Here is a 144,179-nt window from a genome sequence, read left to right as displayed (position 1 = left end):
TCATATTACTGTGCATGATTTATTATGGAATTCCAATGTCTTTGTATTCTCAAGCTGTAATGTAATTTTATACTTGATGGATTTTTGTATTACCAATATAGAACTGGATGAACTCTTTGGGGAAAAGTGAGATAATAATCAAGTGTGCTTCTTCATATTGTCTTTATTAAATTCAGTATTAACAATCACGTGAAGTCCTCTTCAGTATTTATTCACAAATACAGAAAAATGCTGCTAAAATTGTTAAACCCTGTTCTCTAAGCCTTGTGACATCTCTTATCATTTTGAGCCTCTAGGAAAATAACAAAGACGGTTGGAGACAAAAATTTAAATTACAGCACAGCAATTATACTCTGCTTTTTACAGGGAAGTGAATATAAGTGTATTATGTCTCCAGAATTCTTAATACGTCTAGAAATATTATAAATAGCCCCTCCCCAAAAGAATCCCACTTCTCAAAAAAGGCCTCAAACCCTATCCTCATTCCCTTTAATGTTATTGTTTTACTATTATGTCCCTGTGGTCTTTGGCCCCTGAAAATTATTTTTTAGAATTAGTACGTATACATGTTATTTCTGTCTTATATGATATGGTTAATGAACTTTATCCACTGAAGTAGCTTTTTTCTTATTATTTGATGTTTATATGTATCTCTTACTGAATGTTTGAAAACTTTGTGAAGATTTCTGTAGGAAAGAGAATGGATGTTGAGCAGTATTAGCCTTAATTCCAAGACTAGACGTCAAAATAACACCTGGAAAGAACATTCTTGTCCAAACCTGTGCCTTTAAATTTGTGAATTCTTCCTCTACTTGAAAACATGTTCTGCTTCTACCAGAGACTCTGCAATATTTTGTGAAAAGAAAAGTATCTAATGCTAGTATTCTTCTTTGGTAGCATCAAAATGCTTGACAACATTCAATCTTTAAATGGCAAGTGTGTTTCTGTTGTTTCTGTGTTTGTGCACTTTAAGCGAGACTGTGAACAGCATTTGTTTGTTGCGTTCATTGCAGGAGCTATTAATCACTACTGTAATGTATTGTTTGTCATTGTGAGCTGAGAACTTCTCAAATTCTGAACATTACTCAATATTTTTTTCCTTTGGATCTGTGCTAAAATAAGAATTAAAATGGAGAGCTACAAATGCCTCTGAGGGAGCATTCATACCATTATTGCTTTTGTAAAGCTCTGAAGTTACCTCCACACTATGGCCTACTATTTAGAGTTGATTTAGAGATGGATTGCTAGAGTGTCCACCAAGGTGTATATACCATTATTTTTAATTCTTTGTGAGTACATCTGGTATAATTATCCAAGATGTAAGAAATGGATTCACATCTGTCTTTCATCTGACATTTGTGCCCTGCAATGTCAGTAAGGTTGGATATATTTGGATGAGATGGAACTAAACTTCTGCTAAGATCATTACTGGCAATCTTTTCTTCAGTGATAGCTGGAGGACTGCAATCTTCCATGTTAATAGAAAGAAAATGTTTGACTGCATTTGGAAAATGAATGGCTGGACAGTAAAACCCAACCGAAAGGGCCATTTATTTGAGCCGACATCTTCAGTATAAATATTTGTACCTTGCAGCAACATTCCTTTTTCAAAGCAGACATCGCACATATTGTAAATGTTTATACATTTTCAGTGCTAGGTTAAAGCTGTTAGGATTCAAGTTGTAGCAAAATTCTGATTTCTGCTCGGATTTCTCATTCTGAGTTGCTCATCTCTGATTTTTTCGCTATTCCATTGGCACATCAGTTTTGCTTTACTGCAAATATTAGGCATGGACAGCACATACTACTTATAAAAAAGGGACTTTGGAACTTGCTTCAAAATAAGAGTTCCAGCTGCAAACTTCTTTGTTTCTTATCCTGCTCTGCCATTTCCACCTATCTTTTATTCAAATTTTCCCCAACATTGGTACGCACTAAGTTTCAATGAGTTGATGGCTTAGTCAACTTGCAAACTATTAGTCTTGCAAACTATTTTAATATCTCACCTATATTAATCCAGTCAGCGTCCTAGAAAACTGCTGGGAAAGGTTAAAAGTTATAATCCATATAAATAAATGAAAGGTGATCAAGCTGGGGAAGGCTGTTCTACTCATTGCAGCTAGCCTAGTTTTTCAGGGAGAATATATATTTATATAGTCCATGGCTGTATTTTTGTTGCTGTGTAAGTGTTTAATTAGGTATTTGACATTTAGCAAGTATCTGCCTAATGGTTCACTGAACCTTACTTCCTCCTTCAGCCTTGGTAATCTTTGGGAGTTAAGATCTGAATAGAATACTTGTACAAATACTTCAGTTGTAAAGATATTTCAGTTGCTTTCTGTTACATGCCTTTCTTCGATCCATACTGCTGCATCAGCACTAACAGGGATTTTTTTTTAATATTATTATAGCTAGTTTATCCTTGCATTTTTGGATTACAGTTAGACTTGTTTATGCCAGGGATCAGAAGATACACATTCATGTGTTTTGAGATGTGCTCAGTGCAAGGACAAAGGAGGAAATGTGTGTAAAAGCTGCCAAATAACTTATTACCCAATAGGTTTGTGCCAGTAATGTTTTGTTCTTTGCAATTTGTGGATTTATTGCTTCTTAGTTGTGAGATAATACAGAGAACATTATGTCTTGCAAGCAGGTTTAATCTTGCCTGTTTTATCCAATGGTGTTAACAGTATAAAATTGGTTGCATCCAGACTAAGCTTTTTGTTTTAATATAAACATCCTCCCCTCCATCGCATGTGATTCTCCTGTGTTTTCCACAACTTCAGTTTCCTCCTCCCCTTTTTAATGCAGCAACTTAGTTATGAATGTAAACTCATCTCAGCCTCTGTCTAATCGACAGGACCCATTGGAAGAATGAATAGGAGTTTATTTATTGATTTATTTGTATCCCGCCTGTATTATTTTTACAAATAATGCAGGCTGCAAATATATCTAATACAGCTTTCTCCTCCTATTTTCCCCACAATGATGATTCTGTGAGATGGGTTGGGCTGAGAGAGTGACTGGCCCAAAATCACCCAAATGGCTTTCTCTCTCCCCCCCCCCCACTCTGAAGCACCTGGAAGATTCAGAGCTGTTTGTTTGATTTAAATGTTTGCAGCAGATATTATTTTAGCTTTGAATTTTTAAAATATTATAATAGGAGTCTATTAACATAGGAAGGGGAGGTAATGCATTATACTTTTTTTATACTCTTATCCCCCAACTTAGCTCTTTCCATTGTGTGTTTTGTGACTTAATATGCAGTTGTAGCTTTATAAATTCAGGGGCTTTATGTATTTTATTTGTAATATAAGAATTGTGGAACATGCATGCACTCTCTAGATGAAAAACTGTCCCATTCAAGATAGAAGGGAACCTTTTGATGTTTTATTGCACTCAGCTAAAGGTGAAATGCAAGAACATAGGAGGTCATGAGAGAAAGCCCCCATCTTACTGGCAAATCTTTGCCTATCTTGCTCGAAGAAGCAATTCTATACCTCTTCCTTTCTTCTTTATGCTGATCTTCTCTGGGTTACAATTAGATGAATAATGTGGTTGCAAATTAGTAGTGTGTAATAAATTCTCTACTGTATAAAAAGTTGCAAGATGTTTTATTATGAGTTGCATTAATTGGATTTAAAAGAAAACATTTGTCAAACCTATTCATTTGCATTGGTATCAATAAGATAATGCTTTGTCAGTCCACTCTACATTTATGTTGATAAATCTATTGGCTCATGAAAATTAAAACATGTTTTGTTAATTTCAAGTGAATAATTTAGAACTTAAAGCCATGCATGGGAATGGAATTTTAACATTGGGTACAGCTTTCTCATTAGTGATGTGAAACCTTCAGTTAACAAAACCAGAAAACATTTTCTTGTCTTCATTTTGCATTCTAAGCAGCTTATGAAGCCACAGTTTTGGGGTCACTGTGGAACTTGGTAGGATTTCTAAATAGTTACTGGATGACATTTTTCACAATCCTTTATGTTGTGTGCTTAAATAAAATGGTATAATTTTATCCTTTGGATTTTAAAGTTAGTTAGAACAATTTTCAGTCTTGTGTTCCTAGTGCAGTGCTGACTAGAGAGCAAATGTAGTTGTAATACTTAGCTATTTTTAGCAGTCAGGCTTGTTAGTATTGTTGAAAACAAAGGCAAATATTTAGCCAGTCATGGGAATATCTAGAAACAGGAAACTTGGAACTGCTAAAATGATGTGGTCATTTTGTCTCATAATTTGGCTTAGTTTTTTTTTAAATTGTAATTAATGTTTCATGCTACATTTGTTTTAAATATAGCAGTATCTCCAAAAAAGAGAATATCATTTGATATCAGATAGATCTGAACATCTCTTTGGAAAAACAAGGTATTTCTTAACATAGTTTTATTAGGTTGAAAGGGGGCAAAATCATAATGATTTCCGTAAGGGTATAGGACTAATTTTAGCTTTCAGTTCATGGTATCTCTGCTAAAGAATAAGAAACCAGAAGTAATTATTTATGTAAGGCTGAACTGATGTTTATATCAATAACTATAATTGATATTATTAGCAATTAGCAATTCCTTTTTGATACAATACTTCTGTCAGAGTGTATATTTTTGGTCCTTGGTTCTCTTGCATTGTCTTCTTTGAGCTATATTTCCATTTTCTGCAGAAAATACTTCGTCAGCCTGCCTGATGCTGCTCATTGCTGATGACCTTTTATACATGCTACCTTCCCTGACCTGTGCTCTTAACATACTACCTGTGCATCTCTTATGCATTTTAGCTAACCCTTGATATTCTAGAGATGTTTCTAAAGTTTGGTTTCAGCAGAGACAAGTGTGACTCTTGGACTTTGGCAATTTTCCATTAACCAGCCAAGCATACAGCATTCTTTTCACTTATAGAAAGTGTACTATGGACATTCTGTTAATGTTCATTCCTCAAGCAGTTGGAATGTTTGGGAACATTTTGTGATACTGAACTCAGAGTCAGTTTCAGAAGCCTGTGTGCTGCAAGTAGGGTATAATATACATTGCTACTATTTCCACTGTGGAAATTCTTTTTGTCAGATTGCAATTCTTGATATAGCTGTCCTATAATTATACTTTTCCTTGGTTCATCTAGAAATATAATACATACAAGCCATGCCTGTGGTATTATTAGTATTTTGGATGTATTGAGATAAAGGCTTATGGAAAAGAAATGCTTCTATAGTTCTTTGTTCCTTTTGATTTCCAGGCATTTTATGCATTCAGAGTTTATTCTTGTGCAAGTCTTGTTTAACTACACTTAGATCAAAGTGGCATTAGAAAACACCCCGCAACTATACTTATTCTCACATTTAACTCTTTCTTCCTTGAAAAGGGTGATGGAGGATTTTAAAGGATTTATCCTGTAGTATTCTATATGGTGAAATCATACTTACTCCTATTGTGTTAATACATCTAGGTTGAAATTGGCAAATAAATTAATTAGAGTTTCCAAATGTTCTTTCTCGATGTTCTAATAATAGTGTGATTGCATTTCAAGTTGTGTAATAGATTGGTAACTACAGTCATAATCTGAGTTGAATGAGTAAGCATCTTTTAATTTGTTTTACCCAAAATACATGGTTTTGTAAACTATTTAAAAACCTTAGCAGCTTTCTTCTATGAATTACTGGTATGCCATGGAAAATGTGAGAAGACTAGTATTAAGTGAGTGTTCTTATTTATTAATACATTAGTATATTTGGGGGACAAGAGAGTAATGGTTCAAAAGCATATTTTTATTCAGTGTTAATATTTTACTGTTTTAAAAGGCTATTCTTGGCTAACAATAAAAAAAAAATAAGAAAATGCAAAATCAATTTTACTTTTAAAAACATATAATTGAATTAAAAACAAATAAACAAGCAGCGGCAGTAAGAACTATCTTACTAAAGAAATAAAAAATAAAAACACATCCAATTAAAATATCAATAGCACTTAGACTTATATACCGCTTCACAGTCCTCTCTAAACAGTTTACAGAGTCAGCATATTGCCCCCAACAATCTAGGTCCTCATTTTACCAACCTTGGAAGGATGGAAGGCCGAGTCAACCTTGAGCCGGTGAAACTTGAACTGTTGAATTGCTCTCAGTCGGCAGTCTTGGTCTGCAATACTGCATTCTAACCACTGTATCACCATGGCTCTTGAGTTGAAAATGATTCAGTTCAAAGCAAGAATATGTGGAGAATACTCTGAAGGAGGAAATATCTTCTGGTCTAAAGAAGGGTTGGCAGCCTGATGCCTTTCAAATAATTTGCACTTCAATTATCATACTCCTTTGCTATCTTAGATAGTGTCACATGGGACTTGAAAATCAAACAATTAGGATGGTATCAAATGGTCTATATTCAATTTAAAATATTGTTCATATTTTAGGGAATCAGAACGATCATTTCTAGTTTGTTTATCTACTTGCAGAACAGGGAGGAGCAAAGAAAGAGTAAATTGCTGTAAGCCCTAGCAAGTTATGAATACGTGGTAGGCAAGAAACCTTCATTTACTGTGCAGTACAGCCACAACTGTCACCATATATATGTGGTGGTCTCTCTGCTTTCAGGAGGATCTTTACCCCTTTCTACATTGCAGTCACTTGACTTCTGTATGAACTATAGGTAGTCCTCTACCTATGACCACAATTGAGCCCAAAATTTATGTTGCTAATTGTGATGTATGCTAAGTGATTTTACCACCTTGCTTGCCACAGTTGTTAACAGTTCCCCCAGCACCTGGATGAATCGTCGTATCTGGATCCGTTCCAGTCGGGCTTCAGGCCTGGGTACAGCACGGAAACGGCATTAGTCGCATTGGTTGATGATCTCTGGAGGGCTCGGGACAGGGGTTGTTCCTCTGTCCTGGTCCTATTAGACCTCTCAGCGGCTTTTGATACCATCGACCATGGTATCATGCTGCACCGGCTAGAGGAGTTAGGGGTGGGGGGCACCGTCCTACGGTGGTTCTCCTTTCTCTCTGACCAGTCGCAGTCCGTGTTGACGGGGGCAGAGGTCGACCCCGAGGCCCCTTGTATGCGGGGTGCCACAAGGGTCGGTCCTCTTGCCCCTTCTGTTCAACATTTATGTGAAGCCGCTGGGTGAGATCATCCGTGGTTTCGGGGTGAAGTACCATCAGTAGGCTGATGATACTCAGCTGTACATCTCCACCCCGGACCACCCCAATGATGCCCTTGAAGTGATGTCCCGGTGCCTGGAGGCCATGCAGATCTGGATGGGGAGAAACAGACTCAGGCTCAACCCATCCAAGACCGAGTGGCTGTGGTTTCCGACATCCCGATATAATCAGTTGGTGCCATCACTGACTATTGGGGGCGAGTCATTGGCCCCCACGGAGAGGGTTCGCAACTTGGGTGTCCTCCTGGACTCATGGCTGTCTTTAGAAGAGCACATGACGGCCATGGCCAGGGGGACTTTTTATCAGGTCCGCCTGATTCGCCAGTTGCGTCCCTTTCTGGATCGGGACTCGTTAAATACGGTCACTCATGCTCTCGTTACTTCCCATCTGGACTACTGCAATGCTCTCTACATGGGGCTCCCCTTGAGGAGCACCCGGAGGCTCCAGCTGGTCCAGAATGCGGCCGCGCAGGTGGTTATGGGAGCGACGTGGCGCTCCCATGTGACCCCCCTCCTGCGCGAGCTGCACTGGCTCCCGGTGGTCTTCCAGGTGCGCTTCAAGGTTTTGGTTACCACCTTTAGAGCGCTCCATGGCATCGGACCGGGGTATTTACGAGACCGCCTTCTGCTACCAATAGCCTCTCACCGACCAGTATGCTCCCATAGAGAGGGGCTCCTCAGGGTGCCGTCGGCCAAACAGTATCGACTGGCGGCCCCCAGGGGGACAGCCTTCTCTGTGGGGGCACCAACCATCTAGAACGAGCTCCCCCCAGAGATACGGAAGATCCCGGACCTGCGCACGTTTCGTTGTGCTCTCAAAACTTTTTTATTTCAGCAGGCTGGCCTGGCCTAACTCTCCTTTTTAAATTTTTAATTTGTGATTTTATAAATTGGGTGTTTTAATCTGTGTTTCGGCCAAAATATTTAATAATTTTAAGGGATTTTTTAATATTTGTATTATTTGTATTTTATCTTGGCTGTTCACCGCCCTGAGTCCTTCGGGAGTAGGGCGGTATAGAAATTAGATTAATAAATAAATAAATGATTGAATGAATCACTGCACTTGTTAAGTTAGTTAGCTGAATCTGGCTTTCCCATTTGGCTTTGCTTGTCAGAAGATTGAAAAAGGTAATCACATGACCCTGGACACTGCAATCATAATAAATATGTATCAGTTGCCAAGTGTCTGAATTTTGATAACGTCAGGGGTGTTAAACTTGATCCCATCGCAGGCTGCATTGGGATTTTGTTTGCCCTTGGGGGGGCAGGGGGGCATAATCTGGTCATGGTGGCTGACTGGGTGGGAGTGGCCGGGCCTGGGGCGGCAGGGGCCGGTCCCTCGCCATGTCTGGGATGGCTTGTGGGCCAACTCCACAACCTATCGCGGACTAGATCTAGCCTGCAGGCCGCATGTTTGACACTGCTGGATAATGTGATGCCACAACTCACAAGTCACTTTTTTATTGCCGTTGTACCTTACAGCAGTCACTTAAAGAACTGTTGTAAATTACGGATTTCCTGTGTGTGGAAATGAAATATGTTGTTTAAATGCTATTTAACTCCTGGTGGCTGATTTGTCTTAGTGCCAAATTTCCAGGAATTCCCTAGCATTTCTGGATTTAACTTGATCTAGGATGCTCACAGTTTCCCAGTTGAAACTATTGTTAAATCTTTCCATGTACAGCATTGTGAAATTAAGGAAATTTCATTGTGTCTTCTGATGCTACTTGTTCATAGAAGCACTCTGCTAGTGTTTTGTTGTATGTTAAGGACGACACTTGATTTTTTTCTTTCTGGGTTATTTGTCTTTTGGTTTCCTTAAAATGATTTCGAGGGCTTTAGTTGGTTTATGCGCTGTGGTGATGCCCTGTGATTGTAGTAGTCTGCTGGTTGTTTCCTAGAGGTTTTTGGTTTTATGACAGTGTTACGCTTTTCACAGTTTGTGTTATTTATGCTGAAGTGGATTAAGTGGTCAGGCAGTTTTTGACCATTTCATGGTCAAAAAAAAGAAGTGGGGTGCATGGTGGCTCAGCGGTTAAAGAAGCTGAATTTGTCAGCTGGAAAGCTGACAGCCTGGGTTTGAGACCTGAGTGCTGCATGACGGGGTGAGTCCTATTACTTGCTCTAGCTTCTGCCCACCAGGCAGTTCAAAAGCACACAAATGGAAGTAGATAAATAGGTATCACTTTGGTGAGAGGGTAACAGTGTTCCATGTACCTTGGCGTATAGTCATGCTGGCCACATGACAATGGAAATATTTTTGGAAAATGCTGATTCCCTTGGCTAAGAAACAGAGATGAGCAGCTCCCCCTAAAGACAGGGAAAACCTTTACCTTTTCTTTATTAGAAGATGTTTCGTTTTTCTGGTGTTCTGAGTTGCTGCAGTATGTTTGTGCTTGTCGGAATAATATTCTTACAAAGGTCCTCTTCTGTGAGGTGGGGTTGTTACTTTGGCAGTGGAGCACTTTGTTTAGTGTGTGTAGTTTTTCTAGACTTCTTTCTAATTTCTGATTTGCGGCCATTTCTTCTGCTGTTGAGGATCCCCAGGAAATGGTAGTATGTTGTTGTTTTCTTCTTCCTTTATGAATCTTCTTCCTTTGGAGGTGTTGATTGTTTCATGTATCTTCTCTAAAAAAGTAAAGGTAAAGGTTCCCCTCGCACATATGTGCTAGTCGTTCCCAACTCTAGGGGGCAGTGCTCATCTCTGTTTCAAAGTTGAAGAGCCAGCGCTATCTGAAGATGTCTCCATTGTCATGTGGCTGGTATGACTAAACGCCTGGTGAACCTTCCCACCAAAAATGATCCCTGTTTTTTCTACTTGCATTTTTTATGTGCTTTTGAACTGCTAGGTTGGCAGAAGCTGGGACAAGTAACGGGAGCTCACCCCGTTATGTGGCACTAGGGATTTGAACCGCTGAATTGCTGACCTTTCGATCGACAAGCTCAGTGTCTTAGCCACTGAGCCACCACGTCCCACCGTGTCTTTTCTAGTTGGTTCTTTATTATGAAAAAAGTGTCATTGACATACTGGATCTGTATTTGGGTTGCATGGATGGGAGGGCTATCATTTCTAGACATTGCATTGCACTCTCTGCTATGAATCCTGAGAGTGGTGATCCCATGGGTATTAAACCAAAGTTTCAACTAGTAAACTGTGAGTTGTTTGATTTCAAGATGGTTGGAATATAAATTTAATAAATATATCCAGAAATGCTAGGGAATTTGCATAAACTTGGCACTCACAAAAATCAAAAGGCACATAGAGATGAACATTTATATACCATTCAAAAGAAACAATTAAAAAGCTAAAAAGGAAGCAAAAAGAATCAGAATGCCTCCCTGCCAGCGATCAACACCCAGGTAAGCAGGGATGAACAGCAGAATTAACAGCAGAAAAACAATCAAGCAGTATAACCTAATCAGTACCCTAATCAAAGAACTGCTAAGTCAGACAAACAATCAAGCAATAAACACCCTAATCAAGTGACTGCTAAGGCAGAAAACAACATCCCTGCCAACACTGACAGGACAAACTAGGGGTCTCCAACCAGTGATGGGTTGCCCCCGGTTGGGACCGGTTCACAAGAACCGGTAGTAAAACCGACGGGAGGCTCCATCCACTGACCCGGACATCATCAGGAAGCTTCTGTGCACACGCACGGGCGATCCCATTGCAAACTGGTAGTAAAGGTAAGTAGAGCCCACCCCTGTCTCCAACCTTAGCAACTTTAAGACTTGTGGTCTCCAACCTTGGCAACTTTAAGACTTCTGGACTTCAACTCCCAGAATTCCTCAGCCAGCAAAGCAAAGCTGGCTGAGGAACTCTGGGAGTTGAAGTCCACAAGTCTTAAAAGTTGCCAAGGTTGGAAACCCCTGGGACAAACTACTGTATAAAAACAAAGAGCAAATCCTATTCCTTTCTAGCACTGAAAAAGTTATCTAGTCTGGTAATTAAACATCTTCAAGCAAATAACCAGAATCTGAGAGCACCAGGTTCTCCACATTAGGAGAAGTCTTCAGCTGGTACAAGAAATTAGGGACGCATTCAACGGAGAAGTGGTTATACTAGAAGATTCAGTACATTTGTCCTCGTGCCACAACTAAGAAACCAAAACTTCAAGATATCCTAATTCAGGGGGGTTTCAAAGTTTTTTCAGGCTCCAGAACCTGTTTTATTTTTAAATTCCAGAATCCTTGATCAAGAGGTAAAATTATAGAGGCAGAAAATAGGCAACAGAATGAAGTTTGTGTTTGTTGTGGTTTATTTAAACAATTCGTAAATAAAAGTTAAGTAAGGAGGTATTTGCTGATGATATTAAATAACATCTATTCACAAAAAATGGATTTCCCCTGAAAATTTATCACTTACTGCAAATCTAACAAGTAAATGTAAACGTAAGTTTAATGTAAATGCAAAATTAATGTTTTCAGAGTTTTTAAAAATTAAAAACTTCAATGTCACAATTAGTTAGAAGGGTAATGTTTAACCAAGTAAATCAATGTTTAATGGGTGGAATATTTCCTTAGGAAAATTTCTATGGAGGCTGTTGGCTATCTTTGAGTGAACATTTTTTCACCTCACAGTTTCTCACAGAACCCTATAAAATTAGAATTCTACAAAATTTTCTTTAGAACCCTTAGGTGTTTGAAAAATCCTTCTATAGCTGACTATTCTGTAAAATGGTTGGTTCTTGGAACTGAGCAGGGCAGAGGCAATATTAGATTTGATCCTCAATGGCTACTGTTCACATTCTGATAAGAATATAAATGTTACAGGACTGATTAGAGTGACCATAATGCCATTATGTTTCGCATCCATGCAAATGGAATCTGTAAACAGCATCTGACACATTCATATGCGACGACAAAAAAGGAAACTTTTAAAAATGAAGGGACTCTAGTGACAAAAGAGACTGAAAGGAATGTGAAGAGATTGAAATCTTTTCAGAATACCCAAACAATGTATTTGTTACACAATGCTGGAAAGACCCAGGCAGAGGCCAACGTGACTCTGTAGTAGTGTCTAGAAAAACGAGTGTACACAAATGGAATGCTTCTCCTGATGAGAATAAAAAGGAGTGTGCACTTTTAACTCAAGTGTGAAATTGTTGACTTCCTAGCAAAAATAGATAAATTGTCTCTAAGATCACATGCTAGAGATAGAAGGGTAGCTAACTTGACACTACCTTTAAAAAATAATGAGGGGAAAATCCTGAAAATGAATACCAACAGGCATATGAATGGAGATGACTGTCAGCAATTGTACACTGGGATTTCCAAAATAGTCTTTGCCCAAATCTCTGATCAAAGGCTTTTTGGGAAAGTTAATAATAATAGGAATAGGAATAAGAGTAGTAATAGGGTAAACAAAGCTGCATTTTTATGGATTGTTTACCTGATCTTAATTTAGAGGAGGCAGTGAACTGGCCAGTTTTTCAGACGAAACCAAATGATTCAGACTGATGAAGACCAAAACTAATTGTGATTAAGTCCCAGAAGTATAACATTAAATCTTGTGAATGAGGGACACAAAATACAGTTCAGTTTAAACAAATAAAAAGGATGCACACCAAGGGGGGAGGGGAAACCTATTAACCTATACATAGACTGTTAAAAACTCCATTTTGGAAATATTAATAGTATTAAGTATAATTATAATACTTAATAGTACTAAGTATACTTATAATTAACAGTATAGTAAGTATAATGAGTATTATTAAGAACACTATGTAAACAGTAACATCTCAGAATGGTTTTAAGCATTCCAAGTCCCATAATCTCCAGTAATTTAGCACATTTGGAAGCCACTAGGTGCATTGCTTTGGGCAAAGAAGAGGCTGCTGAAAGCAGCTGAACTAACATTTTGAAGTGAAAACATCTTGAATAGATCTCAGCATGGAGAATTGATGATGAAATGGCGTCTGCTTTTTCTAAAAAAAATTTTTTTTACACTAATATATTGGGTCTTGCAAATTATACATATATATAAGGGATGCAAAAAAAGGTGAAAATTATCTTCCTGGATCATATCAGATAGCCATCTAGTCTAGCATTCTGTGTCCCACATGGGACAACCAGGTCTTCCCAGGGAAATTAAGAAATGGCATAGTGGAAAAATGACCCATGTGGATTGCCTCCAACATTGTTTTAATTATAAGTGTGATCAATGCATTTATCCACCATGATTTTTTTTTTAAATAATGACAGATCTGGCATACATCTTTTGAAAACCAGAACAAATTTGACTTCACATCCTTGCTTCTCTTCTTCCATCTACTGGAAGGCAGAATTGGAAATAACCCACTTCCATTTTGACACTAACTCTCCTCTCTCGATATTTGAAACAAGAATAGAAGTCAGAGGGAAATTGTGAGCTTGAGATTTGCTGTGGCTGTTTCATGAACCGCCCAGTCCTTGGTGTTGGATTTATGGCGAGAACAGCGAAGGCATGCTGTTCTAACAAAACAACATCACCTGCTTGCTTTGTATGCCTGCAGCAGTGCAGCATTTTAAAAATAATCTGTACTGAATTTAAGAGTTTTCATTTTGAAGACATTAGTTCCTAATTATTTTTATGCCAGTGAGTCAGGTGGTAATTAGATTTACATATGCTGTTTAGACATTGTTATTGATAGGTTTCTTCCTTCTGCAAGTCCCATTGAGGAGAATTTCTTTGGGGGCCTTATAGGAATTCAGCTGTATGATCTTGCACTTGCCCCCCCCCTTCCCAAACATGTATGTACAGGAGCTCCAGCCATGGCTGATTAGCATCAATCCCTTGCTGACATCTTAATTAATGGTTATGCTAATGTATTTATGAGAAAAAGAGACAAGCATATTTGCAGATTGCTAGGGAAAAATGAGGTAACTGGGAGGTTGGATTGAAACTAGATCTTGTTTCTAGATGAATTTTAATACCGTGAGTTAATGTCACTGTGTATAATGCATAATTTATATTGTCATTGAAAAGGATGTTAGGGAGGTGTCTTCAAACCAGGTTAAGAAAAGGCAGTTAATGTTATCAATTGCCTTTAGAAAACATTGAAACTGGTATTGATGAGAAAAATTAGCCAATTGTATAATAGCATACTTCATCTCTTTTTTTAATAGGATGTTTAGAACAATTTGTAATATGAAAAGCACCCAAAATCCCAATAATTATCTTAACAGATAGCTTGGATTTGGGATTATAGTGCCTACATTCCTCAATAACAAAAAAACATTTTTACTATCCATTAAAAAATATGTTTGATCATGAACGGCTTCATTAGTAACCTTTGGCTCTATAAAATATATATATAGACACTCTAAGAGGAATGGATTCACAGCAAGAGTTATTAATAAAACGATTGTGTTTAAAAACGATCAGTATTAGTTTTCTGTAAATTATCACAATATACTCAATTTGAAAAAAATATTCTCTAATATTAACTTAATTTTAATTTAATATAAATGTGTTTGATTTTAGTGGGTTACAGTTGCTGCTCCCCATTGGTATTTTTCATGGTTCAGAGGGCAGAAACTAATGCACAAAATCTTATTTGGACAAAATAATAAGGAAGGCAGTTTGGATTTTGCAAGTTATCATACACTGAAAGATTCTAGACGGTTCTCCATAATGATCTCTTCTCAGCTAAATTATAAAAAATATGTGTGTATATTATGAATATTTACATGCACATGTGTAAGGTTATTGAACATACAGGTGAGTCCTTGACAGATCTATCTAGTGCTACTTACACCGTTTTCAAAGTTATGATGGCGTCACCCCTGTCATTGATTGCATTTTGTGCACTTGACAATCAGCTCACCCTTATGGTCGTTTGCAATGTGCCATTTGCACAGTCCCGTTACATGACTGTGATTTACAACATTTTTGCTGATTTAAAGCATTTACTTCCAGGTTCGGTAAAAAAACCGCCCATTGTGGAAAACATGTTTGCTTTATGACAGATTTGCTTTAATGACCACAGCAAATTTTTTTGAAAAATCGGGTCTGGTCACACCATATCTCAACTTACCACTGCAATGACTTCACAGCCAGAATTCCAGGCTTCATTATGGTCTTAAATTGAGGACTACCTGTAACAAATTATACTATTTTTAAAAAAGCAAACGGTGCTGTGCACTCTGAAAATATCATGCCAAAAGAAGTTTAAACCCTGAAGAAGTAGCTAAATTCATTATGCTTTTCCAATTATATACATTGATAAATCTGTATAAACCTGTTAAGGATGTTTTGAAGAAATGACTCCAAGTCCAGTTCTTGGGAAAATTACTGCAATATAAATCATCATGTTCAAGTAGTTCTGGAGTAGGAGACCTGCAGATATAATGCAAATTTCTTTTGCACTCTCCAGGAGCTTGCGTGACCTAACTAATTTTCCTCTGGGCATGCTGGTCAGCTGCTTGGTGGGCTGCCAGAGAGGGCTATTGTAGTGAGGGAGGAAACATGGGGATGACATTTGCCCTATAGCAGTGTCAAAGAGTCTGATCCTGTGAAGGTCACCTGACTATTACCACATGCAGCCCTTCAAGGCCAAAAAGATTACATGCTGTGAAGTAACCAAAGAAACAAAATCAGCAGTGACCACTAACTTCAACATTTATTCCTTCAGTGTCCTGTGGTTCTTCAAATATAGTCTTCCTTCTCACCCCTCCCCAAATTTTTAAGAGATGGGAAAGAGGCTATATGCCCGATGAAGCCTGAAAGCAAAATATTATGTTGGCAATATGCCATTAACAACATCTTAATATTTTAAGTACTGTTCTTGTGATAAGACCTATTATCCATGAGTCTGATGGTTTGCTTAGCTCTGTGGGACTTAAAGATGATGTAAGACTCTGGGTGTAGTTGGGCTTTAGGGACCAGTTGGGATTGTTACTATTGTACCACTGTCTATGCTGCATAGCAGCTTCCCTGCCAGAGTCACCAGATTCAGTTGCTCAGCTGGCTGTGAAGATCCTGAGACAATGAGTTGTGGAAGATTTTATTTTGCCATCAGATGATGATAGGATTCATGGTCTCAATAGGAACAACGGACCCTTTCTAGTCATCAAGTATATTAATAGTCATACTTTATGGTTTTATCTCAGGACAATTCTGACTTGTTTGTTAGTGGAAGATATTATCAGCAATCAATAACCAGTAGAACAAATTGCCTTCAGAAGTTGTAGGTGCTTCATCACTGTAAGTTTTTAAGAAGAAACTGGACAACCACTTGTCTCAAAGGGTATAAGGTCTCTGCTTGAGCACGAGGTTGGATTAAAAGACCTCCAAGGTCCCTTCCAGTTCTATTTTGATTGAATCTGTTGGTGTGGTCAGATAATTCTCTGATTCCCTTTTGACTTGGTGGCATCAACTTAACTCACAAGGAGATAGGGTCTGTTAGATCAGCCTGTCCCAGGTGACTTATGGACTCTTCTGGATTCCAGACTGAGTTTGTGATTTTCCGTGAGGATCTGATGGGTGGATTTCATTTGGCCACAATCTGTAATGGGTAGGACGCCATAGCTTAGCTTGGTGAATTCCAGTAAGATTTTGTTTTGTTCTGCATGGTTTTTTTTTTTTTGGATGAATACCATCTGTTTCTTTTATTTTATTGTTGTGGATTTTTACATACAGTATATAAAGCATCCAGAGTTAGTTGAAGGTTTTGAATCTATGTCAGTAAATGAATATTGCAGGCTTTGTAGAAAAAAACATCTGCAATATCTCTTCAGAATTGATGTATCTGGAGAACCACAGGCCATTGGAGTGTCGGATTCTAACTGCAGACTGTGTAGGCACAATGTCTTTTTAATTCTGCAAATGAAGCTATTTATTCTAAGCAATAGAGAAAGAATTAGTCAATGTTACTTAAATACTGATGGAATAATTTATTTCTATGGAATATGTCATTGTTACCAAATTACACTCAAGGTGGCTAAAGAAACAGTAACATCTACAAGATAATTAAATTCCCAGTTAAAAGCTCAATTGATTGTACATTTAAAAATGAGCCTATAAAAATAATAGCTTCAGCCATTTCCCCAACTTCAGCATCCCAGATTTTCTCACACATCAAAAACCTGCTTTAATGAAAATGACGTTTATTAATAAATGTTTGATAATGGGGAGCTCAGCTAACTTTCTTTAGCAAAATTTCCCACAGCTTGGAAATACCTAAGAAGGCCATTTTGTACTTCAGCCTTATAGATAAATTGAGGAAAGTTAATAGACCAGTAAGTGATCTGCCTCTCTGTGTTTGTGTTGGTTGTTTATGGTTTAATTTCTGCCACCTGTATGAAAGCTTTTTTTGCCTGGTTACCTGAAAAAAAAAAAGGTATTGCTTAAAATACCAAAAACATTCCAACCTAGAAACTTTCAGGAATGATGTGGGATAGATGTAATGATGAGTAATTATGATGCAGTACAATTTAAAATTAGATGCAGCTTCTTTAGTTACAAATTGACAATGTAGCTACCTCCCTTTCTCCAGTAACAGAGAAGCAGGACAAATGGCTAAGATGCCTTGTTGATATTTGGATGTTACAGTTGCTGTTGTCTTGGGTTTATAATTCTTTTAGCACTGAATATTTGAGCAGAGAATAAAAAAGAAAGGAAAAGAATGAAAACAAAGCATTTTGTCACTGGTTAATATTATGCTACTTTTTACACACTGTAAATCTGACTGTTCAATAAATGAGCTGGTTTTTCTCCATTAATTAGTGATAGGCAGAGAATCTTGAAAAAAAACAGAGACTGGCTCTGTATAATAAAGCTTGAAATACATTCATATTCCATTGAGAATTTGTGTCTTTACAAGTTCAGCTAGTTTCAGTTGCCTTTTGTTAAAATGTATCTCCATTTTTATGAATCTCAAATTCTTGTCAGTCTGGAATATGCATTTTTTTTTATTTTATTTTTTTGTTATCAGGGCTCCCTCTTACAACCTTTTAAAATAATATCCTGGCCATGGAAACAATGTCATTTTGATGAAGATGATAGTGGTAATGATAATAATGGTTTATATCTCAATTGTGAGGAAAGTATTTTAGATTATCTCTTTCTAACTTAGATGGACTCTTCTGTAGTATGGTTTTGGCACTTTGGCATTTACAGTTCGGGTTCATGCAGCATTTCCATTCTGCCTTCCAATCAATTTGAAATGGTGTAGTGACTTGTCTGATTTATCTATTCAAGTTTATTAAATTTATCTGATAACAACACTCAATTTAGCTTATCCTTTATATCAGTCAGATGCAGTTCATATCCTATTTATAGAAAACTTACCTGGTGCCAATTCAGCAATCCTTAGATTCTGGGTTTATTTGCTCAGACATTGTTATATTTGATTATGATAGTTTTATGGCACAACTATTATATGCAAGCAGTTATACTTTTATTATAACTTTCTTATTGACTAGTTTTACCCTAGGGGTTTTATTGTGAAGATTGTCAAAAATAATAAACGGATAAACAATTCCATAAAAACTTTTGAGGCTGTTTTGTTAGCTGTTATTACTGGACATTTGATACTGTTGTGTCCTTTGACCTCTTGGGATTTGAATAAATGCACAGTGGAAAGATTTTTTAAGTGATGCCATTTATATTTAATTGCCATTCCTGTCAAATTGGCAGCTGCTAAGAAAAGACACAGTTGGTTTAAAGAGTTGCAGGCAGGTGCACCCATGCTGTCCAAAAACTTTTTGGAATTGAATTTAAAGCATTTTATGTACTGTGTCTTGAAATATGTATTAATAATATGTTCATTTAACATGATAAATTAAGCATTATCAAAATCAGTGTATAAGTATTCTTGGCATTGCACCTAACGTAGAAGGACGTAATGGGAATGTTGGACTACTACTTGGATTATAACGATCATCTCTCTGATTGGTCAGGCTAAAGGACTTGACATGCCACATTCCTGATTTAGTTCATCATTCTGTTTAGTTCATCATTCTGAATTTCTGGCTTAATAACCAGCCAGAAATTCCTGAAAACTCAAAAACAGATCTTGAAGCCTATCGCCAATCACTTTTACATAATTTCTGGTATTGAGATGTTTGCTGTTTCTAAATGGATATGGCTAGCTAAGCCAAACACAGATTATAGAATTTGCATCTGAACAAAAATAAATAAATAAATCATGAAATGGGTTTACTGATGGCATATGAATCTTGGCTTATTTGGGTGGAATAAACCGTAATACCAAGCTGTTATTTTCTTGTTTTTTAGGATGAAAACAAAATAATTTACGAACATTAGAGTAATATCTACATAGCCAGTAGAAAATAGAAAATCCAAAATCTGCAAGCAAAATATTTGGTTGGCACATTAAAGTGTTAACATAGAACAGCTCTTAATGCTCTTCTACCAGATAAACCCTCTTCTATAAAGGATTTGTAACTATTGGCCAAGGTCTCTGTTTAATCTTAAATCCCATGGAAGTTTTCAATGGCATCTTTCTACTAACTTTTATGTTCTAATTAAGTTTAAAAATGCTGGCAACATGTCATCTCAAGACACCTCCCTAATAACTTGTTACCTTGGATAGATACTATTCTTCATCAATTGCCACAATAGAATTATTGTAAAAATTACAAGTAAGGAAGCTGTGTGTTTGTTGAAATGATTATATTGGCAAAATATAATAGAAGCCCTACCTCCTACAGTGTTCACCTATTTATTGAAATGTTCAGATGAAAAAAGGGGATTGAATCAGGGGTGAAATGCTCCCGGTTTGGATTGGATCGTCCAATCCGGTAGCGATGGTGGTGGGTGGTTTGGAGAACTGGTAGCAAAAATCCCGCCCCCCCCCCCCCCCACCATGCCCAGCTGAGCCGCACAATCATCAGAAGCTTTTTTTTTTTTTTTTACTTTTAAAAGCATTTTTTCTACAACTTCCTCTGCCGAAAAAATGCTTTTAAAAGTAAAAAAAAAGCCTCTGATGATCGCGTGGCTCAGCTGGGATCTCAGAGGCTTTTCAAAGCATTTTTTTCTGCAACCTCTTCCAGGGAAGAGGTGGTTAAAAAAATGCTTTGAAAAGGCTCTGACGATCCCAGCTGTGTTCCTGATCGGCGCAGGCTTTTCAAAGCAGTTTTTTGCATTTGCAGAAAAAATGCTTTGAAAAGTTAAAATAAAATAAAGTTGGCCACGCCCACCCAGTCACATTACCTCCCCCCACTAAGCCATGCCCACAGAACCGTTAGTAACAAATTGTACATTTCACCCCTGGATTGAATCACATATCTGTACACAATCCATATTTTGTGGATATGTACAGATAAAGTTCAGAGTGACTTATTCCCAAAGAAAATGATTCTTCATGTACTTGATGAATATATTTTATTATGCATATTCAGAATCAAATTAGATGAACCAGAGAAACCTCTCATCTAATTTAAATGCTGGTAGAGATGGGCTTGGGATAATTGTAACTAATTATGTTTACTTATTAAAACCACAATCTTGAGACTACTTATAAACTTATTAAATCTCACTGATTTTAGTTCATTCTAGAGATTTTACTGTATTTTAACCTGCATTCCTGATGATTAAAAAGAGCATTATTTATTTATTTAAAATCAAGTAGCACATATGTGTTTGTGTTTGTGTGTGTGTGTGTGTGTGTGTGCGCAGCTTTGTAAGAGAGAAACGTATATAAATCTGAGGGATTTGAAGTGCATGTCTGTTCCATAAAATAACTCTTGCTTTTTTGCTATACTTTGAAAAGGTAGTGTTGCTTACTTAATGTGACTCCAAGTCATTTATAAAAATAAATGGCAGTAACTGTATACTTTTTTTCCCCAACCATATTGAGGCAATGTTAATATGTACACAGTTCTTCATTAATTAAGGAACAGAAATCATGTTTTCCATTACATGATTTTGCTTTCCAAAATAAAATCCTTTATGACAAGAACCTACCCAGGAAAATAGTTTGTAATCTGAATATTTGAAGAAAGGCAATTATTTCCATATAAGAACATATGTGGGGTCAAATCAGAAGTTTATTGATCCGGAAGACTGTTCCCTGATTGGTCAGCCAGATACTTTTGAAAAGTCCACAAACAGTATCTGACTCTTAACATTTATATTAACCAACAACTGTGATTCACTGAGAAAATGCCTCTTGAAGCTTTCGTGCACATGCTTGGAATTCAGTGGGAGGCTATCAGAAGTAGTAAAAAATTCCCATTTTCTTTCTTAGAAACAAGTTATAATCCCATGCTCCAAGAGTGGATACAATATGTGAATACACACAAGCCATATTTCCTCCTTCCAAATCACTGAAAATAAAAAGCCACTGGGTGCCATAGATAACACCTCTTTTTTTTCCCTAGGGAAAAAGCCAAACATTAAGTCCTCCCATCAGTGTGTGATAAATCTGGTTAGAAGAAGTGGTTGACAATGGCATATTTGGCTGTATGTCATGTCACTCTATCCCAACTGCTGACTGTAACAGGGAATCAGAATTGCATGGACCTTCCAGATCTAATGCTAATCAGGAAAAAAATAAAAAAAGACTACAAACTGCTATCCCAATTACTATTGAACATAGGCCTTCCCAACGATTCTGCCTGTAGTTAGTTTTTTTGTACAGCTTTGGTAAGTAAAGAAAATGTATCAAATGGCCACCCTGCTGTTATTATGGTGAAACTTTAATTTTGCAAGGCTCCAGAGACTTGGCTGTTTTCCCAGGCATTTGGTCCAGGAGGTAGGTAAGTTGTATTGCTGATGGGTTCTTCTGAATAAGGATGCATTTGTTTACCTTGGGTGTCATGAATGATTAGTTGTAGCTATTGTTTGAAACTCTGAACACAGCCCATAGTCACTGTCATGAGATTGGCAGCCATGTACATAATTTTAAGTAAACCAGTAAATAAAGTCTAGTGTTCGATTTATGTCATTTGTGTGATGATATAATTATTCACTGATGCAAATGTAATCCGTCAATTTGTACCATTTGCATAGTGCAAATGATATAAATTGCTGCCTAACTTTGGTAGGCTGAATGCAGAATCCACTTGATGGATTGAAGCCTGATAATTTTGAGATTTCAGTGTAATTCCTTAATATATGCACAAACCACTTATCTTTTATAAAGTTTCTGAGAAGAAAAGCTATCTACCTGCATAGGCACTTGGATAAGGGTTTCTGTGCATTTTGCTCTTATAAGTGGGTGGGAAATGATGAAACATATATCATGACATTGCATGTAAGTATGGAAGGGGTGGAGTGTGCATTTTGATCTTGTAACAAACATTTCATAATTCTGATGAAATTTTCAGATTCTACAGACACCTCTGGATATTAGAAAATTCAGTTGGGATTTTTCTTTCTACAGGGGTTTGTGTGTGCGCGTGCATGCGTGTGCGTGAGTGCACACGTGCATCCATTTTTTCATTTGATGAGTATTCTGGTAAATTATTTTTGTTTGTTTTTGCTAAATTATACATTCTCCTTAAAGTTTATGAATACAGAAACATTTAATGTAATTTCAGATAACACATTCCTGAGAAATTATATATAAAAAAGGGCATGAAAATAACTGCTGTGACTCCAAGCATGTGTTCATAAAGTGCTGCAGCATCAGACCCAGCTATATGTTAGTGGAGCCCATTCTCTGAATGTGTATATCTGTGTGCATACACTGGGGTGTGTATAATCATAGTGAATGCAGAAACCCTGTGGAATTTGAGATTGGTGTTCTCAGGAGGGTGAAACAAAATGCTAACGGGGGTGGGGAAAGAAAGTGAAATGCGGAAGCAAAATTTCTGTGTCATTTTATTAATCTTTTTAGATTTTCATTAGATTACATCTGACTTTTTTTTAAAGTAACACTATTTGTGATTCTTAGAGCAATTACTGGAAACATTTGCATGTATATTATGTCACGGTTGGCTTTACAGAATTATGCTTTGTTCAATTCTTTCCACAGCTAGTGGAAAGTACAAAAAGTTTGGTTACTGAACAAAGATTTCAGGACCAATTGTGTGTTGCTCCATGTGTATTCTTAATATAATCCACTTTTTAATTTTATATTACCATTAGTTATATAGAACTGGGTGCTCCATTGGAAGACCTGAAAGACCAGTTTAGGTATACATTGACATGGAGAAAATCTGGTTGCTAAAACTCAACGACGACTTCTACATAATATGTAGAAGTACTTCATATGAAGATCTAGGGCTACAAAAAAGAAGACCAAACACAATTTTAGACTTAATTTAAGTATAAGTAGAGTTTCCAGATCAGTGAAATATATCTGTCTACTCTGCTTGTCATTTGTCAGATCCTATTCTTGAGTAATTTGTCCTATTCTTGACATAACATTTAAAGAAAGATTGAGATAAACTGAACAGGTACAAAGAATGACACGGATGTTCGGAAATGAAGTCCTGTAAAGAGAGAACAAGTAGCTTTTGCCTTGAGAATGAGTACTAAAGGAGGTGATAGTCCTCTTCAAAAACCTGAAGAAAGCCCTGCCCTGTTCTCAAACATCCAAAAACTAGGACACATGGTAAGAGTCTTAAATTACAGGAAGGTTCCACTTGAATATTAGGAAAGATTTATTAAACATAAGAGCAGTTGAATAGTAGAACAATGTCTCGTTCATCTTGTATAAATGAATACAGGTAGTCCTCGACTTATGACCACAATTGAGCTCAAAATTTCTGTTGTTAAATGAGACATTTGTTAAGTGAATTTTGCTCCATTTTGTAACCTTTCTTGCCTCAGGTGTTAAGTGAATCACTGCAGTTGATAACTTAATAACCCGGTTGTTAAGTGAACCTGGCTTCCCCATTGACTTTGTTCGTCAAAAGGTTGCAAAAGGGGGTCACGTGACCTTGGGACACAGCAATGTTTATATGAATCAGCAATGTGAACCAGTTGCCAAGCATCAGAATTTTGATCACATGATCATGGGGATGCTAGAAATGTCATCACTGTGAAAAATGGTCATAAGTCACTTTTTTTCAGTGCCATTGTAACTATGAATGGTCACTAACCAAACTGTTGTAAATTGAGGACTACCTGTAAAACCTTCAGCTGGCTTTATTATGCTGTACTGCAATTTTAAATCAGGTGTTCAACCACAATAAGTGAGGAAGGTTGCTGTTCAGTGATCCAGAAACAACGTTGGACTTACCTGAGCATTCTTTCTATGTGCACTGCAGGAGAGTCCAAGCATGGGTTAATTCTGTCTGGTTGGCCAGAGACTGAGTTGCAATTTCTTTGGCCACGCCCCTTCCTCCCAGCTGAGCTCCAGTTTTTCGATGAAGATGTGGATCTGGAGGGGACGTAGCCAGTACGATGAAATCAACCACTCCTGGACACTGGGCCTATAAGGAACCAGAGTGGAATTGGACTCTCCTGCAGCATACATAGAACGAACGTTCAGGTAAGTCCAACGTTCTTTCTTCTGTGCGCTGCTTGGAGAGTCCAAGCATGGGATATACCCAAGCTAAGTATCCCTAGGATAGGAAACAGACTGGTCAAGGGTCCCCTCATCCGGAAGGACCCTCTATAGTACTCATCTCCTGAACTCTGCCTCAGCCGAGGCAAATATGTCCAATTTGTAATTCTTCATAAATAGCGAAGGGAAGGCCCAAGTTGCTGCCCTGAAAATCTCCTGGATCGAAGCTTGCTTAGCCAAAGCGGACAAGGTGGCTGCGCTTGGTTGAATGGGCTGTGATGCGGCCTGGTGCAGGCCTGGCCTGATGTTCGTAGGCCAACACAATGCACGCCTTTAGCCAGCGCTCAATGGTGGATGGAGTCACCTTCTTGCCCATGGACATGGGTTGAAATGAAACGAACAAAGATTCAGTTCTCCTGAAGGAGGAAGTTCTGCTGATGTACTTATGAAGGGCCCTGCATATATCAAAGTATGCCATCGCCGTTCCTGGGGATGGTGGGGATTTGGGCAAAAATCCAGTAAAATGACTTCCGGGGCCCTGTGAAACCAAGAGTTAATCTTTGGTACGAATTATGGATCCAATCGTAGAACGACCCTATTTAGGTGAAAGATGCACAACTCTTGTCGAACAGAAAGGGCTGCCAGCTCAGAAATTCGCCTAGCAGATGTGATTGCTATAAGAAAGGAAACATTAAAGTTCAGTAGCTTGAGGCTGGCGGACCCTAAGGGCTTGAACAGAGGTGACGTGAGTGCCTGTAAAACTAATGACAGATCCCAAGTAGGATATCTATGGACAGTTGGGGGCTGTAGATTGGACATCCCTTTCAAAAAACTCTGTACCCTCGGGTGTTGGGAGAGGGGGTTCGTTCCATCGCAGTTCAGGATTGTGGCCAAGGCGGACACTTCCCTGCGGAGGGTGTTAGTGGACAATCCTTTATCAAGCCCCTTGTGACCTAGGCTTCCTGAGTCATTAAAACATACGAGTAGTCCGAAAAACCTCTTTTATTGCAACAGCTGCGAATTACGTTCATTCACAGCTGAGTCCCAATTAGTTGCAAAAAGTTCTTCAGGAGAAGTCCTTTGAGATAATCACCAACGTTTATGTCCCTCTGCCAAAGACCTAGTTGGCAAAGCCACATGGATTCCAAAATCAAACAGAGATGCCGACTGGGAACAGAATTAACAACGTTGCTTTCCTGCAAAGTTCCCACGTGCCTTTGCTCCTCTTTTAAGCTTTATGGAAGGGGCCAATCATCTCCAGGCCTTACTCCCGAGTCGTCCCTTTTGTTTTAATTGTTTGTGCCTTCTGGCAGCTCTGCGCATGCGTGCACTAGAAACAGGCTCCTCCTGTTCCTCTGCCTCTCTGCTGTCCGACTCTGGAGGCTCCGAAGTCCAGAGTCCCACCCTGGCCCCATCTCTGCCTCCAATGCAGAGCCCTTGTCCGGGCCTTCCCCAGACTCCAGGACTTGCCTATGTTCCTCCCCAGCCTCCTCACTGTCTGACATCACTGCCAGCTCTACAGGCTGCTGGCGGCCCACACCACCACTCCTGAAGGAAGTCTAAAACATTTGGAACTGATGTCAATGTGGGAACAATATTTTCCTTGGCGCACCAGCAACCAAAAGATGACCAGGTGGCTTCGTATATCCTTTTCGTTGATGGATGTCAAGCAGCCTGAATAGTCGAAATTACTCTCCCAAAGAAATGGCTTTTCTTCAGGATCTCCCTTTCAAGTGCCAGACGGCCAACTGGAGCCACTGAGGCTCTGGGTGGTGCACGGCCCTCTGGCTGAGGGAGATCCTGTCTGGGGGTATCATCCAGGGACGAGTGATGGGTAGGTTCACCATGTCCGCAAACCACGGGTGCCTGGGCCAGTGGGGTGCTACGAGGAGAACCTCCTCCTCCTCCAAGATCTTTCTGATGACCCACAGAATGAGGGGTTGGAGAGAAGGCATATAACAGGCTGGGAGGCCATGGGCAGCGGAGGGCATTGGTCCCCTTGGCTCCCCTTGTTTGGAACCTGGAAAAGGACCTCGGAAGTTGAGAGTTCGTTGGGCTGGCAAATAAGTCTATGCTTGAATGGCCAAATTTCTTTTGGTGAAACAGATCTGGGTGCAGACGCCATTCAGACTGGTCGATGGTTATCCTACTCAACCAGTCCGCCTGTGTGTTGGGGACTCCGGAGATGTGCTCTGCTCATAAGGAAAGTAAGTGCCTCTCCACCCAAAGGCCTAAGTCCCCCACTTTGCTCATCAGGACCTTGGAACGTGTGCCTCCCTGTCGGTTCACATGAGCTTTGGTTGTTACATTGTCTGTCAACAATAAAATGTCGTGATCTGACAATGTCTGTTGAAAATGATATAGCACCAAATGCATCACTTTAGTTCCAACCAATTGATGTCGTTTAGAAGCTCTTCCAGGGACCACCAACCCTGGATTGCAGGTGAGCCCCCCAGCCAAAAAGGTCCAAGGTTATGACCATACGGGTTGGTTCTTTGAACAGACAGCCTTTCTCCATGGCTTAGACGGCTACGTCCACCCGTCTAAGGATCAGAGCACCCTCTGAGGTACCTGGATTCGTATGTTGGAATTGCTGATCCCTGATCTTTGACTTGGCAGCAGGAGCCATTGTAGGGTCTGGGCATGTAACCGGCCCAAGGAACGATCCCCAGACAGGAGATCTTCCCTAGTAACTGGGAAAGAAGAATCAATGGTACTAGTCATAGAGATTTGAGTTGATTTACCATGGCCTTTATGCTGGATTGGCGTTCCTGAGACAGGAAAACTTGACAGGTCACAGTATTGATCACTGCTCCTGATGGATCAAACTGGTAGAGGGCCTCGGGTGACCCTTCTCCAGATTCACAGAAAAACCATGGTCCCGGAGGGTTTGGACCATGATCTGAAGGTCCTGTCTCGCCTGAAGCAGAGATGATGACTGGATCAAAATGTCAAAATGCCGCCACCACATCTAATAGCTTGGTGAAGGTTCTGGGGGCCGAAGAAAGTCTGAAGGGTTCTGGGGGCTAAAGAAAGGCTGAAGGGGAGAGCTCTGTATTGGAAGTGGAACTCATCATAGGAAAATCTTAGGAACCTTCTGTGGGATGGTCGGATGGGTACATAGAGGTAAGCCTCCTTGAGATCTATTGATGTTAAGAGATCTCCCTGTCTGATGCAACCCAGGATAGAATGCAGGGATTGCATTTTGAAGCGTTTGTACTTTAAGCGTACATTGAGCCTCTTCAGATCGAGGATGGCTCTCTGTTCCCCCCCCCCAGAACTCTTTGGGACCAGAAAGAGGATCGAATAGAAACCGAAACCCGCTGTCCCACTGGTACTGGCTCGATGATGATATAATAATAATAATAATAATAATAATAATAATAATAATAATAATAATAATAATTTTATTTCTATACCGCCCTTCTCCCGAAGGACTCAGCCAATTTAAAAACACAGGACACAACAATGATTAAAAATTAAAATAATTAAATAGATTTGGCCGATTTAAAACCCCAAAAATTAAAATACTCCAATTTAAAATTATTATGTTGATAGCCCTGCCTGGCAGAACAACAGGGTCTTCAGTGCGCAGTGAAACACCCAGAGGTCGGAGATCTTACGTATTTCCGGGGGCAGCTCATTCCACAGGGCTGGGGCTCTCACAGAGAAGGCCCTCCCCCTGGGTGTCGCCAGCCGACATAACTAATCTCAGATTGAAAGTCACTTTGTCTGATGATAAGGTTGGCTATTGGCTTTCTGAAAGGGTCTCCTGGTCTGCGGTTGTCTGGCCCTATCTCAAAAGGATGATCTGTCCTGCAAGCGATCCATACTCTGGGGATATTATCTCTGATAGGCCAGGGCAGCCCGAAAGGACTACCTGCGATAAACAGCAGCCCGAAAGGACTACCTGCGATAGAAAGGGGTGGCCCTTCTCTCTGTCCTCTGTCCTCCTGTAAATGTGAGTGTTGTGGTCCGCCAGCAGCCTGCGGAGCTGGCAGCAGAGTCGGACAGCGATGAGGCTGAGGAAGAACATGGGCCTTTCCTGGAGCCTGGGGAAGGCCCGGATGAGGGCTCTGCGTCAAGAGGCAGAGATGGGGCCAGGACCATCGGTGAGTGAGGTGCGGACTCCAGAGCCTCCAGAGCCTGATAGGAGTGAGGCAGAGGAACAGGAGGAGCCTGTTCCTAATGCACGCATGAGAAGAGCTGCCAGAAGGCAAGAGCAGCTCAAGCAAAGAGGACAACTCGGGAGTAGGGCCAAGAGATGATTGGCCCCTTCCATAAGGCTTAAAACAGACCAGCAATGGCATTTGGGCTTTGCCAGAAAACAACGTTGGTAGCTTCATCGTCTTCTTCGTCTACGTCTTGTATTTATTTTTGTATCTGTGAGTTCTGAACGTTTGCCAAGAAAGGCCTTTGGCAGTTTGTTTGTTTCTTCACTGACTGTTTTTTCTACTACTTACTTAGGCCTGGGTCACAACAGTGAGGAAGAGCTTTCCTCTTATCCTTGCCCTCCACTAAGATAGGGTCTAGCACTTCCCAAAAAAAAATCGCCTCCCGTTAAGGGAGCGGACGCTAGCCTCCATTTAGATTTCATATTGGCTTCCCAATGGCGAAGCCATAAGAGGCACCTGGAGGTGACATTTGACGGCAGTGCCCTCGAGGCAAACTTGGCGGCATTGAGGGTTGCGTCTGCTGAATACTCAGCTGCTGCCATCAACTTACTAGTATCCTGATGCAGTCTAGTGTCCTCGGGGGATGCTCGGGCCTGCATTTGTCGCAGCCAGATTAGCGATGTTCTAGTGAAAAAGGATGCAGCCATGGCTGATCGCATCGTCCAAGCGGCCGCCTGGTGTGTCTTGTGAGCAGACAGCTATGCTTTTCTGTTCTCCGCTTTCAGGCCCTCTGCTGTGTCAGAAGAAAGGATGGCTGCTGTTGCCAAATTGGTCAGTGGAGCGTCCACAGCTGGTAACTTTAGGAGTTCCTCTAGATCCTGCTCTACAGTATACATCTTCCTGTCCACCCACTGGGGACGGAAATGGATCCAGTCTGGTTCCACTGCCGTTGGATGACATTGACAAAAAGCTTAGGGGAAGGTATCACTTCCTGCGCTGTGACTGGCTCCGTGAAGAGTAGGGAACTGGGATCCTGAGGGTCTGTGGAAGCATCCTTCAGGCCGCCAGCTACCCCCATATTGGCCGTTGTTTTGGCTTCAAATAACAAGGTCTTAAACAAATTGGGACGAAAAAGCCAGATAAATACTGGCTGATCTGGGGCAATACCTTCATCTTCAGAGAATTCATAGTCACCCATTTCCTTATCACCAACAAGTGAAATATCGCTGTGACGGGAAGGTAGCGGTGAATGAGGCTCCTGAATATAACCCGTATCGGGTTGTAATTGAGGTGGTAGAGTCGGTAGTTGGGGGGGGCAATGGTAATGGGCCCATAAAACCCCTTTGTCGTAGGGCTGCATCTATGCCTTGTGAAATGGTTTGCGCAATGATGCTGCGAAGCTCTTGAGACAAACCAGGCCCCAATTCCTCCTCGGGGCGGAGCCCCGCCACAGTAGGAGTAAAGGTGGCAGATGGAACAAAGGGCCTGGTAATCAGGGCAGAGTCTAATCCTGCTGGAGCCAGGCAGGAGAGAGGAACAAAATCATCCTCATAAGCGGGTGCCTGAAGGTCTTGCAGCCCGGTGTTAACATTAGGAGACCAGTTTAGTTGATTCTCCTGCAAGGTCTGAAGGGCTAATTCCTTTTCCAAGGAAATGCGGGTCTCAGTCCTACTCTCTGGGATTCTTGATGTTATGGCTGCTTCTGCCTGTTTCTGGGCCCTTTGCAAAATGTTTTTCCAAGGCCTTTTGCCTTCTCTTGGCATCGTTCTCAGAGGCTGATGAGGCTGTCCTCGACTCTTTAGTCTTAGCCCTGGTAGAAGGCCTGACCTTATAAACTGACCTTGCCCTTTTGGGATCAGAAGCCTCTGATCTCTGTTGACTGGGAGAAGAATCAGATGAATTACTGCTGTGAGAACTAGATTGGTCCGCCATTTTGGAAGGCTGGAACCGCTCCTGCTATCTTCAGCTGCTATCCAGATGCTAGTTCTGGGCAATTCCCAATCCTGAGAAAGATACCCCTTTTGGGATAAGTTTGGCTCAAATCCCTTGGAAGGGGTGGCAAGCTGGCCAAGGGATCCGCGATACTCACTGTGAAATCCAAGCAGGTAAATTGGCGCCAAACTGACAACACAGTTTGTAAGTGCAATCAATCCGCAGCAACAAAAGGGTGCGAAACCGACAACACGGTTACAAATGCCATGATTAAATGACTAGCGCAAAGCCGACAACACGGCTTGCAAAGCGCAATCTTAGACAGGGCCTGCTCCCTGCTGACCAAAGCCACGGTCTGTCTCAGCTTGACTTGGAAGGTAGCGGAGCCTTTGTGGTCTAGCCTGCAGGGGTTAAGAAATAAGCGCCCAGCTGGTGGCTCTGTCATCGCTCCCTAGTGTTGCAGCAAAGGAGCTCTGACCTTCTGGCCAATAATGGAGTGGGAATGCAATCCACGGCTGCCGCGGCACTTCAGCAATAAAATACTGACTCTCCTATTTCGTGTGGTTTGCTCAGTTTGTTTATCATACTTGCAGAAGAAAAATTAATTTTGTGTCTCTCTAGGCTGACTGAGTTGAAAAACTGGAGCTCAGCCAGGTGGAAGGGGTGTGGCCAAAGAAATTGCAACTCAGTCTCTGGCCAACCAGACAGAATTAACTCATGTTTGGATCTCCAAGCAGTGTACAGGAGAACCCCTGTTTTAACCCATTATTGTTACCATCTCCATTTGATTTTTAATTCCACCCCCATCGTCCCTATTTCAACAATCATATTTGGTCATCAAATTCCAGTTTTCCCCATTGGGCTCTTTTTCAACTTTCCTCACACTTTTCACTTTTTTAATCTTAGTAACTTGAACATTTTTGATTTGGTTCTTTATTTATGGATAAAGCTAGGTTTGGGGAGTTGAAACAGAGCTTAATGCAATTTGACGATACTTTCACCAGGCTTCACAGCTATTTCTTCCCATTGTAAAGGTAAAGGTTCACCTCACACATATGTGCTAGTCGTTCCTGACTCTAGGGGCGGTGCTCATCTCAGTTTCAAAGCCAAAGAGCCAGCGCTGTCCAAAGATGTCTCCATGGTCATGTGGCCAGTATGACTAAACACCAAAGGCGCACGGAACGCTGTTACTTTCCCACCAAAGGTGGACCCTATTTTTCTACTTGCATTTTTTACGTACTTTCAAACTGCTAGGTTGGCAGACGCTGGGACAAGTAACGGGAGCTCACCTCGTTACGCGGCACTAGGGATTTGAACTGCTGAACTGCCAACCTTTCTATCGACAAGCTCAGCATCTTAGCCACTGTGTCCCTTTCTGCCCCATTGACTTTGGTATTATTAATAAATATGTTATTGATATTCCATTTAATAATCAGTATTTCCAGGATCAGATTGATATAACTGCTAGGCATTTGTTATTCTGAAGTTTTTCATCTGAGGTAGCTTTCTGCTGGCTTAGATACAAGAGAACCAAAATATCACTGTGGCTGCTTCCAAAAAAACTCAAGCAAAGTGGTGATGAGGTTACCCTGATACTCTTAGTTGCTAAGTGGCTTAAAGTAAGTTTGCTTTTTTTTCAAAGCAATAAATGGTATTTTTTTTTCTATTATATTTGCTTCAAGGGGGACCAATTATACTTGGAAGAGATCTCATGTTTAAAACAATTTTATCTTTTGTTGTCCCAGAATGGAATTTGGCTAAAGTTGAAAACAGCAGCATCTTTCTGATCTTGACTTTTACTGGTGTGAGTAGAAAAATAAAAGTTAATAACATTAATAGGCATATTTACCCTACTTTCAAATTCCTTTCTGAAAGCAAGGAACATGGTAAAGCTACTAGGTTTAAAAAAAACAACAACAACCCTAGAGTTACTGAGAAAGAAATTCTCTTACTATATTTGTGAGTCATTTATCATATTGGGCAATCTTTCTGGAAAAATTGTATTGTGTTAGGCATATCATTCATTGTTTATGGTGGCTTTTTTCATTCTTATTGTGCAGATACTTTTCCCCCATAGGCATTTGGCCAGCAGCGAACAATGGTAGTAATAATAATTAGAACATTTCCGAATGCAACAATTCTTTACTATTTTCTGCAACACGTTGGGAAAACTAATACAAATCTGTTAAGGCAAAAAATGCACTCACTGGAAGGGAACGGGAACATTCAAAGGGTTTTCAAAATGTGGATATAAAACTAAATAGATTTTGAATATATGTTTTTGTGATAAAAGAGAAATTGTCTTTGGCTTATTAACTAATTATAATTATAATTCAACTAAACAATAATACATGTACTTAGGGCATCTTTATGAGCCATAAATAGTCTAGTCAATTTAATCAAGATCCTGCATGACTCATTTTGAGAGAAATTATTTTTTTGCAATATGAGAAGCTAAAATGATGCTGACTCCTTTTTAAAGAATAATATTTAACCCAAAGGAGCCCTTTAAATGCTGTCTCATGAAACTTTTCCAATAGAATATTTTTAGCAGCTTTTCCCAATTTAGAAACCTCCAGATGTGGTTGGTCTATAAATCTCAGAATTCCACTTAGTCCATTGCAAGTTCAGAGAATGAAATACCACAGACTTCACCTGTAATAACGGAAAAGCACATGGATAACTTCTGTTTTTGGCACTGTCATCAACGTCAGATATAATCTGTGTTGTAATGCACAATCTCATACTAGGTACATAAAAGCAAATCCTATTATAGTGGTGGATTGTTTTGGTGCCTTCATATTAGTGTTGAGTCCTAATGACTTCCTGCAGTTTCTAAGGCAAGATTTTCAGAAGTGGTTTGCCATTTCCACCTTCTTCCTAAGATTGACAGAGAATATTGGCCCCAAATAATCCAGCTAATTGTATGATTTTGTGTTAAGGACTAGAATTCAGTCTTCTGATTTCTAATCTAGTGCCTTTAAATACTACAGCTAACTGACTCTCCTGTTTATATTAACCTCCATGCAATAAATATCTTAATATCAAGGCTTGTAATCCAGCTATTTCTGTTCTAGTTAGCTGGTTTTGTTAAATATTTTGGGAACAGTCCAGGCAATGGCAGCATTTACTGTATATTTGTGTGTGTGTGTGTATGGTTGCGGTTGCATGTGCCTGTGACATAAATTTCCTATATATTCTTTAGCTGATCTGACCTGATTCTTCATTTGTAATAATCACAAAAAAGTGTGAGTGTCAGGCATGGGAATTACAGATTTGTAATTTCCAGTTTTCAGCTGTAGGCTTTCCAACTTTCAGCTGTAGGGTTTGATGATAAAGAGTATGTAAATTATTTTCACTTGGCAGGAACAGATTGTGCCCATGGTTTATTAGGGCTTTGCTTCACTTCAGAAGTATAGAAAACTTTACCTTTTTTGCAGGTGCAAAACCTGCCACAGAAATGTGACTATTGGGTTGTAATTTGATTCTGCTTTCATTGTTCAATTAATCCACTTTACTGTCGTTCAGAAATAATAGCATTTTGGAAATATGTTTGGTAGGAGTAATATAGAGTGGAGGCTCACACATTGCGCTAAACTCAGGGTTATTATAACTAATTTGTTGAGAGAGCTATATCTGCCTTCATGTTAAGTTCCAAAGTGTGAAAAGGGAAAAAAAAACAAACAGACAAAAGCTATTTTTTTCTTGGCATTTTTTTATTGAAAAGTTATGAATCGAATCATAGTTTTTCTCACTGTAACTGTTTAAACAGAAGATACATGGAAAGCAAAGCATATTCCCATTCAGTGACATGCACAAGTTTATTATTTCTTTTATAAATAGGAAAATAGTTGCAGCTTTAGAATTAGGTTTTACTACTATTATTTAGATAGTTGCTATTACAAGGAAATCACTATAACAATTTTGGTGTTTTTCTTAAATTATGAAGAATTTATGTACATTATATATAAATTCTTTGGAAAAACTGTAATTCGGTATAAAAATTGTCAAATGTATACATTTGGTGAGATTTGGGCTCGAAACGTTCCTAGAAAATAAGGCTTCTAATTAATCAAGTATTTAGTTTCATTTTTCTATGTTAAACTGCGTGAGGCAAGGTTCTTAAAATTATTTAAGAATGAATAGTAGCGTTGGAATGGTATATACTGGAATACTAATTTATTCAAATTGAAGAAGAAGAAGAGGAGAAGAAAGATAAGAAGGAAAATTACCCTCCATTTTACAAAACAATGTATTAGCTCACAGTTCTGTAGACACCTGTGCTGGGTGTGGCCGTCACACACACTCAGAGAAGCAACTGATATTTTTAAAAGCGACTAGGCAAATAGCAAACTAAGTTATACAATGGATTTTAAATTTTACAAACAGATTTGCAAATCTATAAGTGCTATGTTTTCAGCTTTTCATTAGGTTAGACTTTAGAAACATCAAGGTAAAGTTGAAAGATAAATTTACTATGAAAATCAATAAGGTTCGTTTTGAATAAACATCTTGAGGGCTCTGCATAGATGCCCTGAGATTTATATTTCAGTCTTTGATAAAAGACTTTGTTTTAAGTTACATGAGATTTGCATTTTGAAGACTGGCCTACAAATATAATCAGGCTTTTAGAAGATAATAAAAGGCCATGGTTGCAACAGTTGGCCAGAGGAGGGGGAGAGAACGGGAGGGAGGGAAGGAAGGAAGAAGAGAGAGAGAGGAAGAGAGGGAGGGAGAGTTTGGAGAGAGTATTTGAAAATATAAGCTAAGGTAATCAAAGTGAAATGGCTAAGATGTATAGAAAATTTGCACACTTGTAGAATGGGGATTACATACAATTCTCTCCTCCTTAAAATTGCATACAAAATGACTCATAATGTTTTCAAGGGTATTATATCTAAAAGCAATGGAACAAAGGGTATTGTACCATCGTTGATGACAATGATGTCACAGCAAAGCATTGCTAGTGTTGCAGAAACACAGAGTGCCTTGCCTTCTGCAAGTTTATCTCTTATTTTTTATTTTTGTTTTAAAGCCACCTGGTTGAAGGAAGAGACCAAGGGGTTATTAAACATTTAAGAAAGAGAGGTTTTTGGTGCAGCTGGATGTCTCTGCAAGATTAAATCACACTGGCTGAAATAATAGTCCAGCTCTTGAGATTACATGGCTGAGTTGCGTAGGAAGAGGTAGATGGGTAAAGTTTTAACAAAACAAAACTAGTCACATCCACTTTCTGTAGCATGCTTTTCTCATGCTGTACATTATGAATCAGACACTAGCTTTTCTTTAACATTTGGGCCTTTTGATGTGAACTTGCCTTCTTTCTTGTGAATGTTGCATAATATGTTGCCTCATACTATATAGTTGGTGATTTGATCCAGGCAAAATATCTTCTAAACTTTCTGTGAAAAAGATATAAACCTAACTGCCCTGTAAAAATAACTTATTGATCTATAAAAAGATTGACACAAATATACACACATGCACACTTATAAATGTATACACATATGCATAGAGTAGATTAGGGGAATTAGGTTTAAATGATATCTTTAGATACACATTGTGTTTTATCTTGAATCCTCCCAATAGAGAGTTGCTCCTTAAATCTGACTGGTTTTAAGACGTTGGGACACATGCAAGAATTCTTGTTAGAACATTTTTGGCATTAGTATCATTTATATATGCTACCTGTAGGCCTTTTCTCTTTATAAAAAGCTGTTGCACCCTTTCTTTATGTCCTTTTGGTTGGTTCTTATACAGATTTTTTGGAATGTTGATTCTTGTTGAAAGAGAAAGAAGAAAGGATTAATATCGGTCAAAATGAATTGGTCTCCTTAAACTCTTACAACTCATAGCATTTTACCCCAACATGGTATCATTCAGTTGCATTTGGACTACAGCTTTCCAAATTTAACAAGACTGAGATTTCTGAGAATTGTACTTCCAACTGGGTTACAGTACAATATATTAAGTTAGAGAAAGTTAGAATATGGGATCCTGGAGGAATCCAGTTTCCAGTGCATTTATGCTAAGAGTAAGTTAAAACCATAATCATGCTGGTCCCACCTTTGTTTTCATCCTAAAACCCTGTTATTAGTTTTCCAGAGATTTAAACAGAAATATTAAACGTTTATTCTCACTATGAGCTTTTTTATTATTTAGAATTGGTGTTCAAAACTCCCATTACTAAGCAAACATTGTTAAATTTGTTCCCTAGCTTTGTGGAGATTCAAGGCATTGAAAAACACTTGAAATATTAGGTAGAGTTAGAGAGCTACTGTTAAAATAAAACTTCACTGAGTTAATATTGCCCTGTGTTTTTAAGTATATATTTAGTTTGGGTTAATTATAAGTATATATTTAGTTTTGGATTAATTAAGTATATATTTAGTTTGGATTTAGTTTAGATTTGTTTTTTTTTCTTCAGCATATTATGATATTTAATATTTTTCTATTTTATTTATTCTATGTAATTAAAAGAAATACATCTAGTGGAGAGGTTCCAGGGTTGTTTATCAGCTGCAGATGACTCTGTTACGACATCTGCATTTCTTACTGCCACAGTTAGCTCATTTTAAACCTTATATTTTTCTCTTTTTTCCATAAAGTGACTCAAATTGATGTACATTGAATCCCTAAATAGTCTCCCATTTATATTGTGTGTGACTGATTCATCCATGTTATAACATATAGCTTATACTTGCATATAAATCTGTGGACTGCTGTATGTATTTTGAATATTAAGAATTATTTTTTAAAAAATGGTTGCTACTGTGAGGACTTGCCTGTTCACAAAATGGCTGCTGTGATGAGTAAATTGCAAATGGGGAGGTGGCTCTTTATCACCTACTTTCTCCTCTGGGATGTTTCTTATCACCCCACTTTATCTTTTTTCCTGTATTTTTTTTTTTTTTCCATTTTGACTCAAAACTTTGGGCTGTAGCCTTTTGGTATTTTTTTTTTCTCACTGCTAATGCGGCATTTTTAAAAATAAAAATAAGGCTTTGCCTCATGTCTGCTTCCTAAAATTAGGGGTTTTTTTTGGGAGGGAGGGATACGAATTAAAAGAAATTTAGGAGGAAAATGTCAGGTGGAGGAAGAAGTGCTAAAGTTGACTACCTTGTATATTTTTTTCTCTAAAGTAAGACTCATTTAAGTCAACAGTACTTATTCCTGAGTAAATATGCATAGGATTAATTGTAAATATATTCTCCTGGGAAAATTACTATAATGATAATAGTAAGAATGATCCAACCTTGGGTTCAGAAGAATTAAATTATCTTTTTTCTCCCATTCATGTATTAAAGACAGTTGAATGCAACTTTTTCAGTTTCTGAAGTTGAAACAAGATGAGGGTTTTCAGAATGTTTTTGGTGGTTAATATCTACTAAAAATGCATACTACCCATTTAAAGCATCAAGTTGATTTACTTGTCGAAAATGTTTCCTGTGTGTACAGGTAGTCCTTGTGATCAAAGTTACAAAAGCATTGAAAAAAGTGACTTATGATTTTCACACTTTGGACAGTTGCGACATTTCCATTGTCACGTGATCCAAATTCAGATCCTTAGCAACTGACTCTTATTTATGACGGCTGTAGTGTCCCTGTAGTGTCCACCTTTTGCAACTTTCTGACAAGCGAAGTCAATGGGGTAAGCAGATTCACTTGACAACTGTGTTACTAATTTACAACTGCAGCGATTCACTTAACAGTGGCAAGAAAGGTCTTAAAGTGGGGCAAAACTTACTTAACAACTGTCTTGCTTAGCAAGGGAAATGTTGGGCTCAGTTGCAGTCATAAATCAAGGACTACTTATATATATTGTTGAATTGCATCTGAAGTGATGTAAGCAAACAACCTGTTCTGAGAATGGTACTGACAATATTATGCACAGGTGGATAAGATTTGGATGTCTGGAGACATATTAATAATATTTAGGGGGGCTACTGTGATGAAAAATGGCCAGAATTATCTGAAGGTAGTTAAGGAATTTTGTTGGTTGGTTAGTTAGCTTATCTGGTATGATTTCTTTAGGATTTCCCAACTGAATATAGCAGGAGATCATGCGATCAGTTTTCAGCAATTCAGGGGGATGCTGAGCAGGGGTGAAATGCGATGGAGGCGGGTGGTTTGGAGAACCGGTAGCAAAAAACCCTGCCCCCCCCCCATTGCCCAGCTCAGCTTTGAGCTCTTTGGCCAAAATAATGCTTTTAAAAGTTAAAAAAAAAGCCGCTGATGATCGCGCGGCTCAGCTGGGATCATCAGAGTCTTTTAAAAGCATTTTTTCTACAACCTCTTCGGCCGAAGAGGTTAAAGAAAAAATGGTTTTAAAAGGAAAAAAAGCTTCTGCCGATCAGGCAAATCAGCTGGGATCGTCAGAGGCTTTTCAGCCGAAGAGGTTGTAGAAAAAATGGTTTTAAAAGTTTTTTTTTAAAAAAAGTTGGCCACGCCCACAGAACTGGTAGTAACAAATTTTACATTTCACCATTGATGCTGAGGGTATTGAAAAAGAGCCTTTAGGACTATATACAGTTCTCATGTGGCAGGTAATCCACACCTAGCCTATTACAACTTTTATAAACCTTGCTAGAGGTGTGCTGGCTGAACGGATAAGAATTGATCTAAAATATTTGAAAGGCACTGTATTGTTTTCCCTGTCTTAATTGCTATGCCACACATTCCCCTTCTTTTTTGTCACAATAAAATATGTGGTCGTGGTAGCCAGCTGTATGGGATCTATATATTTCTGTGAGCTAAACTCAGGCTTCTTGGTTTTAGCTAGCAAGGAGTAAACACTGTGTGTTTTGTGTGTCACAAAAGGAATAAAAGACCTTTGGAACTTATGTCCCACACTATTGCAGGCATTTTTAAACTACAATAAAAGCTCAGTTTAACAGATCATTTGATGGCAGGGGGTTCCATTAAATCCAAATTGATTGAATTATATCTTTACACAAGAAAATGTAAATGTAGACAAATGACATACAATGTCAATCGCATCATTACACAAATGATGTCAATTACGTCAGTTTGTTTATACTGTATTGCTTCAGAAACAATGCTCTTTGCTATTTAGGGTTTAATTTTCTCCATTGCTTTTGAAGCCTGCTGAAAGAAGATCTGGAGAGCCAATTACTGTATAGTAATTTCTTAGGAGGCTTCAGAATGATTCATTTTCTTAAATAAATATATTTAATATTTTACTATTTTCATTGCTTTTGAGCGCAATTCATTTTTAAATTGACATCTCTAATATTGTCAATTTCAAGTATAAGCCCATAAGAATATATTTTATTATTTCCTTAGCTCTGTTAAAGTTTCATGGATGATAAACTAAGCACCAGTTTCTTACCTAAGAATTTTGGCTTTCCATTTAAAATGTTTTATACTGGATGATTTAAAACCACTTGATGACAGCAACTTTAGCAAGAACTGGGACTGGCAATAAAATTGTAAACCTGGTTGCTTCATGTTAGTGCTTTTGTGAATATTGACAGTTTCTTTGGAAAGTTTAATAAAAATGAAAGGCTTAAGAATGCAACCTTGGGCTAGTCTAGAGTTATTATTTTTTCATGCTCTTCTGTTCATATTGGCTCCGTGAACGGTTTATGCTAGTAAAACAGCACAAATAGATGCAAACTTCTAGGTTTCATAGACTTGGGATAAATAACCTTGCCTGGATCACCTTTGTTGTTTTTCAGGAATTGATTTCTAGAAAAAATAAATCACACCTATTCTTAGATGGCAAGGACAGTGTGTGGATATCATTGTGTATTGAAACTGAGAGAGAAAAAATAGCTTAGAAAATATTTACTGACATTTGTTGTTACTTCCTAGCATAAAGCAAACTTGTAGAGGAAAAATATTTTGATAACATTATTGGTAAGAAATGTTCAGAGCTTTTCTTTTTGTCTTTCTTCAGTATGAATGTGTAATATTGAAATTCCATGGACATAATTTAGCGTTTTCCACAGAAATAAGCCAAGTTTGATTTCTGTTCTCTAGAGATCATTATTACACTATTCCTTTAGAAATCCAAAATAATAATCTTGACTTTTACATGTTATTTGTTGTATAGAATGATTCCTTTTCAGATGGTTTTATCTTCCTTTAGAAGATAATCATTCACTATGTTTACTATGGAAAATTATGTGTTTGTGCAGATACATCTACCCTGTTTCCCCTAAAATAAAACATCCCCTGATAATAAGCCCAAACGAGCTTTTGAGTGTAAGGCAATATGGCCAAGTGCTTATTTCAGGGTTCAAAAAATATAAGACTGGGTCTTATTTTTGGGAAAACACGGTATATATGTGCATATATGTTACCTTGGGACTCTTTTGGTGAGAAGCAGCACATTCTGGTCTCTTCAACTGTCTCCCAAGGAGAACATCATGGCAAGGGACAGGACATCAATCCTGGCTTCACACAATTAAATAAGGAAAGTTGCTTCTGATTTCTAGATCAGGGAACAATGGAACTGGGGTGTGTATGGAAATACTGGCATTCTTTGATTTTTTTCTTCCTGATTCCTTTTTGTTTCATGTTTTACCTTTTAGGTTATGAACCAAAAAATGGGAACTATCTTACTATTTGTAAATCTTAAGACAGAAAAGGAACTCATTTTGACTTAAGAGCATAAATGTTTTTCATCAAGATAGAATTTTGTGGCTCCAAATGTTGGTGAACAGTGGTGCTAAAACAAAACTCTGAAACAAAAATAAAAAATATAATGCATCCAAAATAATCATTTTCATAATCTTTATCGAGTGGGCTTATTTAATATCTTGGGCCAATATTATATACCTATGTAAATATCATTAACTCATGGTTTTTTTCATAACCTGTCTGCACTTCTAATTCCTTGATAATAAATTAGATATATGATGTTTGAATTGATATGGATGAATTTACATGGTGTCTAGTTCTGCATATATTTTAGCTTCTCCTAAATATTTATATTCTAATAAAATGGATTATGATATATATAATATTTTATTGGCTTAATATTTACATTAAAATGGAACTGTAATTTTATCCTTGCTGTACTTAATGCCATAATTGCAATATGCCTCAGAAAAATGATCCTTAACTTCATTTATATTTTATTAAACTGGTAGATCTCAGGCCACTTAGTGAAGATCCATTGGATGGAATTGTATGATTCAGTGATGAGAGAAAATAATTATTTCTTTGTCACATCACAAAGCCTCTTAGTAGTATTGGATCAGATTTCTAGTGTTCTGCCATTTATACTGAAGAAATCCCTATCTACTTCACATTATCAAAATTCTGAATAAACTAGGGAGTCAAATTCTACTTGAAAGTAATTTCTCCTATTTAATTTCATTTTTAAAAGATTTTGGTAGCAAGTGGCACTAATAAGCACTTGGATGGTAGACCTTGCTTGCCTGGAAAGTGAGAAAGAATTTCTGGAAGAACGCAATAGCAAGTCACTTCTTTATTGCTATCAAGAAAGCTATCAGAACTTCATCCAGGGTTTGGCTATATTATTTCTCTAGAAATTCAAACCTGTACTTGGGAGTAGAGTAGAGTAGAACCAAAATAGGGTAGGGTAGGGTAGGGTAGGGTAGGGTGGAGTGGAATGGAACAGGAACAGGAACAGGAACAGGAACAGGAACAGAACAGAACAGAACAGAACAGAACAGAACAGAACAATAGTTGGAAGGGACCTTGGAGGTCTTCTAGTCCAACCCCTTGCTCAGGGAACTATCAACAAAGAATCAAATATGCCAAGTGAAATAAGTTCATCATGTTGAATCCTGATTTTTTTCCCCCTGTACATGTTGATATTGTTGAAATTGGTTGGGAAATCTCAACAGAATTGTGCACTTGCTGATATAAGGATGCCAAACAAAGACACTGAACTATGTTAGTAGTCAATAGTTAGTATGTTTAATTAAAAGAGATTGCTTTAATTTTTAATTATCTGAGGCTTGTAAAATTTAAGAAAGGCTTCTCTCTGTATAATTTTACAGTTGATCATTAAGATTGCATAGCAAATACAATTGGGAGGTAACAGATTTTTATAGTGGTATTTAGTGGAATGCATTACTGTTAGATATAATTATTTTAATATGTCTTTAAAACCTAGTGTCATCGTGATGTGACATAACTATATCTTGCAAAATTCTGAGACAATATCAGGTTGATAGATTGTGCTGTGTTGTTACAGAGATGAATAATAATGATGAGTATTGTTTTTATGGGGTTATTAATTGCTGAACATGAGGAATAATATATGTAACAAGTATTTGTATTGTAATGTATTTAGGATCTGCTGATAACTTATTTTTTTACCTACGTAGAACTATTTCAATTAAGTTGGCTGGAGTGAATAATACAATATACCTCAAACTTTATTAAAGCTACCCGTAGCTGCTGAAGCTCAGCATTATCTTATCCCAGATTTATAGTGGGTTGTATCCAGATTTAGTCCATAAATTTCCAGGAGTCTCTCCTAAATATAGCCAAATATGTATTCCAGCCAGATTTAGTGTCAGTATATCAAGCAATTTCACCATCATTCTAAGATATATGATAAATTAAAATATCCCTAATAAAATTTCCATATGTTCTGTTCTTAACCTTCTCAGGCTGTTTTGTAAATCCAAAAAAGCCCAGGCCATTTCCATACTTTGAGACCCTTAGTTATAGTAATAAAAATCATGACACATGAAAATAAATTAAGCTTTTTCCTTGTTCAGAAAAACAATGCACTTCAAAGAATGTGGTAATTATATTTTACCTATTGAAGATGGGATGTGTTTTTCCTTTGTTCTGAAGAGGTTAATTATGAATGTAGCATTTCATCTAATCAGAGAGTTATGAGTGCATATTTGTGAGCTGTGTGTGTGTGTGAAGTAAGTACAAAAGGTTCTAGAGAAGAAGGAATATGGTAAAAATGATGGTGTGAATAAGCTTTTTCAATATTATATACGTAAATAATTATTTCAGTCTTGAGATTTCATGTGTCTTATGTGGTGGTTGTTTTTATTTATTACTATTGTTTTTATAGTCTATGGGTTAACTGCTAAGACTGGCTGCCCTTTTATTTTTTATATTGGAGTGGAAATGTAGTTTGGACATAATGGATTATTGATTGGTCTGAGAACAGCAGAAGCCCCAAGGCCTAGTCATCAATGGTACTTACTCTCCCATTAGAGAATGCATCACTTCATGCAGCCATTTGGGATCCAAATCTGTAGAATATAAGCTTATAATTGTTGATCTTGTAACAGAACAGTTTTTAGGGCAAGGAGCTCTTCATTATTATGATGGGCTTGCTCCTTCCCCCTCCCATTTGCTCAAATAATAGTTTCTTTGTTTTGGTAGTAAGATAAGCTGGATCAGGATGTTAATGATGTATTTTAATTCATGCCTTATAGTGCTACAGTGTAACCCATAGAATACATTTCTTTGTCTCTGTGAAGACAAACATGACCAGTATACTAAAGCACAAAATATGTACTGAGTGGGTGACAGGGCTATGTTTCTCTATATATCTTGTAAAACTGTGCAAGAATGAACCTTTTAGTAAAATTCCTTTTAAAAAAGGGTTCACATTTTTGCTCCATGCTTTCCCTTGTTTTCTGTCCTGTGAATCTTCTCTTCTCTATTTCTCACTGGCAAGATCTGTATTTGCTTAATATATCCTTATAGGTGTGTCTCTCCATGAAGGTTATTATTGGTAGTGCTGTTTCAGAAGCGCTTAATTATTTTCTCAGGAATTTTGGAGCCCGTTTTTAATACCATCATTAACTCAGGAGAGGGAGGGAGAGAAAGCAAATGATGTGGGCAAAGAATCTCAGAGTAAATCTGCAGTGTTAACAGTTGCAGATCTGAAAATAATGCCTTCCAGAACACAAAAAATGTAGCAGACATCTCTTTGCCAGGAATAAAACAAATTGGTGCTTTAGCATTTCTGGAGACTAGGATCCTGGAGACAGGATGAGGCCAAAGTTCCCAGCCCTTGAAAAATAGGCCACCTATAAGATTTGCAAAACTGCATCAATTCAAATGAAAATGCAGAGTCAGAAATAAATTGACTCAGCTTACATTGGATTTTGAGATCAGGCAGTTCTGGAGCTGATCCTGAAATGGTGCAGAACATTATTGAGCAAGTGCTTTTTTCACCTGCAATTTTTTTTTAAAAAAAAAAGGCTTGGCAAAATTTTATCATCTTCTATGGCTCTTGAGGGAATAAAATCAAGGCAAAATCCTGCTAACTTTTCCCTAATGCCTATATTCACTCTGAAGGACATATTCTGCTGGGATTTCCTGTAAAAGTCAAGGATGTCCTTACTATTTAATGACAGGCTGTTTTCCCCTCCCCAGTTCATCTTGCTACCCTAATGTCTCCTAAATGCTCTGCTGTTACAGAACAGTTGTGTTATCCTTGAAGGATAGGAACTGCATATTTTTTAAAAAACATGTTTCCTTGTACAAACCTCTTGGCATCATTTCTTATCTGAAGAGTTTTAATTGCAAAATAAACTGCTATTAAAGAAGTGAAAGTTATTTTCTTAAGGGATTTTATATATAAGATTACTTTGAAGCACATGAAGTGGAATAGATATAATAATTACTTGTCTAAAATAAAAGTATGATTTAGTTTTATAACTATTGCCTCTAACCTGGCAACATTGAAGTGTGAAGACAACTGTCAAAATTCTCAACCAGCATGGTTCATCTTCTTTTCATATTTTCTATTCTGGCTAGATCTTAAGGGAATTGGAATTCAATAATTTATGTATGCTATATATCCCTGGCTTAGCAATTAATTCTGCATACAGCTTCTTCAGTTAGCAAACAATAGTGTCAATAGTGTTGCCTGAGAATTCCTGTACTTAAACAAACCATTGGTATGCATTATGAGTTGATTATATAAAGGTAAGATAGGATTTATCACAGTGATAATAGATATAGATGATTCATTGTTCATGGCCCTTTAATGGCGTGGAATTGAGCTGTGAAGGGCAAAATACCATGATAGCACACTAATATCAACACAAGAGTACATTATTATCAATTTAGTCAAAGTACTTGCAAATAGCATTCTCTGCTGCCCAAATCAAATGAAATATTTATTATTAGGGCCACCTTACACTTGATGTTAGCCCAATGGCTGAGAAGCAATAGTCCTAATTTTTGATTAAAATAAATTTTTCCCCCATGGGTCTGGCACTACTGGTTCTCAGATACCCTTTTAAACCAACCTGGTTAGCAAAACCTAACTCCAAACTCAAGTCAGTCCTTAGTCTCCCTTTGGAAAGCTTCTGTCCATTAGGGTTTGAAAATGCCAGGAGTCATCTTAAGCAATGTAACTGGGATACTGAGTTTCCAACCAGTTTAAGCCTAATATCCAGCTTTGCAGATTGTTAATTCTTCTCAAATGGCCATATACCCTTATCTTAGTTCTCTTTAATTCTAATTCTGAAATTCTACTGGCTAGGCTGGAATCACTACCCTCTGGAATTCTTTAAGAGTGATATAAAAACATCCCTTTTCAGCAGTGCTTATGAACATGTCGCGATGTCCCTGTGGAACAAGCCATATGCTCCTTTGTTGCTCTCTACCGGGAATCAAGGAAGATACATATCTATTCCATTTTAAAGAATCACCCCAGTGGACAGCACAATGTCTAGCTGACCATGCTTCTATCTCACCAGGATTCTGACATCTTTCCAAATTGCCAGATTTTTTTGCTACCATTTGTTTTATCCCTCCGACCTACAGTTGAATTTTTGTGATTGCCACTCTAAATGTATTACAGTTACTATAGTAATGTATTTTGTATACTTCTATTGTGTTTTATATGTTTTTAAAATAATAATTAGATGTTTATATGTTTTATTGTTCTGTTCTGAAGGCCCTAATAAAGGTTTGATTTGAATTATGGCCACAGATCAGAACACATTTCCATTATTGATTCACAGAACTGGATCTCTCTATTCCTGGTCTTAAAATGTTTTAAATCTACCATGCTGTTCATAAAAATTGGTTAATATACTTCAGGAATAATCGCTTTGGGGAGATGTTTTACATAAAATCCATCCTGTGGCACATACTTTCTGGGAGGAGAATTAAAATTAGGTGGGGCAGAAATACAGATACCTTGAAGCAGAAATGTGAATCCTCCTTTTGAAGTATTATGTATACAAATGTTACCATTGGATCCATGTTTGTAAATTTGATGCATCTTCACCAATAGAGAGACAGGATTGTTTTTTTCTTAAAAAGCAGGGTAGATTAAAAAAAAAAGTATTTTTCCATTAAACATGAAGCACTTGTAATAAACAAGTAGAAAGATTTCTTCAGTATATAAAAGAGATAATATATGCATGTATCGACCATTTATTTGCAGGGCAGAAAAAACAGTATCAAATTTTGAATAGGTACTACAGAAAATACCAGATGTTTCTCTAACATGTAAAAATGAAGTTTTCTACAGCTTTTAATGTAGCAAAATTGTGAACGCATTTCTATACTTTATTTGTATTAACAAGGATATTAGCAATCAAGTAAGAAAAAAATAGTCATAGTTGTTCATTTAATGGGCTTGTTTATAGGAATTTTATTTAACTAAAATAAGATGCATCCTTTTCTGTATGTCTGCATGTTTAAGAAAGCATTTTTAACAAGGATAGCTTACAGAAATCCTTTATCTCTAGACAAACAAAATTTTGGCTGTTTTTCATGAAATTATACATGTGTATAAAACCACAGACTTAAAATATTACAGTTACTTCAAGAAAGGGCTTATTAAGTTGAAGCTACATGCACACTATTTTTTGGTTTGGAAAGACAAATTTAACTGTTTGTGAGATTGATGTTCTTATTTTTAGCATATACCAATTACATGCATACTCTGTATCCCAGTAACTGAAACTACTATTTCATAGGTTTGTTTATGTTATCTTACTGAGCTTATGAAATATCCTACTGGGTTTTCTGAATTATAATATCATCCAAGTTAAAATTTAATACATTTGTGTGTACCAAGAGTTTGATTTAAATGAAAAGAAAATCTTAACAGAGGCCTGTCACAAGGGAAGTAACAAAGAAGAATGTTGTGAATGTGCTTCAAATGAAATGCTTTTGCATTTAGTAATGAGGTGTTGTGCTTTTGTTTTGGTTGCAGGTTTTGTTTGCCATTTGACTCAGAAACATCAATGAATGCTTATATCCGGAATGTTCTCAAGCTGAGAAGCAATTTGAATATAGGAATGAAGAGATAGAGGCTTGGTGAGAAACATCCCCAATAGAAATTTCAACATAATTTTTCACTCCTGGGCAGGGCTTTTACCTGTTGACTGATGTTGTTGGAATACAGATGGATTGTAGTGTAGGTGCAAGCATGGAATTGCGAAGAGCCTCCAGTCCTCACAGGATGAATAAGAATGATGTGGATGCAGACAAATCCATGTTGCACAGCTGCTGCATATGTGGCAAGAGTTTTCCCTTCCAGAGCTCACTGTCACAACACATGAGGAAGCACACAGGGGAGAAGCCCTATAAGTGCCCTTACTGTGATCACAGAGCTTCCCAAAAGGGCAACTTAAAGATCCATATTCGGGGTCACAGAACAGGCACCATAAGCCAGAGGAATGACGTGGAGACAGTGGGAGAGGCCCAGCTTAATGAGATGAGGGTCTTCGAAGGCTTTGATGGTTGCACCAGCCCTACCAAAAGCACCTCTGCTTGCAACAAAATATTGAATGGAGCTGTTCCCACAGAGGATAGCAAGATCTTGCTCAGAAGCAGCAGAAAAGAGGCATTGGCCGATGATGTTAAATTATGTACTGTTCAGTGCAACTTCTGTAAAAGCAAATTTGAAGGGAAGAAAGAGTTGGAGCAACACATACATCAAGTCCACAAGCCTTTCAAATGTAAGCTGTGTAATTACATGACTGTAAGAGAGGAGACCCTTTTAAACCACATAGAGAGAGATCATATTACAACTCAAATTCCAAATGGGGAAGCCTACCCTGAGAACTGCAAGCCTGAGTCCAATGCTGGAGAATTTCCTTGTGAAGTCTGTGGACAAGCCTTTAGTCAAACATGGTTCCTCAAAGCTCATATGAAGAAGCATCGAGGGTCATTTGACCACGGATGCCACATTTGTGGCCGGAAATTTAAAGAGCCCTGGTTCCTTAAAAACCACATGAAATCTCATGGCCCAAAAGCTGGGAGTAAAAATAAGCCAAAAAGTGATTTAGAGCCCATTGCCACTATCAATGATGTCATTCAAGAAGAGACTATTGTGACTGGATTATCCCTCTATGAAGTTTGTACCAAGTGTGGAAACCTGTTTACAAATTTGGAGAGCCTAAAAGCACATAATTCTGTACATTGTAAGTCTCAAGGAATTTGCAGTGATCCCAGAGGAGAGAGACTAATAGATGGAGATTTGGATTCATCTATAGCAAAACAGTTTTTCTTCCAATATCTGAACTTGAGGCCGTCTGTATGGATAGAAGGTGTGTCAAGGGGCCAGTCAGGTAAAAGAGTAGCTGAGCTGGATCCAGTCAACAGTTACCAAGCTTGGCATTTGGCTACCAAAGGGAAAGTTGCAGAGCCTTCTGAGTATGTTAAGTATTTAGGATGGGATGAAGTTCTGGCAGATGCTGATGTCACGTATGACAGGGACAAAAGGGAATATATTCTTGTTAGTCAAGAGAAACGCAAGCAAGAGCAAGATTCATCCAACTCTTCCAATAATCCAAAGAAGAAGAACTGCACAGGTGGCCGTTCAGAGAAAAGCAATAATGCACAAGCAGGGGACAACTGCATCCTTGGTCAAGATGACCTAGAATACAGACCATCCTCACGTCAAAGCAGAAGGGCATCACAGAACAAGTCCACCGAGTGCTTTGAGTGTGGCAAGATCTTCCGCACATATCACCAAATGGTCCTTCATTCCCGAGTCCACAGGAAAGAGCGCCGAAGCTGCAGTGAAGGCGGATCAGTAGCTCAGCATGATAGATATGGTTCCAATAGTGAGGATGGTGATTCTGGATCTGTCAGTGCACCAAGTACACCAAGTTCTGCTTCTGCTCAAGAAGAGTCAGTCACCTCTGGAATAGGTGAAGAGGGTCCTGAGGATAGTTCTGAGGAAGGAATACATGAGCCATCCCCATGTAAGTATCTGTAGGTAATTGCATTTTAATTCACAAGTCTTCATTTTCTTTTCTTTTTTGTAAAACTTTATTCAGGTATTCCTCGACTTACGACCACAATTGAGCCCAAAATTTATGTTGCTTAGTGAGACATTTTGTTAAGTGAGTCTTTCTCCCATTTTACGACCCTTCTTTCCACAGCTGTTAAGTTAATCATTGCAGTTGTTCAGTTAGTAACACTATTGTTAAGTGAATCTGGTTTATCCATTGACTTTGCTTGTCAGAAGGTTGCAAAAGCTGATCATATGATCCTGGGACACCGCAACCTTCATAAATATGAGTCAGTTGCCAGTTGTCTAAATTTTGATCATGTGACCACGGGGATGCTGCAATGGACATAAGTGTGAAAAATGGCAATAAGTCACTTTTTTCCAGTGATGTTGTAACTTCAAAGGGTCACTAAATGAACTGTTGTAAGTTGAGGATGACCTGTATATACTAAAGCCACTTTAGGGTTGGTTATGATTTTTTTAAAAATAAAAAGATCTAAAAGCACGAATAGAATTTCACCAGCTGTTTAAGATGGTGAAATGGCTTTTGGCCACGGATTGATTCAAGAATATATTATAGGTCAGTGGTGGCAAACCTTTTTGCCGTCATGTGCCAAAAGCATGCCCACACCCATAATGTAATGCGCCCAACCCCCTGCGCATGTGCACGCGACCCCCCACGCCCTGCGCATGTACCCTTGCCCCCATACATGCGTGCACAACCCCCCCACGTGCCCTGTTTTGGGCTTACCAGGCCTCTCTGAAGCCTCCGGAAGCTTCCGGTAGGCCCGTTACGTCTGTTTTTCATCTTCCCCCACCCGCCCAAAGGCCCTCTGGAGGCTGGAAAAGGCACACTTCCGGACTTCCGGTAGGCCTGTTTTTCGCCCTCCGGAGGGTCCGGAAGCTTTCCTGGAGCCTCCAGGAAGGTGAAAACTGCCTCCTCCGGAGGCTGGAAATGGCCCATTTCCAGACTTCCGGTAGGCCTGTTTTTCGCCCTCCCAGAGCTTCCGTGCGAGCCCTATACGTATCTGGCATCCAAAACAGGCCGCAAGGAGACTCCTGGGAGGGGCTGGTGGCATGGGCATGTGCGTGCATCTCCTGCATGCACGGCAGAGACCTGAAAATCAGCTGGCCGGGAGGTATGCTCACATGCACGGTGGAGCTGATCTAGGGCAATTGCTCGCGTGCCCGCAAAATGGCTCCGTGTGCCACCTGTGGCACACATGCCATAGGTTCACCATCACGGTTATAGGTGGTCCTCATTTAGCCAGTTCGGACTGGCAACTTAATTGATAAGCGGTCACCAAGTGAAACTGTCCCTTTGCTTATGATCTTACTTCAGATTTCCTTTGCTTTACAGACTTGTGAAGGTTGTAAATACAAGGATTGATCATAAAGTTACTTCTTCAGCACCATCGTAGCTGCGAATGGTTGCTAAATGAGGCTAAAGGAGGACTGCTGGTAATTGTACTTAAAGCTATTGAGACGATTGAGCAGTTAGTTGGGTAGTTCTATTAGGATTAAGGTTTGACTATGGCCTAAACAGCACCTTGTTTGGCTTATGTGAGGGAAATAATAGAGCTCTGAGTCCATGAAAGAGTGAATCTGTATTGAGGATATTACTGCATTTAGAACTACTATATATGGCTAAAAGCAGGTTCCTTGCTTCAGACTGTCTCTGTTAGCATGATAACTAGTACAAAATGATGGAGGGGAAAGGGCAGTACATAAGAATTGAATGTCTAATAGGACTAATGTCTGGATTTGACCCAGTTCCTTAAAATTGTATTTTTACAGTGGTCAATTTCCACTTAACATTCATTACACTCAAATAGCAAACTAGGTGAGATTTTTGCTGCTGGAGTGCCTGCACTAGTGATCCACAAGGAAAGGTTTATGTCTGCAGACCTGTTTCACCTGATTGGCATCCTCCATTCCAAAATCACTGAGTAGGAAAGACGTGTGTAATTAACTTCACCTTTGTTGTTGGTTTATTCTCAGCTATTTTCTAGGCACTGAATTGCACTTTGTACCGACAGCTCTATTTTTCTGAGTACATAACTCACATAGTAGATTTAATTATATCAAGGCTTTTAAAAATCTGATATTATTAGAGTAATCTTTTAATTTAGTAGACTTGAATTTAGTGAGTTTCATATTTAATGGACAAATTTGTTTTTGGACAAAAATGGGTTTGTCCAAATGTCTCAAAATAGTATATTTAAAACATTCACTGCTTCCTCTCATAATCAATATTCACTTATTGATAAAGTAATTTTTTTCATATTTAAATATATTTTGGGACACAAAAATTCCTGTTTGCTATAAAAGAACATTAGGCTGCATTGGAAGACTCCTCCTTCTTAATTTGTTAAACTGAATTTACTATAATGTAAAAATAGTGAATTGGCAGAATATGTTTGAGCATTAAAATTGGTGTTCCAGATTGTATGGATAAATTAAATCTTAGTGGGATTTGCTATAATTTTTTTTGACATACAAATAATGGAAGACTTCCTTATACTGAGTAGACAAGATAGTAGCAATTTATAGAAGTAGAACATAAATCTTTTTCAAACTCCTATAGGAATCATTATGGCAAAGTCAGGGAAAGAGAGATGCTGAATCCATGCTCACTCACAGTTTCCCACGAAACACTATCCCATAATAACTCTTCAGATGATATGAAGGCTAAGCTTGGATGGGGAACTATTCAGTGAAAATTTGTCCTCCTACTCTTAACTTCTCTGAAATTGTCAACCTTTTTATAGGAAGTCAAATATATTTGTTGAATACATAGAAGTGAAGTAAGATCTATTCATTTACCTGGGTTTAGAATATATATTTAGGATCGGGATGGCGAACCTATGGCATGTGTGCCACAGCTGGCATGTGGAGCCATATTGGTGGGCATGTGAGCGTTGCCTTAGCTCAGCTGCAGCACGCATGCACATGCTGGCCACCTGATTTTCGGGCCTTCTGGGCCCACCGGAAGGCGGGAAACAGACTGTTTTCGGTCTCCGGAGGACCTCCGGGGAGGTGGGGAAGGCCCATTTTTCACTCTCCCCAGGCTCCAGAGGCTTTCTTGGAGCCTGGGGAGGGCAAAAATGACCTTCCCACCCCCCCAGAGGCCGGAAGCGGCCCGTTTTCTGACTTCTGGTGGGACCGGAAGGCCCGTTTTTTGCTCTCCCCAGGCTCCAGAGGCTTTCTAGGAGCCTGGGGAGGGCAAAAACCGCCTTCCCCACCCCCCAGAGGCCCTCCGGAGGCCGGGAACAGCCTGGGCCGCATTGAATTATGGGTATAGGCACGAATCACGCAACCCCCCCATGCAACCTCCACTTTTGGCACACGACGGCAAAAAGGTTAGCCATTACTGATTTAGGATATTTACCATAGCAGGCCCAACTTGGTGCTTCTAAATGTTTTGAGAGAACCATTTCTAGATTTACCAGTTAACATGGCCAATCCAAAATATATGGTGGTATAAAACTTGGGGAAGGTAAAATTCACTGAGAAATACTGCATTTTGCCATAGTGTCCTCATCACACATTTGTTGGATAGGTTTGGGGTGCTTATTTTGCTCTAATCCATGTGATGCTCTCCATGATTCAATAATGATAATATTTAATGTTTAATGATTATTTAACAATCATCAGTAACATATATGCATATTCTTTTTCTTCTTCCATTTTGATCCTGTGCTTTTAAAAGTTGTATTCGAAAAACTCTAGGCTAATTAATCCCTGTGGATTACTGCAATCCTTAGAGTCTGACTCTGGCTAAATGCAACAAATTATTCTTCAACTAGAAGCAGGGTAAATATTTGAAAGAACACTACTGTGATTGCATTTGTATCATATTTTTCATTGCTTAGTTCTCTTTGTTTATGAGGCTCTTTCAGTTTCTCTTAAATTCCAGGGAATTTTTTTTCCCCCTACAGCTTGTTTATATTTTTTTTATTGTTAGTAGCACAATGCTTTCTGCTGACATTTCTTCCCCTTGAGAGTTAGCTGATTTGAGTTTTCAGATTTTTATTATGCAGTGGGAAGCTAAAGAAATAATCAGTGCAGTATTGAGAAGTTTAAAATGCATTTAGAGTTGCTATACCGAGGAGCTTTTCTCATATTAACCAGTGACACACTTAAACTGGTCAGCCTAGCTTATTCAGCCAAAAGTAATCATTGCTTTCCACTGAGTGTTAAGTACTTAAATCAGACAGCACTTGCAAATGTGTTTATTGCAATCATTTTTATAAATTGACATGTACTTTAAATTGTATGTTTGTAATGGCTGAAACTTATTTCGTATTTCATCACTGTAAATTAACAATCTTCAACATTTTAACAATGTTAATATTTTCAAAAAAGTATTTCTCAAACCATAAGTAAGGTCAGATGTGAAATTTATTTTATGTGTTACTTCATATCTAGACCTTAGAGCATTATTTAGCATTTGGATATAAATGGATTATTATTGATGAATTAAAAATATATTACCATCAGTTAACATTAAAAACAAATTATCAGGAAATATTGTGACAGAAAAAATTTCCATGTTTTAAGGATGAAGAACAGGTACAAAAAATAATTCTTTGTATATTTGCCCAAATATTGATGAGACTTACATGTGTGTTTAAATGTGTGTATTTACACATCTACATGCACAGATTAATAAAAGAGGAAAGACAACTTGTAAAATATATAAAAGGTTCTGTTCCAGCTGCTTGCTGGTCATGTTATAACTTTAAATTAAACATTTATTTTAGAGAAATATTTACCTGATAAGATAACAATGTTGGCATCAGGTTTTGATTCCCTCCTTTGGGGGAAGATTTCGTAAGCTGTCTGGCACACTGGGAAAGCCCCCTCCCTTGGAACCACCCATCTAATTTAATTTGACAGAAGTACCCTGCAGAGAAAGAAATAATAATCTTCATCAATTTGATATTCTTGCTGATCTGGTAGAAAGTCCCCTGATCTCAGTGGAAGTTACAGTAAAAATATAAAATTGCAGTGTTAATAATTAAATATACAGTTACTATCTGGCATTACATTAGGACAAAGTTTCTTGTCTAATGGATGTGAATTGTCATCGATAAAATAATGCTTATTATGTAGTCACTCTGGAATTGCGGAAGCCTCATAGGAAGTTTGAGTCTGCCTTTCAGAAGCAAATGACAACAGTCCTATTCTGTGAACTTGGGGGAGAGCTTATTTTATTTCTTGTTTCCTGTTTCTTTCCAAGTTCTTTTTACAATGTTTTAACTATTTTCAGCACATCGGATATTTTGTCAAGGCAATGTGTAAATCAGCCAAGTAAATAAATATATAATGAGCACGAATAGAACTCTCCAAATTTAATTAAGAAAGTTGGTTTACAAATATATTTTAATATGGCTTTGCTGTTTGCAGAGCTCAAAGTATTTCTGAGGCATGTAAATAAATTTTAAATCATTTGAGGGCTCATAAATTAAAAGAAACATTAAAATAATAGATTGCATTATTATGTAAGAAGCCGCTGGGAGACATTTATGTGAATAATTGCTTATCACATTTGTTCTTGGTTATGTGAGATAAAAGTCAAGAGTCTCTTATGTTACCCTTCCTATTTGCAGAGTTCATTGACTCAAGTACTGCTAAGTAGGTCAAATGCAGAACTACGTAAACTATATCGAAAAAATAAAATTCAAGATAAAAGTGTAACATGTTGCTGAATATAATAATTATAGATAAATTTTAGAAACTGATGAGTGGGATTAACTCACTGCAAATTCAGCAAACCAACATTTGAAAAATCCCAAATTGAAGTAAATGTCAATTTATTAGTTACATGATTACATTTTTGCCCTGATACTTTTCTCCATCATCACAATGGTCAAGTTGAATAAATACATGGAATCTATTTTATTAATCTTCTGCTCTTTCCTTGATTATTAGGCATTATGGTACAATCATTGGTCACCTTTTTCCTTTCTGCTTTTTGGGGATTGGTTTTGTAATTGGGAAGGGTGAGTTAGATTACATTTGGCTATTGTTTTTATTTAATACAAATGAATCAAAGGAATAAAAATATTTTTATTTGTTAAAGAAGTTAACTTTTAATTTTGGCCAGTGTCCAAAATTAAGTTCAATTTTAAGACAGTTATAATAAAAAGGAATTAAGCATGACAAAAATAAAAAATCTTACACACACAGATCTAATCTATTAAATTATTGAAACTATTAATGACATTTGTCATGAAAATTAGATTATTTTACTGATAGCTATAGGTTGGACAATAGAAATATTTTTTAGAGTTATCACAAGTTTATGAAATTATAACTAGAGAGTTTTAAATGATTGGCCTGAGGGACCATGAGATTTAAAACAGATTAAACTAAATTTATGTTGTGAATAGAAATGGTGATTGAGCAAAATTTAGCTACTCTCTTAGAATCATCTCTGAAGTGTTTGCTAGAAGGGAGGGAATAAGATCAGCATCTGTTTTGCTGGGTCTGATTGTTAAAAGGAGTGTAATTAAATCTTTACGCCAATTTAAATAAAAGCTGCAATGAAGAAGGACATGTGCTATTGATTCAGTTTCCTTCAAGAGACATGGAGATAAATAATCTTTTATGGGTGCTAATGTAAAAACTCATCTGTATGTTGGGCACAACATGTATTTATTCATTCAGTTCATATAGCTGTCCATGTCACATTCGTGACTCTGTGTGGTTTACACAAGTCACAAGAAAGCAATAAGCAAATACAGTAAATAAACCAAACAAATAAAATAATTTAAAAAAGCAAAACCATAAAATATAATCTGTGGCAATGTTCAGTCATAGATTATAAACAGTAGGATCATCTTGTGGGTTCATCCCTCCACCAGATACCAGGCACAGTGGCAAAACCATTTTTTCAGAGCCTTCTGAAAGATTACAAGGGTTGGTGCTGATCTAACCTTATGGAGGGATGATGAGTGCCACTGCAGAGGACACTCCTTAATAGGCAAGATCCGTAACATGTGGGAAAGATTTTGGATCACTGCAAATTGTATCTCTAGCATGTCTGAAATATAGGTTTTTGGACTAAAGTTTTGGTCCTGTAGTAAATCCAGGTTAAGAATTTTTATTTCTGACAGAGTTTTCTCATAGCAAATTGTGATTACATATATACATGAAAAAGACAGGAAGGAAAAATACACAGAATCTTAAATTAGACTTTATTTCAATAAGGTATGAGTATGTTTGCAATATTAAAGCAGCTGGAAAACTTTCAGAGAAAAATGGTGTAAACCTTTATCTCAGGTGCCATAGTTAGATTAAGAATCACTGCATCTGAGTTAAGCAAGTGCAAAACTACATGCTATTTTTATGACTATTTAAATGTTCCTTTTTTGAATATATAATGTGAATGGAATAGATGTGTAATGTGCCAGCTCTTGATTATATAAACTCTGTATGACTATAGATTTGAAGGAGGTGTTAAATTCAATCCCCAAAACAGGCTATCAGGGCAAAAAAGCAGCAGTCTCATATATTTATCAATGTCTTTTCATGCTAATTAAGCATAAAATAGTATAACACGTGTTTCATGTGGCTCTTCAGAGCAGCCTTCTCATCACAATATCCATCCATCCACCCACCCACCCATCTTGGCAATATGCATCCAATTCATGTCAATAAATTGAAATATTCAGTTTCTATATCAACTCTTCATTAGTCACCGATGCTATGAAGACCATACTGCCATCTTTTCTACTTCCCAAATGAGCATGAGACAATATTTCTGGGCTCTTGCATCATGTTGCAGAGAGGATACACTTCATCAATTACGATGGAAGGAAGGAAGGAAATTAAAGTTATGTTCAAGAGATTCCTTTGTACAGCACATTACTCTCCTGGAAAATTGACAGTGTTAGATCAAACAAATCAGTTTGAACAAATAGCTTGAACAGGTCTTCCAAGGACCTGGGATAGGTAGAAGTTTGATGGTGTTTAAAGGTATTGTCACAAGATGTAAACTATTCCAAGTAAAGCTGCCTTTTGCAATTGATGGATGGTGAATTTGTCAATGCTGATGATACTCAAGTGGTGGTCCAGTTATTTTGGGATTGCACTCAAGGTGCCTATTACTGTTTGCACTATCTTTGTTTTCTTTTCTCACAATCATTCTACTTCCACTTACAGGTCTTTGCATTTTCTGATTTTCTCTAGTTCTTTTTCTTCTCTTCTGCTTTCTCCACTTGTAGCCAGTATTCACTTCTAACCTTTTTCTTGACTTCAGTGTGTTTGATGTTGTCAGATGAAGGATGCCCAGGTCTTTGTAGTGATCATCTTCATCCAGACTCTTAATGTTGCTTCTATAGGGCATCTTAACTCCTTCAGTTTTCACTATTTTTCCTCAGTTGATGATGAGAGTGACACCTTTGTCCAGACCAAACTCCATCTTGGCTGTAAATACAGATAGTATTCAGCAGTGATTCCATTTCGGATGATGCTTTTCCATACAGTTTTACATCATTCATGTAAAGTTTGTGGGATAGTCTGGCAGATGATTTTGATGTTTGATAGCCGTGGCTTGATTTATTCAGTATTGTTGACGTTAAAATCAGTGCAAAGCCAAACACTAGTCATGATAGTCCCCTTGAAAATTTTCTCAAGTTGATATTAAACTCTCTCTATCACCATTGACCAGCAACTGTGTCTTCCATTGTGTCATTGGTCTTTACACAAAGCTTTTGACGTTTCCTGTTATTTCTGGGTTCTTGATCATCCAATTATTACGGTTGGTCACACAGTCAGCCATATCTTTGGTCTGGATTTGTCATTTCTATTGATCTATTGAGTCCTTCCCAAGGCCTGGGGTAGGCCATTTCTAGTAAAGCTGCCTTTTGCAATTGTCTGATTATTATTATGATTCGTCAACCAGATGTTTGGACTGGATGTGAAATTTTTACCCATCTATTGAGTCTGTCCCAAAGACATGGGATAGGCAGATGTTCGTGTTATTATGTATACATTTGAAATTGTCTCAACAGGGCAGACAGATGAATAAGTAAATATTGTCTGACCTTGGTCTTTTCTTCTTTCTTCATTTTTAATATATTTAGTCTCAATTCATCTTCTCATCTTTCTCATCTTCTTACTACCTTCTTCTATTGGTATCTTATGATTTATCACTTGTTTGTATCTTATGATTTATGATTGTACCCTATGATTTACGATCTATGACTTATCACTTTTTTGTTTTTAATGTACACCAAGAACTTATGTACCGGAGACAAATTCCTTGTGTGTCCAATCACACTTGGCCAAGAAGGAAGGAAGGAAGGAAAGGAGGGTGGGAGGGAGGGAAAAATGCCATATTGAGGAATCACTAACAGTTAATTTACAAAATATTTGGGGAGAAATAAACTTTTAAACTTGATGTTATTCAAGGATTTTAACAGAATGAAGAGAAAGGGAGTAGAGTTCAGGAGGAGGAAAACAATTCAAACCAGCTTGAATATGTATGTGTTTCTGATTCTTTGGGGACTATGCATAGACATTGAAAAACAGAAAATAGATCTCTCTCTCTCTCTCCCTCTCTCTCTCTTTCTTATACACACACACACACAAATATATCAAGATTGTTTCACTTATCAAGACTGTTTACATACACAGATTGAAATGTTGGATGATTCAAGCAATTTTTTTACTGCAGTGCGGTATGGGAGTAGCAGCAAACATTTTGAAGAACCAGTTGTTTTCTTCTGCTGTAACCATTGCACAAAATTATACTCAAGAATTGTATAAATCCAGCTAATAATTAAGCATCCATTATTTTCTTTCCTTCTTCTATCCCAGGTGTATTTTTTATGCTTTGGCATTTAACTTGATTTAAACATAGACAAAAGATTTTGTTTCTTTGTTTTTTAACATAGAGCTTGAAGTTTTTTGGAAACTTGAAAAAATTCAAAGTTGGAAAAGTTCAGATGGATTTATAAGAACTAAGTATAATTTGAAAAGAAAAAAATATTAAATTTATGCCATTTATGCCAGATGTATTGGTGTGCCACACAGCAACATTTTAAAGTCAAATGTAGTTAAAATCACATTTAATTCTCTATATAGTAATCTCACATTAAATTATTATTATTATTTTCAAAGTACCCCTCAATCTATTTGGTGTTGATGCAAATCTGTTTTAAATATATGCAAATCTAACACACACACACACACACACACACACACACACACACACAAATATATACATGTGTGTGTATAAAATCTCCCCATATATGTGATTGACAAAATTTACAAGGTTAAAAATAAAGTATCTTTTGGGTCAAATATGTTTCTTGATAATTTAATGTATAGGTGCAGTTTTCCTGGTACTACTATGAAAATATTTTTCCATTGTCACTGCCTCTTTTTTGCTGAATTCTCAGTCTAGCCTTGAGATCTCCAGTGTCTCTGCTTATCTTCTGAGCCCAGACAAGATAAACCAGGTGCTCCCACCTGCTGAGGCACTAACAATGTTATATAATCTCAATATTAATAAGCATGATAATAGGAATAGGAAAGGAAAAGAAGAAATAGGCCTGGGAAATTATAAACTGAAAAACTCCCTACCCCATTCGTATTACAAAAAAGAAAATTTGTGCAAAAAAGAAAAAATAAACCCCCAAAACTTAATTTTTGACAAATAAAATCATCTGGTATCATCAGTTGCTGTAAATAGAATATCAGTATCCCTTTTCAATATAGCCCTGTTAATATAGCCTTCTTTTAGTCAAACCGCACACTTGAAAAATCTACAGTTCTTGGTAGATTCTAATACTGGACTAGCCAAGAAGAAAACATATGCATTTAATAAATGTATATTTCATTCAGAATCATATTAACATGGACTGCTGGTTTCAGTCCGGAATGTGGCAGTTTGAACATATTAATGTTTTATCAACATGTCTGCATTTTTTAAAAAAATCTATGTTGAGGCAATACCTTCAGTCAGATTTAAAAGACCACAATAGCTTACAAATGGTTGAGTTTTAAAAGAGCTCTTAAAAAGAAAGCCCTTTTTCAAAATGTGTAGCATTTTTCTGGTATCATTTTTTTTTCTTTGCAAAAAAACCCCATCTTTTATTAATCTATAGAGAAAACATTATTGAACAGCAATGAGTAAAACAGAGTCATTTAATCAGGTTTGCTTACTTGAGAAAATAAAATAAAAAAATCAGCTAAATCTAAGCCTGATAATTTATTTTCAAGTTTCTTTGAAGCTGAATCAGTCATTGAATTGTGGAGCTCATGCAATTTTTTGTCAGCAGCATATATTACTTCTTCAGTTTATTGAGCAACATTACAAAAATAAAAGGCCAACAGTACACAGTATTTAAATTACAGCAGATTAGTTAGTAATCTAAATTTGAACAACTACCCTGGATGATACTTCTTACTGATGGTAATAAAATTTTGTGAACTTGTTCCACCAGTTAGTTTTTAATTATCTGGGCAAAAAGGATAGTATAAATTTGGAGACTGACAGGCATCAACAGGTAATGCCAGAAAGACTATTTTTTTTCCAGTCGCTAGCTTTCATATTTAGCTCATGCAAAACATTAAAATGCAGTCAGTGAATTAAAGATGACATTATTCTGATGTTGATTTGAAAGCACACATGCACTGCGGAGAAGTTGCAAAGTCAGAGAGGCATGCATTTATGGCAGAATAAGCTCTCAGAAGTCAGAATCATGGAAACTGCTGAGCAGGAGATTTGAATAAAAATAGATTGCCTAATTCCATTTACAACAACTAAAATTGTTCTCAAATGTTTAGACAAGCCTTTTGGCAGGTTCTGAGAAGGAAATACAGGGAGGGGCTTCAGAGTGGCATAAGTGCTCATTATCTATTGGAAACACGATGCACAATATTTCTAATATTTTTCAACTCTTTGAAGAAACCACTTTTTTCTAAAGTCACAGATAATCCTTGGAAGTTATTTCTTATGCAACACTAATAAAACAGTGTGTTGTCCATTCCAAAGGGGAAGGTCACAAATGCATATAATCAACATAAAAAAAACTAAACCTATATCCTGAGCAGGATATAGATTTAATTTTGTTCAATAACATAAGTGCCATTATTCAACTTGATCAGATTCTGGGACATGTGATCCTAGAACATCTGGAAGACACAGTGTAGGGAAGACTACTTTATACTATCTTCTGCAGTAGAAATAAGTCTAATAGAACATTATGTATTTCCTAGGTATGGGCTTTCTGAAGAGATGAATATTGCAAAACATTCACATGGAAAAGAGCAAAGAGATAATAAATGTGTTTGACTAAAGCGCCACAAAACTTTGAAGAAGACCCTGTTCAACTAAACCCATAGCTCATTTATGTGTTCATTTATGCAACATTCATTACAACAGACAAATAGAAGGGACTGGGCTCCAATGTTAGTTAGATATCAAAAAATAGGAAATAAAGTTAGCTTCTCCTAGATCCAGCAGCATAAATGTGACAATTACTGTGTTTCTCAATTAGTAAGAGGTTTGAGTCTTAGAGGTTAAGTATTAGAAAAAGCAAAGAAGTGTTGTTTATTTTTATCTCACAAATAATATTGTTTATTTGTGTCTCAGGTTATCTCCAAGAAAAATGGTAAGAATATGAATAGGATTCACAAAATGTTCACAAAACATTTGTATATCCAGTTAAGATTTTGAGAGCTAAGGTTTAATTGGGAAACTTAATAGTTACCCAAGAAATTATTTTTCTTATCTAATTACATTTTAAAAGGCAATTTTGTCATAAAGCCAAATACTTTTTGTTGTGCTGTGCTTTACTTCTATTAAAATAAAATTTCATGGAAGTATACTTTTGATTTTGTTATGGGTATAATTGATGTACATAAAAAAAAACCTGGGAATTTTTGCTGATGTATTAGAAAAGTAAATAAATGTCTTTTTACTCCCTTGGCAGTTATCCCGCAATCAGTTCAATAATACTGATGTTGAAAATTAAGGGATTACAACTTTGGGTGGTAGAAGAAACTGAAGTAACAGATGGTTGCTAAGAAACAAAAGGCCTCTATTAGCCAAATAGAAAAGAATAAGTTAAAGGCAAGAATGAGAAGAGTAGAATTATGCATTACTACAGTGATCTTTGTTAAATCACTGTACATGGTTATTTCATTTTATAACATAGAACCATCAAATAAGCAAGTGGTGCTGGAATGTAATAAAAAAAAGTATATCACCATTAATATCTATATCATTGTTGTTAATAGTATTACCTACATTATTTTTCTCTGTGATTGATTAAATAAAGATTGCATCCTGAGTTTTGTGAATATATTACAGTAAGTGTGCTGGTGTCAGAGATGTAAAACTATTTTCCTTTTTTGGAGACCTTACTGTTTTTTGGGCTTTTTCCAGAGATAATTTGGGAATGCAATTAAAATACTGTGTGCTCTGGCAAGGAGTTACCCATTTTACTGTTAAATTGGGGAATGAATGTGCATACTCTTTTAATATTAAGAAAAGTGAGAACCTTCCCTCCAAAAATGGTTTTATCAAAAACCTAGTTAATGAAATACTACCTTGGCTCCATTATATCTGTGGTATCTATATTTCTCCAGTGGTGGTAGGAGTGTGTCTATGGCCATCTCTTTATTACTCACCAAATTTCTGGGCCAACTGTTTTTTTTTTTAGTATCGTTAAAGATGTGCTTTTGATTTTAAAATTGGAAGATGCTGATACACTGCAGCTCTTAGCTTTTTTAAAAAAATACCATTTCCAAGAATGCCCTTGGTTCTTAATAACCTTCGTAAGTTTTATAAATAAAGAAATATGTACTGTTTTGTTAAAAGTTAGCCTGTTTATTAAGGACAAAACTAAAGGTCACAAGAAGTTTCTTGAGTGTCAGCGTTGGGCTGGGCTACAGTGCTAGACAGATAGCATTTTGAACAATTGCTTTAGTGTTGGTTATGTTCCTTGTAGCAGCCATTTTGTTAATTAAACACCCCCCAGCTCTTTTGCAAGAGGACCCACAAGACATTTCAATATTCTACCAGCTTTAAAAGTTGCTTTCTATGCTCCAATTCAAGGCCTTTGTATTACTACCATCAGGAAGGTAAACAGATCTACCAAATGTTTCTCATGCATTGCCTCCACAAAAAAGCTCTGTTCAGACACCCATTATCCAGAGTGCTCAGTAAGCAAGATCACTAGATAATCCTCTCACCTATGTCACGTTAATGAAGTCTGCTATTTCATGTGTTGGTTGTAAATACATTCAGTAGAATGGCTAACACATGTATGCTTCCTGTATAGGCCAGGATCCTGTGCTGCTGGAGTCTCAGATCACATAGAAAGTAACCTAGTCTTGGTACTATGGACATTGATTCCAAAGGCAGCTGCCAGAGCAGTGGTGGGTTTCAAAATTTTTACTACTTGTTCTGTGGGTGTGGCTTGCTTGGTGGGCATGGCTTGGTGGTCATGTGACAGTGGGCATGGCCAACTACCGTCACTCACGGCCACTCAGTCACATGACCACCCCACCTAGCCACGCCCACAGAATTTTCTTTGAATTTCTACCTATCCACTTATTTTCTGCCAAGGCCTGGCCTAATCTATCAAAGGCCTCCTCCTCCATGTCGCCCCGCCCTCCGCCAGTTGCACACGTCGCCCCATTTCCCCACCTTCAGCAGCCCCGGCCCTAGCCCCACTTCCTCCCCCCCACCGCCTCTTTCTTCCGGGTGCTTACCTTCCTCCCACGGCGGTTGGTCCGGAGTCCGGAAGGCAAGCTGACCACCGGTAGTTTTCGGCGGCTTCCAGCCAGCTGCTGCAGCCGCAAAGCGACTCTCAAAGTGACGGCAGGCTGCAGGCTGTCAAAAACTACCGGACGTCGCTGGAAAAGCTGCTGCTATCGCATCCCATTGCCTCCTGTGTCGCGCTCAGACTGACACATCCCATTGACTGCTGCGTCAGTCTGAGCGTGACGCAGCAAGCAGTGGGATGCGCATGCACGGCCAGCACAAAGAACAGGGCAGTGACGACAGTGGCTTTTTCAGCAATCTCCGGTAGTTTTCAGCGGCGTGAGCCAGCCACCACCTCTTTGAGAGCCACTTTTCTGGGAAGCGGCTCTCAAGGAGACGGCGGCTAGGAGGCTTTTTCTTTTTTGATGCGACTGCAAGAAGCCTCCTAGCTGCTGCCTCTTTGCCAGCCGCTTCCTGGCAGTCGTGTGGGTGGGCAGGGCAAGTGAGCGGTGACCGGGCTACCGATTCGGGGGCACGGTCAACGAGCAGTCGCTACCGGTTTGGCGACCCAGGCCAAATTACCGCTACTGGTTTGCCTGAACCGGTGCAAACTGGTAGAAACCCACCACTGTTCCAGAGCCATCGGAGTAATATTGGAGTGGAAGGAGACATTATTGAGAATGTTTATGTGTTGAGTGCTCTGACTACTGAACACCTGGACAGATGTTCTGCTAAATAAAGGCGTGACTTTGGAGCTATAGATGGGGACAGGGAGTGGCTTTGAGGGACAGGAAGAAGAGCTACTACCAAGAGAATGGTTAGGTAAAAGGGGACTGAGTATGGGGCAAGAATGTAAGATGAGTAAACATCTCAGACAAAACCTTTTCTAATTCATTCCACTTCTAGAAGAGGGGAATGCATTCAAACTTGCAAAATTCTGTTAATATAGCTCTTCAAAATACTAGAGGCAATCCTTGACCTACAACAGCTTATTTAGTGGCTGTTCAAAGTTACAACGGCACTGAAAAAAGTAAGTTATGACTATTTTTCACATTTATTACTGTTGCAGCATCCCCATGGTCACATGATCAAAATTCAGTTGCTTGGAAGGCTCTCTGCCTTCCTTGACCCAGAAGAAACCAGCACATAACCAAATTTGTGAGGGCATGCCCATTGCCTTGACCCTTTAGGAGAGGCTGATGAGGGTAATTGAGGCTGAAGTCTTAACATTCATTTTCTGGAAATAAGGTGTACTGATCTCGGTGGCACTTCCAAATTGATTTTAATAAAATTGCTCTTTTTATCACTTAAACTGTTGCTTAGATTACGGTAAATGTTTTGCTTTTGTGCAACTCTACATGAGTTACCCATATTAAAACAAAAACAAAGAAAAATCCTTACAGAAGCATTATTTCTATTACATTTCTCACCCAGAAAAGTGCTGTTTCTTCATCCCACTTGCTGTTGCTTACAAATGACTTAAAGATTTAAATAATAGACTGTGGGACAAATTGGTATCTTCTGTTATTACTACATACTGCTTTGTCATGTGTTACCGCATATTATGAAGAATAATTTATTTGGCTTAAAAGGGAGAATTCTATTAAGGACATTATATTAAATGGGGTATTTTTTTCAGGTAATTTCAGGGAACATTAAGGTGTAGAATAATTTTTGGTTTTTTACAAGCTGGTTTTTCATTATATATATATATATATATATATATATATATATATATATATATATATATATATATATATATATATATATATATATATATATATATAAAATATAAAAGAACACAAACTAGTAAAGAAAAAATCTGAAATCATTCCAGTGTGGATTAGGAAAATACAGGATTGTCACCAAGCAAAGATTCATTCATTCATTCATTCATTCATTCATTCATTCATTCATTCATTAATAAGGATTTCTTTTATGTATTATGTATTGAATACCTCAAAGGACATATATAAGAACATATAAAGGTGCCTCTAGATGTTTTATTGTTTTTTTAGGAACAGTTCCCTTTTTAAACTTAGAGAAAAAGATTTTTTTAAAAAATAGCATTAATATTTTTTAAATTGATTGGTAATGCCACCATTTGCTGATTGGGGATCATGGTTGCATTACTCCTGTGGAGACCAATAATGTGTGTGTGGTGGGGGGGGGTTGGCACAGTTGTTGATTTAATTTATTAAGTGGAGCAAGACAAGATAAATGGTTTGCTCCTCGCCTTTTGTCACTGGCCTAGCCAATAGGAATAAGGATGCTAATTCACAAGGTGTTTTGTTGAATGCCCTGGCTGTCAGATATCTTACATGGTATTAGTTTGGGTGAAAGTATACTGAGATGTAAACTACTTCCCTTTATATTTTTATGACTGCCTCTCATATTTTGAAAATTCATTTCTTTTAAACTTTTCAGTCTTCTATCTTCCTTTAAAAGATTAATTTTTCCTCTCTTGCTCTATTTAAATGCATACATAACAGTAATACTTGAAGTCCTTCCCTGCTTACTATTTTGGCTTTTAGTAGACATTAAATAGTGGTGCCATCAGGTATTTCCTGAAAATAATGTATACAGATAGATAATGGCTGTGAATAACCAGCCATTCAGCCTGACAGCATTCCAGATTCCAGCATATCCACCTGGTTGTCTCTGACTAATAGATGCTTTTCTTGCAACATCTTCAGACAAATGATACTTTTCTGGCATTATTAATCTACAGATAAAAAATAACTTCCCTTTTTCTTTTCCAGGGAACCGTGATAATATTCCTCTTCCCAGTTTGTTTAATGTGAATGCAAAACATAATTTTGATGGTGTCACTTGCCTTAAAAAAGAAGAATGGCTGATTGTTACTGAAATGTGTGAATAATGTGCTCTTATTGATATAAATATAAGCAAGAGGAGCCATGTTAGGGAAAGTCATGGAACCGAAAATTTACTTGGCACTGAATGTGGAGCAAATACATTGTACTCCATAAATTCTGTGACTTCATTCTTGGGATGGATTCCATTGATTCAGAATCCAGACCAGATCTGTAAGCTCCAGGTATAGGAATAACATAGGTTTTGAAGATGTGTAGGTCTAGGAGCACCACAAAATGGTAACAGAGAGATGCAGAAAAAAAATCTTTGCTATCCCTGAGTGATCACTGATAGGCAAGTATCAAGTTCTTTAAACACCGCAGTCAGTATTTTTAAATACACAAACTAAAGGTTGGTATAAGAGGGAGAGCGCTCAACCCTCACCATTAACATATTTTGGCAAAAGCCAGGTTTTGTTTGTTAGTAGTCTGGAACAAGAGGTAAGGAATCAACTTTCAATCCTTTTCTCCCAGTGTCAAGTCAGGGGAGTCCAGTAAAGAGTGTCATCTTGTCACCTGGCCTGGAGAATACGTTCTAACTCATGATTTTAGCTGGTGGGCATAAGGATGCTGGTGTCAACTTAAGTGTCATCTGAAATTATCCTGATGCTGCCCCTATCCAGATGAAGAGCATGCTGCATAATGTAATCCAGTGCAATTGATGCCAACAGTCTGCACCTCGCATGTTCGATTTTGTATTTTAGGCCCACTCCTATACCATAAACCCAAAGTTGGGATTTGCCTACCTGATTTGCGGTTTGTGGCCATCATGAGGTGAAATGAATTTAAATGTTGGGATTTGTTGCAGGGAAACCTGCATTGATGATTCAAGAAAGTTATCTTTTGCCTACTAAAGATGTTGCAGTGCTGTCATGCAACGCATATGATACATTTTGATGTCCAATTGATTTCCTGCTCCATGTATAATTAGATTATAATCTTCCATCTGCTTTCTTTCATACTTGGATACTTTTTTAAGTAAAATTAACATTGAAGTGTTATTCTCATGTCAAGTGTTTATAAAACAAAAATGGCCTATTAAAATCTAAATTCTTATTCAGTGTTTTTTTTTAAAGAAAGGAAAGTGGCTGATATTCCAGCCTCAACTATAACATTTATAATCTTAATTGTCCAATTTGTTAAAACAGTGGCCCCCAACCTTTTAGGCATCAGGGACCAATTCCTGGGAGATAGATTTTTCCGCAGATCGGAGAGAGCATGCTTTCTCATGCTGCATGCATCCCGCTTTGCTTGCTTGCACAAACCAGTTGCTGGCATGCTGCGGACCAGTGCTGGTCCATGGACCGGAGGTTGGGGACCCCTGTGTTAAAGAAAGAAACAAGCAAATAATTAATATCCAATTTCCATTATTCTTTGGAAATAATAAAATCCAGCAATTAAACTTTCTATTCACTGAGATATAGAGGTTATAGTTAGTGTGGTGCATTGAGGCCTTTTATTAGGAATGGTGTGGGGATACGGGTGCCTCCATAGGAGTTCATTGACTGACTTTGGGTCAGGCACTATCTTTCAGCCTAAGTTCTCTGTGGCAGGATGCTTGATTATTCAAGGCCTATGTTATGAGAAGGGAAGAAGCTTGTTTTTCTTTTTCTACAATCCAGATCAACACCCTTAATTATGCATTTCAGAGGTTGACATAATAGAACAATTTAAATACATGTAGTTTATCATTACATGCTGTCTTGCTTTATTTTCTTCTATTGGAAGAAGTAATATTAATGCTTGTAAGAGCAATAAAAGAGGAAATAATTTACATGGAAAGTTTTGTATCATAGTCACCTCTTCTAACAAAGTAGTTAATACCTGATCAGTCATTACCTTCCCACTTGCTGAAAGCCTTCTACAATAAGAAATGTTTTAATTTACTTTGAATCTAAGAGGAAGTGTGGGTGTGTGCTTTCATGTGAAAAGCCGATAAAACCACCCCATGTTCACAGTGTCTGCAATGCCCTAATGTTATTTCCACAGTATGGCAAAAAGAAAAAAAATAGAAAGGTAATACATCAGTAGTGTGAATACATTGTATGACGTTTAATCAGAATCTCAGTTTCCTACCAAATATTTATATTTCTCTGAAGTGATTGTAAATCACACACAACTCCCATACAAGAGGGAGTGTGGGAATGATTGGAAGCTCATTCCAATAGTTCATGCTTGCTTGCTTATTATCAAACTCAGCTGGAAACATATTTTGTATTCTTTGCCGATCTGCTTAATAAACGTTATTCCCACAAATCTGCAAATTCGAGTTCATCCTTGAAGGTAACAATGGAAAGGAATTAAAGCTTTTTTAAAAAAAGTTTCATTAATGCTAAAAATGGCAATCTTTTGTTCTTCAGTACCCAGCAGTCCAGCTCCATTGTTAAAATCCCTTCGCCTAATATTATTTTTATTCTTTTTAGCTTTGTTTCTTATAATTTTTTAATAATAATGATAACAGTGGTTGAGTTTTGATTAGTTATTTGTTAGCTTTGTGATATGCTGCCCAGAGTCACTTGCTTCGTGAAGCGGGCAGCTATATAATCTTTTTGAGAACATGGGTACTCTGATAAAACAGCTGTTATGTAGAGCATGACAATTTACGAATGGATGCTATGGCTCTCATCACCTAGTCAAAAAAACCCATTTTGTAGGGTGAATACAACTAGTTATCCAATCATGCATACACACACCCCCAGTATGATCTTCTGTTCTGCCTTTGCCCATGTGCCGGCAGAATTGGCATTTTGTGTGTCCCTTCAATTAAAGTTGTTGCTCAGAATGCAGGAAACATGCCTTATCTATTGCATCGCTTGCCTTCTGGAAAGACATTGCCTCTGAGATTTATGTGGCTTCCACAACGTTGAAAAAAAGCCTTTAATACCTAGTTCTTCTCCGTGCCTTGGATGAGATAAATGGAGCCGTGTGTGTATTGTTGTTGCTGTTGTTATTATTATTGTCTATAAATTATGCCCAGAGTCCATCTTGATTTTAGTTTGTGTTAGGTTTTATGCTATTTTTTTGTGAGCAGTCCACAGTTAGTTGGATTTGGGCTGTGTCTACATTGAATTAAATAAACAGCTAAAATAAAATGAGAAGCTCTTTGCTGCCACCCACTTGCTTTTGATGAAGGTGACTCTAAAAGCAGTTTCAGCAGAAGCTTGATAAAGAAGGTTCCAAGCCAGGAAAAAGTTTTAAGGTGAATGTTAGAATCCCTAACATTCCCCTAAAGCAAATGGTTAACCTTTGGGAGGCTCACGGCGAAACCATCATGGATTCAAACAGCTTCTTGCAGCTGCTTTCAACAAATAGAAAATAGATCCCAAGGAAACAGCAGACTTGTCGGGTTGACATCTAGACTGGACATGGTTTTCAAACAGATTATTCTCTGGCATATTCATGAGCACTTAGATAGGCCTGCTACAATTAACAGGACCCAGCTGTGTTATTTGCAAAGAAATCACGGTAGACTAATCATATCTCTTTTGCTAGAGTTACAGATAGCTCTGAATGAGGTAGTTCTGTATGAGATAGATTTCTGCTTTGTTCGGCAACTGTTCGCAGTTATGATGGTGCTGAAAAAAAAAATAACTTTACGACCAAATAACACATTTATGATCTTTGCAGAGTCCCTTAGTCTAGTGATTGCCATTATAATCAGTATGCATTGCCCTGTGCCTGACCTGTTATTTTTCCTTTTTTCTCCCCTTGTGTAATGGGGGGGGGGGGTTGGAGAGGAAGGGTTTATAAGAAAGTAAGCAAACAATGGGAGATGCATATTGAAAGCAATGTGATGGTGTTGGCAGCCCCAAGTGCATTATGCAAACAGTTTGATGTATTCCCCATTGTGTGCCTGCTTACTCTCTTGTGGTCTTTCCTCTCCAACCTCGCTGCTCCACAAGAGGGGGAAGAAAGAAAATAATGTGAGTCAGACACAGAATAAAGATTTGTTTTACTTTGTCCTGAAGATAACTTTAAGTTTAGCATTTTAGGTTCATGAATGTTGAGAAGTAGGAGAAGGAAAATATAAAAAGTCCTCAGCATCATAAAGTCAAACATATGTATGTACTTTTGAAAATGGTTTTACTTCCCTTAAAGCTAATTGAGATTGGAGAAATATTAAAAGTTATTTCTAATTACCATTGATGTAAAGATTCATATATTTTTTCATTTAGAGAATTTCAGAATGTATTTTGGATTATAAATTGTGAATAGATGCCATCTTGTGGTTTCTTAAAGAAAATGCAATTCCAACTGAGTAAAGCTTTAGGCAGCTGCTGTCTGAATGAATACCACTATCTTAATGTATTATAGTCTTATCAAAGATTACTTATCTTCTGAATGTTTACCCCTTTTGTACAGTGGCTTGTACTGAGGCAGCTCAGCTGTAATTATAAAAAAGACATTTGAACTCTTACTATATTTTCTGAAGATTTTAACAGAAATAAACTTTGTGTACATATGTAAAGCTATTATTTTTTAAAACAAATTTAAAATTTCTTTTTAAGACAATCATTTTTATAATGCAGATAAAAGTATTCTTTGTAAATACTATAAAGAACTTTCTCTGCACAGAAAGCCTATATTTCTAAATTATTACAGTCTACTAATCCAGCACAGGAATCTGGACTCTCTACCATGAGGTACTTGATTAGTTATTTGCACCTGCATGTAACCCATAGCCACAACTGTCACACTCCAAAAATCCCTTTCCGGTAGTAAGAGTAGTAAGATGATTGGTAGATTTTATGAACCTTCATACAATTTTATTGACAGAAGAGCAATTATTAGAAGAGTTGTTATATGGTAATGTTTGTAAGTGGGGTAAAACTTTTTGATGTAATTTAAAAGGAGCCTTTTTGTTATTTACCTGATTAACAGTAATCTGATCAGAATATGTCATCTTCTGTGGGTATCCATTAGTGCTTTAAGGAATATTAGCAGAAAATCAGAACATAGCCAAATTGTCACCAACATTTAGGTACAACAGTTGGCAAATAACTTCTAAATAGATGGGTTCAGAGCAGGGTGGATAAAATTGGATGGTTTTTTAAAAAAAAAATTAAAAAATCAGATTTTTAAAAATTTAAATCGGATTTTTTTAATTTTTATCAAATTTATTTTAATAAAATGCTTTTGGAGTAAAAAATCTATCTAAAGATAGTTTTCTACTCAAGATACATTAATAATTTAGTTAATTCATCATGAAATGGAGCTTAGTTATGTAGCATGAGGCTATATATTCTGCAATATTGGGACTGTCAGTGAGTCAACAGTGGGTCAGAGGAGGAGCCGCTGCGGGACAGAGATGACAGTTGCTCTTTAAAAATTATGATTTAAATCGAGTTGATCTAAATCAAGCCATTTTACTAGTTATTTAGATCATGGTTTAGAGGAACTCCACTTATTGAGAGGGAAACAGGTCACACTTGCTGTTCATCTCCATGTTGTGCATACTAACAGTGATGTGCCCACATTAGCCATATGACAGTGGGGGAAACTGAACATATCTTTTGGTGACTGGAGGTAGAGCAATCCTGTGTGTTTTTTTCTCAGATGTTTGAATGCATGGAATGCATTTGAATCAGGGGTGGGTTCTAAAATTTTTTACTACCGGATCTGTGGGCGTGGCTTATTTTGTGGACTTGGTGGGGGGTAATGTGACTGGGTGGGCGTGGCCAACTTTTTTTTTTTTTTTTTTTACTTTTAAAGGCATTTTTTCTACAACCTTAAGAGGTTGCAGAAAAAAATGCTTTTAGAAGCCTCTGACGATCAGGCAACTCAGCTGGGATCGCCAGAGGCTTTTAAAAGCATTTTTTCCCCTACAGCCTTTTCGGCCGAAGAGGTTGCAGAAAAAATGCTTTTAAAAGTAAAAAAAAAAAAAAAAAAAAGCCTCTGATGAGGTGGGCAGGGTAAGCGAGCGGCGACCGGGCTGGGGACCGGTTTGGGGGCGTGACCAGCCAATGTTATTACCAGTTCTCTGAACTACTAGAAATTTTTACTACCGGTTTTTGCCAACCGGGAGCAACCCACCACTGATTTGAATGCATGTTTGAATACATGCTTTGATACTTGAATGCAATTGAAATTCTGGAAGGGATAAAACCTTTTGATTATTTAGAGAGGGGAAATAGGAATGTGTTAATTTTAGTTATAGTCCTATAATAGGTATTTATTATATATCATTAGGAGCCGCAGTGATTAGAATGCAGTATTGCAGGCTAATTCTGCTGACTGCCAGGAGTTCGATTCACTGGCTCGAGGTTAATTCAGCCTTCCATCCTTCTGAGGTGGGTAAAATGAGGACCCAGATCGTTGAGGGGCAGTATGCTGACTCTGTAAAACCACTTAGAGACTGCTGTAAAGCACCATGAAGCAGTATATAAGTTTAAGTGCTATGCACTATTAGCTTTATTTTTGAATAACTGCAGAGATTCTGAATTTATTTATTTACTTAATTATTTGTTTGATTTATAAATCCGCCCATCTTATTTATATAGTTCTGGGAAGCTTACTGTTTTGCTAACTAAAACAGACTGAGTGATTTATGGTCCACTCTATCATTCCTTGGAAATTATGTGAGGCCATGCTTTTATGTTTCTTTAATTGCACAATATGTCTAATAACTTTTTTTTAGTTTGCGCTTATTCAGTTAAAAAGCACTAGTGGTTGCAAATCCCTACTGTTTGGGCCCATTTTATTATTGTTCCTATTCCTATTTATGTTTTAAATAGGAATGATACCCCTCTAAACATACACAGGTTCCTAATTTTTTTTAAAAAAAGAGAATACAATTGAAACATGAACAAATAGAAACAGTATTTGTCTAATATGGCTATAATAGGCTTGGATTCAAAGGGTGAAAAACATGATTCAGAGCATACTTAGGCATTATATCAAAAGTATCTCTCTTCCCAAAATCTCATGCCAGTTGTTTTAAGGAATTTTTGGCAGGTGCTGTGTGGGGGCCCAACGATCTCCTGAATCTCAATTTTGCCCATCAGATCTGCATCTCTGTACAGCCATGCTGTGTAAAGCAATAGTTACAAAAAGTAATTTGACTGTACAGGTTTAGACAACTGGCTGTCTTCAGACTTTCTCCCATTTAAAAAAAGAAGCAGCTTTGGGCATAAAGCCTGCTAGTTTGGTCTGAAGTTCAAGGCAGTCAGATAACTGCTACGTACAGAGCTTGAAATGGCATGATGTGCTGTCTCCATTTATTTCAGGTAATCTAAAAACCACATCACTGATGATGATGATGATGATGATGATTATTATTATTATTATTATTATTATTATTATTATTATTATTATTATTATTATTTATAAAATTTGTATGCCACCCTATCTCCAAGGGCTCAGGGCGGCTCACACAACAATCAACCAACAACTATTAAAATCAACAAATATACACAAAAAATATAAAAAGTTTTTAAATTTTTTAAAAAATTTAAAATATACTACCCCATCAGTCCAGGCTGGGGGACATAAATAGCCAGGTTTTCAATTCACGGCAGAAGGTGCGAAGGTCAGGGGCCAACCGGAGCCCCAAAGAAAGTTGATTCCAAAGGGTGGGGGCGCTCACAGAGAAAGCTGTACTCCTGGGGGTCGCCAGCCGACATTGTCTAGCCGACGGCACCCTGAGTAGGCCCTCTCTGTGAGAGCGCACCGGGCGATGGGAAGTTGACGCTGGTTGCAGGTGATAGAATAAGTAGAATTTGTTCTTTGGTAGCGCGAGTGGTTGGATTTAATTTTAGTAATTTAGAAGCGCTTATAGACCTAGGATTGTGTAGCACAGTTTATGAGATATGACATAAATTAATTTTCCACATGGATTAGGATTGTACAGTATGTTCTCCAAATACTGTATATTGGATTGTAGGCTTCCTACGAAAAACAGGGCTGATTTCCCAGTGGGGCAATATTTGAATTACTACTTCAGTCTCAAATGTAATCTGGCAAGTAGATGATGAAGTGAAACAGATGAATAAAGTTTGACCAATCTTGTGTCACAATTAGTTTCGTTTTGTATTATTTATATTCATTTATTTAGGTGGCTGCTGTCTTGTTAATTTATTTAAAATAACTTTATTAGTCGTAGCTCATTTTATTTTGCATAAAAATAATGTGGCAGATTAAATAGTAATACCAAGTATGTAACAGCATCATACTTTGATTCTGGTCATTTTGATTGTGGCTGATCTGTCCCCGTCCCCACACACACACACACAGCCACAACAGTGGCATCAAACCTAGTCCATTCAGTGGAATTTAATGCAGTATATAAGACCACAGATGAAAGGGTTCTTCTCTGTGAAACGTGTTGTTTTGTCACCAGGGTCCCTCCCAGTTCTACCTTCTTTGCTGAGGAGAGCTATCATCCAGAATAATCCAGATCCTGTTAATAGTGTGCATGAAATGGGCATGTATTGAGTTAAGGTAGAAAATTATCTTTTCTTACTGGCTATTGTGAGGTAATGTATTCAGAATAACTCACTCCTTTCTAGGTAACTATTACATGTATCCATTTAAGGAATACAACAGAATCTAATGTTTGTTCCAGCTTTTAGCCAAAACAAAACCCACAAGGTCATTTTATAGTTTTGCACATTAATTCTCCTACCCCATATCGGTTGCTGTATCACAGTGGTGGCTAATCTTTTTGCCATCACATGCCACAAGTGGGGTGAGCAAAGGGGGGTCACGCGCGCACATGCCCACACCCATAATTCAATGCGCCCCACCCATCTGCGCATGTGTGTGCGACCCCCCGCTCCCCCTGCTTTTGGCATGTGATGGCATGGTGGGCCTGGTAGGCCCTTTTTTTTTGCCCTCCCCAGGCTCCAGAGACTTTCTAGGAGCCTGGGGAGGGTGAAAATGGCCTTCCCCATCTCTCGGAGGCCCTCTGGAGGCCAGAAACTGCCCGTTTCCTGACTTCCGGTGGGCCCAGAAGGCCCGAAAATCAGGTGGCTGGCACGCGCATGCGTGCTGGAGCTGAGCTAGGGCAACACTCATGTGCCCACAGATATGGCTCTGCGGGCCACATGTGGCACACGTGCCATAGGTTCACCATCACGGCTATATCATATTTGAAGCAAACACCCTATTTCATTCTGTATCTAGATCGTAGATACATGTTTCAGTTTAGATGCCAACCATCCCAAACCAGCTGTTTCATGCATGGAATAATTTGTGCATAAACCATGTTACCCCTTTAATTAACACTATGACCCTTGTCACTGTGTTTCTTCGGATTAGTGTATAGTGTATAGTTGCATGGAATATGTGGTTAATTCAAATGGAATCAATCCATGGAATTCTCTCCTTGGCATCCAAGAAAGCATAGAGAGATCTTCCTGCTGTCCAGAATCTCCTTACTCACTCAACAGTACAATTTTAAAATGACTGCCAAAGCACATGACAAGATGACGATAAACTTTCTCCAAATGGCATGGCAGTAGGCAAGGTCTGTATGTGTATGGGACAGTCACCGCAAGCTCTCCACAAAAAGAAAAATTGCTCCCAGTTTCCTTTTGTCTCCCTCACTCATTTCCCCCATCTTCCAGCTGTTTGTCTGCTAATAAATACAGGCCAAAACTCTATGAAAGCTAATGGTGGGATTAATGAGGATGGGGGTGGTGGTGGAAGCAATTAAATATATTTATTTTTTCACTCATTCATTTGGTTCATTTCTACACCGTCCGTCTCAATAAAAATTGAGTGAGGCAAGATGTTCAACTGAAAATTTAACAGGTGGGGGGATATGATTGCTGGCTGATTGGTGAAAGAGAGAAAAGATAGATTGGGAATTTACGTGAATAACTGTCTAGAGTAGTGGTCCCCAAACTTTCTGGCTCTACGGACCAGTGGTGGTGGTGGGGGTAGGGAGCAAAAGGGGATGATTTCATGCACATGCCTGTTGGTTGCACAAATGGAGCTTCACTCGCTCGCCCAACACTTGTGTGGCCCGGTTCACAATGGACCACAGCCCAGTAGTGGGCTGTGGACCGGGGGTTGGGGACCTCTGGCCTAGAGGAGAAAAATATAAAGGTGAGGGTTTGTAGGTCTTTGGAGACATATCGAAAGGTAATAAAAACATTCTCCTTCCTTCAGAATCCATGGGAATGGGTTCCTTGAACTGATGTTGCAAAAATAGGGTATTTCAGGACGGGAGGACCATTCTGAATGATTGCGCAAAAGGGGCAGTTTTCTAGGAAAATTTAGAATTTTCACCCCATGGGAAGAAGCAGGAAAAATAACCCCGAATAATCTTGGAATTGATTTGATGACTAGTAAATGCTGTTTTTATAAGGCACTTTGGAGCATGGTAATTGGCTCAAGTGAAAAGGCTGATAAAATATGAGCAATAAGCTTCCCAATGCTTAGTTACTATGCAGAGCATTGTTAAAATGAGTCCACATAACTTCTGCAGATTTCTCTTTATTTAGTTTGTTTAAATTAGTTAATCATTTTTATGGTTCACTGACACTTTATTTAAGGGAAAACCACATGGATGTGTATTGCTGCAGTGCAAATTATGTATTATAGTATGCTATGCACCCATATTCCTCTAAGTAAATAAGCCCTGTACATACTGTTGTTTGAATGACAACACAGTCCCATGATTAATACACAAAGATAATAATTTTGTGTTAGGAATAGGCATGGGATTGGTATTAAAGACACATGCTTTGTTCTGTAATATAACCAGGTGTTTTTCTTTTGTTTTCTCTTCTGCTCAATTTATCAGGACAACAACTATGCCTCTGCAATAGATTTTGCTTGCTTGCTTGCTGAATGATTGATTGATGGAGGATTGATTTAAGGAGAGTTTTCAGTAGCTGGTTCTGGCCATCTAGAATTTGGAAATAATTCTCTGGCGAGCTCTCGTTTATTGGAATAGAGTACAAAGTTCTGTATGTAAATGGCTAGGCTGCGTAACAGTGTGTTCTGTCAAATAGAATTTAAGGCCTTTTATTATTTGTCGTGTGAAATGAAAAACATAAATTGGTTGCCATGATTTTCGTCCCCATATATTAGCAAATGAGTTAGATACAGATGCCCCCCCCCTCGATAAAACAAGAAAAATAACTTCCATACTGAGCCAGGCTGTGGCAGTATCTTTCAGCATTTTCTTTGTGTGTAAAAAGTTTCCCACACTGTTTCTACATAGAATCCTTAGGAAAAGAATGTTGTAAGTAATTAAATATTATAATGTCTATGCAATGTTAACAATGCTCTTGGCCTTGTGTGTTATTAAAAGAAATGTGCTTCATATAAATAAATGCTATGTGTAGATAGCTTAACATTAAACATTTCAACAGGGATATGGAGTTCTTTGGAAACAACTTGGGAGAGATTTAGATTTCTCTTTTCTGGTCTATTAGCCACACACACACACACACACACACACACACACACACACACACACCACATATGAATTTGATAAAATTTGTTCCCAATCATGCATGGCACTAAAATATAAAATATTATTGTCGTTGTGAGTAAGAATTTTGGTTGTTTCGTGAAATAACATTCTCTCATTTCCCTTGCTGTCATATCAGAGTTCGCTCTGTTTTTAAAATAAATCTGCCATCATATTTTCAAATTGTTTGTTAGGTCACTCTGCTCCTTCCAATAGATTTATTTATTCTTCCAATGATCTACATTCTTTGACTGCTTTGTTTTGTTTTTAAAGAAATCCAATGCCTGGCTGCCAAAGCTATTTTCTTTTTCTTAGAAAAAGTTGTTTTGTTCACATCTGTAAGATGGTCTCTGTAATTTTCCAGGAATTGAGCAATAAATAAATATTTCCTCTTGTAAGTTTAAAAATGTAGATCCAATTTAATAATATAATAATGAGTCTGAAATGTTTGGAAGCCACTGCATCTAGTGGTGGATTCCTTTATTACTCTTTTGTTGCTGAAGGAGACTTAACTTGTTGACTCTTCTAGGAGTTCATTGAAGTTGCTAGTAAATGGCTGATGTTTTTGGTGATTTAAGAAAGATTGTCACTGAACTATGAAGTACATTTTCAAAGTGATCGCCCCTCCCTTTTTAAAAATATTATATTATATTTATCATAATTATTTTTGTTTTCCTCCATCTTGAATAAAAGAGAAATTTAGGATTCTGGAAAGAAAAACGGGGACAATTTACATAATGTTTATTAAACTTCTGCGAATAACTCTATAACAGGTTAAATAGACAAATCACTTGGCCAGTTTTAAATACCTAGGTTTGGTGCAGGAAAAACAGAAGGTTTGTGAGATTTTTGCTTAGTATTGTTTCTGGTATCAACTCTTGGCCAGAGCTGGAATGTGTACATCACTAGGATATCAGAAATACTACAACAAAGATGGCTAGAATATGAAGCTCTTCCTCAGGTTACTGCTGTTGTCTTTTAACATTCTGCATAGTTATATGAAAAGAAACCAAATAATTTACAAATCAGTTTTTCCAGCAAATCTTCTCCACGGTGTATTTTATATGGAATGTATTCTTACATAATACGTTCTTGGGAATCCCAGTCTTATTTAGTTTAAATACATACCAGAGCTATTGTGGCAAGGGATCTCAAATTGTCACAAGTGCTACTTTAGGAGTAATTTGTTAGCTCATGAGCCACAAAACTGAAAGCTTTTCATGCATTGATACGGAAGTCTGTAGCCAAATGAAGAGTGTCATGTGTGATTAAATGTAACTTTATTAACTAAAAATCACTTGATTGTAAGAGAACTTCCAAACATTGCTATTTCACTTTGCTCACTGAACATAATAGTTCAGAAGATGCACCTCTCTGGCTTTTCTAACACAGATTTGGGGGAGGGGGGATATCTATTAAAATTGTTTAATTAAATTGATTTTTTTTTCTGCTTGATGTCCAAATATTAACACAGTAAAGAGGTATATGGTCCCAAACTTCTAAAATACATGCATTTTGGTACAGACGTTCATTTCCTGGGAGGATGGGGTACAGTGTACTGAAGTGTTCATGCTTGAATACCTTGGATATTCTTAGTGGATTTTTTTGGTCATTGCTTGTTGTGTGCGTGTACACACACACACACACACACACACACACACACACACACCTCTGGGATACTAGATAATATTGAAGGATACTTCAAGATATTGGTGCAGAACTACTAGCTCATATCAAATAAATATAGACTCCCATTTGCTGCTCATTCAGTAAGTTACCTATATGATGCATAAAATTTTAGGAAAAGTCCTAGCAGTCTCATCAGCTTTTGGGAGTCCATATTGGTTTAGAGGTAAAGGTACCAGGCTAGAAACCAAGAGAATCATAGGCACGAAAGCCAGCTGGGTGACTTTGGGCCAGGCCCTCTTTTTCCAATTCACCTCATAGAATTATTGTAGTGGAGAAAATAGGAGAAGGGCGAAGTATTAGGTATGTTTGCTGCTTTATTTATAAAAACAATAAAGATGGGATAAAAAATATCTAAACTCTTAACAATCTAAATCATTTTTTTTTACTGTAGAAAAGAAAATGAAAATAGAATAGCAGAACAATGAATTTTTATTTGTAACTAGAAACTATCTGGAATAATTCTGCGAATGTAAACCCTTCCATTGAAATGTTTCTTCACTCAGGAAGCCTACCAAAGGTTTTTTGGACAGGTCATGATTTCTAAGATCTTCCTCTTCTGATAAGATTAATTTTTATCTTTGCTTAGCCTCTATGTAAACAAGCTCTACCACATGAAATGTCACAGAAAAGCCACCTCGTTCTTCTAGCTGGTGTTATATTGAGTTGTGACAGATCTGCTTTGAAAATAACACAGATGTGCAGTCTCTTAATTTCACAGTTCCACATAACTCACCCCCCCCCCCTTTTAAAATGTAGATACAGCCTAGTAATCTTGGGCATGTGCTTTCAGGAAGTCTTAACTTGTAAAACAGGAAGGTTTAAAAAAAAAAACCCACTTTAAACACAAAGGACCTTGTCCCTTTGAGAGTTTGAAAAGAAAATGATGTTAACAGAATAAAGTATTCAACCCTGTTAGACAGCAAATCTATGGGTTATTTTTAAGCTAATTACTCAGAATTAAACAAAGGCTTAATGCCTTTTCCCTGAACAGGAGCTGAGGTCAAATTAAATGAAGCTGAGACGTTTTTGTTGAACGTTCAGGCTTTAAACAGATCACATTTGGCAGGGTTGGAACTGTGCCTACGGTACCAAAGTTGTACTAAGCAACAGTGATGTGTTTGATTTTCCAAAACACTTGCTTGTGCTGAGATAAAATGCAGATGCAAAAAAAGACTCCTTGTGCTCTGTTTCTACCAGTCTTCAGGAGTTCTCAGCACTTCTGTATAGATGGAAGAGAACTATTTAGCAGTAATCCTGGACTTTATCAGTAAATGAGTAATGAAACTTAAAGTAAACCATGCATATTAACCCAACTGTAAAGAGTTAGCATGAGCAAACACAGTGTATGTTCTGGGAGAGACTAAAAGGAAGACAGATGTTTTATAATGTCAGATGTTCGATAAATGATCTAAAGCATTCTTGATTCTATATTCCTTCTTATTAGACATACTTTAAAATGTAATTACGCGGTCTCTCTCACCCACCCACCCTCTCTCTGTGTATGCATAGATACTGTATAGAGGAGATATATGTTACATTTCGAGATAGATACAGATGTAGATAACTGGTGTTTAGAATATGCTCGAGTGTTCACAAGAGTCTGAGCCTGAAGAAATATTAAACCGTATTTGATAAATGATTACTAGAACATTTGTAAATATAATACAGATAGTCCTCGACTTACAACCACAATTGAGCCCACAATTTCTGTTGCTAAGTAAAACATTAGTTGAGTGAATTAAGCCCCATTTTACGACTTTTCTTGCCACAGTTGTTAACTGAATCACTGCGATTATTAAGTTAATAAACATGGTTGTGAAATGAATCTGGTTTCCCCATTGATTTTGCTAGTAAGAAGGTTGCAAAAGGTGATCACATGACCCCAGGGACACTGCAACTGTCATATATAGGAGTCAGTTGCCAAGCGTCTGAATTTTGATCATGTGACCATGGGGATGCTGCAACGGTTATGAGTGTGAAAAACTGTCACTTTTTTCAGTGTCGTCGTAACTTTGAACAGCCACTAAATAAACTGTTGTAAGTTGAGGACTACCTGTACATGAACTTCTTTAATATTTAAATGAAATGACTAATTCTGATCCTGCTAAAAGTAAATAATTTGATTTTATTTCAGAACAGAAGTTGGAAAATTGTAATTGAAGGATGTTTATTATTAATTGTTATTAGTTAATTCATCTAGGGAATTTGGACGGCTGAGGGTGGGTCCGAACCCAGCTCTTCTCATTCCTAGTCTGAAATCTTAAATACTGCACCTCACTGATTCATTTTGAAATGAAGAGCTTGTAAACGAAAATGCAGAGTTATCCTTATGTATTACATATTCAGAATATGTTGAATATAGGGTTGTGGGGTTTTTTTGTTTTTATTTTTTTGCTATTCTTTTATCTGTTTTGCACAATTTTTATTTCATTCTTTGAAATTCTGTATAGTTCATTTGCAGAACTGTCCCAAAAAGTCACATCATATAGCATGTCTCAGTTTTGTAGCGAAATAGACTTGTCATGTAGTAGCCAGTTGAGAAAAATAGCCTGATTTCTGTAATAGCACCTTACGTGTGTGCCTGGTTTGTTCTTTTTGTGAAACAAGAACAATGGAACAAGAATCAGATGTTCTCACCGATACAGGTTTAGGATTGGTTTGTGAGTGTGTCCTTGGCTGGTTTCCCATCTTTATTGCCTTGATTGGATTGAAGTGTCTTGTAGGTTTGAACTTTAACTTTATCAGTACGCTTTGCCGGAATTTCTGGAATAGTAGTAGAATGTGAATGAAAATTGTATAGCCATGACTGTGAAAATAGCTATAATTACTTTAAACAGGCATGTGCCCCCTACCCCATCCCTCTTGCAAACCACATTACCTTAAACATAATTTAGTAGCTAGTCTTTAATATCTGAAAGTTGCTTTTCCTGATTGTTAATTAGTTTATCTCTTTAAACTATAGGGAAATGTTATTTTGATAATACTGGGGACATAAAATATAGACTTCCTGATTGAGTAAGTCAGTGCAATCTTACAGCATTATCATAAACTGTTTTCGGTTCCTGTTTTCAGTATCATGGAACACAGTATCCTGTGCAAATTAATTAATTTCTTTTAAAATATGCAGTTTGGTGAGAATAAAGCAATACTGTTTATAGTATAAGATTTCATGTACATGCGAGTTATAATACCTGTGCCTTAAATGCTGGGCTCCCAAGCTTTTTTTTCCTCATCCAAATCATCATTTTGTCCTTGTTTTTAATTTTCCTTGACAGATGTCTTTTTAAACATATTTTCATATTAATTTTTGTATGTGTACTCTACAGGTAAAAAACCATATCTCTGCAATTTTTCTGCTGAAGATGCATCTGGGACAGCCATACAGCTCAATCAGGAAAGAAACAATAGAGAAAAAAATGCTGTGGAATCTAAACCCGAAGTGCTAAAGGTGGCATCTACACCACAGGACAAGGTCAAAGAACCATTTACAAAATATGTGGATTGCAAAATTTACCCTGATTCAAAGATGTCAGCATTTCAGCAAAGCTATGATTTTCCTTGTTCCAGTAAGACTGCTGATGTGAGACTGAATTTGCAAAGCCCCTTGGAAATTCAGCAGAAGCTCACTAAAGAGATCCTTGTAGAGATGAATGAACATTCTGTGCTCAATAAAGCTACAGAGATGTCTGAAAAGACTCCATTAGATCTAAGTGAGAAATCAACTAGGGCTGATTCGAGTTTTACCTCAACCTTGCAGGCTGCTCTGATTGTCCACCGATGTCCTTACTGCAGTCATAAAACTTACTATCCAGAAGTCCTGTGGATGCACAAAAGAATTTGGCACAAAGTTAGTTGTAATTCCATGGCTCCTGCTTGGGTTCTTCAAAATGGATTCAAGAGTATAAAACATAATTCTATTTTTATGGCAAGAAGTGGGCGCACTGGACCACCTCCTGTACTTGGTGGGAAAGAATGCCAACCTTTGCCTATAGCCAGATTTACACGTACTCAGGTGCCGAGTGGGTTGTCAGGATCCAAAAATAATAATTATTCTGATATTGCTGTATCTCCTAAGTCTGGGGCTATGGCAAAAGATGTACCATCTACTGGGGCCTGTGGTCCGCAACCATCAGCTATTGATGGATATAGACCACCCAAACCTAACCACACTCACGAACAATACGGTACCCAGCAGCCCCAATTAAAATCAAAATTTGATGTGAACTCCAAATTGATGCAAACGGGAAACTTTAGCAGAAATTCAACGCCTTCCCATACAGTGATATCTAAACCTAGCGGACAGCCCTCCAGTAGCAGAGAAGCAGAAAAGTACATAGTCCCTCAAGTAAATACTGGATCTGCTCCTTTAATCAAGCATTGTACTCCAGATACAGGGAAGGCCAAATTTTTATCTCCATCTCAGTACCACCCTCTGTGTAAAACTGAGCCGTGCGTTACTCAAGAACCTCCATCAATGCCTCAGCAAGAACGTACCGCCAAGAGGGAAAGTGAAATGAGAGCATTGATCAATTGTACTGGAGGATCCAGAACAAGTCCTTTGATGCAACCTCAGCCTGTTGCAGCAGGACCTCCTCCACCTGTACATTCCACCAAACAGGAGCCATCCCCTGAGGGGCATGAGAAATGTTTGGATATTGTAAACATCTTAAAGACCTCCATTCCAAAGGATCTGGCTACTATCTACCAAACCTGGGGTGCCAATAGCCCCGTAATGGACCGTGCTGGTAAGAATCCTAAGAACTGTCTTTCCAGCATATTTTTAAATTCTTAATTTCCCCCCTCCCTAACATAAGGAATTCCACAAAAAACTTGTGTTGTTACTGTCTGTGTTTGACAAGGTTATCTCTCCTATTTAACTGTCCTGTCCTGCATCAGATCATTTAGGTGGCTTACCTGGGAGTAACACTGCTATTGAACTTAATGACATTTCCTTCTGAAGAAAGATATGTAAGGTCTCACTGCTAGAATTCTGTCTGCAATTAAGTGCTGGATTCCGTCCCTTTTTTTTTTTTAAAGGGGGGGGGGCGAGGCTTGAGAGAATTCCTTCTCCATGAAATGTCCAAGCAAAAGTTAACAGTATCAGATTTGTATCCAATCTAAAATAGGGGGCAGGCATTTACTTTGTGTGAGAAATGATTATTTCACGAAAATTACGACTTTATTGAAAGTTTCGAGTGCAAGGGATTTTCAGAATTCAATGACAGATCTGTGCTTTGGAGATAAAACTGATGATAAAACATTGAAGACAGAGGGAAATGAAATAATAAAAAAATTAGTATTAGGGCAAAATAATTTTGGCTAGGTTTGAAGTTTGTTGGATTTTCAGACTCTAATTTAGCTGCTAGAATCAGAACTGTAATGTCTAATTTGCAGTGGATTTGAGTAGAAGTCTTGGGAACTGGATAATTCAGATTGACTTGAAGGATATTTGACTCTGCATATCTCAATCCTACCAATCCTGCACCATTATTATTCTTTATTTCAAATGGTTGTGAATTTCAAAGTAGTTCTTTTATGGCAAGCAAAATTGTTATATATAGCAGTATTTTCAGTCATAAGGGCAACTATCATTTTAATATTTAAAATGAGAATTTACTAATGTATACTTATTAAACATGCTTTATACATGTGATATGATAGCAATAATGAAAGAGTGCTCCTGAGCATATGCAGAGCTCTATTTCCATGTCAGGTTGCCAGAATTGCATAGCGAAAACCTAGGATTAGCAATAACTAGTAGACTCCCACAATAGCAGAAGGAGCAAGCAAAGAAGATCCTAATTCTGGAGAAGATTTAGGCTTAGCTGAAAATCTTGTTCAAATACAAAACTAAATATAGCATTCTCAGAATTTAAGACGAATTGATTTATCAACAAGACAGTAGGATAAAAGAATGCAGCATTTGACATCAATGTCTTGTCTTCCCTAAGTGATTTATTAAAATTTACTTTTTTTTTCTTGTTTGCCCAGTGTAAATATTTTTGTTGCTTATTCTCCTAGATAAATGTAGCCCTTTTCCTTATGAGCTAAATTAATAAAGAATTTAATTATTAACCAGTTAGAAAGAATAAGCCCCATTTTGGGAAAATTCCTTGCAAATGTGCACATACCCTGAAGATTTATATAGGTAGTTGTGTACGATGTCCATTGAGCAAAAGGAAGTTACAGCATGTTTGCCAAGATGTAGAACAAAAGAGATAAGTATCTTGATGAGTTTTGTACAGCCTTAAAATATGGCATAAACATTTGATTTGTAAAGGATACTGTAAAACTGTTAGCAATTATCTGTAAAGAGCTGTAGGGTAATATCTAATAGGTTGCTGAGAGTAAGGAAGTTGAACTTGATAGAATTGTTACCTAGGCAAAAAGGGTTGAAATATTTGTAAGATTTGAGAAACAAGGTAATATTCAAAAGCAATTGGGCAAACATGTCCCTAATTCATTGAACAATAAACTAGAGGAGAAACAGCATAATCATAACTTGCAGGATTCTGTTCTTATAGCCAATCTTAATACAAGTTAGTCTTGTAGATTCTTGACCTGTTTTACTTAGTGGGACCTGCATAAGTGCTTTAAGAAGTTGCAGGGCAAACATATATCCATTATTTTGCTTATTGAAAAAGTTACCTTGTTTCCCCGAAAATAAGATCCTGTTCTATATATATATTTTTTTTGAACCCTGAAATAAGCGCTTGGCCTTATTGCCGTGTGCTCAAAAGCCCAATTGGGCTTATTATCAGGGGATGTCTTATTTTGGGGGAAACGGGGTATAAGGGCCCCTTCTTATAATGGGGCTACTATTAAACAGATGAAAAATTCATTTTTAATTTTTTTTTTGCATTTTTGAACCCACATATGAACTAAAACTTCATTCTTTTTCAAAATTTAATGTTTTTAGCTCTTCCCAGTTCAAAAAAACATGGCGTGTGTAAAGGCTATATACAAAGATTTAGGAAAATAATGTATGAAAATGCATCCTAATAGACAAAAAATATGTGCAGAATCTGAACATTAAACAAACTTGGAAATAAAAACATGCTTATTTGGAAAACGACCAAAGAAAACACACACACACAAATGAGTCAAGACAGGAATAAGATGAAAGAAAAAGAGAAAATAATGATAAATAATAAGAGAGAGAAACCATTGTGACAGATTTACTTATTGGTGACTACTATTTGGCAGTGCCTTTTTTTATGTGGTAAAGAAAAATCCACTTGAATTGGGATGAATTTGTTCTTTGGTTCTTCCCATGTCAACATTGCTCCATTTCTGGAATAGCTAATGCCAGGATCAGGAACATTTTCAGAAGATGATTTTTTTCCCCTGATAGTAATTTTGGTAAGTAGAAAGCAATCACATGTTAGACAATTTCCACATTCAGACTATAGAATACCTTGACTTCAAGTCTTCCCAGATTATTTTAGCCATAATCCATAGGATGACTTTTGACTTTTTTCTTATCCTGCACCAATATGAAACTCTCAGATGCCGATAGTAATGCCATTATACAACTTAGGACAGCTCTCATTAATAGGACATGCTACATAGGTAGTCCTTGACTTACAACAGTTCATTTAGTGACCATTCAATGTTACAATGGCACTGAAAAAAATGACTTATTTTTTTCATATTTAGAACCATTGTCACATAATCAAAATTCAGATGCTTGACAACTGACTCATATTTATGACATTTGCAGTGTCCCAGGGTCACGTGATCAACTTTTTCGACCTTCTAACAAGCAAAGTCAATGGGGAAGCCAGATTTACTTAACAACCATGTTACTAATTTAACAACTACTGTGATTCACTTAACAACTGTGGCAAGAAAGGTCATAAATTGGGACAAAATTCATTTAACAACTGTCTCACTTAGCAACAGAACTTTTGGACTTTATTGTGGTTGTAAGTCAAGGACTACCTGTAATTTCGTGTGAAATAAGTTTGCTAAGGAACCAGGTAAGCAATTGAAGCCAAAGACTCGGTTTTTGTTTCTAAATTGTCATGCTGTCCCAAGTACCATGCAGAAATAAACATACACCATTGATCTAGAAGGAAAATTGTGGATGCTGTAACAATGAAAAAGCAAGAATTTACAAGAATACAAAGTAAGGAAAATATGTTGATTCATACATGTATAGACTAGGTCACTAGGGTAAGAGCATAATTGTTAAACTAAAGTAGCGTAGTAACTTCATCTTCTGTTTTAAAAGTAGAGCTTAATCACAAACAATTGAATATTTTCTACAGCACAATTGTACAGTGTTGTCAAATTCTCAATGCACACTCATTGGGCATTGCTTTCTGCGAACACATTGGCTTTGTCAATCCTAGTAATAAACCTAGGAATTCAAAAATTTGTCTTTGTGTTACTTCACTTTTCATTTCCTTTTCTGATCTACATTGAATCCATGGCCAGTGCAGATCTGTTTGTACAACAGTAGCCACTATTTTGCTTTATCAAAAATATCATCTGATGCCTGGAAAACATCACTAATTATGTCTTCATTTAACCTTCACTCAAATTGTCAGACTTTGTAGACTTTAGTTTTCTTTATATTTGCAGATTGTTTTGTTTAACACCATTCTTCTTCTTCTTCTTCTTCTTCTTCTTCTTCTTCTTCTTCTTCTTCTTCTTCTTCTTCTTCTTCTTCTTCTTCTTCTTCTTCTTCTTCTTCTTCTTCTTCTTCTTCTTCTTCTTCTTCTTCTTCTTCTTCTTCTCCTTCTTCTTCTCCTTCTTCTTCTCCTCCTCCTCCTCCTCCTCCTCCTCCTCCTCCTCCTCCTCCTCCTCCTCCTCCTCCTCCTCCTCCTCTTTCTACATACATATGAACATACACTTAGAAGTCTTATTCATTTTTAATTTAAAATATTCAGTGTATTTCTCCTTTGCAATAGAACTTTATTGCTCCCAGTAGAGCATTCCCTTATGAATGCTTTAGCATGCATTAGAATTGGGGCAGGTTTGGAGTTTTTCCTTTTACATTTTAAATTGTGCCTCTGTTCTCAGGAGATAAGTGCACAATTTTGTTTCTTTCTGGTAACACAGCAATTTTCCAATCCCTTGGAGGAATAGTTACAACTACCACCAGAATATCAGTGCAAGTTATTAGCATTTGTATTGTGTCAGGCATTCACAAGCTTTTTGCTTTCTTAAGAATGTTGTTAAGAAAACAGCACCCCCACAAGACCAAGCCCAGCGTTTCAGATTCTTCAGGGGTTATTTTTCTATTTTACTATGAGTGTTATTTACAGCTATCATAGTATTAAATGTGACACAGGCAGCATGGCAATTATCCTTTCTAGTTTCACAGGAATTACTCTGATGAGAATCTGAAATTTATGTAAATAAAAGTGAATAATATTTATACACACCTGCACCCTTCACTGATGGAGGCATTGTGATCTGTATAACAAGTTCTGCATAAAGAGATCTTTAAAACATTAATATTGTTTCTCTTTTAACATTGGTTATTATCAGAATTTATCATCTAAGTATGCATTCTGATTTGGACTGTTCAAATGCAACATCAGTGAAGGGTTTCTTTTAAACATAATGCATAAACCGGCAGAATATGTTCTCTTCAATAGGCTGAATGACTGAACATTTCTTTCTCTCTCACACACAGAATTGATTGTATCAACAATAGCATTTTTTCCACCATGAATTAAATGCCATTGACATAATGGGAGGTATTCCTTTTGCAAACCAGTACAAACTTTATACATGTGGGGGTTTTACCCAGGAGTCCTTTCTGATCCTGTGATAAAAGCCATTTTGTCAAGAAAAGTAACTAATAGAATGCCAAACATGGGATTTAGTGGCTATAGTCTACCCTCCCCAATTATCTCATGTGAATTAATTCATACCTAATACTGATCTCATGGTTTGGCGCTAATCATACACAGTATCAATTATTTATAAAATCTCCATGCAGCCCTGGTTTTCGAGCAACTGCCTTATGATGGCCCTTTTTACATCCGCTTATCCACACTCGTTCCAGATATGGTTCCAGTCTGAGTATAGGATTTATGGCAGGATTGTCAAACTTGATTTCATTGAGGGCTGCATCAGGGTGGTGTTTGACCTCAGGCCAGGGTGGCCGTTGCCAGGGTGGGCAGGACCTGCTTGACGTCACTCGTGTTGTGGGCGCCAGTGGTGGCCCGAGTGCTCTGCCAGCAAAAACAGGCTCCTGAGCTCTGTTTCCGGCTACGACGGCCTCCTGCAACCCTCTGCCAGTGAAAACGGAGCTTGGGATGGCCACGCAGCCCTCCCGAGCTCGTTTTCACTGGCAGAGGCACCATGGGCTGGTCCTTTGCTGTTTCCAGGGCAGCCCCTCAGGCCTGATCTAAGCACCTTGAGTTTGACACCCCTGGTCTATGGTAATTCGCCACATCCAACTTGTCATGGCCAACTCACCACGTCCAACTTGCCATGGCCAACTGGCCATGGCCAACTCACTGCAAGAAACTCACCACGGCCATCTCATTACAGTACAACTCACTGAGGGACAAGAGTTACACAAATATCAAAGAAATGGTGGAATAGAATTGTTAAAGAAAGGATAATTTTTATTTATTTTAAATAATTAAATAGAATTGTTAAATTGTTCTGCAATGAGTTGTCTCACGGTGATTGGCTGTGGCGAGTTCTCCTGCATCAAGTAGCCTGTGGTGAGTTGGCTGTGGTGAGTTGGCCGTGACAGGTTTGTCGCTACAAGTTGGCCGCAGTGACTTGGCTGTGGCAAGTTGTCCCATTCCCCTGAGTATATACCCTCATTTTCAGGTCATAGAAGACAACTAGTTTTGCTGACCCAACATCTACTGGATGGCTCCTTATAATGATTAAGCTGTATTTCAGGACAGCTCTTTAGTCATTGAACTTCTTGTTGATAAACACTGAAAATCTTCCAAAGAACCTGGGAGATTTCCAGAGCAGAATTGAAAATCATGTTTTTAAATATGTTCCTACTTTTATTTTTTAGAGTCAGCAGTAGAATATTGTAAACACATTACTGGATCATATTCACAAGGAGATTCCTGGGTGGATTGTAGTTATCAACTTGATATCAAAACTTCCTTTGCTTTCTTTTTCTACATTCATTTGTTCAATTACTTAAAGAATGAATGAATAAATATTTCCTTGGACTATTTCCTCCACAAAAATCCATTAATGTTGTTGCTTTCCTTTAGAAGAGATTGTTCTCAAGCAGGGTGGATTTGATTTAAATCAAGTTGATTTAAATCATGATTTAATTCATGATTTAAATCACTAATACAAAGGCTTGATTTAAATCAACTCGATTTTAAAGAGCAGCTGTCATCTCTGTCCAGCAGCGGCTCATCCTCTGACCCTCTGTTGACTCACCAACAGTCCCATTCATTTTAATGGGACAGGTGGTGATGCGGCAGTGACACAACAAGATGAGAGACATGGCAGGCAGCAGGTAAGTGGATGCCTGCTAACAGGTGCTGCCATGATGGATCTGAAATGACAGGTGCTCCTCAATATTATATTTATAAACTGCTTAGAAGGTTTCACTTTCATTTTTACTGCTTGCCCTTCCTCCTCATACTTGGAGCCTGGTGGTACAGTTGCATTTCTCCAAACAACATACAGTTTGTAGTGTCCATAAATTTGCAAAACAATGGGATAAAGGAATATTCGTGAACTTTGTTTTATGATTTATTTCATAGTTACTGTGAAATTGTGTGAATGCATCAATGCAGTACATGTTATCGCAGCTTGCAAGCTTGGATTCATTGAATGAGTTTACCAAAAATGTAAATATTGCAGAATATACAGCCTCATGCTACATAACTAAGCTCCATTTCATGCTGAATAAACTAAATCATTAATGTATCTTAAATAGAAAACTATCTGTAGATAGATTTTTACTCCAAAAGCATGTTATTAAAATAAATTTGATTTTTAAAAATCCGATTTAAATTTTAAAAAACTGATTTTTTAATACTTTTTTTAAAAATTGCCGATTTTTATCCACCCTGTTCTCAAGCTTTTCCTTTTATGTAGTTAGTAGACTTTTTCATGGTAAAAAATAGTTATTAAAATATCCATCATGTACAATTGGATTTCATCAGTTAATTTAAGTAGTAAGTTTATAACAAAACTTGCCCACAACGTGACAGAAATTAGTATAACTGGTTCTTGTGCAAAACCCTTTTTGGGGACAGATTTGGTGTCAGGGTTCCAAGTAATACACCCGTAGCAAGCAAAACTCCGAGGCAGGTAGATTCCTCAAATAATAGTTTTATTGGGTATATCATATTAGCACAGTTCTGGTTAAAAGTAAAAGTAAGTTTTCCCCCTTCCCCAAACAATCAGTCACATGGTCCAATCAGGATGCCGTCTGGTTGCCTGGTAACATCACTTCTCCTCTCTCTGACCAGGTGTGAGGATGTCCTTGGTTCCCAAGAGAAAGTATTTTGTTTTGGCTACACCCCCAGCTATATCTAATTCCCTCTCCCTATCCCTCAGCTCCAGTGTGGCAACACTGAAGCCTCAAAATGGCTTTGGTCAGGTCAGCTTCAGGGTTGACATTTGGCCTATTAGTTGCCCACTTCTCCTTGTGCCATATCCATCACCAGACATTGGTGATCATGTTGTCGATCCTATTTTTATCAACAGCCACACGAAAAAGTGTTGCTGACTTTTGTCCAAACAAGTCCCTTAGATTTTGATTTATGTGTAGAGTTGCCCACTACCCATAAAAATTTGCATTGATACGAACAAAACACCTCAATTTGTATGATGACCTGTTCTGCATCTTAATGATAATTTACATGGACTTTTTTTTAGATAAGCAGTGCAAAAAGATGTTAGTGTGGTTTAGGAACCGAGTACAGTGCAACTGGAATAATTCCCAGTGCATTGAGAATGATCTATCTAGGCTAAGGACCATCATTACTAAATCAGTGATTTAGTCAAGACAACTAAAAGGCCATAGATTGAAATGGCAAATGCAAATTTACTGCAATTAGCAATGATTATATACATTTGGTCAATAGTGAAGAAAACCAGAAGCACCTAAAATGTATATATCTGAGGTCTTTTTCAGTAGTAGCTGAAAATGCGCCTAGTTTGATTGGATGAAATAAAGCAGGGACACTTCCAGACATTTCTCTAAAGTATTTCTTACAACTCTGCATATGCTGTATTTTGATATCTGCTGTGGTAGAACTCGTCTCTGAAACCCTATTGATGTAGTTTGAAGTACTAATGCAACATGCAATGCATTCCAAATCATTTGAAAAGGAAGGGGTTAAAAGTATTCTTAGTTTTGTTCTTTCTTGTAAAAGAAAAAACTTATTGCTGTTTTATCTCAATCATGGGAAGTCATCACCTGTAAAAAAAAAAAAAAAAACAAAAAACAGAATTACATGCACCCCACAAAATTGTTTGAATGAAATCATTTCACTTCTTCTATACATGTGTACTTCGGTAAAGGTTACCTAGAATGGACTCCCATCCATCCATCCATTGGATTATTCTGGAGGAAATTGAACAGGCTGAAAGAGGAGGGCTTATCAGCAGGAAAATAATCATGGGAAAGGAATGAAGAAGTGAGAACAAGGATTAGCCCCCTACGACAAGAATGATTTTATTTTCGCATTGCTCATGCCCCAAATTTGGAAGTTAAGACTGGGAAGGGAAGCTGGAGTTAGATCTCTGAAACATATATTAATTCAGAATAGCCATTTCAGATACAGTAACAAATCACAATGAACATATAGCAGGATTTACAAACCGAATCATGGCTACAAAAGTTTCTAGTCGATTAGAACAGAGTAGGATATATAAAATTAAATATTTCGTCTTCAACTCGCTAAGGCTGCATTCCCATATATATTATATATACTGTTTGTAAGCTGCCCAGAGTTGCTGAGAGTGAGTGGGTGGCCATATAAATCCAATAAACAAACAAATAAATAAATGTCTGAATGTGGCCTCTCTGTTTGCATGTCTATGCTTGTGTGTTTACTGTACATGTTTCTGGATTGTTTTTTCTAAAGGGACAGTTGTCCCTGGGGAAGTATTTTCAGTTGTATTATACAAAGCTAGATATTGATATAGTTGGAATTGATTTGTATGTTAAATTTCTTAAAAGCTATACAAAGCGTACATTTTATTTCTATCCTTAATTTTCTCTTTTCCTGCACCGAGCGTTTTAGAGGGGTTCAGAACCTTGAAATCTCATCTGTGCATCTGTGTGTGTGTGTGTGTGTGTGTGTGTGTGTGTGTTTTAAGGATGGGAATAATAATACCAAATAAGACCTTTTCCCATCCCTTTAGCAACGATTATATGAAATATCTGGAAAAAATAAATAACCCAATAAAAGTCAAATGTGTCCTTTCTGATCACAGTAAAAAGACACAGACCAGCCCTTTAAGTCAAATACTGTAAACTGACCTTTGGGGGAAAAGAAGAGATTTGAGTCATTTTCCATAGATGCTAAGGGCCTAGAAAATCCGCTTACGAAAGGCTGGCAAAAGACTGCTGCCTTGTTGTGATCTCAAAATGTCCATAATGACACTTTGATTCACAGATGTCTTCTCTCTGGGCCTCGCCGATCTGGGGTCAGATTTGTACCAGTAGGCAGAAAAGGTAGGGCTAAAGGTCTGATCCATTTATGATGGCTTCACTCAATTTGCACTCCTCTCCAAGCCTGCCCCAGGGGTGGGGGGGAGGGAGTCTGTAGGCTGTGGGGCAGTCAAGCTCTGGTTCTACTCACTTCCTATTATCCATATGACTTGTCTCCACCACGCTGGAGTCACTTTGATTTGCCAGATGTACTGCTTGACAAAGCGGGGTGATGCCGAAAAGTGGATCCAGCTGCTATGAAAAGCGCACACCTGACATGCCACTTCTGGTGCGGGCACATCACAGGGAGCATTTTTTAATTCAATGTAATTTATGCATTCTTGCAGTCCTGTGTGTGTGCCTGGCCTGTCAGCCAGTGCCTAGATGAAGGCTGACAGTTGTTATCCAGGGCCTGAAGGTAATCTCACATAATGACACATTAGACATACTAATGATGTTTTCCTCTGGCATATTGTTTTCTTCTCAACTTCCCCTTCTCCTCTCTTTTCCCTCCCATGCCCCCCTCCCCTTTTCTCTCCCCCACAGGGATGCTTAGGACACAAACGCGCCAAGGAGACTATCTCTGCTTAGAGTGTGGGAAGGGCTTCACACAGCCAAGCCACCTCAGGACCCACATGAGGTCTCACACAGGTATATTTCCTTACGTGTCTTCCGGTGGGATGAAGGGACGCCCCTAGTAACAATTGCATATTAATTTCCTTGTCACCAATCTATTTTGTTGTTGTTGTTGTTGTTGTTGTTGTTGGTTTCTTTAAAACTTCTCCATTGTACACCATTTCAGATTTCATTAGCATTTCATGTTCCATTTCAAGTACCTGAATTCTCCTCGCCTCTCTTGCAAAACCTTGCATTGCTGATTAAATAAGATGATTTGCAGAGTTTTGTGTTTTTTTTTCTTTTCTTCCTTTTTTTTTCTTTTTTTTTAAAAAAGCCCTTTTAATTAGAAAGCAGAATACTCTGGAATGAATATGCTAATGAAATCTGTTGCCGCTGGCATAAATTGAAATCAACGCCCCCTTTTGAACTGAACAGAAAGCTTTCTTTCTCCTTGCTGTGGACTCAAATAAGCCTGGGATTTGTAATTTTTTTTTTCTTCTTCTTCAAAAACCTTACCCCTCATCCCAGCCCTTAGAATGGTCCAGGATACATTTTGGATGTTAGCCCTTTCATATTTGGAAGTGGGGAACCTAGCAAGTTAAAGCTAACAGCATGTCAGTACATCTTCATAACCTCATAATGAGGAAATGAGCCTAGCTCTCTCTTTTCCTCCCTTTCTCTTTGAAGAAGGGTGAGTGATGCATGTATAAGACGTTCTGCTGCAAAATGACAGAGGCCAAATGGTAAGTAATTCAAGAAGAGGGTCCCTTTACGTACACACTGATAATTAATGTTGTCAGTGATTGCTTTCTTCAGCACTGAAGTCTGAATTAAAAAAGGCAGTGCCCTTAGGTTCCCATTAGCACACTCTCTTACAGTAAGTGTTACGGTAAATTGGTATTTTCCAGCTATAGGCAAAGAGTTGGTGTCTTTGCTTCTTCCCATCCTCCCCTCAGTGTGATTAATCTGTAATGGAGTCAAATAATGTACACACACTAACGAAGCTTGAATGTTCATCTGTTAACAAGCCCCCTTGTTCCCACAGTGGTATTTGAGTCTAATGGACTCCGAGGTACTGAAGTTCACACCACCTCCGCAGATGCCCCAAAACAAGTATGTTTTACAATTAATTGGGTATTTGGTTTTTAATGTGATAGTCGGGGGAAAAGAAAGTTGCATGGAGATACTCATCAGTAAAGCACTCACTGTTTAGGTAGCTAGAAAGTAAATAATAATTGTGCCTCTGTTTATTATATTTTTAAGAAAAAATGTATGGACACCCTCGTTCCTATTGACTAGAAATTATGATCAGTGTATTGTGATTACCAGTCAAATGCTTATATTGAAATGGAGAATTTTTACACTGTGCACTGAACAATGCATATAATTATATTGTTTCCAACTAGATAGTTTATTAGACAGGTAGTCCTCGACTTACGGCAGCTCGCTTAGCGACCGTTCAGAGTTACAACAGCACTGAAAAAAGTGACTTCTGACCATTTGTCACATTCACGACTGCTGCAGCATCCCCATGGTCACGTGATTTACATTTGGATGCTTGACAACTTGACTCACATTAAGATGGGTTGCAGTGTCCCAGGGTCATGTGATCACCTTTTACAACCTTCTGACAAGTAAAGTCAATGGGGAAGCTAGATTCACTTAACAGTTGTGTTACTAACTTAACAACTGCAGTGTTCGTTTAACAAATATAGCTGGAAAAGTTGTAAAACAGGGCAAAACTCACTTAACAAATCTCTCACTTAGCAACACAAATTTTGGGCTCAGTTATGGTTGTAAGAAGAGGACTAGTTGTATACCTAATATATACCTAGTTTGGAAATGGGGCAACAATCCAACTGTGTTTTTCTGAAGAGTATTTCTATCATGGTATTATATAGCTCTTAGCTTTGAAAGATCCTTTTCTTTCAATCTGCGTGGACTCTGTGTGGTGGTGTGTTTTCCTCTGCTGACTATGTACAATACTTTCCTTTCTTGAGAATGATCTGACTGTCCTTTAAATTTTCTTCATTTTCACTAATGCTGTAAGCTGTCCTGAACATTGTTTCTTACTCTGGGGTTTTATATTTATTGCCAGTCGGTGCCAGATTACCTTTTTCTCACTAACTCATCCATGCATTTGTGGAGTTAACATCTTTCACAAGCATTTGCAGTTTCTTGTCCATGTTCTTCCACCAGTCATTTATTAACTGTTCAGGAAGCACTGTTATTTGTATAGTGTTGTTTCCGTGACAGCATTTTTTGCCTGTCAACCACTGAACCATATGCAGCATTGATTTGAGTATGGTAATAGTTCGTGTTGGAATTGCCATAGTCTGGAACTGACTTAGAAGGGCCAATCCATATGTCGTATAGATAATAGGAAGTAATTTGTGCTCCAATCAGTGCAGTGCAATACATTTACCAATGGTATCATTAACAGCATATTGTGGATTTCTATTTCTTCTCTGCATCCTTTCCCGATTTACGCTTTGTTCCCAACATAATCTAGTGCCGAAGTTGGCATATCTAAAGGATGGTCTATTTACATATGAACATTTACATTCAACCAGAGGATCTCCTCTCAGGAGCCGTAAAATGGTGTGATTCAATAGATGAGAATGTTGCAGAGAGCTTTCTTTGTGCTTCTGCATGAAATCTAGATAGGACCATCCTTGGGGGAAGAGAAAAGTTTCAACAATGTCAAATACGGCCACTATGACTGGGCAATCAAACCCCTTTCAACATGTATTAATCCCATAAAGATACAGAACCCTGATTGTGTCTGACATTTTGATGTTGTTCCCGGTCCCTCCAGATGTCCCTGAATGTGGACCTCCTTATCTTCAGATGGATGGCCTACTCCTTTTATGATTTCTTCCATGTTGCAGATATATCGGCCTTCACCTTGTTTAGTCGAAAGATATTTTACTGATTTCTTGGAGAATAATTTTAGTTTTCTCCTTTTTATGTCTTTATGTGTTGTTAGTTACTTGGTATCAACACCTTTATAAATAATGGCCCATGCCAATTGCATTTTCCTAGTTAGAAAAGGAGACGTCATCACTGGCTTTTCCATATCTTGTAATGGAAAGGAAGGCATTGTAGTGGTAAAATATGAGGAAAGAGTTGTTATTTACAACAGAGATTGATTGGCTGGAATATATGCTTGGTGCTGGAATGAGAGCACTATGCTAATCAGTACTTGAAAACAATTTGGAAAACATTTAGGCTTAATTAAGTTATTCTTCTATTAGAACTAAACTCAAAATATAAGAAAACATACTAAAATGAATCAAATGTATTCAAGGTAGTTATAAAGTAAACAAAAGGGGGGACAATGTGCTTAGAAATTATTGCAAGGGAAAAGTTGACATGAACACGTTAGACATTCTTAGATTTTTTTTTTTTTTAAATCAGGCTGATTATACTAATGAATATATTTTCTAACCTGTGCAAATGTTCACTTTTTCAGAAAAGATAGGAAAATGATGAAGTCAAAAAGAAAATTCAGTCATTAATTTTATAAGATTTTTTAAAATAATCTGTCCTCATTATGTTAAATAGTAGCTTTATCAAAGAATGAAATTTCAATTGTAGTTCAATGAAGAACTACCAACTTCAATATTTTCCATTACACATTGGAAATTAATTTGCAAGGACATTTTAGTGGCATGTGCTGTATAACATGCCAGAATTTTTTATCCTGTGATTAATAGTTTATTTCTGATTATTGTGAATGTTACTTTTTAAATGGTTATGCTGTATTTAAGAATTCCATTAATCAAAATAATTCATAATGAATAATTGGCAGACTAATTTGTCTCCTTTAGAGCTGTGAATATTGTAGTATAAAATAATGAAGAAACAGGTAGGCAGAGGAATGCTGTGTTTCTGTCCTTTAGCTTAGAGATGATATATGTTACTCTGACAAGCCTTACTTTTTAGCTGAATGTACACATGCATCCATTCATCTCCATCATTATCATGATTTTTATTTTAAAAATGACCCATTTGTTTCTAAAATAGACACCACACTACAGTAATATCTTCTGAGATCACTTGAAGGGGGAGAGAAGACTGTTCAGCACTCCGGGCTGATTCCTGTACTAAAGAGATTTCATTGTTTTTGTTTTTTTTTAATTCTTCATTGCACAAAGGAAATTGAAATAAGCAACAAGAGTGTAGCTCCAACACTCATATTTTCTTTAGTACAAAAAATGTAGTTGATCTGATGAAAAAAGATCATGATACCGACATGATGCCTGGTTTCCCCTTGTCATTTAATTAAATTCTTTTACCACATCTAAATGTACCTGAACTGTTCATGCTACAGATTAGAATATAGAATATTATTTATTATTGACCAAGAATGATTAGACACACAAGGAATTTGTCTCTGGTGCATAAGCTCTCAGTATACATACAAGTAACAAAGTGATAAATCATAAATTATAATTATAAATCACAAGATACAACCAACAAAGTGATAGTATAAGATAGTAGTAGGTAATAGGAAAGATGAGAATAGAATCAGAATCAGGAATTGAATAGAATTGAATAGAATTGAATTGAATTGAATTGAATTGAATTCTTTATTAGCCAAGCGTGATTGGACACATTGGAATTTGTCTTTGGTGCATATGCTCTCAGTGTACATAAAAAGACAAGAATCTTTTCTTGTTGTGCCCTGTGTCAAGAATCACAGGACACAACAGCCAGTGATAGTCATACATTACAAAACGCAATCAAAACAATCAATATCAATATAAATCGCAAGGATACAAGCAACAAAGTTACAGTCATGCAGTCACAAATGGGAAGAGATGAGCGACAGGAACGATGTTAGAAGACCAATAGCAATAGTAATGCAGCCTAATGTGAATAGTTCGACAGTGTTGAGGGAATTATTTGTTTAGCAGAGTGATGGCGTTTGGGAAAAAACTGTTCTTGTATCTAGTTATCTTGGTGTGCAGTGCTCTATAGCGTCATTTTGAGGGTAGGAGTTGAAACAATTTATGTCCAGGATGTGAGAATAGGAGTAGGTAATAGGAAAGATGAGGATAATAGTAATACAGCCCTACTACATGGGTAAATATCCTTTGACAAAAGACAGTGCTGTGGGAATTAGGTGTTCAGCAGAGTGATGGCACAAGAGAAAAAACTGTCTTTGTGTCTAGTTATTTTGGTATGCAATGCCCTATAGTGGGATACTGAGGGGAGGAGTTGAAACAGTTTATGTCCAGGATATGAGAGGTCTGTAGATACTTCCTCAGCCCTCTTTCTGGCTCATGCAGTATACAGATCCTCAGTGGAAGGCAGGCTGGTTGCAGTTTTTTTTTCTGCATTCCTAAGTATCCATTGAGGTCTATATCTGTCCTGTTTAGTTTCTGTACCAAACCAGACATAATAGAGATACAAATGACAGGCTCACTAATTCCTCTGTAGAACTATATCAGAAGCTCGTTGGACAGTCTGAGCTTTCTGAGTTTCTGAGATATGCTCATAGCAGGGTGGATAAAAATTGATGATTTTTTTTTTATTTAAATTGGATTTTTTAAAAATTTTTAACAAATTTATTTTAATAAAATGTTTTTGGAGTAAAAATCGATCCAAATATAGTTTTCTATTTAAGGTATATTAATAACTTAGTTTATTCAGCATGAAACGGAGCTTAGTTATGTAGCATGAGGCTGTATATTCTGCAATATTGGGACTGTCAGTGAGTCAACAGCGGGTCAGAGGAGGAGCCGCTGCAGGACAGAGATGACAGTTGCTCTTTAAAAATTATGATTTAAATCAAGTTGATTTAAATCAAGCCTTTTTACTAGTGATTTAAATCGAACTGATTTAAATCAAATTCACCCTGGCTCATAGCTTATGTTTTTCACCACAAAGACAGGTTGCCAAGCATTAATTAGGTTGTCTTGGTAGGGTCGTCAACCATGTGGTTGGGGAATCAAAGCAGAATAGTCCTGCAATTCTTCCATTATTACAAGAGATGTGGCACAATTTTTGAACTGGATAAGGCAATTCTTCGAAATAATATTAACTTGAATTAATTCTGCCAGTCACCATGTTTTTGCTTTGTTTAATTTTAGACGTTCACTAGGGATACCGTAACACTGTAAACTTTACTCAGGCAAACGCTTTCAGAACAATAAAATTATCTCCTGAATAGGTTTGTTGGTTAGAAAGAAACTGGACAGCTTTTCTAACTTTGTAGTTAGTGGAACTTTGAAAGGTTTCAAGTAACATTACTGGCTGTCCCTCTGCCCTTTGGGGAATATTCAGACATTTGGTATAAAACTACCGTTTGAAACCCTTTCCATCAGGTTTAAGAACATGTAGTTCAATCACTGATTTGAAGGTGTTTAGCTTCTACCCAGTTACAATGACTTCAGTTAACCAGCATCTTCATTATCTCAGTAAAACTTTAATATTTCCTTAGCTGCAACCTGTAATGGCTACAGTTCATCTCTTTTTCCATGTAACAGGGAAACCTTCCCTGAAATTTTTCTTTTTTAAAGCTTTCCACTCTCTGATTTCATTAGCATTTTCTTTATGATAATGGGAACCTCATACAAGATAATTGCATTTTCTAATTTAGCATTGGGGGCTCTGCTCCAGCCACAGTAAGACAAGTATATGAGAATAGAATCCTTGGCTTTTGGCTATGGCCACCTTTTCCGGTGCAGTCCCCACAGGGAGTTCTTCTCGTTTGCTCTGCTTAGAGAAGAGTTCTTATTTCCTCCCGTTTACTGTCACAGCCTCTGGCCTTATCTTTCAGATGTTGTGGGACAGTGATAACTTCTTTCATGTTTTTGCTGCTTCTAAGCGAGCCTCCTCTGGGAGTGAATTACAGCTGGAACTCTGGTGTGCCCCTTCCTTGGAAATCTCTGATTAGGATTTATGTTCCCCATAAATCCTTTAATTACAACCTCAAGCCAAGGTTTTGGGGTTTTTTGCTCCATTTCCGTCTCTTTTCCCATTCTTCTTTTTTCTACCATTTCTACCCAGGCAAACGGGAACATGCAGTTCCTTTTTATTTTCTTCTCAACCAGATAACATTGAATCACATTCCCTGCTGTACCCATAATCTGCCCCATCTCTGTGTGTGCGCTTGCGTGCATGTGATGTTTTAGTGGTGTGTTGTGAATGTGTGTGTGTGTTGTTTTAATTTAATGATTAACATCTCCTGAGGTAGCTATGAAAAAAATATAAAGCATTTCTTTTAGTTTATTGCATGAAATTCAGCATATAACTAAATAAGTTTTATCACGTCTCTCACTCTGTTACCATTTCTGCACTTCAAATATATGGCAGTCCGCACAGATGCTTCCTCCCTCCCCTAGTCGCCCCCTTTAATTTTGTTGCAAATCTTCCTTTCTCACAGCAGACTTTGACTAGCAAATGTCATGAATCTTCGGCCAGCCTTAATTAGGATTTTTCTAAATCTATTAACAAAGGACAGATACTTAATACATTATGTCAAGCAACACTGGCTTTTCGTTAGCTTATCCAGGAGCACCATAGGCACAGCTTGAAATTTACTGGGAATATTTTCACACGGTGGTTGGGTCCGATGTTGTGTTAATTTAAAATAGTCTGATTCCCTTCACCAAGGTTTTGGTTTAAGGTTAATGCATGGGTGTAAGCTGTATCTTGCCATGCTGCTTCAGCCATTAGCACTGAAAGTCACATTGTCCAGACATTCTCAGAATTCCATTGCCTTGAGCTGCAAACCTGCATTTGTTCACAATTTTATGTTGAGAATCATTGGTTTTCAAATAGCTCTTTTGGTTTAGTTTGTGTGTTTTAACACATAGTTAATTTTCATTTGATAGACATTGGTCAAAATTGGAGGGGTTTTTTTATGCCTTTATGGAAACATGGCTGTCATACCATGTTGAATTTTATTATCAGTGTGAATTCGTTTTCCCTATTGCCCATGCCTGTTATATATGATAATATGATATAGTTGCACCATGTCAACTTGTATAGCTCTTTTACCAATGAAAAATAGACCTCGGGGTGAGCAACTATGGCCCCTTTATGACCTGTGGACTTAAACACCCAGAATTCCTGAGCCAGCCATGCTGGCTCAGCAATTCTGGGAGTTGAATTCCACGGGTCAAAAGGGGCCATAATTGCCTACCCATTATAGATGATAATATGCCTTATTTAATAGGACCCAGATTGTGGGGGCAATAAGCTGACTTTGTATAAAAATATACAAAAGTATGAAGGCTATTGCTTAACGCATTGTAAGCCGCCCTGAGTCTCCGGAGAAGGGCGGCATATAAATTAAATTTAAAAAAAAAAAAATAGAACAAAATATTCTTTTTAAAATGCCCTCTTTTGGTCTGTGGGTTGTTCACTCTAAGTTTAAAGGTAAAGAGTATAAAGAAACGGGGGCAGTCAGTGGCTGTATATTTACATTTTACAGATCTGTATTCTCTTTTCCCTTTTTGGGGGGGAGTGACAGCTAGTTTTTCACAATATTGAAGAAGATATCACACTTCAGTTGCATTCCTTCTTCAATTTTAAAACATTGTTAGTTAACAATAGGTGATATTTTAGTACATCTTTGTTATGTGATTATTTTCTCACTTATGTTAGACAACAAACTACATTTTTTAAAATTATAATTGAGCTAGTCTTAGAACAGTTTGGGATGCATATAAGGCTACTACAAGGAGCTAAATCATTGCTTATCCTGCAGGGAGAAGGAAATTTAGAGATCTTTGCTATCAGCAGATGGATAAACATGTTTGAAAAAAGGATTTTTTGTGTGTCCATACAAAATTTCTACAGAATCGAATTATGCTTTTATGTTAGCTAAAATATAGTTGTGCCGAACATGTTGAATTTTTTTTTAAGAGTTTGAAATTAAATTATTGGGAATCAGGTGAAAAAGCTGGTTAATTGTTGACATGTTGCCTGAAGCAAGATAGCCAATAGAATATAATTTCTGATGTAGTAATAGAAGATGGTCAGAAATTTAAGATCTCGGAATCCATGAAGAAGTACAAAATGAAGATGCAAAGTTCCACTTGTATATCTGCCAGAGGTGGGACAAAAATGTCCGTTTGTTTGTTTGTTTGTTTGTTTGTTTGTTTGTTTGAGTTTGGGGAATAGGGTTAAGGGACAATTAGTACCTATGTCTAAGGAAGGCTTAAGGTACCCATTTCAACTTTAACCACTCCCCTGGCCAGGCTTCTTGGCTTGGGTCTATGACAACTCGCCAGAGCTGACTGGCTGCAGCCAATTCACCACAGCCAACTTGCTGCAGAACAAGAGTTACACTAATATTGAAGAAATAGTAGAATAGAATTATTAAAGAAAGGATGCCAAAGGAGAGATAAAATGAAATGTGAATAACAAAATATAAAATAATTAAATTGAATTGTTGAGTTGTCCTGCAGTGAGTTGTCCCATGGTGAGGTGACTGTGGTGAGTTGGCTGAGGTGAGTTGTCCCATTCCATCTTGGTTTATAGCAGCTGTCAAGCCTACTGAGGTTTAAGGGAATGTGCAGAGAACAGCATCTCTGAAGTGTATTTCAACAATCACAGAACTTTTTCTACACATAAAGAGGCTTACTTCTATTCATAAAATAAAGACAACATGTCATTAAATTGACTGCTTACATTTCATGTTATTAAAAATTACTGACATATTCCTCTTTAGTAATAGTACTTATTTAAGACAAAGACATGGTGGTCCAATTGTGTCCCAGTACAAAAAAAAGTAACTTTATTCCAGACTTATCCTATTTGATGCTTCCCTAGAGTCACAGCTAGTTGTATACAGGTAGTCCTCAATTTAAAATAGTTTGAAGTTACAACAGCACTGAAAAAAGTGACTTACAACCATTTTTCACACTTATGACCATTGCAGCACCCCCATGCTCAAAATTCAGACTCTTGGCCACTGACTCATATTTATGACAGTTGCTGTGTCCTGGGGTCATGTGATCACCTTTTGTGACCTTCTGACAAGCAAAGTCAATGGGGAAGCCAGTGTCGCTTAACAACCGTGTTCCTAATTTAATAACTTAAATGATTCACTTAACAATTGTGGCAAGAAAGGTTGCAAAATGGAACAAAACTCACTTAACCTCTGTCTCTTAACAACAGAAATGTAGAGCTCAGTTCTGGTAATAATTCAAGTTCTAATTTACCTGCAATTTGCCACTTGGGGAAGCCAGAGTGATGATTTAATGAAAACAGAAGTTTGTTCACTTTTAGGCTCCGTGTCTGTTTCTTTCTATCCTTGTGATTATGGGCAATGAAACCAGCAGGTTACCTCTCTTTAGTATGAGTCACCATGGAGCATCCATGAGCTTTAATCCATACTTGTTACCCAAATTAATTTAGGAAACGTCATATCATTCAATCACAAATCCCCTCAGATACTATAACATTTGGCTCCCTGCTCTTCTTTCTAGCCTTTTATCCTTCTTCTGGCCATTGTTAACCTTTCCTCAAGTACTCCTTCAGTCTCTTATTATTTGCTATTCTAATATAGCATGGAGTTTATAGGAGCATGATGGGGTATTGCTTTCATCAGAGGTGATTAAAAATAATTCATTTTAATGGATTAGGTCACAGTAATATTTGTAATGCTCATAAAAAAAAGGTAGCTAGGGCCATTATAAATTATTAAATTGCTCGACTGCTTTAGTGCGCAAAGCAGGGGAAGCAGCTGCTATTACGGAAAATAAGAATAACAATGTGTTTTGCTTCTTCTTCTTCTCCTTTTTTTCCCATTTAGGTGAGAGACCATTCCAATGCAGATATTGTCCGTACAGTGCCTCTCAGAAAGGGAACCTAAAAACACATGTCCAGTGTGTACACCGGGTCCCCTTTGACAACAGCCAGTACCCTGACCTACGGTTCCCATCACCTCCAAATAATTACTCCATCAACCCTTTAGAAGGCCAGCTGGAAAACATCTTTACAATCTCTCCAGTCCCTGGAGCAACTGTGTTATAGCGAGACTCAGGCTCCGTGCTTTGCTAGAAGAGTGATGTCTCTGAACTGTTAATCATTTTAAAATAAATGAAGAACCTACCCAAGATATATACAAATTGACATAGTAATCAGTCCCCACAGTTTCTTATTTCCTTTGTAATAAACAGAAGAGCTGGCAAGCTTTGGGGTAGTGCAAAGCATATATATTAATCAAGATAACATTTTTTTAGACACTGGAAAAAATTAAACGTCATATATTTGGAGGATGGCACTGCAACCGGCACTTCCCTCGTGGTGGGTTTGAAGTTTTATTTTTTATTTAAAGGAAACACACATCCAGGGTGGATTTGGGAATGCGGGAAGGAGTGATTAAGCAACTGTCACGCCCGAAATGCAACTTTAAAAAAAAGAAGAAGAAAAAGGAAGGAAGGAAGGAGTCGTTCAGTGCTGTATAAGCCAAACTTGATGAAGGACAGAAGGGACAAAAGGGAGAGACCATCATTCTGCAGTGAAGTTGTTTCATGATAGTTTGGGGGCCACTTCCATTTCCAGTGGGCTGATCCTTGACTGCACACCATTAATAGTACGTGAATATGGAAATTGAAAACACTTCTTAAGAAATGCTTCTCTTCTCACTTTGGCAAGAAGAAAAAAAAACAAAACAGCTGGTCGAACACTAAGAAGAAAAAGAAAAAAAAAGGCTTCTGTGGGTTTTTTTTTTTTTTTGCTCCCCCTCTCAGGGCCTTCCTGTTTGTTTAATCTGCTTTTTCTTTCTTTTAAAATGCAGTTTTCCACGATCTGTCACAAAGGAAGTATGCATGCTTTTAAAAATTAGATTAAAAAGGGGGGGGGGGAACTCCCCAGCTTTTTAAAGTTGCTGATTGATACACTTATAATAATACATTTTAAAAGCAGATGTTTAGGCATACCTCTGGTTTTATGATACTGGAGATGACTGCATTTCTGTGCAGCAAGACCAAGTTCCTTTCATGGATCCTAACGTTTTTTTTTGGGGGGGGGGAATATATCTTGTTTTGTGATGGCAAGCTTCCCTAATCTAGTGTTTTCTACATGAGCTGGAATTTCCCAGAAGGTTCTAGCAAGCATGGCTGTTGGCTGTGATGGCTTGGAATTCTGGGAAGTGCAAACTCAGCAAGTGTGGTGTCAGAGGGTGATTCGGCACGGTAGTCACTGGAGTAACTGGGGGAGAAAAGGCGCTTTATATACCTCTTCTACAGTAACATTTTAAAATGCAAGTTTTTAAAGGTAAGAGGGAAGAAGCAGCAGGTTGTTCACACAGGGTCTGTCTTGTTCAAAAGTATATCCCACATGTACTTTTTCCTTCTCTTGCTATGACACTGTGTGATGGTAATAATTCAGAGTTTCAGATTTTGCACATAAACAATTTTATGCATCATCATTATCATCATCAAGAAAAAAAAATGCTGCCTTGAAAATATTTGTGAATGTTTTTCTTTTGCAAAAAAAAAAAAAAAAGCTTTACTAGTTTTTTTTTAATTGTAACATTTTTGTAAAGGCAGGAAATGGATTTTTAAAGAAAACTAGCATGCTAATTATATTTTTCAAAAAAGCAATAATTTTACATGTACAGAAATAGCACTAATCTTTTAATACTGATGGAGAGCAACCGTTTACTTCTACAATAATGGGATAGTGCTTTTTTTTCTAGAAGATGGGGTTACTCAAAAGATTTTTTTAATATGTATTTTTTTTCCTGTTCTGATTTTGTGTTGTCTATATTTGAATTGGGATTCTACTTGTTGCAAGTTACTTGACTGTTCTTGCTTTGCTGTTAACTATAATGCAGTTGTAATATTCGTATATAATTTGCCAGTTTGGAATTTTTAATTTTATTTTATTCCTCATACTTCTGCACCAGCTGTAAACCAGCTGTAACCCTGGATTAGTATAAAATGTCTGTGCAGATGTTGTGTAACTGATTAATCTGTTTTGAAGTTACCTTGCAGAAATTCACACAGACATATTCCAGACCTCCCTTTTTCTGTCTCCTGCATCCCACTTCATCCTCATTTCCTTCAAATCATCTATTTTTATGAATCACATGACACCAAAATATCCCTAACTGATTGACAATTAGGGATCCATAATCAAGTGCTACATTTTCCTCCTTCAAGCACTTATTTTTCTTTATTTTAAGTAAACAGGTGAGGATTCAGGAATGCCTGCAGATAATTTCTTTGTCCAAATTTCTGCTTATCCACCCCCCCCCCATTATTTGAGTGCCCCCATACAACTATCACAATTTTTCTTGCTTGATTTGTGTGTGTATTTTATTTTTGAATCATGTTTGGTGAGTGGTGTCTTTGATTTCATTAATTCTTTATTTTTAATATTTTTTTTTTGTCTTTGCAAGCTGATCTAGAAGGATCTTAGTTATTATTTAGAGTTTCAGAGCTTTTCCTGAAGATTGTCTGACACACAAAGAGGAAAGGGCTGTCATTGCCATTACTAGGGTACTAATCAGCAAAGTTTACAATCATCATTTAGCTTCACGAAGAACAACAGCAGGGGAAATCAGTTTAAATAATTATATGCTGTGTATAGCACAGAAATGAGATTTTCACTTAATTAAACAAGAAATGGGGAGGGAGAAGGGGAGCTGTCATTAAAGACCACCATATTACGTGTGAATTCCAAGCTTTGTAATTTCCTCGTTTCTCATCCATATTGTATCAATTTGTTAATTCAGTTAGATCCTAGTGTTTAGTATGATTTGTGCTCCTTATTTATTTAGCTATTTGGGTTTAAAGTAGCCTTTTTTGGGGGGGGTGGAAGAGGAAACATGATAATTTTGTAGCATGACACATTTTTGTAAGCCATCTTCTGACTGTTACAGCGACTCTGCTACCTCTGTCAATCTGTTTCTTTTCCTTAACAGGTTTTCTACAGTGTTTCAGTCTAATGTACCTTAGACAATAAAGGTTCCATAATGAGCAGTGCAGATGGCGTCTCAGACATTGCTCTCCGTTTCTCCTTTCATTTCGCTTTTCCAATACAGAAACAGGCGTCTCAGCCATATGAATCTTCCTCCTTTCTTGTCCCTATGTGAAATGGAATAATGTCATCTTTCAAAACTGCTACATTTGTTCTCATTTCTATATTCCTGAGAATGTTTCTATCGCAATTGTGTTACTGGGGGGGAAAATACACCTTTGCAGATTTAGTTTTTAGTTTTGTAACCACCCCAGAGCATATTTCCATATATATATATATGGAAATACATATACTGGACAGCAAGATATATATATATTGCTGTCCGGTGCCCTCTGTTCATGGTGACATGAGTTTACCATACGTGAAAAGGAAGATGGATCAGTTTCCCAGAGGAAATATAACTGTAAAAATGATTTAGTAAAGGAAGTGAGAAAGCTGAACCAAGCTTTTAAACCGTTATGTAACCGAACTACAGTAGTTTTTGTATTCTAATAAAAAATAGTAAATATTAATATTTTATTGAATCTAGAAAGGATATGGAGAAATATTTATGCAGCCGAACTGCAGGCAGATATTACTCCAATTTGGGGAGAGGGAAAGTTTGAACGATGTGTAAGATTCAACCGTGAGAGAACATCCATAAATATATTTTTTCAAATAGCAAAGATTTAAAAAAAAATTTTTTTTGTCAATACTCATTTTTTACTAAAAAAAATTAAAATCTTTTTTTTCAAGCAGCATTCTCCCATAGAAAAAGACTAGTTTTAGTGATGTAATTCACTTTTTATTAAATTAATGCTCATTCCAATCCAAAACACAAATGTGTTTCCCAAAATAAAATATACTTCCTATTTCAAAAGCCAGATTAAATTCTATAAATTATACTCCCAAAATGCATGAAGGGATATCCTAAACTAATGCACTAGATTCACCTTCATACAAAGTTTTGTTTGAATCAATGAATACAGATCATACATTTTCTACTAAATCACTCCAGTTAATTCTCTGTTCTTAAGTCTACTACCACAAATAGTGTATTTTTGTCATGACTTTTTCTTGCCCGATTTCAGTGGTAGGTATTACTACCTCTGGATAAATTTCAAAACACAAACCTAGTATGAAGAATCTGGGAAAATAAAAAAATAAGTCTACTATGCTTTTTTTTTTTTTGGAAAGACATTCAGTAAAATGAGTTCTAACACTGGGTTGTGGCCTCCATGAGATTGTGAATAAAACTTGCTTCTTCCAGAGCTGGATTTGGCCAATATTTACCAGGTGCTGGATCAGGCTGCCCACAGAATCCAAATCCCCAAGTTCTCCTCAGAAGCTCTTGCAATACCTCCAATTCAAGGGGACTTGGTGAGGATCAAGACATCCGTGCCTAGTTTCAACCTGAGTGTCTTTTCCTGATGGTGCCATGCTGAGTCCTGGTACTTCTCATCCATAAGGCCTACTAGTTAAACCACTAAAACAGCATAATGCCCTCAGGCGAAGAACCACTTTGAAAGATAGACTGAGGCTAGGCAAGAAGATATGTTCCACTCCTGCCTGGATCAACTTGGGCAGCATTTTGAAATAAATTGGGGTGATTTCAGGAACTGTGGTGAGTGCAGAAGTTGTTGAAATAAAGCCCAAGCCCAGGGTTGAGTTTTGAGCTTTAGGTATGCAAGTCTGTTTGAAGTAAATTGGGAGATTTCAGGAGCTATGGTGAGTGGCTGGATCATTGGAGCGGAAGTTCTGTCAGGATTCCTTCTGATGTTTATTCTTGGGGGGTGGGAGAGGGATTCACGGGGAATTTCACAGGGCATTAAAATGACAAAGTTTGGGAATCCCTGCAGTAAAATGCTACTAAATTGTGGATTGATTACACCAGCTGCAAGCCATCTAAGCCAGCATGAGCAAAGGAATTTCGCTTAAGATGGCTTTTCATGTGAGAGATTCAATATTTTTATGTTACAATAGGTAGGCTGTTAAAAACAATTACATGCAAGCCCATTACACTAAAATATCTACTAGTTATCTACTATATACTAGTTATCTAGTAAGGAGCTGTGGTGGCACAGAGATTAGAATTTAGTATTGCAGACTAATTCTGCCAACTGCCGAGTAGTTTGATTCTCACCGACTCAAGGTTGACTCAGCCTTCCATTCTTCTGCGGTTGGTAAAATGAGGACCCAGATTGTTGGAGGAAACATGCTGATTATAAACAGCTTACGGAGGGCTGTAAAGTATTGTGAAGCAGTATATAAGTCTAAGTGCTATTGCTATCTTCTAGAAATAAGTTTGGTAAGGTTTGGTAGGAGATCTGTTATATTTATTCAGAAATAGTCTTAGATCCAAGCCTACTGTACCTCCCGTGTACAGTACTCAGCCATTCACTAATATAATTATGAAAAATGGGGAAATTAAAAGGTCAATGTAAAAGAAAAAAAAAGCTATAAGATGCCAACTTACTGAAAGTCAGCATTGTTTGATCAAATCTGCAGTAAGAGATTACAAGTGTATTCCTAGTAAGGAATATTTACAGGTCGGTCCAAATGCTACTATAGATGAGAAGCCACAGCAAAGGTACACTTAGTGCTCTAACCAAGTTTCAAATCCAGGCTAGATGCAATTCCATATCAAACTGGAACCATGAAAACTTAGCACATCCTCTCTCAACTTAATGCTTTCTGGTTTTCTGGGTTCCCAAAATGTTCATCTATACTGAAAATCACATGTTGGGAATGCAGAAAGCAGAAAGTTAACACATTTAGATGGTATCAGGTTGGGCCAGATCATTTGCTGACAGAATTAATTTATTAAGTATAAATGGGAAATAGAAAAATTAATAATGTTTTGAAGAGATGAACAAACACCGGATTGAGAACACAGCTACACAAAGCATTTCATTGAAGGATTTTTTTTTTCTTTCAAGAATACTCCACAGAGCATATCTTGCTCCTTACCAAAGGTTTGATGTAGAGGAGCCATGTCAAAGCAATTACTTCGATTGGCAGCCCCAAAGTGAAATATCTCTAGGTCAGGGCTGGGTTCTACTTACCTCCACTACTGGTTCGCAATGGGAGCGCATGCACGTAGAAGCTTCTGCGCATGCGCAGATTATTCATGATGATGTCTGGGTGAGTGGGCGGAGCCTCCTGCCACCGTTACTACTGGTTCACAAGAACCGGACTGAACCGGGAACACCCCACCACTGCTATACATGTAATTCTTTGCTCCTTAGAAGCAATTCTGCAGAGAGGCGGTGGCTTGTACAAACTTAATGGGGAGTATATAGGGGGAAATGTAGTTTTAGAGATGCCAGCTTATTGGCTGATCTCCAAAAAAAAAAGCTTAAGCCAGATCAGATCTGATTTATATAGAGATATCTTGAAGAAATCCTGATGTAGTAGGTTAGACGAGGACAATTAAAAAATAAAATCTGAGAAAAAGCCATGCCAAATTGCTTCTGTGTTGCCTGCAAATAAACCACATGGATATTTCTATGAAGTCACCAGGAGTGGAGCTTGACTCTAACCAGCCTTTTAACTGGTAGCTTTACTGGACTCTGATTGCAAAAAAAAAAGTCTACAGAATTATACCTTCCTATATATCATGAATGGGTATTGCAATGAATGTACAAAGTCAGTCATAATATTCCAAAAGCAAATAGTTTCAACTATAAGAATGCTTCTAATGATGAAAAAGCACATCTCGCCTACAAGCCTTGTGCTAGCCCTTGAACTGGATTTTCCCCCCAATTCCATATTCTTTTTCACAACAGGATCTTTTTGCTTTCTCTAGAATACAACTATTCCTTAAGTTTAATGCTCATGTTCATTTCTAATCAAGATATAAATTGAATTTAAAATAATGACAGTGTGGGTGTTTTAATGCCATGAGTTGGGGCACTGTCCTCATTTCTATTCTGGATCTTTTGCATCTTACAGTAAATAAGAGATCCCATTCAGATTCTAGAACAGATGGTCATTTTTTTTTCTAGCAAAGGCTGCAGTCCTGCACGAACTATCTATTATTAATGGTAGATACCTAAGTGTGTGCATGCTTTGAAAATTATGTAGAAATAGTACTTCACCCCTTGCACTAAGTGGCTTTGAGGAAATTACCAAAAAAAAAAAAATTCCTAGGCAGAGAGATCAAATCAGAAACACTTCTGATTTTATTTATTTTTTTAAAATATGCACATACCTCTAACAGATCATCAGAAACACCATGAGGTCAAAAAGTAGGTGAGGGCAATACATTTTTTTTCTGAGATCCTCTCTTCTGATATCTTTTTTTTTCCGTTCAGCCTCATAAAATAGGATTCAAGGGAGGGAGAAATAACTGTCCAATTGACTGCAAAGTGCTTTAAAATTAGGCTATCAGGATCCAGATGTTTCTTCCTGTTCTAGATGAATCGGTGTTCTTGAGTTTTCAACTGCTGGCACAACAAAATTCTGAATCAGTTTGATAGGAGCTGGCTCTTAGGACAATCATTTGATGGGAGTGGGGGGGAAGCCTTTTGACAGGGCTGTCAAAATCCCGGCCCATTGGCCAGATGTGTCACGTGCTGGCCACGCCCACGCCCAGTTTAACAAAGGGGGGGAGTCCCAATACATCACATGATGCTGCCGTGATGACATGAGTTTGACACCTCTGGAATAGAAGCATTTTAACCTCTTAGTTGTCACACAGAACTGAAATGTTGAGTAGCAACCCTAGCAGCAAAGTAGTCTTTTGAAAACATGCAAGAAAACACGGACCGTATTAGCTGGGATAATTTGGTTTCCCTTATGACCCAGAAGACTAAAGAAGGAATTTCCACAAAACAGCAATCTGTACTTTCAACATTGTGAACCACCTCATTAGCTACTACAGCATGACTGATCCGAATTTAATTTAGGAGGCATCCATCTAAACTAGGGGTGAACTGAAACAAACCTCCCTTTGGGGCAGTTCAATAGGAAGGGATATTTTGCTTGTTTTTCAGAAGCAGGAGTTGTGTCAGTGGGGGTGTTACTTTCCTTTCCGTCTTCCTGCTGCCATCGATATGTGAAAACAAAAGTACTGTGTAGCCAACAGCTGACATCTTTCTGATTCTCTATAGAATAAAATGAGGCAAAAAAAGGAGGCTTGGAAGGATTTGCTTCAAAGCAAAGTTTATGGCAGACATCTGAGATTTATCCAAAGGCTTAGGATAATATTTAAATTAAATAGATCCATTCATTGACGAGCATAGTTACCGAAGGAGAAAAACCACATCATATCCCCCAAGCTGATATACTATGAGGCAGATATTTATTTTTAATATTGCAGTTCTTTTCTCCTTGATTCATTTATGAAAATCTGGAGACAAAACTTTCCTTACCTGCCCCACAATATGGCATGGCAACCAATAGGAGCTTAGCAGAGGTAGAAAACACAACGCAAACATGACTGATAAAGAACAGGTTACCAGATCTTGGCTACAAAATATGGAAGTCCACTTGATAACCAGAAATAGATGCAAACTCAGAATTTGCAACCAGTTTCCTGAAGGCCACTGATGTTGAGCAACACATTTGGAGTGTACCAACTTTGTGGTTTTTTAACTGATTATGGTTAAATTTTTCACATGACACATGTAAAAGGGGGATGGAGCTTTGATTTGTGTGGTTGCCACTTTAACTTTTTTTTACTGAACTTTGACCATAATAGGGACTGGCAACTCGGTTGTAAACGAAGTAATTAAGTGAAACCATGACTGTGCTTATGAACTTATTTCAGTTTCCCTTGGCTTTACAGACTTGCAGCGGTTGTAAATGTAAGGATTGGTCAGAAAATTACTTCTGCATCTGTGCCTTTGTGTTTTATAATCAAAATCCTCCAATTGCTTTGAAAAACAACTCTACTCCTCTAACTATTTTCTATCTGGAAGACTTCTGATAACTCCTTTACTAAGCCCTGAAGTTTCAGCAGCATTTTTCTCATTTTGAACGAGAAAGATTTTCAGCATTGTAATAAATATTTTACTTTATAGTAGATATTATCCTGAAACTTTGGGGATGATTCAGTGACATAGCATGATAAAGGGGTAGATTTAATTGCTATTCTTGAAAGAAGTACATTTTTACAATGATTATTTGCTTGTAACTTTTTTTATCTATAAATGTTCTGTTCACATACAAGGATTTTGACAAAGCACTACAGTATAATCTTCTAATAATACTCATTTTGTACCATAAAATGATTACATGCAGCTTTAAAATGTTAAATATGTCACAATTAGGGTAGAGTAGTACAGTATTCCGTTTATAATATTAAATGTTCCCAAATGGCACAGTGTTATCAATCATGCACACTGGCAATATTCAACATTTCTCCTTTTTTCTTTAATTTTGTATTTTTAGTTGAACAAATTGAGATTAAAGTTGACACAGTTTTGTGCTCCAGCTCTCCTGGCAATGAGTGGCAGTAAAGTTCCAAGACATGCCTGTGCAAAGCAAGTCCTGCTAAAATCTGATTTAATAACATTCTGGGCAGGGTACAAAGATTTAAGACTCCACACTGCAATTAGCAGTGCATCAGCTGAGGGATGCAAATGACTATCCAGGAAAGCGAAAAAAACAAAATTGAACAAATCTCAAAAAGACTTGAAATAAATTGGATCACCAAAAAAAAAAAAAAAAAAAGTTGCATGGGTTTGTTTCCAAAAGATTCTCTCTTTTTTTTTGCTTTCCTTCCTTCCTTCCTTCCTTCCTTCCTTCCTTCCTTCCTTCCTTCCTTCCTTCCTTCCTTCCTTCCTTCCTTCCTCCCTCTCTCCCTCCCTCTTCTGAGGCAAATATGTGACAAAAATCAGGTTTTATGTTTTCCCCCTGTTAAATGTTCCTTCTTAAAGCAACTTTGTGAAAGGAGGAAAGGATGGACATGGCTACCATGTCTGATAATACCTGATGTGGCTAGTTCCATACAGATTGAATTTTGTTTCCTTCATGGAACTGCTTTTCCTTTTGGAAGAATGAAAAGTAAAGCATGAATTTTTAAGCTGCAGTCTTTTATGAAATTACCATTTTATCACAAGTGTATCCAGTTTAGAGACGCCTGAGAAACTTATTTCTATATACAAGTAATGCGAACTTATCTGGAGCTGGGCATTTGCCAAGATTTCCATTCCTAAAACCAATAAGGGCAGAAATGCCTTCCATGTGCAGATTTTTTAATGAGATAATGAATAGCACCCTTACTTAGGGTTCATAAATCATGGGGGTGCAGCCACTGGGTAATAGTTGAGAACACAAGAGTTGTAGCCATAAATTCTGCACAGGCAGGAAAAGGAACTGTAATGCAATACTTTGTTTTCCTGATGACATCTTTTTCCTGTGCTAATCTCAATCTCCTCATATTTGGCCTAGAATTTTACTCAGACAAGCATTCTTCTAAAATGTGCTCTTGGGAATTTGCTGAGGGTGAAGCATCCTAGTAATAGAAAAGAAAATACAACTCATTTAACTCGGCTCTCAATTTGCACGTAATATATGTATCAATGGCCTAGAAATGTGTTATACAGCAAAACCTAATTCAGCATGTCAAACTTCTCAATCCAATGTATACATTTAGCTGCATGGGTAAATGCATCATTTACACTGAGTAGATTTATGGCATGCATTGTACTCCAGGTCTATCAGTGAATAAAATGTAGTGAAGCCAACCTGTCAGAGAAATACTAGATTGCTCAATTTTACATTTTCTTAAATCATTCCCCCACCCTCTTCATTTTCCCTTGTATCTTCCTACCACCCTCAAGAATTGACCTATCTCAGTGGTGGATGTGTTTGGATTTGCCTTGCATTGACCAGTGTATCCTTGGTGTTTTGCATTTCTTTGAGAGCCTGAGTGAGAAAGAAATAAACTGTGGATTCAACTGCAATGAAGATGTTTCCTCCTCCTCCTCCCCCCTTTTCAGAATAAGTTCATTGTTTAATATAAAGAAGGGGTGTCAAACTTGCATTGTCACGATGATGTCACATGACATTGCAACTCCCCCCCCTTCACTAAACCAGGCGTGGATGTGGCCAGTGCATGAGGCATCTGGCCCGTGGGCCACGAGTTTGACAGCCCTGATGTCAAGCATACAGTGAATAATTCTTTTCTTATATGCCAACCATAAGATTATGAGTTTAGATGTCTTAAGATGACACCTTCTGATACCTCTGACACAAAATCATATAAACCCATTTTCATTTTCTTTGTAATCATAGCAATAACAAATAGCAATTTGACATTTCCTCATGAAATCCAAAATCTTTTGCCTTGGGCAGTTATCTCCCTCTGTCAAATAATAAAGCTAGTCTTCAAATAATAGTTTGTTGGAGAGGAGAGAGAATAATTTAACCAAAGAAACAAATTCTCCTGAATGCAATGTATAACGTTAGGCTCAAGTATGAAAACTGCTGCCTTCCCAACAAGGTTGTTAGAAGGCTAGTAATCAAGCTTCTTCTATCTAAATCATAGTTTAACTTTGTTTTATTTCCACAGATGCAGAGAACTGAAAAAAAAAAATCTTTATAGCTTCTGGTAAAATGATTTAATTTGGTTGCTTTCAGATTACTCCTGTTCTGCAATTTGGCAAAGCTCCTTTTACAGTGAGAACAATTCTGTACTGATAACATCAATTATAGAGCTACTTCATGTATCAGAAATGAACCAGAGAAACTTCAGAACTTGGGGAACAATGAACATAGGACATCTTTAGAACACATGGATCCTTTCTCAAGCCCTAATACAAGCCTGGAAAATGACATTTACTTCCATGAGTTACATACATTAAATAAACTGATCACAATAATTGTCATTTTCCAGTGTTGGAAGAAATATCCATCTGGTTCAGTTCCAAGCCAGGAGAAAGACACTGGAAACATGTAGGTTGCTTGGAAAGATGGTTTAATGACAAAGCAGAACCACATGGGTTTTGAGCAGCTGACCATATAGAGTTGAGAGTTGGTGGGTTATACCTTCTCTTGGGCTTTGCACTTGAGCTTCCTGTTCCTGTGCAAGAACATATATTCTGTTGACTGTTGTCAGACTCCCATGGGGCTATGTAGGGGTCATAGCTGGCTCTATAGGCAAAGTACAAATCCTAGGTGTTTATCTGAGCTAAATTTGGTTGAAGTTTCTGAGGGTGTTGCAATGACTGAAAATACCCTTAGGAGATTGCGCAATGTAGTGTCCTCTGTGTCCTCTGCTAAATGGCAGTGGGTTAATCCTATTATGTCCTGAGGGATAATCGCATCATCCTAGAGTTGAAGGTCTTTTGTTTTGTAGATAGGCTGGCCCAGTCTTTCTTAATGGGCACAAAATATCTGCTGGGGGGATTAAGAGTGAGTCTGCTTCCTACCTCTTAAAAAAATGTTTCTCCATTTCTCATTTAGGGAAATATAATACTCTGTCTTTTTAGATATTTCCTCAAAATATTTCATTCTTCTAGGAGGAGTGTGTGTGCTAACTTTCTACACCAGGTTCCATGTAGAAAGGGGGGGAGGGTTTGCATAGCTGCTTTAACAAATTATGTGGATTGATTTATCAAAGCAGATTCATTTTTCAAGCTTGAGTAGAAATCTGGGGGGGGAAAGGATATTGCTGTTTTAAAAAGATGGTGTACTGATGATGTGCTTATGCATCTACATCATCCAACAGACCTGTTTCAAATAATTTTTAAGAATGAAGATTTCTATTATCTAACACTTGGCATTCACATTAATGGGAACCAAAGGAGTATGTTCAACACATATTTTTCACTTATAGGACTCTTTAAATAGATTGGGATTTTACAGAGAGACTGGAGTATATGTTGTATTTGATAGCATAAAATGATAATAATAATTTGTGAACTGGGATTCACTAGGAATATTTAGACAAAGGAAACAAGGGAATGTTGACAGAATTGTCCTGTCCCTTTTAATTGTGCATGTATAATATAATCCTTGACTTACAAACATTCATTTAGAGACTGTTCAAAACTGAAAAAAAGTGACTTACAAGTGGTCCTCACACTTACAACTGACACAGCATCCTCAGGGCCGTATGGTCAATATTTGAGTGTTTGGCAATTGGCATGCGTTTACAACAGTTGCAGTGTTCTGGGGTCACATAAACACCATTTATGACCTTCCCAACTGGCTTCGGCAAATAGTCAATAGGAGAAGCTGGATTTGCTTAATGACCCACATGATTCACTTAAAAACTGCAGTGATTTACTTACCGCCCATCAGTGGTGGGTTCCTCCCGGTTTGGTCTTGTTCGGCCGAGCCAGTAGCGGTGACGATATGACGTCACCGAACCGGTTCTCTTCGTTCGGGAGCTGGGCCCTCCCACCCGCGTTATTCTTATCTTTTATTTGGCCCCGCCCCAATCTATTCGCTGCCTCCCGAGTCCCGGCTGATCGGCTAGAAGGAAAAAAACTGTTTAAACTCTTGCCATGGGGCTTCAAAGGACCGCCCTACAGCTGATCAGTGTTAAAAGGCAGTGTAGTGGTAGACCAGTGCACTCGAAAAACAAATGGGAAGACCGGTGCCTCCAAAAACAAATGGGTAGACCGGTACAGCTCTGCAAGCAGTTAAAAGCCTGGTAGATCAGTACCTCTGCTAAATCCTAAAGAATTGTCACCATCAAACCACGCCCACAAAATAAGCCATGCCCACAGAACTGGTAGTAAAAATTTTTAGAACCCATCCCTGCTGCCCATGGCCAAAAAGGTCGTAAAATTAGGTGCGACTTACTTCACAACCGTCTTTCTTAACAATACTGGGAACAATTGGGGTCATACATTGAGGACTACCTGTTACTAAATTTGACTAATATAATTAGTCTAATATAATAAAAAAAGATCATTAAAAGAAATGTGGGATTGTATAACCTTGACATAACTTACTTTGAGACAACTTCCTAAGAGAGCCAATGTGATTTCCTCCAAATGCAATGGAGTCAGGCCCTCGTTTGCCTACTAGGACAGACCACCCCTCAAAAAACAAAAATCCTGCACTAGGGGGTTACCGGGGAGCCAATTTGGTGTAGTGCTTAAGGCACCAGGCTAGAAACCAGCAAATCGGGAATTCTAGTTCTGTTTTAGGCACAAAGCCAGTTGGGTGATCTTGGCCCAATCTCTCCCTCTCTCTCTCTCTCTCTCTCTCTCTCTCTCTCTCTCTCTCTCTCTCTCTCTCTCTCTCTCTCTCTCTCTCTCTCTCCCTCCCTCCCTTCCTCCCTCCCTCCCTCTCTCTCTCTCTCTCTTTCTCTCTCTCTCTGTCCTAGGAAGCAGATAATGGCAAATTACTTCAAAAAAAATTGCCAAAAAAAATTGCAGTGACTAGTCCTGATTTGAAGGCACCCTCCAAAAAAGATACTTATCTATTTCATGCCCCACTCCAAGTTTGGAAAGGCCATACAAGGATCATAAAGATTTGATCAGTGTAAGAATAATTTCTTCATTAATTCTTGATAGGCTTCTTAAACATTAACTATGCAGGACTTTCCATGTATTGTATATAATTCCAATGAACACTATAACCTTTTTTTCCTGCCCCATCCTGTTTGCTTTTGCAAACGTGCAATGTCCTGCTACTTTATTGAATCTATGTGGAAGATTTAACCAGGCACATTTAAAAGTCAGGACTAGACAAGGAGACCATCTGAAGAAATTAGGAGAAATATGGATTCCAGCTTATGTGGAAAAAAAGGAAAATGGTACTTCGGTCTGACCTAAGTGTAGTACATAAAATTATCTGCTGCAATGTCCTACCCATCAATGACTACTTCAGCTTCAACCACAACAACATACAAGCACACAATAGATACAAACTTAAGGTAAACTGCTCCAAACTCGATTGCAGAAAATACGACTTCAGCAACAGAGTGGTCAAGGCCTGGAATGCACTACCTGACTCTCTGACTCTTCCCCAAACCCCCAAAACTTTAACCTTAGACCAGAGGTCTTCAAAATTGGCAGCTTTAAGACTTGTGGACTTCAACTCCCAGAATTCTCCAGCCAGCTATGCTCCAGCCAGCTATGCTGGCTGGAGAATTCTGGGAGTTGAAGTCCACAAGTCTTTGAAGACCTCTGCCTTAGACTATCTACTGTTGACCTCACCCCATTCCTAAGAGGTCTGTAAGGGGTATCCATAAGCGGACCAAAGTGCCTACCATCCCTGTCCTAATGTCCCTTTATACTTATATAACATATATGTTATGTTTATACTTATACTTATTTTCTCATACATGCTTGACAAATAATAATAAATAAATAAATCAACTTAGTTTCACTGTGCCAGGACAGGGGCTGTTTGTACAAGGGGAGGGAGGGAGAGAGGGAGGAAAGGAGAAAGAGAGAGAGATCTAATTTAAGTTTTTGCTAAGGCAAAGAATAAATAACTTTCACCCTATCCATAAAAGTGTTGCTTTCTCCCATATGTCAGACACCTTCCGAAGAGCTGAACTTGACGTTTCAAAAACATGTGCTGCTTCCTTCCTCTTTTCACAACATATTCCTGAAAATCTTTTCCCCTATTAAATGTGACAGAAAGGAAAACTGACTTTATAACAATTAAAAGTGGTGCTATGGTCTATTTCAGAGGTCTTCAAACTTGGCAGCTTTAAGACTTGTGGACTTCAACTCCCAGAATTCTGGGAGTTGAAGTCCACAAGTCTTAAAGCTGCCAAGTTTGAAGACCTCTGGTCCAATGGTGGGTTTCAAAATTTTTTACTACCGGTTCTGTTGGTGTGGCTTGGTGGGTGTGGCATGGATTGGTGGGCATGGCTTGGTGGGCATGGCAGGGGAAGGATACTGCAAAATCCCCATTTCTTCCCAATCAGCTGGGACTTGGGAGGCAGAAAATAGATGGGGGTGGGGCCAGTCAGAATTTTTACTACTGGTTTTTTTTTTTTTTTTTTTTTTAATTTGATTTATATGCCGCCCTTCTCCGAAGACTCAGGGCGGCTTACAATGTGCTCAGCAATAGCCTTCATCCTTTTGTATATTTATACAAAGTCAGCTTATTGCCCCCACAAACTGGGTCCTCATTTCACCTACCTTAGAAAGGATGGAAGGCTGAGTCAACCTTGAGCCTTGGCGAGATTCGAACCAGCAGTAATTGCAGGCAGCTGGTCTTAATTCTCCGAACTACTTAAAATTTCCGCTACCGGTTCTCCAGAACTGGTCAGAGCCTGCTGGATTTTACCCCTGCTCTACTTGCTTGCAGCCTGAATGAATAGTTGTAAAGATTACCTTTGGATATGTTTTCAAACTCTTGCTGTAACTTAAGGCCAATTAAATGTCTCCTTTCTTTGATTATTTTTTTTTTTTTTACTGGTGGCCTCCCATTTAAACATGACTGACTCTGCTCAGTTTTTCAACATCAGCCAGTTTGGCTAGGTACTGCTATCTGCTGTAGATATCTGCTTGCTTCAAAAAATCTTTCCTAGACAGAGTGGATAAAATTCAGAAAAAAAGTATCTATGGAGAGGATGAAAAGCAAAACATCTTCAAAAAAAACACAAAGTCCAGTTGCCTTTTGGGAGGAAAAAAAAAAGCACTTTTGGTTCAGAAAAAAGTAGAAAAGTAAACAATGGATAATGCTTAAGCCTTGCCTATATTTCAGCCTTATATCATGTGTAAGTTTGCTGTATATAATAACTGCTCACCAACAGAAATAGTATGAGGTTTTGACTCAGGCTTAACGGTGCTCTCAAAACTTGTGGAAGAAAAAAACCTGAAGAAAATAACCTTGGCTTCTGTTTTTGGCAAACAGAACATTCAGCTGTTAAAAACTAAACTTTGATAGGTGGAAACATAGAAAGGAGATGAACTAGGCAATTTTATTATAGCAGATTGTTTTAATTTACTATGCAAATTAAATTAGGTTACTAGGTAAATTAAATTACATAATTAGATTAGATTAGATTAGCTTCTCAGGGTCTGGAAGTAGATAAGCATAATATTGAGTTGTAATGGGCTATTTTTGCATGAAAGTATTAAAAGCTTGGGGCAACAAAGTGTGTTCCTGTAGATCATGGGTGTCAAACTTGTGGCGTCACATTGCTCTCATATGACGTATTGTGACATTTTGCCCCTTCGCGGAGCTGGGGTGGGTATGGCCTGCACGTGACGCATCCAGCCCGCTTCACTTCTTGGATTTACAATTCTGTGACAGCTGAAAGGTTGCATGTGCTGTATTCTTGTTTTAGAGCAGGGCTCTCGAAACTTGGCAACTTTAAGACTTGTGGACTTCAACTCCCAGAATTCCCCAACCAGCTTTTGACTTCCCTCTTTTTACTCATGCAAGACTCATGGCTGGCTGGGGAATTCTGAGAGTTAAAGTCTACAAGTCTTAAAGTTGCCAAGTTTGGAGACATTGTTCTAGAAGGCAGGTCTGCTTTTATTACAAAAAATATTCTTACATGAGTAAAAAGAGGGAAGTCAAATACTCAGTGTAATGGGGAATGTATTTAAAATACTCAAAAGTTAGAATTTGGAAGCTGTTTACTGGATTATTGTTTAATGGTCTCAAAAGTAAAAAAAAAAAAAATGGGCCAAGTAGATGCTAGTTCTTAACTTTCCTGTCACAAAAGCAGCTGCCCAGGAGGTGGAGCTGCAAGCACACAGGGACCATTTTTGTGTAGCAGTTGAGGTATTGCCAACAAAATAAACCTGCTTTTTGCACTACTATTAACTTTAATACAGCCAGCAAACAAACCAAGTGAACAAGAGAGCCAGTACTAGCCATTTCATTCTGACCAGGGATCAGAGTTTTGTGAATTTTTCTTCTGTCATATGTCTCTGCTTCTGCCTCATCTATTTATCGTGCAATCTGATACCTTGGTTCCTGTGTCACTCATTCCACTTTGTTCCTCTGTTGACTTTCCAACTTCACTTTTGACTAAACTGCCTTTTGGGCTCCTAATCTTCATTCTTGTAGTTTAGGATGGACCATCTGCAACCTCTGACAAGATGAATTTTTGGAAAGGGAGAGAGTTGTGTGTGTGTGAGAAAAAGCATGCTTTCAGAATAGTAAAACAATTGTTAATGATAATTGCATCAAAATAAGGTTGGTTTATGGAGAAGGTGATATCCAGGACACAATGGGCTCCTTTGTTAAATATCTCATTATGATTTCCCACTGAACATAATCTTTGGAAAATATCATTCCAAGTGTAGTAATGCAAATGATAGAAGCCACTGTTGAGTGATGGGAATATTTTTAGTTCTCTTGCTTCCCCTCCTTAACAAAACTAATGTCAGTTAAATGTAGCCTTGGTATAATTTCCCAGCAGTAGGCACAGAAATGTTTGTGGTATAGGTTTCTCAGAAAGAAAAGAACTATAAACATAAAGGATGATGGTATCCCAATTTATAGTTAAAAGCAGAAGCACAACCTCCCCCCCTATTTCCTAAGAGCTGAAAATCAGACAAATGAATAAAAACAATAACTCTGCATCTCTCATGTAAAGTCTCTGTATATCAATCCAAGGAACATTATTAATAACAAAAATGTAATCAAGCCATAGTTTTCCTCCTCTGTTTCCAGTTGCATTCGCAGTTTCAGAATGGGAGTAGAACATTCTAACTTTTTATTTATTTAACTTTTTATTTATTTAGTTTATTTTGAAAGACCTCATTCAGAAATGAAAATATGGTCAGGCAGAAGTGATGGCCAGGAATTGTTAGGAAGGGATCTTATGTGGCTCAGTGTAAAAAGAAAAAACACATGGCACCAGAGACAGAACTGGGACCTTTACAGAGAAAGTACAGGAAGTCCTTGACTTATGACCACAATTGAACCCAAAATTTCGGTTGCTAAACGAGACAGCTGTTACCGGAGTTTTGTGACCTTTCTTGCCACAGGTGCTAAGTGAATTGCTGCAGTTGTTAAGTTAGTAACACAGCTGTTAAGTGAACCCGACTTCCGATTGACTTTGCTTATCAGAAGGTCGCAAAAGGTGATCAAATGACCCCAGGACACTGCAACCATCATAAATATGAACGTTGCCAAGCGCTCAAATTTTGATCATGTGACCACGGGGATGCTGCAACTGTCATAAGTATGAAAAATGGTCATAAGTCACTTTTTTCAGTGCCATTGTAACTTCAACCAGTCACTAAACGAACGGTTGTAAATTGAGAACTATTTGTAAACCAGAAGGAGTCCAGGAAAGATGGCCAGAGACAAGACCCCCAATATTCATGCAACTCAGCTCAACACAGTTATTCCAAGGCAAATCACATCTCTAAAGTCAGACATGAAGGAAAAAAAGTCTGGTTTATTTAAGAAGAGAAGGGGGGGGGGGGAGAGAGAGAGAGAGAGAGAGAGAGAGAGAGGGAGGGAGAGAGAGAGAGAGAGAATGATGATGGACTGGAGGGACCTTTTGTCCGAGTGATGAAGAAATCAGGAAGATTAAAAAAAAAATGAAAAGAAAACCCATTTCCTCTGTTCTTAATAAAAAAAAACCCAACCTCTAAATTTCTTTAAAATAAGATAGTTGGATCTTTATTCAGTGTTTTTCTTTCTACTGTGTGTGATTTTTTATGTCCAATTCAAGGATTTTTATTGCATGAGGCAATGCACAGGGCAATGTTTCTTTTCATCTCATATATAGAAAATCACTGAGCTGGCACTTAATACTTACTTGAATAAAATGCTACCATCTCCCATTACACCTGAAGCAGCAAGTTAGGTTAGAGCAGTGTTTTTCAAACTTGGCAAGATTCAGGTATGTGAATCCCAGGTTTTCCAGCCAGCGTTGGCAACTGGGGAATTAAAAAGGATGAGTTGAGGGATTGCTAAATATGCACCCCAATATATTCTGTCTGAACTGCATAATGGTAGCTTTGGCCTTGGCAACTTAGCCAAGTAGCAGAGTTGATTCTGCTTTCTGATTTCTTGCAATTAGATACCCATAAGCATCCGGGAAAGTGTATAATCTATATGAAATAATCCTATACAAAAATCTAAAGTGTACGGAAAGGAAAGGAAAGGAAAGGAAAGGAAAGGAAAGGAAAGGAAAGGAAAGGAAAGGAAAGGAAAGGAAAGGAAAGAAGGAAAGGAAAGGAAAGAAGGAGTAATTATCAGTTGCATTAAATCCTACATTCAAACAAAGAATACTGCATTGATTCAGCAATGCAAATAAGTAGGTAGTTCTTTCATGATATTGGGGAAGCTAATGTATGAGTCCTGATACCTTCTTAAAAATATTCAACTATGTTCTAAAAATCTCTAATAAATTTTACACTGTGGATGCCCTGCTGGGTCTTTAAATCAAAATTGGTACAGGCCTGACTCCTGCTCTGCAGTAGAAGAAAAGACAAAGAGAGGGATGGAGAGAGACAGAGACAGAGAGAGGACATTCAAGATTGCATAAACTGTTGCCTGCAACTGTTTGGACTTTTATTGCTCCAGCTTCGTTAAGAATCCATTTTCAGAGGCTGTCTTTCTTCAATGGGTTAACCAGGTGGCCCATTAACCAAGCAAGTCTACCAGGAAGAACAAATACAGTTTATTGCACCCTGATTTTGAAGTCCAAGCCCATATGTATTCTAGACAAAAGGCCAAACAAATTTACAAGACTGTGCATTCCTATCCTACATTTTTCTTTTTACCTCAGGGATCTGTAAATACTGCAGTAATCAGAGGTTCTAGAATTCCAAGTGCCACCAAAGGGGATGACCTGAAGCCTGGTTATTACATGGTGGAGGGCATAGACTAGGTAGCAACCACCCAGTGTTTTGCATGAAAATCAGCCTCTTAAGAAATGACCTTTGCTTTTTTTTTCTTTTCAAATCTACGACAGTAATGAATATGAAGCTTCTTGTACATCAAGTCTTATTTATATCTTAGCAAAAGAGGAAGGTGAGGTATGGTGTACAATAAAGAGGCGGTTTCAGTTCAGAACAGCATCTCATTTTTCTCACTTCCTTGTGATTATTTGGATATTTCAGCAGCAGAAATCTACTTTTATTGAGGGTTTTTTTTTTTTAACATTTAGGAGGAGATTGGGTTGGGGGGAAAAGCTGTAAATAAAGGCTCATATGTTTAAAGCAGCACTTCCTCTAATAAATAATATTGTCTCTGTCCAGTCTGCAAAATGTTTCTGAATGCTTATAGAAACATTTAAAAGAGCTACATGCGGTACAGTAACAAAATGGATATTATTTTAATAGCCAGCAGCGTACTACGGATTATTCTAGTAGCTAGCAGAGTACAAGGATCAAGGATCCACCAAACTGCAAAATGCATAAATAAATAAAAAATTAACAACAGCTGCTACTGCAATGCAAGGGAGGAAAAAGGTCTACCTAATTAGATTTGCTTCTCTTTGGATAGGTGTGTGCATACTGAGAAGGGTTCATCTTAGTAGAGAGCTGTGGAAGAAGTATGGAATTGGGTCGATGAGTTTCACATCGATTTTATATATGTTCCTTGTTCAACAATCATGAATGGATCAATTGTATGGAGTGGGGCAACAAAATAAGATGGCTCCTTATATTTACTATATAACGCTTTTTCCACAGCTTAAAATGGAACACTAGACAAGAACTAATCACTGGGAGCTATATCTCAGCAATGCTTAATTCATACTGATCCAAACAAAAAAAATTTTTTTTTTGCAATAACAAACACGATCAGTACAATTCTAATATCCGACTGTTTTTTTTAAAAAATTATGCTGTGGTCTTTAGGTTTGGAGCTTGGATTTCAGTCAAGACTAGATAATAAACATCTTCACAGAATGATGGACAACTATTCCATATTTCTGCAAGACTACCGCTAACAAGTAACACACTTATTTAGGGAGTGATATCCTGATCAAACAGATCAATCTAGCACAGGGGTGTGAAACTGGTGGCTCACAGGGCGGATGCATCATGGGCAGGCCACGCCCACCCAGGCTCCGCAAAGGCAAAAAACATTGCAATACATTTGACGCCTGTTATCTAGCACAACAGTTGTATTCAGACATCACAAGAAGGATTAGAACACTCCTACTAAGAAATGGGAAGTCAGCCTGATGACGTCTATGCAGTCAACTGGACACCCTTGCTGTAGAGTTGAACAGGTATTCCCATCCATGTGAGCTTAAATTTCTAATCAGGGTTTGAGTTTCTATGGAAACTTCCCATACAAAAGAAAGTAATGCAGATATCTGTTGAGTGCATGTATGTCACTCCAGATTAGATGCTCCAATATAACTATGGAAAGGTAAGGCTGGTAATATAAACTATTCTCCACTTTTGCCGTAGCTAAGAATCCAATAGCCCAATACCCACAAGACACTCAACAATTTAGCTTCTGTAATCCTCATTAATATGTAACATTTCCGTATTGTTGCCTACACTAAGCAATTCTAGGAGAGAGATTGAAGAGCTACAGTATAAAACTTGCCTAACAAAAGCAGCCCTTTGTGACTTGTTTCCATGAGAGATCATCTTGACTATTGGGCAAAGTGTGATTGTCTTGAGAATGGAGTTCTTCAATGCTGCAAGGATAAATAGATCTGGTGTTCTGGAGTCTTCCTTGGTATTCATTCACCTTTTTGGTATCCAACCTATGAACACACTAGGCAGCAATATATGCCAAATTCTACTAAAACAGTAATAACTAAATTAAACTAGTGTCCATAGGTTTCATATTTCCTAGCTCTAATCTAACTCAATATTCTCTTATTAGGTGGGAAATCTGCCACTGTGCTATCTTCCACATTCAGATTGTTGGGTTGTTGTTTTTTTTAATTCATGTTTAATATTTATATGAGTACATATGTAAGTTGTGATAAATTCTTAATTTTAAAAAGTCAGCCCAATGAAATATGCACAGATTCCTACTATTAGTCATAGAAAAGGAGTTTAGGGAGCTGTAGATTCCATTCCAGCAGGTTTGCTCGTGCTGTTACTAGCTTTCAAATTAAATCTTCTGGAATCATTTGGGAGAATACATACACTTGGAACTGACATCTGAATTGTCCTTCCTGACAGCCTGAAAATAGATGTCTCTGCTTGCTATAATGCATATTACAAAGAGGTGGCTAGTTAAACTGACTACCAAAACGCAAAACTAGAATAAAAATAAACCAATAGAAAAAAGAAGAAGAAAAGAAAAGAAAAGAAAAGAAAAGAAGAACACGGAGTATTTCTTCTTGATGAATACATGTTTCTAGTAGATTTAAATTTTTTAGTACTCTTTTGTTTAATTATGTACCATGAAATAAATGTTAACTCTTAGCAACCACATAGATAGACCTTCTTTCAGGATAGTTTGTTTTCCATTTGGCACTTTCAGATCTTCCAGTGGTGCACCTATCATTGCTGTGATTGAGTCTACCCACTTTGGAATTGGTCCTCCTTTTCTTGTTTTGTCTTCCACATCACCAACATTATAGATATATTTTCATTTTCAGGAAATTTAGAAATGATCAATGATATTTGATTGAAGTGAACTTGCTCCCTGTAAGTGGACCCCATAACTTTAGTTTTTGAACCAATGAAAGATTTAATTCCTGGCACCCAAAATGGCTTCTGCAGACACATTTTCCTGCTTCTTATGGACAGATCACCTGTGCAGAATATTCAACACACCATGAAATACAGGTAGTCTTCAACGTACGACCACAATGCTGCTAAGTAAAACACTTGTTAAATGAGTTTTTCACATTTTACAACCTTTCTTGCCACAGTTATTAAGTGAATCACTGCAGTTGTCAAGTTAGTAACATGGTTGTTAAGTGAATCTGGCTTCCCCACTGACAGAAGGTTGCAATGACCCCAGGACATTGCAACCGTCATAAATATGAACCACTTACCGAGCATCTGAGTTTTGATCATGTGATCATGGGGATGCTGCAATGATCGTAAGTGTGAAAAATGGTTATAAGTCACTTTTTTCAACACCGTTGTAATTGTGAATGGTCACTAAATGAATTGTTGTAAGTCGAAGGCTACCTATGCAGGGAAAAGATATCGCAATCTTGATTTGAATGGTAATTCTTAGTGTTCCATCTCTTACAACTCCTTTATGAAGATTGATCATGTACTGTACTAGTTACGAGGCTAAAAACTAACTGGACTCTTAATTATCTGGAAACTGTTTCTCTAAAAGAATATCTCAATTCCAAAATAGGAACAATTTTGGTCATTAATTGCCTACTAGTCTGAAAGGCCCAACTTTATAAATATCAGAGATCAAACAGCCATATTAAAAAAAATAAAATAAAGACAGCTGTGTATTTGTGTTTTTATTCCTTGTTCTTTATTCTTGACTTGCTTCTGCAGTACCCTTTCTTAAGTAATAAAACTTATTCAAGTGACAGATTTGAGGCAGCTGGAAGCTGCTCATCATTAAAGACCATTTAGCAATATCCTTTTGTTCCTAAACCACAGTTACACTGGCTATTTTTAATTATTTTCAGGCATTGATTCTATCTGCCCCTTCCTATTGTAAGCCTATAGTATGCACTGGATTCATAAATCTCAATAACTTGTGATGTATTTCAAATCTTGTTTCTTAAAAATGCCATAGATGTCTAGTTCATGTAGTTTGGCTCACAGCAGTGGCAAAATCCAATTTTTTTTACTACCGGTTCTGTGGGCGTGGCTTGGTGGGCCTGGTGTGGCTTGTGGGTGTGGCAGGGGGAGGTTATTGCAAAATCTCCATTCCCACCGCACTCCAGGGGAAGGATATTGCAAAATCCCCAATCCCTCCCCACTCCTGGGGGAAGGATATTGCAAAATCTCCATTCCCACCCCACTCTGGGGCCAGCCAGAGGTGGTATTTGCCAGCTCATCCATACTACTCAAAATTTCCACTACTGGTTCTCTGAACTACTCAAAATTTCTGCTACCAGTTCTCCAAACTGCTCAAAATTTCCACTACCGGTTCTCCAGAACCTGTCAGAACCTGCTGGATTTCACCCCTATCATGAAGGCTTACAGAATATTGGAGAGACCAAAGTGGCCTGCAAGAAGAATAGAAAAGAGACGTGGCAAAGCAAAGTATTACATGTTTAGTACATAAAAAAAGAAACACACACACACACACACACACACACACACATACACACACACACAGGTAAAGCAAATAACAACAAGACCCCTCAATGGCTAAGAGCAGGAAAGTTGAAGAAAGAGACAGAGGGGCCCGAGTCACACTTTGTAAGACTGAACCTTAAGAAGAAATGCATACAAAGCCAAAATTCAAAAGATAGCAATGGACAACAAATGCCACCACTGCAAAAAAGCTGAAGAAGCAGTGGACCACCTGGTTAGCTGCTGCAAGAAGATTGCATTATAAACACCGGCATGACCAAGTAGCAACAATAGTGCATTGGAATATCTACAAGAAATACCATTTGCCTCCAAGCAGGAATTGGTGGGACCACCAAATAGACAAATGAATAGAAAACGAAGAAGCTAGTGCTCTGGGACATTCGAATTCAAAAGACAAGCACCTGCCACATAACAAACCAGACTTAACAGTTATTGATAAGAAAAACAAGAACTTCTAGATGGCGGACATTGCAATCCCTAGAGACAGAAGAAGAGAAGATAAAACACTGGAGAAAATAACAAAATTAAAAAATTCCTGCAAATAGAAGTTGAGCAACCGTGGCAAAAGAAAGTACTAATAGTAATAAAGCCCAATCTTAGATGTGATCTGAAAACAACTGGAGCACCACTGGCACTTGCATTGACAAAATCGCCATCAGTCAATTGCAAAAAGGAGTTTTATTTGGAACAGATGTTTTCTCTTCCTTACCTTGTGAATAACCCTGTAACTATATTTGGTTTCTACACCATTTTCCTCAACAGCTACATACATTGTAGGATTCAGCTACACCAGTATTTTTATACACAGTAGTATATTTTGCTAGATACCACTTTAATCTCATGTAAATCATCAATTACAGGAGATTTAAAGAAGTGAGTGGGGAATCATAACATTTGCTGCTACGCTTTCCTAAAATTCAGGGAACTGTCTGTATATAATTTAATTCCACATAACCAACGGTGGTTCCACAAAAATGGCCACTTCAAAATTCGTCAATATAAAATTTCTCTTAAAGTTCCAAACCGTTATCCTCTTTCCCTTTTCTCATAACTTTTCAGTCTAAAAGCAGATCAAGTTCCAGTCTATGTACTCTGGAGAACCGCAAATAAGGGGCACCAGGATGGCTCTAACGTGATCAGAGAGGCAGACAAAAGAAGCACTAAATGCTTCCATCTCTGTATTGTGAGAAACACCATCTTAGAACTTGTTATCAGATAGCCAGACGGGGAGAAATAATGGATGGATTAAAAAAAAAAAAAACTAGGGCTATTCTTCCTTACTGTAAATGGAGAGCTCTACTGTAACATCTGAAGGGTGATGGAGCAGGCTGAACAGTTTCCAGTTCAAAAGTTTTTTGTTTTTGTTTTTTTTTTTAGAAAGAAAGGGAAAGTTGGCAACTGAGTGATTGTGTGTCACAGCCAAGAACAGAGGGATGTAAGGAGAGAGAGGAAGAGAAGTTGCAGCAGTCAGCATTAGTACATTCTGGCAGCAGCTATCAAAATCCCAGATGCCTCTTTGCTGATGTATGAGTAATGACATGGCTTGATGTTTATGGACAGCTTGTGTTCTCATCAAGGTGAACAGAAAAGCTGTCACTCTCTTCCACCACAAGATGTCAGTAGTACTGTTTGAGTGTTAGATGTAGCCTGACAATGTGTTTCTACTCACATTATTAACAGGGTGGCTTTGAGTTTACTTTCCTCTGTTTCATGTTGTTGCTGCTGTATTATTATTTTATTATGGTCTGTCGCACGATCAGCCAGATGTTTAGACTGGATTTGGCATTTTGATCCGGCTATTGAGCCCTTCCCAAGGACCTGGGATGGAGAGATGTTGTTTGATGGTGTTAAATGTAGTAGGATGTTTATTATTGTTATTGTTATTGTTATTGTTGTTGTTGTTGTTGTTGTTATTGTTATTGTTATTGTTATTGTTATTATGGTTCCTTGTCAGCAGTGGGTTTCACATATTCTTACCACCGGTTCGCCGCTAAGATGTTTTATTTTTACTATTACTATTATGCCTGATTTACTTATTTTTAAGTGTTCAATCCTCTGAAAGAAAAGGGTCATTAGTTTCTGCATGTTCCTTCAATTTTAATGGATCTGTTTTAACTATGACTAATCTGGAAATAAGTCTCACTATCATAACTTATTTATCTGTTCATTAATAGAACATATACTGCTTCAATCATAATAGAAGTACTGTACAAAGGCTTAGTAATACACTAATGCATTTAATGTAGTTCTTAATGGAACGGCATCTACATGGAGGAAAGTATGCAATGGGGTACCCCAATTGCATACTTAGGCCCAGTACTCTTCAACTGCTTCATCAACAATTTTAGATTAGGGAACAGAAGAGGAACTCATCAAATTTATAGATGACACCAAGCCTGGAACAATAATGCTATATGCTATCTTGGTAAGACCATACTTGGAATCTTCTGTCCTGTCCTGGTCACCATGATAGAAAAAAGATATTGAGACTCTGGAAAGAGTGCAGACAAGAGCAACAAAGACAGTTAGAGGGCTGGAAGCTGAAACATATGATGAACAGTTGCAGGAACTGGGTATGCCTAGTCTAACGAGGAAAAGGACAATATTTGAGAGGCTGTCACAAAGAAGAGCAACCTATTCTCCAAAGCACTGAGGGGAAGACATGAAGTAATGGATGGAAACTTATCAAAAAGAGATCCAACCTAGAATTAAGGAGAAATTTCCTGACAGTGAGAACAATTACTCAGTGGAATGGCTTGCCTTCAGAAGTTGTAGGTGCTCGAACACTGGAGGTTTTTAAGAAGGCATTAGACAGCCATTTGTCCAGAATGAGATAGGGTCTCCTGCTTGGGCAGGGGGTTGAACTAGAAGACTTCCAAGGTTGCTTCCAATTCTGTTATTCTCTATCGTATCATCTGTAAACTACAGCAATACAATGAAATAACAAAATAGAACAGAATAAGCACAAAATGTCAGGTGTGTGAAAGACCAAGTCCCCATGTGACAGTCCAATTAAATTGATTTATTATTAAAAAGTCTATGCACAAGAACTTTCTCAACTAATGGTTAGCACTTGCTTGGAGTTGGATAAGAATCAACATAATTCAAGTGGGGTTGGGCTTAATCGGCTTGTGGCTATGAAGGGTTTCTAGGCTGATCCCTCTTTTAACTGTGCCCCCAGTTCTACTACTTCTTCTCCTACATAAGAATATACTAGATCAGGAGTGTCAAACTCAAGGCCCGGGGCCCGGATCTGGCCCATGGGGTGTTTAGACCTGGCCTGCAGGGCCACCCTGGAAACAATGAAGGACCGGCCCACGGGGCCTCTGCCAGTAAAAACAGAGTGAGGAGGGCTGCGTGCGGCCCTCCCAAGCTCCATTTTCGCTGGCAGAGGGTTGCAGGAGTCCATTGCAGCTGAAAATAGAGCTTGAGAGCCTGTTTTCGCTGGCAGAGCACTCAGGCGCCCCCAACCCAAGTGATGTCGAGCTGGCCACACCCACTCCAGCCCCCCAAGGTCAAACACAACCCTGATGCAGCCCTCAATGAAATTGAATTTGACACCCCTGGACTAGATGGTGTCAGGTCTGAAGCAACTTATTGTTAACCTCATTCCCTAAAGGCCTTCCAGAACAAGCACTTTTTAAACCTCTTTCAGAAGAAGTCCTTCTTTGCTCTATGGTCAATTGGTGTGAAAGGAAATATCCTGGTGCAAATGCACCCTTCCACTGAATGCTTTGATAGGAGGGTGCTTCAGTATGCCCTCTCCCAATGCATAGGTGGTGAGCCGCGGTGGTGCAATGGCTAAAGTGCAGTACTGCAGGCTACTTCTGCTGACTTCCGGCTGCCTACAATTTGGCAATTCGAATCTCACCAGGCTCAAAGTTGACTCCGCTTTCCATCCTTCCGAGGTCGGTAAAATGAGGACCCAGATTGTTAGGGGCAATATGCTGATTCTGTAAACTGCTTAGAGAGGGCTGTAAAAGCACTGTTAAGCGGTATATCAGTCTAAGTGCTATTGCTATAGGCAGCTTCTATTGTCAAAGATACCCAGTCCCCAAGTCATAGAGGGCTTTACAGGGGATAAGTAACCCTGAAAGATACCAAGAGTCAATGCAGCTCCACAAAATGTCACAGGACATATTCCACTCATTGTACAGATATCAGAAAGCAGAGTTAGTGAGCTCCATGCTTGCATTGATTCTGCTTCTTTGCATATTCTTCACTGCCTGATACACATCAGCTAAAGTGACTTTGAGGGACAGAATGGGGTTAACAGATGACAGACTGATTCTCTCTCTGGCTATTTATAATGCGAAAATCCTGCGGGTTGATCAACATTGCCAGTGTCTTTTACACCATGGTTCATAGTAGTTGAACCATGATTCCCTTGACAGAATAATGTACTGTCTACCTGTGATTACATGTGTTGTGATTCAGCTCCTCAGAGGAAAAAAGAGTGAGTACCCCCAAACCATTTCAGGGAGGGGGGATACTTTTCTGATTCCAGAATGGAACTCTAAAATTTGATCTGCCTTCCCATAAACTTCTCCAAGCTGTCTTCCTAAATTCTTGCCTGGGACCATCTTCAGTGAGGCAAGTTTGCTCATTATATTTCTGCCATATTATTATTTCAGTCATTTCTTTCCCTGCTGCTAGTATCACATTTCACCAAAGTTATATCCTAAAACAACGCCAAGAAACATAAACTGAAAAACAGAATAAAATGTAAGAATAGGGCTGCAGTACAGTAATAGTCTATGTTTTTAAAAAAGATGACTGTGATGCATCTAAGTTTACGCCATTGTTATTTTTTTGACCCTTAAAATGCAACAAGATTTCTGGTTTTCTTCCAGGAGAACAACCTGGCAATCTCCTTAGAAAAGATTACCACCTTGAACACAATTATCTAGCTGCATGGGTAGAGAACAGAGGTGAAGAATCTGCAACCTCTAGCTGTTGTTGATTTACTACTTTTTGAATCTGTCACTTTTAGTCAAGCCATCTGAGCTTGCTTGAATCTGGAGTTCAGCAACATCTGGAAGGCCATGTGTCCCACTCTTGTAAAGGTTTGAAGTCAATCAGTGTTTTTTTTTAAAGAAAACATTTAAATCTCCCATACTTTCTATTCACGTTGAAAAGTCAAAATGGCTTATAGACTCTAAAATGCAATGTACTTTTTTTTTTTAAAAGCACAATCAAAGATTAGAATTGGTGTTAAAACTGTAACAGTTGCTAGACCTGGTGGATGAGAAATATGTTGGTTGCTCTTTATTCCTTTATTACAACAACTTCTATGCTATTTAAGTCTAACCAACTCTAAGCATCTTATACCAGGAGTCCCCTACAGCCAGGCCACAGACTGGTTAGGAATCCAGTCACATAGCTGGAGGTGAATGAGTGAAGTGAGCGAAGCTTCATGTGGATAGCAGCTACTGCACTACTATAGAGCTGTAGTGGTGCAGTGGTTAGAATGCAGTACTGCAGGGCTAACTCACTGCTCACTCCAGTTCAATTCTGAGCAGTTCAAGGTTGACTCAGCCTTCCATCCTTCTGAGGTCAGTAAAATGAGGACCCAAATTGTTGGGGCCAATATACTGACTCTGTAAACTGTTTAGAGAGGGCTGTAAAGCACTGTTAAGCGGTATATAAGTCTAAGTGCTGTTGCTACTGTTACTCCCCAGTGCTTCCTCAGCTCCACCTCAGATCACCAGGTATTAGTGTCAGCTTTGGAAGCCATATTAGGCCGGAAGCTTCAATGCTGCCACCTCCTCATGTGTGGGAAAGTAGGAGGGGGGATTAAGGACGGGGGTTGTTAGTAAACATAATAGCATTCTTCCTGTCGGTCAAGGTCAGGGCGATCCAGCATCTGGAGAAGGAGTGGTCAGGGGGCTGGGTCGAGATGGAACGGATGTTGATTGGAGCATGTAATCGACGGGGGAGAAAGGAGATGGTTTTGGGAGCTTTGACTTACTGAAGGAAAACCCGGGCTTTTTAAATTTGGGTTTTCCTAGATGTGCCAGTTTGCCTATTCTAGTAAAGAGAACTTTGGAAAAATGCTTGCTTCCACGTCTTTACTTGGAGTTGGGGTTTTTCTGGAAGGCTGACAATTAGATTTTCATAGGAATGCAAACCAACTGTGTATGTGAGGGATCTAGGTTGCATGCTCCTCTTCTCACCCCCACCCCCCAATCTGTGGAAAAATTGTCTTCCATGAAACCAATTCCGGGTGCCAAAATTATTATTATATTATATATTATTATAATAATAAAAATCAAACAATGCATGAAAAAGAACAACATAAGCATGTAGTAAAACATTCTGAACCTAGGATCCATTTCTTATCCTGCACAAACACTATAGACTTCAATTCTTCCTTTGGTTCCCAAAGGAAATAGCAAGATGTTCATTTTTTAAGCATGGCAAGAAGTATCTTCTCTTCTTGGAGAAAGCTATTTCACAGGTAGTGGTCTGCCATTGAGAATAGCCTTTTTGAAGGGTTTCCTCACACTAAATTCCACAATTCAATACTTACTTGTATGTATTCAGAGATGGTATTCAGCAGGTTCTGACCAGTTCTGGAGAATTGGTAGCAGAAATTTTGAGTAGTTTGGAGAACCGGTAAATACCACCTCTGACTCGCCCCACCCCCATCTATTCGCTGCCTCCCGAGTCTCAGCTGATAAGGAGGAAATGGGGATTTTGCAGTAACCTTCCCCTGGAGTGGGGAGGGAATGGAGATTTTATAGTATCCTCCACCTGGAGTGGAGTGGAAATGGAGATTTTACAATATCCTTCCCATGCCACGCCCACAGAGCCATGCCCACAGAACCGGTAGTAAAAACTTTTTGAATCCCACCACTGTATGTATTGATCAAGCAAGCCCTTCCTAGAGTCAGTAGCCTTGAAAATAACTAAATCTTATGCCATATAGGATTTTATAAGTAGTAATCAGAACTTTGAGTTGAACCCAGGAACAAGTCAGTAGGTTCTGTGTAAAAACAAAAAAAGAAGTATAAAAGGGCAATAAAAAGGCTTGACTTGGGCAGCTGTATTCCACTTTGGTTGTAGTTTCCAGATGGTCTTTAAGGCCTACTGAGCAAACTAAAATACATATAATCCAGACGAGGTAGGACAAAAGTACAAATGACCATAGCCAATGTCTCTTCTTCCAGAAGGACATCACATAGCTGAATCTGGGAATTTTTTCTAAAGCTACAGAAAATGAGGATGAATTCCAAACATCCTAGAGAATGTAGCCTATGTTTCTGGAGTAATTTGGGAATAGGTCATCTCTTGCATGGCCTCTGAATGTAGTCTAAGAGAAACCTTCAGAAAAGTATCTCCTGTAAATCTTAGCATGCCCACAGCCTCAGATAGCGAGGCCTTAAAACAATTTAAATCCACAGGGCTTTAAAGGTTAACACCAACCTTTCAAATAGTGCCCAGAAAATAAATGGCAACCAGTGCAGATCTTTTGATACGGGCATCGTGGCATTTTGTAATGTGAACCAGGTAGCAACTTAGTTGTTGCATTTTACATCAGTGGGAAATTCTGAACACATTCCTTTTTTTGCTTCCTTTGGGACCTTTGTTTCATATATTATGCTTGGTCTGGTGTTTTGTTTTTGTTTTTCTATGTTGTGTAAATTATAGCAGGTTGCAATAATGTGGCCCTATCTCAATGGCCACATTCCCCACAGCTGGGAAGGGTTGCAGATTTGGTTTGTAAAACAGTAAAAAGAAAAGAAAAGAAAAGAAAAGAAAAGAAAAGAAAAGAAAAGAAAAGAAAAAAGCAGGCTTCTGTTGTAGGGAGGCCATTTCAAAACCAGGGCACCACAAGCTGAGAATGTTATGCTCCTTGTACTAAACCTCTGAACTCCTTCCCAGATGATAGCTCTTCTGGGTGCTTTAAAGTGTCTGATATTTCAACACATAAAGGAAAACCACTGGCAATGTACAAGGAGATCTAAGATTATATTAGCCTGTTAGATAGATTATAATTGCTTAGATTAACAAGGATGGTATGGTTCTTTTGCTATAAAATAGTCCATGTTTGGTGGCAGCTAGATATCCTGATGGGGTCCAGGTCAACTTACCATGGCCAACTCGCCACGGTCATCCTGTCCTGGCCAACTCACCACAAGCTTCTTGCTTCAGCACAACTCGCCATGAACCAACTTGCCACAGGGTAGCAAGGTGAGGTAGCCACAGCAAACTGGTCAGTGGCTACAGCAAGTTGTTCCATTCTGTCCTGATGTCATCCAGTGTTTGGAATGAACATCCCTATAGTTCATTTCCATTGATGATCTATTAGACTTTAGCTGATGGGAATGGAAACCCAAAACATATGAAGGGGGATATATGATTGCTAATTCTAGTTCCGAGAGATGCTTAGACAATAGTTTCACAAAAGTGGACTACATCTGCCATTGTCAACTGTCATTGAAAAATTAAAGCCATTTTCTTCTTTTAAAAGGCTACAGCACACATTGCATACTTTCAGCAAAGATTCATAAACAGTGACAGATCCATCATGAAGTTCTGGAACAATATTCTGCCTAACTTCCATCTTGCACTGTGGAATGGTTTGCCAACAGAAGTTGTGTGTGCTTCATCACTGGAGGTTTTTAAGAAATGACTGGACTGCTATAGGGTCTCCTGCTTGAGCAGGGGACTGAACTAGAAGACCTCCAAGGTCTCTTCCAACTCTATTATTCTGTATTTTGTATTCTGCATTTCACTCTTTTCCATACAGAGGTATACAGAAGCCATGTACATAATAGTGAAGCTTTGTAGTATTGATATATCCTAATGAGATTGCACACATGAATTAAGCACTATGGGGAGGGCAAGTGAGTTCATGAATGTTTGCCAGGTCTTAAGATGCAGGATATATTCGTTATTTATTGTTATTACCATAAAGTGAAAAATAGATTACAGAGACTAACTATTCAACCAAAATATTCCCCATTCTTGCTTCACAGTGCTGTATAATAGAGGTTGATGTATGCATTCAAAAATGAAAAATCAAATATATATTTTTAAAAAATATTATTTTGATCAGCCGTCTTCAACCTATAGCAATGTATCAGAGCTTAATATTATAGAAATAAAATTAATAAAAATTAATAATGATCTTATACATTCTGTGTTCCTTGGCGTTTGTAGATATCTGTCTTTTTCACCAACTGATTTACGTACCGTGGAATGAGCAATCAAAGAAGCAACACCTCCCAACCTTTGAACCATAGTCACTTCTTTGAAGTCCTGAACTTTATCGATGGAACCCAGAGTGATACAAAATTCATCTCTTCCAGCCCGTGTTCAATTGCCATTCCAAGATGGCGCCTTTCTAGGACAAGTATGAGTCAAGAGCAGATCAAAGACTACAGTGTAGGAAGAAACAATGATATGCTATTGAAGAGACAGCAGTAAAAACCAGTAATAATCAGGCTTCCAGTGGGGACTGCCAGCTAAAACTGGCGAAGCATGTGGCAAACCCAACATGTAACAGCTGGCCCTATACTAAAGCTACGCAACGAGTAATCCACCACATGTTCCTGCTTGCTGTTCAGCATATGATGAGAAAGGCTTGCTTTAGCTCATCAAACGCTGGACAGCAGCTTGTGTCATGTGACCATCTGACCTTCAAAACTGCCAGTTTGGAGGGTGTGAATTAGTCCTGACACCAATTATGAAGAAAAAGATAAATATATTACTCTTTGGTATTTCAATTTCTGACTATATTTTAGGACGCCTTATCCTTTTATGAAACAATCTCCTAGGAGCTAAGATATAAATGGAAAACAGTATGAAAATAAAATGCATAGAGAAAGGGACTCTGCCAGTTGTACAGCTCTGAAGAAAAAAACACAAATGTTTCCCTTTTCTGCCACAATCCAAACAAATTTTGGCTTGAGAAACTATAATTATTACTGCATGAAAAATATATAATCCAGCTAAAGACAAACATTTTCTCAGCCTTAATCTATAGTTTTCAGGTAATCCTCGATTTACAAGAGTTTATTTAGCGACTGTTTGATGTTACAATGGCACTGAAAAAAGTGACTTATGACCATTTTTTACACTTATGACCACTGCAGCATCCCCAAGGTCATGTGATTTACATTCGGATGCTTGACAACTGATTCATATTTATGACGGTTGCAGTGTCCCGGGGTCATGTGATCATTTTTTTACCAGAGTTCTAACAAGCAAAGTCAATGGGGAATCCAGATTCACTTAATAACTGTGTTACTAATTTAACAGCTTCAGTGATTCACTTAACAACTGTGGTAATAAAAGTCATAAAATGGGGCAAAACTCACTTCCCAAATTTCTCACTTAGCAATATAAATTCCGGGCTCAGTTGTGGTTGTAAGTTGAGGACTGCCTGTATAAATAACTCTGTTTAAATTTCGACAAAGTTTAAACATTGAAAAATATTTTCATTGAATTTTTATTTTTATTTACACTATTCCACAGGGCTTCCAGGTATGATTCCTCCCACCCTCAGCTGCTTGAAAGCAAAGGAACTTGGTTGCAAAAACAAAAAAAACAAAAATGTGAAAATGAGGTTGTAAGCAGATTAATAACTTTGAATTCTACAGATCCGAGTCGTGTGCCTGGTTTAGCTCTCAGCTGTATCATTATGTCTATTACTTAAGGGAGTGCTATAACAGGCCCAGCCCTCAAGGCATAAGTTTCCACCTGCAATCGAATTAGACCAGGCCCAATCCCTTTGTTATTTTATCCCCTTATAGAAACTTCTGGAACAGGGGAAACATGTGGAATTTCCAGAAGCTGGATATTGCAAAGGAGCTGAGTTTTCTAAATACGTCCACTAGATAGCACAATAAACTTTCTTCATTTTTTTTTAGCTGGGAGACAGAAACAACAACAACAACAAATGTGCAGAGTTTTCCTTCCTTCCTTCTCTCCCTCCTTTTTTCTTTCTCTCCCACCCAAAGAGCCATTAGCCTTTCAGGCTCAGAGTAATGGAGCTTCAGAAAAAGATCAAAGTTTTTCAGATAAGTATTCCTTTACACAATGTTACTGACACTCTACTTTGTAAACAGTTTTTTACCCTCTTCTCCCTCCCATTCCCCACTTTCTTTTTTTCCTTCTTCTTCTTTTTTCTTTTTGGTTAAAAAGAACATATAAACATGCCAAGTGAGATAGATAGACTTGTCACTTTTTTTTTCTTTTTCTTGCCTGCTTTGTATGTGAGTTAACTGCTCCATGAGCATCAGAGTTGGGCTGCACCGATACAAATGAACTCGGGCCTGTCTTTTGTATAAACAGTCAAATAAAAAATGAAGGGCATATGAAATAATGCCAAGCACGAATTGTGTTTCAGGAACATAGTTTCCAACTTTGATCTTCTTCCCTCTTTCTCTCCCACCCCCAAATTTCTTTTAAAGGCCTTTGATGGGAAAGGGCTGTCTCTCATCCCTTCAAAAGTGGAATTGAAACATGACTAGCAGAGCTGTCTACGAACAAAATTAAAAATCTTGATGAGAAGGAGATTGTAGTTTCTTCTCTTAAAACGACCCTGGGATAATGAAACCAAAAGGTATTTGTCCGAAAGTAACCAGATAGAGCAGGGGTCTCCAACCTTGGCAACTTTAAGCCTGGCGGACTTCAGCAAAGCTGGCTGGGAATTTCTGGGAGTTGAAGTCTGCCAGGCTTAAAGTTGCCAAGGTTGGAGACCCCTGAGATAGAGAATTTGAATTTAGACACAGGTAGTCCTTGACTTAGAACAATTCATTCGAAGTTACAACGGTATTGGAAAAACTGACTTATGACCGTTTTTCACACTTACGACTGTTGCAGCATCTCCAAAGTCACGTGATCAAAATTTGAATGCTTGACAACTGCCTCGTATTTATGATGGTTGCAGTGCCTCGGGGTCACGTGATCACCTTTTGCAACAGTCTGACAAGGGGAAGTCAGATTCACTTAGCAACCGTGTTACTAACAGCACAACTGCAGTGATTCGCTTAACAACCGTGGCAAGAAAAGCCGTAAAACAGGGCAATATTCACTTCACAACTGTCTGGTTTAACAACAGGAATTTTAGGCTCATTTGTGATTGTAAGTCAAGGACTACCTGTATTAATTTGGATATTTAGACCATAAAGATCTGCAGTGAGGAATTACAAGCTTTTCTTTACAATTTCCAGAAGGAGAACTGCTGTTCAGGGTTCCAGCCAACTACTTCACTTATGGCTAAGTTTTCTGTTTCTCTTTCCAAGCCAAACTCAACTATCCTTTAAGCATTTGTTCCCATAACTTTGTTAAAACTTTGGCAAAACCAAAACCAGAAATACCCCCTCCCCCCCTTATTTTCTATTTTTATTTTTATGCCTGCAGCAGAAGCATTTCTGTGGGGGAGATCAATAGTGTCAAATAACACAGTGAA

The 144,179-nt window shown here is 37.9% G+C and overlaps 1 protein-coding gene across 1 annotated transcript; it reads left to right on the top strand.

The window, feature by feature from the left end:
• The first annotated feature begins 47,832 nt into the window (after nucleotides 1-47,832).
• Nucleotides 47,833-106,695, top strand: ZNF516 (zinc finger protein 516). The gene is made up of 5 exons (XM_070942432.1): nucleotides 47,833-49,768; nucleotides 83,842-85,260; nucleotides 95,685-95,789; nucleotides 96,802-96,869; nucleotides 106,534-106,695. The coding sequence occupies exons 1-5, from the start codon at nucleotides 47,962-47,964 to the stop codon at nucleotides 106,591-106,593; spliced, it is 3,459 nt and encodes a 1,152-aa protein (XP_070798533.1). The 5' UTR covers nucleotides 47,833-47,961; the 3' UTR covers nucleotides 106,594-106,695.
• The last annotated feature ends 37,484 nt before the right edge of the window (nucleotides 106,696-144,179 follow it).

This window comes from Pituophis catenifer, unplaced genomic scaffold, assembly GCF_029215685.1.
Source record: "Pituophis catenifer annectens isolate HBS135680 unplaced genomic scaffold, rPitCat1.0.hap2 SCAF_3, whole genome shotgun sequence".
Lineage (NCBI taxonomy): Eukaryota > Metazoa > Chordata > Lepidosauria > Squamata > Colubridae > Pituophis > Pituophis catenifer.
The sequence above is the reverse complement of the archived record's forward strand: the minus strand, read 5'-3'. Positions and strand labels throughout refer to the sequence as shown.

Coding starts and splice junctions, on each gene's coding strand:
- ZNF516 (XM_070942432.1), top strand. CDS start 47,962: ATGGATTGTAGTGTAGGTGCAAGCATGGAATTGCGAAGAGCCTCCAGT. Junction 49,769..83,841: donor AATACATGAGCCATCCCCAT/GTAAGTATCTGT, acceptor TGTACTCTACAG/GTAAAAAACCATATCTCTGC. Junction 96,870..106,533: donor CCGCAGATGCCCCAAAACAA/GTATGTTTTACA, acceptor TTTCCCATTTAG/GTGAGAGACCATTCCAATGC.